This window comes from Equus asinus, chromosome 15 (assembly GCF_041296235.1).
Source record: "Equus asinus isolate D_3611 breed Donkey chromosome 15, EquAss-T2T_v2, whole genome shotgun sequence".
Taxonomy (NCBI): Eukaryota; Metazoa; Chordata; class Mammalia; order Perissodactyla; family Equidae; genus Equus; species Equus asinus.
In genome coordinates this window covers 38,403,003-38,519,402 of record NC_091804.1, presented here as the reverse complement: position 1 = coordinate 38,519,402, position 116,400 = coordinate 38,403,003, and the positions used below count along the sequence as shown (strand labels likewise).

Genomic DNA, 116,400 nt, shown 5'->3' with positions numbered 1-116,400 from the left:
GTTTTTCATTCAACCTCAGCAGTGCTGACACTGGGGCTGGGTCATTGCTTGCGGTGGGGGGCTGTGCAGTAGCAGCCATGGCCTCTACCCACTAGATGCCCGTAGCATCCTCCCCACCCCTGGCCGTAACAACCCAAAATGTCTCCAGACGTTGCCAAGTGTCCCAAGTGTCCCCTGGGGACAGAAGAGAAAACCACTGGTTGGCAGCACGGTGAAAGCCACTACTCTAGATGAAACTCAGGCATGATCTGCTCTGAAGAGATAAAGACTCTTTAGAAACCTTTTCCAAAAGGGCTGTCCTTTCGTTCATCACTGGAAGCGCCTGAAATGTAGTACCACAGAGAGCAGAAGTTTTACTCCAGTGGATTAATAAGACAACAATGTATTCGTCAATTTCAGCACTGGGATACTTTAAGTAGAATAATGGTTTACAACTTTAGAATATCTGGAAAGAATGGATCTGGAGTTTGGAAGCAGCAGAGCCAAGCCTAGAGTTTGCTGCCTTTAGACGCGGGCGCCCTGTGTGAACCTGAGAACTGCCTCCCACTCGGGGTCCCGTGGCCTCCCCCGAGAGTCAGCCTCTGTCATCTTGCCCTCAGTGCCAGCAAGAGGAGACTTCTGTTTTCTCTTGGGAACTAACTCACTGGTCAACTAATTAGTGAGCTAAAGTGTATTCAAGAGATAAAGAAGAATCTTCTCATGACTGGATTTTTCCCCTTTCACACGGTGGGGGGTGGGAGGAAAGAAAGGGGAAGAGGGGGATCTTACTTAAAAACAAAAATTAAAACCCACAAGTAATATTCTCCCATTAATAATTATATTCATTTAAATACTAAGGCCCAATTTTACCACCAATTGAGAACTACAAGCTTATACCTGCCACGAGAACAAACTAACCCCAAACTATGGCTTGATATATATATTAATTACTACGTTAAAAACAGCTTTACTTTTTAAAACTTTATTGATTTACCACCTGATTAAAGCATGGGATATTTTAACAGTATTATACATAATATTTTTACATAGAAAACTTTACATAGCATTTCATATTATATAATTCTGCTTATTCTTTCAAAAATGTATACATCCATTGGGCAAGGAATGCTTTTCATTAAATTACCAATATTAAATGCACTTAATCATCGTGTATAGATTAAACAAAAGTAGCTATTAACTAAATTTTAGGCATTTTAAGGAGGTAAAACATACATTTTGCACATAAAGAAATATTTGATGCAAATATGCAGATAAAATTTTTTAAAAATTAGAACACTGAGAAAAACTACACTTTTGATGAGTGTCTTTTTTTGAGAGCAAGGATTTCCAGAAATATTCATTCTTTTAAATACTCAGCTTTGGTTTCTTTGTTTCCCACACTACAAAGCTGCTGACAGCACAACTCCAGGATTTCATGTGAATTCAAGCTATGTCTACCTTAACACAAATAGTAAAACAATTCAGAAAATGCAGTATTAAGGATCCAGCTTCTGTTTAAACCAATATCCGTCTGCATCGTAACAACAAACATTTGAATGAGATGGTCATACCAGCATTTATCAGCAGGTTCCTTTAATAATTATAAAGACTACTAAGTCTATAGCCATAACCACAAAAGAACAAAAAAGTTTAGTTTTTCTTTGCATTTTGTACAAAAGTCACCTATCAGAGGAGAGTGTTGTGTTTCCAGATATTATTATACAATTTCCATAATGTACGTTCTTTGGTTGTACGTGAGGAGTAACAGGAAGAAGGTATATTTGACTCTAAAGATGCATATTAGACATAAAATTTCCCATCCACTGTTTGTTGTTAAGATGCCAAAGCTGGTGATTTCCCTAAAGGACCATGAAGGAAAACAAAATTGCTCAGAGCAGCAGTATTGTAACAAATAAAAACTTCTCTAGAGACCCAGCAGCACATGGAACCCACACTTTAAGCATTCTGAGAAAGAAATAAGGCCTTGGAAATGCTTCACTCTTGTCCATAACTGTGTTAATAACTGTAAGTGGCGTCCTGGCCCGGTGCTGCAGAGTCACCCACACCCTTTTCACTAGTGTCTGAGTGGCATAGGCCACGGTGACCATGAGCTAGAATAGACTTAGTCAAAGAAGTTAGGCTGAATGGCTTATTACTGGAGGTAAGGGATTTCCTCTGTACATCACGGTCCACTGACAAGAAAAATTACCCTAAATGGTTTCACATCCAGATTTTTAAAGGTCCATGCTGGTACAATTCAAATGCCTCATTCAGAAAATCAAATCTTTTAAAAGACAAAGTTAAAAAGAAATTAAAACCTGAATGTTTCAGCAAGTAACAAAATATGCTTACACATTTCCTACTCTGCAAGAGGAGGCCAAAATTAAAGGCAGGAATACATTGGAAAAGTCTTCCAGTCACATTCAATGAAGAAAATGTCACATGAGAACCTTAGAAGGAAAGGAAAAATCTCCAATCAGGGATGCCACTGTATGGAAGATGTAAGTATGAGCGAACATGCGTGTTCCTCATTTATCCCTTTAGTACAAATGTCCATGGAGATGACTGACTTGCTGAGGCTGAACGAGCTACAGCACTAGGGAGTGAGTCTTAGAATGTAAGTTCCACGTTGCAGTGTAAAGATGTAACGGATTCCAGGAAAAGTCAGTCAAAGTGCTAACATTTTCCATTCACAGTAAAATACTCTCCCCGGTCCCCTCCTGCTGAATTATATAGCTCCTCTTTAATGGATGTAAATAACATAAAAACCTAAACCTGCCCTTTTTTTCTTTGGTAGAGAAATTAAAATACTTTGGGGGAAAGAAAAACGTAGACAGAGCACTGCTGGCCCAAGCCAAACATTTCTCAAGGCCGCTAAAAACAAAAAACTCTAAGAAATCGGTCTCTCAGTAAACAAAAGCACCAGAAATCCTTCTCTATAAAGAAAAAATATCCGATTTTATACATAGGTTCCCAACTTACTAACTTCTAAGGCACCAGAGTTGACATCAATACAATCCAATTTCCAGGACTGAAGGGCGTGGGTAGAAGTCTGAATGTTTTCTAACTCTGTAACACTTCTTCCGATGCCGAATGCTGCGCTAGGTGGGCAGAGGGTGAGAGGGCAGAGAAGGACGTGTGCTCTCTTTCTCGCTGACTCGGAATAAATTAAGCTTCCAGATGCACTGCTTGCAGGCTCCGAGCTTATCTGTATACTGCCCACTTTTACGGAAGCTGCATCAGAATTGAGTTCTCCAGTTAAGAGTATTGCACCATCATGAAGATAATAAAGACCCCAGAATCTAACCTTTCCAAAGAATTCAGCTCCTAGGCTCAAATCAACAGAAGCGCTGGGCACAGGCCACCTCCCACCACGGTCACAGTTCGGCTGTACCGGCCCCACAGCAGCACAGATCTGCTCTGGTTCAATGCACGACGTGGCTGAGGAGGTTCCCAGAGCGACCCTCCCACACGCAGTCACTACCCTCTCCCGAGGGCCCTTTAATGGGGACTGTGCAAAGCAGGGGTCTGACAATTGGTACACTCACTTTTCTGAGGTAAAAAATAAAAGATTTACTCAGATATAAATTAACTCTTAAATTACTACTTCATTTTCATTACTACTTCATATATTAGATTTCAGAGTGCGTAAGATGGACAATGTATTCTGGTAATTTTAATTTAATACTCATCCACAAATACTTACTTCAAGGAAGGCTAACCATTTTCATTCAATTTTTCGCTTTTTCCTAGACTTTTTCTCCCCAAGTTACTAAAACAGGGAGAGTCAGGAGGTACTACATTTTTTTTAAACCTTGCAAGTTCTTAATTCTAACTTAATTACTAAATTCTGCCTTCAATCAAATCTTCAATAATATCTTTTTGTAAAATACTTTAAAAATCATTCAGACATGAACAAAATAAAACAGAAAACAAACCTTTTTTCCCTTCCTTTCCCCAAACTAACCTAACTACAGCTGACTCAAAACTGACAAGACACTCAAACTTCTCTAACACACTCAAACGACAGCAAAAAGCCCGGCATGTTTTAGGTGGCACTCAGCCATTACAAGAAATTTTATTAACACACACTCTAATAATCACGAACCTATACAGCTATGCTCAGGATTTTCAAGGAGAGTGACTTCCTCTGACAATCACGGGACTTTGCTGGAAAATGACGACATGTGCAATGACAGATGTGACGGACAGTTCAATCAGTAAAATGGAATGAAAGAGATGAAACAGTCTCCCCACCTACTGTGTTAACTGGGTCTGCAACAGTTTAATGAAATACCACAACGCCTTAGTCAGGGGCTCTGATGGGACCAGCGTAGAGGCCATCTTTATCCAGGCCATTCTGAGCTCCAGGATGCCGACTTCTTGTTTCTATGATCTTACCCGTCTCAAGAGGTGCCAGAAAGAGGTGGCATGGTGAACATTCCGCAGAGCTGCAGCAGTGGCCCACGGGGGCCAGGGCTACCACACTGGCGACAGAGTCCCTGGTACCTGTGATGGCTCCTCTGGAATCCATATCTTATACACAACGCCTATCCGTAGGAAGAACTTCCGCAGAACTGCTCGGAGCTCAGGAATCAGGTCGAACTGCATAATTTCACACAAGTAGGGGTAGTACATTGAAGCATGTGCTTTAAACTTGAGGTGGGAGGGAAGAAGAGAGAGAAAAGTTGACATTTTGGGCACTAGTTTTTCAAAAGTCTTCATCCCACCCTAGAACTTCTCGCAATACTGGTGCTTTTTCTTGCCGTTAGAAAATTGATGCAAAAACATGGCAAATTAAAACTTCTTTTAATTATGTTTCACAAATTATTTGGGGTTAGCCTTGCTACTAGCCTTTAGTAAAGCAAGTTAGTAAACCAGCGTTTTACAATCTCAACCCTTTCTTCCAACACAGCCATGGTGAAAATCACCATAGCTATTTAATGACAACACGCACGGATTCAACTTCAGCCTTTCTCAAGTGGGGCTCTTTTGAGAGAAAAAGCCTCCATAACCTAAGGCGTTCTTTTTTTTTTCTTTTTTCTTTTTGTCTTTGCTGAGGAAGATTCACCCTGAGTTAGATCTGCCGCCAATCTTCCTCTTTTTGTATGTGAGCCTTCACTACAGCACGGTCACTAACAGACGAATGGTGTAGGTCTGCGCCCGGGAAGCAAACCCAGGCCACCGCAGTGGAGTGTGCCAAACTTAACCACTACGCCACCAGGCTGGCCTGGCATCCATTTTTTATAATCAATTAAATTCTCTCCAATGTATCTAGAATGGTGCTAGTTATATAACCATCCTTGGAAAAATTGAGAAAATAGCTACTTCAGAAATAGCTACTCTGGGTAAAAAGCCAACCCAAACCTATGTCCTAGCAGAGACATCAGAGTTTACTTGTTTATACCTTTTCATCGTTTATTTTGAGGGTTTTTGTTAGAAGTAACAACAGGAGACTCGTCCAGGCCTCCCGATGGCTTTCAGAATTCACCGTGATGAAATAGGCAAGAGCCTCACTGCACACACTGGAAGAATCAAGGGGACACAACAGCAGATCAACATCTCACACTCTCCCAGAGTGGAGAACACTATTCCTTTTTTCTTTTCTTTTTTGGTGAGGAAGACTGGCCCTGAGCTAACATCTGTTGCCAATCTTCCTCTTTTTGCTTGAGGAAGACTGTCACTGAACTGACATCTGTACCAATTGTCCTCTGTTTTATGTGGGATGCCACCACAGCGTGGCTTGACGAGCAGTGCCAGGTCCACACCTGGGATCTGAACCTGCGAACCCTGGGTTGCCGGAGTGCATGAACTTAACCGTTACGAAACCGGGCTGGCCCCAAGAGAACTCTATTCTTGCAATGAATGTTTATTGAACACCTGCAGGAGCTGTGCAGCTTGAGCAAATTGCTGAGACTCAGATTTCTCAGCTGTAAAATGGGGATAAACATTTGTACAAAACTCAAGGGGCTGCTGTGAAGATTAAATGAAGTAAGCACGTTCAATGTTAGCTTAGCTCAGACCTGGTATGTGTCTGGAGCTGAAACACTGTCTGCAGCACAAAGGGCAGAAGAGCTTATTATCCATAGTTAATTACACACTGACTTTCTCTTCTCACATCACATACAACTGCTATTTTTTTTTAACATGTTATGCTAAAAACTTAACATTTATGTATCTCCTTTAGAGAAATTCTATGAGACTATGTAGGTAATTCTCTTTTGGGCTTAGTTTGAGTTGAAATAAGCTACTCATGTCCATTTTAATTAATTCTTTTTTCAGTTTATGACTTGTTAGTCATATATTCTCATTGTAAGATGACTGAAAAGTGTATAAAATTATAAAGGAGAAAAAAATACCCATAACTCCATCATCCTAAGGGACACATGACAATATTTTGGCACATTTCCTTCCAGCTTCTATGTCTATGATTTTAAAAAAACATTGCTGAAAATCCTAAGTATACATATACACTTTTTTACATCCTGCTTTTTTTGTGGTAAAACTTATTGACTTCCACATCAAGGAAAATTATTCTTTAAAAATTTCACTTTTACTATTCAGCCATAGAAAAAGACAAAATTGTGCCATTTGCGACAACATGGATGGACCTTGAGGGTATTATGCTAAGCGAAATAGACAGAGAAAGACAAATACTGTATGATCTCACTCATACATAGAGGATAAACAAACACATAGATAAGGAGACTGGATTAGTGGTTACCAGAGGAAAAGGGGGTGGAGGGAGGGCAAAAGGGGTATGGGGCACATGTGTACGGTGACAGATAAAAACTAGTCTGTTGGTGGTGAACAAGATGCAATCGACACAGAAACTGAAATATAATAAGGGTCACCTGAAATTTAGACAATGTTAAAAGCCAAAAAACTTCATTTCTAACCCCTGCATAACATCCTATCACAGGATATCATAATTGAGTTATCCATTCCACAGTTGAGCTATTTTAAATTTTTTCTCTTTATACGTAAGTCCATAGTGAGTACTCTGAGTGGAAATCCTGGTTCCTATTTCTAAGATATTTTCTTAAGTAGATTCGATAACAGTGAAATTACTGACTCAAAGAAAGAGTGAACACTTTAAGGCTCCTGATATATAATGCCACCTGATTTCCAGAAAGGTCCCGTCACTGTACACTCCCCACGAGCAGTGCAGGAGAGTGCGGGTCTTATCATACGGTTGCACAGGAGCAGCAATGCGTATCTGTTTTTAAATCGTAAAGGAATAAAAGGAGGCTCAAACATAAGCATCTTGCTCACAGTTGCCCAAGAAGCTGGGTGGCAAAGGCCTGCTCTTCTGTCTGGGCTTTCTCAATGGCCTCCCACTGTTTCTCCATTGCTGCCTTTCCCCACAGTCAAAGTAAGTGCAAGCCAGTATCAGTATGATTCTCATACGTTCCTCTCGGAAGGAAGGAATGATGGGACATTGGAGCTGACAGTGCTCTAAAGAGAACCTAGCGAGGACTTCACTCCAGGCCTGTTGACTCTGAGCTCATTTCACTGCCCAGGTTTCTGTGCCTTAAGAAGTTTAGGAATGAAAGAAATGAGGCCTTGCTCTCTTCAGGGCATGAAGAAAAGTGAAACAGAAGAATCACTAAATGGAAGGAAAAAACAAAAAGGAAAACAGTTTGAGAGGGCATCAGCATGTAGCATTTTTCTCCTACCCTTTCAATTCACAGTATGGTTGTGATGTATTTTGTGTATTACAGACAAGACATTTAATTGGAAACCAATATTCTTACGTTAAAAGTCGCTGCTGTATTTCTGCCCAGGAATCCCTGCGGTTCTCATCGACATACATTCGAAACAGGATCCTCAAACAACAGGCCAGGCTGCTGGTTTCTTGTTTTAGAAGATTGGGTTTAGACTTGCCCTTAAAACCTGGAGATCAGATAGTCATATAAACAGGGCACACTTCTAGGATAATGCTGAGAAATCATGTGGGAGCCTAACCTAGCTACTTTAGGAAATACTGAAACATCTCACATCTTGACACAGCTCAACTGTGACACCAGAAAACGCAGTCATGACAACTCATCCTCCAGACACACTTCATTCTCAATGCCCGGAAGTGTTCTCCATTCGACACTGCTCACTGGCTGCTGAAGCCATGTGTTTCATCTTCTCAAGTGTAACAGCTCTTAAGAATTCTAGCACTTTTCTAAGTTGCTAGATTTTTTTTTCACAAAGCACATATAACAACACATTTTCTTAAACAAAACAGTACCAATCAGCCACAGAAACGTGTAAACCACTCTCATAGGCAAAACCTCATTACAGGCAAAGACGTAAAACATCCAGATGGTTTAAAGTCCTAGAGAAAAACGACGTTTTAAAATTGTGGGATGAAATAGGCATTGGGGAAGAAAAAGTAATGGTAACAATAAAAAATTATATAAAGCATCATTTTGGGGAAAGTTCAAAAAATCAGACTCCTACCGTCGCCCCAGGATTTACGTATTTATTTTTGGAGGTGGGGAAGACAGAGAACCCCTAAAAGCCTCAGAAAATGTATAAACGTTTTCTGTTTCTCCTAGACTACCACACTTTCATGTCACGTATTTTTATGTCATCATAGTTAACTATACAAGTTTAATCTAATGTCAAATTTCTCGACTTGCTCCATCAATTCAAGTCTCTAACTGTCAGTTTGTTTTTCCTTCAAACATTTACTGAGGATCTCCCTGTGCCAGGTAATACTCCTGGTACCAGCATGAAATCTATCCAGCACTTCCCTTCTTTCTTCCTCAAGCATGAAAATATCTGGTAAGTTATTCCAGCTATGTTGACAACATCAGGAATTTCCCAATGGCTTTAACGTTTTAGGATGACCAGTGTGGCCACCTGTCATATCCGCTGTGTGGCCTTACCTGCTCGCCACAGGACAGTCCGCTGCTCATAATTGGAGTTGAAGGCCTTTGAGAATGAATGGGACTCCTGCAAGCAGTCCAACAGCTTGAAGAGGTGCTGGGAGGACATGCACTTGTACATGCCCTGATTCTCTGTCTCTATGTGGATATCTGCATCCAGCGTGTCTTGCTATGGAGGGGAGAATAAGAGGGCTAAGTAAAGAAGACGGAGTGGTTTGAGACATTGTACTATCAGATATAGGCAGTCATAACTCTCCAGAAGTCCTCTTCTGTGTAAGATACACTTCATTCCTCAACACCCTGAACTATTTTCCCATTTAGTCTCTTGCTCAGTGGCTGGTGAGAGAAAATAGTGAGCTTCTGCATGATGGTTGGCTTTGCCGGCCCAAGTTTCAGTTTCGTCAGTACTGTCTTCACTGCGTGAACAGGAGTATGTAGTTCTCCAATAATTTTACTACAGGATTGCACTGTCCTCTTTTTTATTTTACAAAGAAATTGGAAGATGAAAAAATCGAACTGCAATATGTGTGATAGAAGGTGTGAGTCTCAAAACACACTCACTGAAAGAAACAGTTAAACAAAGCCAAGTGGCTTCTTTAGCCTCATCAAGTGACTAATGAACTTAGGAAGTTGAACAAATGTGTTTTCAAATGTGAAGCAAAAACCCCAGAAAAACAAGTAAGAAAGGCTAGGAGTTTTTATCGAACATGTTGCCTGTGAGACATAATTAGGGATTTTACATTTCTTGAGCTCTCTAGGAGTCGACCCCACTCCCCTTATAAGCCAGAAGTTACAAAAGGCAGTGTGTGCAGCATTCTCCAAATTGATCTAGAGAGTCAACACAATCCTTATCAAAACCCCAGTTGACTTCTTTGCAAAAATTGACAAGCTGCTCCTAAAATTTATATGGAAATGCAAATGGCACAGAACAGCCAAAATAATCTTGGAAAAAAAAGGACAAAGTTGGAAGACACACTTCTCAATTTTAAAACTTACTAAAAAGCTACAGGAATCAAGAGAGTGTAGTACTGGCATAAAGACAGACCTATAGATCAATGGAACAGAACTGAGAGTCCAGAAATAACTCCTTATATTTATGGTCAAGTGATTTCCAGCATGGGTGCCAAAACAATTCACTGGGGGAAAAAATGTTTACAACAAATGTTGCTGGGACAACTGGATATCTATGTGCAAAAGAATGAAGGCAGACTCCCTATTTCCTATTACATACAAAAGAAAACTCAAAAATGGATCAAAGACCTAAATGTGAGAGCTAAAATTATAAAACTCTTAAAAGAAAACATAGGCCTAAATCTTTGTGACCTTGAAGTAGGCAATGCTTTCTTAGATATAACACTAAAAGTACAAGTGACAAAAAAAAATAGTAACTTGGAATTCATCAAAATTAAAAACGTTTGTATTTCAAAGGACACCATCAAGTAACTGAAAGACAATGTACAGAACGGGAGAAATAGCTGCAAATCTGTCTGACAAGGGACTAGTATCCAGAATATATCTTAAATATCTTACAATTCAACAATAAGATAAATAACCCAATGTAAAAATGGGCAAAAGATTTGACAGACATTTCTCCAAAGACACACAAATGGCGAATAAGCAAAAATGATGCTCAAAATCATTAGTCATTAGGGAAATGGAATTCAAAACCACAATGAGATACCACTTCACACCCACTGGGTTATAATAACTTTTTTAAAAGACAATAACAAGCATCGGTGAGGATGTGAAGAGACTGGAACCTTCATACACTGCTGACAGGAAGGTAAACATAGTGCCCCTGCTTTGGGAAACAGTCTGGCAGTTCCTCACAAAGGTAAACACAGTTACCACATGACTCAGCAATTCCAATTCTAGGTATATACTCAAGAGAATTAAAAACATATGTCCAAGGGGTGGGCCCCATCGCTGAGTGGTTAAAGTTCTGTGTGCTCCGCTTCAGTGGCCGGGTTTGTGGGTTCAGATCCTGGGTGCAGACCTGCTCCACTCATCAGCCATGCTGTGGAGGCATCCCACATACAAAATAGAGGAAGACTGGCACAGATGTTAGCTCAGGGCTGACCATCCACAAGCGAAAAAAAGAGGAAGATTGACAACAGATGTTAGCTCAGGGAGAATCTTTCTCACCAAAAAAAAAAAACTCCACATAAAAACTTGTATATAAATGTTCATAGCAGAATTATTCATAATAGCCAGACGATGGAAACAACCCAAATGTCCATGAACTGAGGGATGGATAAACAGTATGTGGTAGAGCCATACAATGGAAAATTAAGTCATATATAAATATGAAAAATTGTGAAGTATTGATATATATATGCTGCAACATAAATGAACCTGGAAAATATTATGATGAGTGAAAGAAGCCAGACACAAAAGCTTACATGTTGTATGATTCCATTAATATGAAATATCCAGATGAGGCAAATCCATAGAGACAGAAAGTACATGAGTGGTTGCCAAGGGCTGGGGCAAGGAAGGAATAAAGGGTGACTGCTAATGGCTAGGGTGTTCCCTTCCACAATGAAAAACATATTCTGGAATTAGACAGTAGGGATGTCTGCACCACTTTGTAAATATACTAAAATCACTGAATTATACACTTAAAAACTAAAAAAACAAAAAAGGACAGCCTTTGGGCTGGATCTGGCCCACAGACGTATTTTGTTCATCAGTAATTACAGTATTTAATAAACAGGAGATTTCCAACATGAAAAAGTCTTAACTCTGACTCCTCTTGAAACTCGGGAAGAGCATCACGACTTGACCCACCCAACAGCAACAGCCACTGGAGTGGGGAGGGAGCTGGCTGTGCTTTGGCTGGGCTGGAGCGCCCTGTTCCTCACAGTGCCACCTGGCCTGCCACACCAGCTCACAGGCTCTGCCGCCCACAAGCACTGCAGTTTGCAACCCAAGGTGTAAGGGTACTGCCCAACTTTTGGACACTCAATTCTTGGTTTCCAAGAATACTGTATATACAGAAGACTGCATATACAAAACAAAAAAGTGAGCTTTCTGAAGGAAAAACTAGTATCTTTATCCACATATTTTCCTTCTCAGTTATTTATGGTTAAACTGTAGATGAGTTACGAGGAATAGTCTCTGTGATTAATAACAGTCTTGTTTCGAAGCACCACAGTGAGGGGTGGCATCTGAGCAGTGGTATGCTGGTAAACTGGCTTTCCAGGGAATGAAAAAAAAGGAGCCCAATTTTTAGCGTCTACTGATTTCTGTGGTGTAAATACTCCCATCGTGGTCAATAATTTCAAGCTACCCAATATGATGTCACTGAACAAGGGGTTGGGCAGAGAGGAGCAGGATGGGCTCTTGTGAGCCAGGACAAGCTGGCTCCAGCACACCACTGCATCTGAGCAAGCTCCCCTGGGACGAGGATGCCCTTCTCGAGGCCTGTTCCCGTTACCTGGGCAGCAACCATGTGCTCTGCATCTTCCTTTTTGCTCGTTGCAGGGTAGAACACGATGTTGTCAATGGTCTGTATCAATTCCAGCTGGACCACACACTTGATGAGGAGGCTGGCAAACAGTTTCTGATCTATATTAGATGATAAAGATTAACCCTAATAATGATTCAGCCAGTACTGAATAAATATTCACTGAGCTCCTACTGTGCGCTAGGCACAGTTCTTGATGCTGTGGCATAACAATGAATAAGCTGGACAAAAATCCCAGCTCCCATGACAGAGACTGACAATAAACAAGATATTTAAGTACAAGACATAGTAGGTCAAATGATGATGACATAAGGTAGGGATGGGGATAAGGCAGGGATGGTGTTTGGGTGGGGTTGCAAGTTTAAACAAGCTGGTCAGGAAGCATCTCTCCGAAAATGTGATATTTGAGCAAAGACCTGAAGAAGGGGGTTAGCTACGCAGGTTCCGTGTCCTCCGGCAAGTTTCTCTGCCGCCACTCCTACAGACCAGCTTCCGACTGTGCCCTAACCACACGGGGCCACAGGTTCCTGCGGTAGCCAGACTATCCAAAGAGGTCTGAATTTCAGTTTTGAGGGACGGGGGCGGGGCTCACGTAAGTCTTTAGTTCCGGATCACTTGCTGTCTGCCCTGGAGGTAGTACCTGCTTTCTACATTTTCTACTTCTATATCCCTCAAGAGTCCTCTTTTACCTTTTACTGGTTAGCCATCTTTGACTAGTTAACAATTCTTTATGTAGCATTTTCCCTGTTCAAATTATTGGCGTGGTTTCTGCCTACTGACTAGTCTCTGACTAGTGTCTCATCCATTTTTATCTTCTTAATCCCTGGGCTCAAGGGCAACACATGTCAAGTACTTCGTAAGTGTTGGCTGATTTGACTATAGTAAAAGTAGAGATTTCTTATTCAACTTATTGTCATAGAATCAGAATGTTGAAAACATTAAATAAAGCATTTAGTGATGGAAAACAAGAAGGTTTGGTCACCTTCAAGATTTTGAAAGTGGCTGTGAAATTATATATATACACACACACACACAAGCATATAAATTGTCTATACAGCATTAAGTTTTAATTGAAAAAGAAGACAGCGAAGTTGTAATATTATAACTTATGCCAATTCAATTACATCATCTTGGACCAAAAATTAAGAGAAGGGAAGAAAACAAAACGAGTGGGGTAAGAGACTCTGCCTGCTGCTCCACTCAGTGAGGCGTGCCCAGAACAGGGGCTGAGATGGAGACGGGAGAAAGGAGCACCGTTCCTTGGAGCAACAGCAGGGTCTTGAGTCCCAGGCATCTCTGAGTACAGATGTTTTGCTGCACTGAGAGTGGTTCTATTTAAAGAAATGTACACTTGCCCCCTACACACAAGCCAACCTCTTTATCTGGAGCTGATGAGGAAACAGAGCTCACGCTCTCACTGGACACTGGAGAGAAAGTGGCTGTGCTGCAGCTGCTGAGGAACAGGGCGTCAGTCTCCAACATGGCGCCTTTTTAATGGATTTCAAGGGTGACTATTTTTTATGCCTTCAAAAGGTAATGGTGATCACACATGCCTTTTTCTAACATGGTGCTTCAGAAGTTAACAACAATATGAACACCTACAGCCTGACATGTTGAGAAGAGGGTGGGACTATACGAAGAAAAACAACAGGCACACAACTTCAAAAAAGGCCAGAATGACACCAGAAAAGTTCTGATTCTCAGTCAGCTAAAAGTGTGTCTGAACCCCAACTCTACTACATATTGGCAAGTCATGTCATTGAAGTCCCAGTTCACTCAAATGTAAAAGAGTACTTCCTCAAAGGGTTAGCGTAAGGATTACATGAGATCACACACATGAAACACACAGTATAGTGCCTGGCTCATGGCAACTGTTCAACCTATTTTTTCAAATGACAGACAGCAAAACACACCATAAGCAGCATTAAGAGACAAACTGGTAAAAGTAACTTGAAACTCATACACAGAAAAGGGATCTTTAACATATAAAGAGCTCCTCCAAGCCAATAAAAAAAGACCAACAATCAATATGAAATGAGCAAAGATTATGAACGGATAATTCATAGAAAAAATAGAAATGGTTCTTAAACACATGAAAAACTTCTCAGTTTCACTCATAACTAGAAAGCTGCAAATGAAAACTACTCCAAAGATGCCAAGTATCACCCAGGTGTTCCCAAAGATCATGTAAATAGGTACAACCTTAGTGGGCAGCAATCTGGAATTATCTGTCAAATGGCAAGTGTACTTATCTGTTAATCCAGCAACCCTATTTCTAGGAATTTATTGTACAGATAAACTCACAAATGACAGATATAATAGGTGATTCAGTGTAGTATTGTTTGTAAAAAAAAAAAAAAAAGATTGGGAATAATATAAATGTCCATTAGTAGGAACCCAATTAAGCAAACAATAGTACATCAACATCCTGGGATAAGACACAATAGTATAAAAGAATGTGAAAGCTCCTTAGGTACCGATTTTGAATGATCTCTAAGATATATTAAGAGAAAAAGGAATAATGCACAGTATTCTATAATTTATATAAAAAGTAGAGGAAGAGAATTGATACATAAATATGGATATACATGTGTGTGTGTATGTATGGATATGCATTTGCTTGTATATAAACAAAATGTTTCTGGAAAGGTACATAAAAAACTGGTGAAACTGGCTGCTACAGGGAAGGGACTGGTAGACTGAGGCACAGGGTGGAAGACAGGCTTATCACGTTTACGCTTTTGCACCTTCTGAATACCTGAATCAGGTAAACGTGTTACCTATTTAAAATAAATAAATAACAACATCAACAAAAGCCGGCTTACTTGCGTACGGTCTGCCCTTCCAGCTGTCATCGGTCGGGTTGGAGAGCTGGCTCTGGCCTCGCTCCGAGGCATTCTTATCTATGCTGCTCAAAGACTGGCGGTCCAGATCCACATCCTAAAAGTAAGCCAGAGAGAAACACAATGTCCATTTCTCTTCATCCACAATTCAGTACCCGAGCAGAGATGTGCCTGTTTTAACACTGCTTCGCCCAACTTGAATTTAAGGGTCTTGCTCAGCTTGAAATAAAATTATCCTGAATGCTTAATGTAGCACTTCTCAAAGGCTGCACAAGAGAGACTGTGAATTTCAATTATTCCTTCCATTAAGAGTTCACATTTTCTGATTCCAATTTAGAGGGCATTTCTCTATATATCATGATTTATCAGTGAGAGTGACAAATTTTTAATGAGATCAAGTCCAAAAATAAACTGGTGAGACAGCTAGCTTTTTTTTTTTCAAGTTGAAAGCAGAAGACAGAGTTAAAAAACAGAAAATGTTTAAAAATAATGTGCTTCATTTTTAAGTTGGTATATCCCAAATGCTTTTCAAAAGCTAATGGCCTTATAGTTATTTGGGAATAGAAGTTAATATTACAAACCTCCTGTAAACCAAAGTATTCTAAAGTGAGACTTGAATTAGAACTTCTTTATGTGCCCTCACACAAAAAATAAGCACCACTGTTTTACTGGTGTGGAGGAAAGCACTCTTTATTTAGGAGAACAACAAATGACGATAATTACACCCAAGTGTTACCTGTAACAGACGCAGAACTGACCTGCGAGTCCAACAAGGGAGCATTAGTTAAGTAAATTATAATAATGTGCAGCCACTGAAAAGGCGGTTCTCAAAGAATATTTAAAAATATGGAGAGGGAGCTGGTCCCATGGCTGAGTGGTTAAGTCTGTGCGCTCTGCTTCGGCGGCCCAGGGTTTCACTGGTTCAGATCCTGGGCACAGACCTGGCCCAGCTCACCAGGCCATGCTGACGCGGCGTCCCACACGCCACAACTAGAAGGACCCACAACTAAAATATACGACTATGTACTCGGGGGGTTTGGGGAGAAGGAGGAAAAATTAAAAAAAAAAAAAGGAAAGAAATCACTAAATAAACAAAAATATAGAGAAATGCTCACAATGTTGTTACATAATACATTACATGTCGCGTGTGCCCAAATTTCACATGTGTGTGCGTTATATACACACAGTCACATAAAGAAAAACGTAGAAATGTAAATAAACTGTGGTTTTCATTAGATGAAGTGACTTATTTTCTTAATACTTTTCTGTACGTTCTAAAAAATAGGTTTCATATGTTTTTAGAGCTCTTAACCTTTCTTACTCACTTTCCATCAGAAAAGCACAAACTCTTCAGGCTGCTTAATTTTTTACCATGATATCAGAAAGACAACCAAAAAAAAATAATAATAATCCTACCAAATGTTTTTCTGATGAATCTTCCTCCATTCCTGCAGGTCTCCATGTCAGCAAACTTAGCGGAATGCAAGAGAAGGAAAATGATCAATGTGAAAGGAAACCCGGAGCTTTAAGATATCCACTGAACACAGAAGTAAATAGCAATAATTACACTGACACTTACACATGCGGGATGGTTGTTTTAAAAATATCCAACATACAATTGCATGTTTCATCCCAAACAGCAGGACTGAATTTCTCTCCATTGGATATTACTAAGTTTTCTAAGCAATTTGTACCTGATCGAGCCAACTGCTCATTATCTGTAAAATAAAGCAACATTTATCATTAAACCTCAATTGCTGTTTTTGATTCCCACCAGATGGCTGATGCTTCATATTCTAAGGTGGAGACTACACAAAAAAATATATAGGCTTAAAGAGAAGCACTGATACAGACGGTATTAACATTTTTATAGTTAAAGTAGGCCCTAACGAGGTAAAATTATTTATCATAGTTTTATTGCTGAGATGGAGGAAGGTCAACATTTTGCTACTTAATTAACTGGCTTCCTGTACCAGAAATGGTAAAAGAAGATGGAAAATATTAGACCAGTGTTTCTAAAAATTTAGTCAAACACTTCATCTCCAGTTTTTGCCATATCAGTATCAACTGTTTTATCTTTTATTTTAAAACTGAGTCATGGGGCCGCCCTGGTGGCACAGCAGTTCAGTTCATGCACTCTGCTGCAGCGGCCTGGGGTTTGCCAGTTTGGATCCCGGGCATGGACCTACACACTGCTTATCAAGCCATACCGTGGGGCAGGTGTCCCACATATAAAATAGAGAGGGATGGGCACAGAGGTTAGCTCAGGGCCAGTCTTCCTCAAAAAAAACACCAACCAAAAAAAAAAAAAAAAAACCTGAGTCACCTTTTGAAAAACTTAAGTAAATTAAGCCTCATCTTAAGCCAAAACTATCTATGGAATCCAGGTGTAAGGTAGTACGTGGGTATTATTTCTGACATACCCCAAAATAAACACATAAATACTCAAACAAAAAACGTCCATTGATGAAGCTGTTGATCTCGACTCCCATAGCACATTTTGAAAAACATCTTATTATAGAAAATTTCAAACATACAAAAGCAGAAAGAATAGTATAATGTATAAAGGTACGTCTTTTAAAACATAAAAACAACTACATCCCATCTTAAAGAAATGCTTTACAAACTGATTTGGTGGGGAAGTTGTTTTTATGATCTAATTAAATTAAAAGAATACACATTTTCACTAGTTAAATTATACATTTGTACTCCTTGGCATTATATTCATGCTTTCATATACCGAAAAACTTAATCTCTCATTAAGGACTATGTCAAGAAAAATAACGCCTAGAGACATACAGAGTACCTTGTTTTACACACCACTGCAACTGCGCAAATACATCAGAAAGAAGAACTTCATTCAAAGCTTCATAAAACTGGGTAAAGACATCACAAATAGCATAAAGTGCGTGATTGCAAGTTGTTGTCATCCACTCGGACTTCTGGAAAACAATAAAAAGATAATGTCTAAAAGCAACTCTCCCTGCAGTGCGATGGGCAGTCTTATACATCATTGGCAAACGTTTCCAGAAAACAATTTGGCAATATGTAACAACAGTCTTAAAAACGTTCATATCCACTGACGCAGCAACATGACTCCCAGGAATGGACCTTAAAGAAATAATCAAAGATTTGTGGGTGAAGGTTTATGAATAAAGATGTTTACCACACTAGCATTTAGGTACTGAAAACACAGATACAAATTAATGCCCAACAATGTGAATAAATTAAGTGCATCCACATGACAGAATATTAAACAGGAATTCAAAGTGATACTTTTTTCGCTGCTATAAATTAAATTGAATTAATTAACTTATTGAAGTATAGTTGACTTACAATATTATGTTGGTTTCAGGTGTACAACATAGTAATTCGATGTTTATATACATTATGAAATGATCGCCATTATAAGTCTAGTATCCATTTGCCATCATACAAAGGCATTACAATATTATTGACTACATTCTCTATGCTGTATATTACATCTCCATGACTTATTTATTTTATAACTGGAAGTTTGTACCTCTTAATCCCCTTCACCTATTCTGCCTGACTCCCCACCTGCTCGCCCTCTGGCAACCACCAGTTTGTTCTCTGTATCTATGAGTCTGTTTCTGTTGTTTTGTTTCTTAGATTCTACATATAAGTGAAACCATATGGTGTTTGTCTTTCTCTGTCTGGCTTATTTCACTTAGCATAGTACCCTCCAGGTCCATCCATGTTGTTGCAAATGGCAAGATTCCATTTTTTTTAATGGGTGAGTAATATTCCATTGTGTGTGTGTGTCTGTGTATACACAGACACCACTTCTTCTTTATCCATTCGTCTATTGATGGACACTTAGCTTGCTTCCATATCTTGGCTATTGTAAATAATGCTAAGTAATAAATATATCCATTTGACAGAATATTAACAGTCATTCAAAGTGATACTTACAAAAGTTTTAAATTTGGGAAAAATGAGTATGAGAGTTTACTAAATACACTGCACATCAAAAGTTTAAATATTAAAAATGATGCCATGAAATTACCAGAGGAAATATAGAGAGAGATTTATAAAATCATGGACAAGGGAAGGATTGCTAACCATGATCTCAAAAGTAGAAACCGTAAAGGAAAAAACTGACAGATTAAGTTCTTTAAAAGCTTAAATTTGGGCCAGCCCCAGTGGCCTAGTGATTAAGTTCGGTGTGCTCTGCCTTGGTGGCCCAGGTTTGGTTCCCAGGTGCCAATCCACACCACTCGTCTATCAGTGTCCATGCTGTGGCGGCAGCTCACATACAAAAAGAGGAAGAATGGCAGCAGATGTTACCTCAGGGAGAATATTCCTCAGCAAAAATCAATCAATCAATCAATCTGTAGTTGGTGGGAGCTAACTTTTTAAAAAAAGCTAAAATTTTCTAAAACAGAAAAGAAACGAGAATAACAAAGTGGGCAAAATCACCTGCAATTTATGTAAGGATCTGCTATATTATTTATATATTAAAAGACTCATAAATCAATAGGAAAAAGATGAATAACCCAACAGGGAGGGGCTAAAGATATGAAAAGGCAATTCATAAAAGAAGAAACACAGGCGCCGGCCCCATGGCTGAGTGGTTAAGTTCATATACTCTGCTTTGGCGGCCTGGAGTTTGTTGGTTTGGATCCTGGGTGTGGACTTACACACCGCTCATCAAGCCATGCTGTGGTAGCATCCCAAATAGAAGAAGTAGAGTGACTTACAACTGGGATATACAACTATGTACTGGGGCTCTGGGGAGAGGAAAAAAAAAAAGAAAGAAATGCAAATGATCAATGAGGCAAAGGAAAATATGCAAACTCACCAGCAATTAGAAAATTTTTTTAATGTTATATTTTTGGCCCATCAACTTAACAATGATTAAATAAATTAAAATATGAAGAGCTCGAGAGAGTACGAGAAACAGGAACTCTCATGCATGGCTCCAGTGTAAACGGCTACAAATTTACTGGGAGGTCAGCTTAGAAGCTCACATCAAAAGCCTCAGTAACGTGTAAGCCCCTGACCTAACGGTCAGACCACCCATCCTGAATAAAAAAGAAACAAGTAAAAATGTAGCTGCAAAAAGTGTTCATTTCAGTGCTGCCTAAAGAAAGAAAAATTGGAAATAATTTTACATGGACCATGGAACATCCACAGCTAGGAATATTGTGCAGCTCTTATAATGCTGCAGAAGAAAAGCTAGAGTTGTGGTAAAACACTCATGTATAAGTTAAAAAGGTAGTTTACAATATGTGTGTTGGGATTCGATTTTTGTAAAAAACAAAAAAAAAAACCACACACATGAGAAGTTATCTGAAGGGTTAACAGTGGTTGCCTGGGGGCTGGCCCGGTGGCACAGTGGTTAAGTGCGCACATTCCGCTTTGGCAGCCTGGGGTTCGCCGGTTTGGATCCTGGGTGCAGACATGGCACCACTCATCAGACCATGCTGTGGTAGGCGTCCTACATATAAAGTGGAGGAAAATGGGCATGGATGTTAGCTCAGGGACAGTCTTCCTCAGCAAAAAGAGGAGGATTGGCAGTAGTTAGCTCAGGGCTAATTTTCCTCAAAAAAAAAAAAAACCAAGGGAAAAAAACAGTGGTTGCCTGGAACTATGGGTGTTTAAATGAGTTCTTCCTCTGTTTTCTGATTTGTTTGATAATGAAGAAAAATTTAAGTTACTTTAAAGTAAGATTAGAAAACTTTATCTATACTAGGACCTCAACCATATTAAACCATGTAGAAGACTGAGGGAAATCTGCCAAAACAGTCCTAATTCCTAAATGGTAAAATTATGAATTTTCTGTATATTCCTAATATTCCATATTAAGGATATGTTACTTTAATACCAGGGGGAGGGAGGGAATGGTGTTCCTAAAAAAGGTAAAAAAGTTACTCTCCCATCTAAAAATCTTGAGATAGAGTATCTTTTCCCCATCCCCTACCCCTAGAGGAGAAATAACAAAGACAGCTAGAGGCATCAAACAGCCCTTAAAAAAAGGCCTAATGTTTACCAATATCATCTCCAACTGCGATTTTATCAAAAATCCTTTTAATGGGTTTTTAAAGGGACCAGAGATATTCCACTTTTTACTAACTGTTGAGAAGTCGATATGAACCTAATAACTAAGCAGTCCAGTCAAGTGCCCTGCTGAATGGGCAGCGCAATGCCCGAGGGCCAAGTGGGCAGATGGACCATGGTGACCCTTCCCCAGATGGGGCGAGTTTCTTAGTACTAGTTGATCCTGGTAGAAGAGTGCCAGGAAGGGTGTTTCTATTTTTAAAACACACCCTAAGTAGCTCAGCATTTAAGGCTTCCGTGACATGGCCCCCAGAGTCAGACAAAGGGCAAAGGGGCCCCCCGCCTTTCCCAGGGCAGTGCGTTAGTTGTCACCTACCTCCGACTGCTGCTCCGGGAGTTTCATGTTGTCAAAAATCCTGAATACGATTCTGAACAGGTCCTGCCACCAGTGCTTTTCAAAGGTGTGGCCATAGCTCTTCATGATCTCGAACATGACCGTGAGTCCTCTAGAGGAAACAAAGCCAGGAGCAGAAGAGGGAATGGGGCGGGCAGAGAAGACAGTGGGAGAGCATGAGGTGAGGTGAGCAGGCGACGGAGGCTCACTCAGGGATGAAGGCACACCGCCCTGAGACATGGTTACCTTGTCCGTACATCCAGCTTGCATCTATTAATGATACAGGAGAGCTCAAATAGGATGGGGAACCAGCCTCGGACCCAGACTCTGTCGCCAGGAGCCACATTCATGTCATCACTTGTGTATTCTTGTAGCACCTACAATGAAAGTCCCTTCTCAGATGCAGACCAAGCAAGCAAAGGAAGGAACTGAAAGAAGACTACACAAAAATTAAGGCTCCAGATATTTTCCTCTCCTAAAAATATGCATTCAGCAAGGTAGGATGAGGAATCCCGGGGATTTTTTTCTCCCTACATCGCCCCAGTACATAGTTGCATATTCTAGTTGTGGGTCCTCCTAGTTGTGGCACGTGGGACGCTGCCTCAACATGGCCTGACAAGTGGTGCCATGTCTGCGCCCAGGATCCAAACCAGCGAAACCCAGGGCCGCCAAAGCAGAGCGCGTGAACTCAACCACTTGGCCATGGGGCCGGCCCCCATACATACTATTGAAAACAGCAGCAGCTGCTATTTACTGAGTGCTCATTCTGGAGTAGGAACTGTGACGGTGCTTTACATGGAATAACAGTTCTCACAACAACGCCATGAGCCAGGGAGAAATAACGGTCCCATTTAACAGATGAGTGACCTGAAGCACTAATAGGTTACGTAAGCTGCCCAACCTCGCGCAGGCAGGGGCTGGCAGTCTTTCCAGGCTGGATGTGAAGCCCTGCGCTCTGCCCTGTCTCTGGGATTTTGAGCCCTCTGCTCTGTAACTTCTCTTGAAGTGGGACCGTCTGCTGTAATGGAATTTCTTTATCAACTCTGGTTATCTAACATTAGGCGATTTCTCTCTGTGCTTCGGTTAACTCCCCAATACAATGAGGATAGAATTACCCATCTCATAGGTCTGACGCAAAGATTAAATGAATCAACACACAGAAAATACCTAGAATGGTGCCTGACATGTAGCGAGTGCTCCACGAACAGCGGCTCTCATTATCATCAGTTCTCAATGAGCTGTTGTAGGGACCACACACCATCTTAGGTGTTGGAGTTCTGTAAAGAATGCTTAAGGGGAGGGGCTGGCCCGGTGGTGCAGCTGTTAAGTGAGCAAGTTCTGCTTCGGCGGCCTGGGGTTCACTGGTTCGGATCCCAGGTGTGGACATGGCACCGCTTGGCACGCCATGCTGTGGTAGGCGTCCCACATATAAAGTAGAGGAAGATGGGCACGGATGTTAGCTCATGGCCAGTCTTCCTCAGCAAAAAGAGGGGGATTGGCAGCAGTTAGCTCAGGGCTAATCTTCCTCGGAAAAAAAAAAACAAATGCTTAAGGGGCGATCTGAACAGGCCATCATAGTTTAGATATGCTTGTTTCTACCAAATTCCATGTTTTGAGCCTGTCATTTAAATCAAGCAGGCCTCTTTGGAAAGGTGAGACATAACAGGAAAACCCCAAACATTTTTGTGAGAAAACAAAAGGCAACTTATAAACCTGATTCCTCAGCCACGTCACAATGGCAAAATGTCATTTTCTAAAAGGAAGGCTTGATTTCTTCCAACTAAGAAGGTCTAGTTTCTTCAGCTTTGCCAAAATTCAAAACTAAAATACTGTTATCGTCTACAAAAACAATTTGTAGAATACTGCATAAAAGTTCAATATGAATAAAATCAATAATTTCACACATACAAAATAACAGAATAGGTATAACCCTGCAATGGCAGCATTTTGAAATAGACACCTAGTTTAGGGCAAACACACATTTCTAAAAGAGTAGCTGGAAAGTTCTTTGCCAGGAGGAAGGGGTTGTTGCCTACTGACAAAACAGATGACTCTCTTCCCCTCCCTGCCTGTGTGAGCGAGGAGAGGGAAACGCACCCGCGGCCTCTCGGAGACATATTTCCCACAGAAGCGGATGAGCCGGATCGCTTCCATGCTGGTGTCCGGGAACGCAGCATTGCAGGCGAACTCCGATAAGCACTTCACAGCATCCTGAAAGGAATCGATGGCTGCAGGGAAGTGGTGCTGGAAAATGGTTGCTGGGGAAACAGAGGCACATTTTTCATAAGACCAGGATTTAGAAATAGGGATTAAACACTCACACATCACAGATGATTACTTTTGTGAAAATCAAAGAAAAGCATGTCAGTATCTCTGGAAAACAGTTTCTTATTAAATTATCCAGGAACGAATGCACTGAATACAGCTTGGGCTAAACTGGTTCTTGAGCTCAAGCAATGGTGTAAAGGCCCAAATATTCACTCATTCAACATTTATTGAGTGCCAGCTATGTGCAAAGCATGATTGCAGACCCTGATGACATAGAAGTGACCAAATTTCCTGCCCTCAGGACGCTCATGCTCCAGTGAGAAAGACAGACAATAATCACCTAAGTCACTACAGATGTAAAACAATCTCACGTGGGGCGAGTGCGGGGTACGGGGACAGAAGGTAGGAGCAGCTGTTGAGGCTGGGGGGCAGGGCAGGACTCTCTGAAGAGGTCCTATCTGAGAAGTGTCCCTAAGGCAGTGAGAGAGGCAAGCCAGGACAAAACCAAGTTTAAGAAGGATGCCCAGGTGTCCATTTCAACTTAAGTGATTTTAGGATGGAGCCCGAGGAACTAGGTAAGGTACAAACATTGATGTGTGTGAAGTTGGCCTTCAGTGGTCTGCCTGACAGAAGCTGAGCACCGAGCAAAGCTCTGGCCCCAGTTCTGTGTCCTGAGCACACTGCTTAATTCCCTGGCCACTTGTGTCCTAAGACCACACCTCATGCTACCTCGCTGGAATCTTGTGAAGATAAAGTGAGATAAAGACGGGAATGAGCTAAAGGTGAAAGGCAATTTAGAAATCTTAGGTTTTCCAAAACTCTACAAATATCACCTAAGAGAAAAATCTGAGTAGCAAGAAGCTTACAAAGAGTTAAAAGACGTCAAAAAAGATCAAAGACGACCCAATGCTTTACAATTTTGACGAAGACCAAGACCAGTAAACATCTTGCTTTGTGATCACAGGCAGGACGAGGGACGTCTGGTCAGTCCAGAGTGGAGGGACACGGCGCCAACTCTGGGCTGGACTGCCTGGGTGTGAATCCTGCTCCACCACCTCCTAGGTGCGTGACCTCAGACAGGTTATTCTACTTTACTTCTCTGTACCTCAGTTTCCTTTTCGGTAAAATGGGGGAAAATAATGGCATAGCCAGTTCCTGTTACTCATGGCAATTGTGTTCCATAAAGTCACAGTGAACGCTGCACAAGCAAACACTGAGCCACTGCTCTCAGGGGAAACACGGGGGTAGCTTCCTGTGAGCCTCTGGGCACCATATGTTCATCAACTGAGCAGTATGTAACCTTGTTTTATGTGAGTTTCTGTTTAAAGACACCTTATTTAATATATATTGGTGATTCATTAACGTTGCCCTCACAGCCAACAGCACTGTAACTCATGCCTGAACAAAGCTTATCTAAAACATGCTTTCTCCATAAGGCACATCACAGCCTTCCTTTGCTTAAGGACCCTGAACAGCACTTCAGCACCTCGATTTGGGACATTTCAAATGGTGAAATCACCAACAAAAAGACAAAAATGCAAAAAAACGTGGTACTAAATATATCAAGGAAAGAACTCTTGTTTATTTACAGTAAAAGACATGAAATAAGAAGGCCAAGGACTGCCTTGTTCACCCTCAATTGGGAATATGTACGTTGGGTGACTCAAGTATTTTGCTGCTCTGTGCATGTGCATGTCCGCAAATGACCAAAAAAGCACTGGGAGTATGGTTTTGGGGTTACATATAAATTTTACCGAGCAGGTGAATTCACAAACACGGAATCTGCAAATAACGGGGGTTGACTGTATTTCCTTCACAGAGCTGTTGTCACATGTCTAAGCATATCTCAAGTGCTTAGATCACCACCTGGCCCATTATTATAGCACATACAACCAGAACACGAGAGCCTCTTCTGGGAGTAAAACAGGAAATAAGTGGTCACCCTTCTATACTTGCAGGTGTGACATTAGTCGGGAGGGGACAGAGCCACTTACTGACGATGTGACCTGTAGTCTGGAAGGCCAGCTCTACAATGTTCCCGTCGTGATCCGAGGCTGCTTGGTGGAACACAGCAAAGATGTTCTTCCAGCCTGAGCGGATGTTGGCCGCCTGGGAGTTCACCATCTGGGCGATGCAGCGAATCACCATGTCCCGGATGGTCGGAGACCTGAGGAAGAAATGGGGCAGTCATGTCATCTGTACTTTGGATAGCGGGAAGAGAAACGAACACAGCTCATCACTTAGAAGCAGCACTCTCAAAAAACCTCAGTTTTTAAAGCAGGTAATGAGGCCGGCCTGTGGTTAAGTTTGCGTGCTCTGCTTTGGCAGCCCAGGGATTTGCCAGCTTGGATAGTGGGTGTGGACATGGCGCCGCTCATCTGGCCATGCTGAGGTGGCGTCCCACATGCCACAGCTAGCAGGACCCACAACTAAAAAATATGCAACTGTGTACTGGGGGGATTTAGGGAGAGAAGCAGAAAAAGGAAAAAAAAGGCAGGTAAGTACTCCACATTCATTTAAAAAAAAAATTAAAAGACAATTGTAGTGTAAGCCCTGACAGTTGGCTTTTCTTTTTGTAATCCAAGTGCCTGAGTTAAGCTTTGACTGCCGAGATATCCATTTCAAAGAGGGCTATCTCACATAAACACATGGCTAACCACTGACAGACAAAGAGCCAGGCTGCCTTCCCCCACTGAGGCTCCTCTGGGTTAGAGATCTTGGTTGACTTCAATGAGTGACCATTTGGACTACTTTTTATTTTTTCTCTTCCTGCGCTTTAAATTCCCACTGTTATGTTTTAAATTCACCAATAAAGAGTAAGCCTGTGAAATGCTAGGCTCCCACCCTTGACCCCAATAAAAGCAGAACCCCAGGCCCAGACTCATTTGCTTGCCTGTGCGCTCTCTCTGCCCGCGACCTTGCTGTGTGGCCCCAGGTGTGCTGTGTAATTTCCAGGTCTTGTAAGTAATAAACCTTTATTTTTTCAAAGTTTCCTGATGTTACTGCTCAAAGGCATCTTGCAATCGTAATAAGAACCACAAGGGCTAGTCCAACCACAACACTGGTATTGATAGGTTGAGACTGGCACAAAACAACAGAAAGAAAAATAATATGACAATCACTGTGGCCTTCCTGCAGCCACCCCACACCTCCTTGAAAACAGAACTCTGATTTCATCCAGGCAGCAACATGCCCGACCCCAGGAAGCCGATCATAAACAGTGTACGATAACATGACAATCTTGCTCTCATGTGTTAGGCCCTCAATTTCCCAGCCTCCCTTGCAGCTAAGAAAGCTACGTGATCTGTTCTGACTAATTAGATGTGAGAGAAAATCTATGAGGATGGGGGAGAGGGATTTCTGGGAAGGTTTTTGCTTTTGTCTTAAAAGGAATAATCCTGGCAGGCTCTGCCCTCTTTCCTCTTATTCCCACCTGAACACAGCTGGATGCCTGGAACTAGTACCTCCATCCTGTAAGCATGAAACAATAGGTTCCAGGATGAAAAGTGACCCTGTGGATGGCCAAAGAAAGGCATGGAAAGAACCTGGGTCTCTGATGACAATTTGGGCTATGTAACCAAAGTTGGGGCTGCCTGCCTCTAACTTCTTAGGTAAACAATACATAGCTTTGTGTTTAAACCCTTAAATGGGTTTAAACCATTGTTGGTCAGTTTTTCTGACCCAAAACATTTTGACTAATATACTCATAATTCAACCACCCAGAGATAACCATTACTAAATTCTTAATGCATATCCTCTTAGATTTTGGGGCAGGCATTTATGTATATGATAAATACGTATACATGGATTACAGTACACATATATAATTTAAGAGGCAATATTTTAAATTTATTTATTACAGAACAAAACCTGGAGAGAGAAAAAATGGCCCATTTTCTAAAGCAGTTACAAGGTTAAACACGATGTTCGTTACCTGAATATCTGCAATGGATTAGCAGATATATCCTGCAACATATTAAGATATAATCATGGGGTGAACTCTCTTATCTCACAAACAGCAAGAGGCAAGACTACACAAACCTATCGCCTCTGTAGTGCCAGCTCTGAAAGTCATCAGAGGGGTTCCGGGACTGCAGATTTGACTTAACAAATTCCAACAGACAAGGAAAACATTCCTGCTTGTTTGCGGGACCCAAAACAACCAATAACAGGAAAGATCATTTAGAGAAGCACAGAGAAAGTCGAAACAGAGTTAAAAATTAGCGTAAAGTCCACAAAGTAAATACGCAGCCTGCAGAAAACGGAGGACTCGCTACATCCCACACCCAGGTGGCATTAATACATAATACAATCGAATTCTTAATACAACTGTCTCTCCATCGGCAAAAAAGCAACTTGTTGACAAGAACTATATATATTTATCAAAATGGTTTTTGTCTGGTTGTTAAAAGTAATATATGACAATAAAAGTTTTAGAAAATGTAGAAAAAGCATAATAAAAGAAAAAAATCCCTTTATGTGATGGTATGGTATTTCATATGGAGATGTATACACATATATATCACTCAGCCTACTGCTTCTCATTTTCCATGGATAAAGGCCAGGTGATTCTTTAAAATACGTCAGACCATTTCACTACTCTGCTCAAAGGCTTCCAATGGCTTCCATCTCTCACAGAGAACAAGACAAAGTGCTTACAAAGGCTGACAGTTCCTACATGATTCAGGTGCCCTGCTACCACGGGACTTCATCTTCTAGGACTTTCTGCCTTGTTCCCTCCATCCCAGCCACAATGGTCTCCTTGCTGCTCCTTAACTACGCCAAGCACATCCTGCCATGGGCTTTTGCCTTCACTGTTTCCTCTGCTTATAACACTCTTCCCAAGACCACATATAGCCATTCCTGGCTTGTTCCTCATTTTGTTCAGGTCTTTGCTGAAGGGTCATCTTACCAAACACATCTCAGCTGACTGCTACATAGAAAGGAGTGCTTAGGGGCTGGCCCCATGGCCGAGTGGTTAAGTTCATGCGCTCTGCTTCAGCGGCCCAGGGTTTTGCCGGTTCGAATCCTGGGCGCGGACATGGCACTGCTCATCAAACCATGGTGAGGCGGTGTCCCACATGCCACAACTAGAAGGACCCACAACTAAAAATACACAACTATGTACCGGGGGCTTTGGGAGAAAAAGGAAAAATAAAATTTTTTAAAAAAAGAGTGCTTCTATCCCATCCCCTTAACTTGATTTAATGTTCTTCAAAGCAATTACCACTGATTTATTAAACATTCATTTGTTTATCTATATATCCCACTGGAATATAAACAGGGATTTATTTTTCATTATGGAGAATTTCAAACATATATAAAAGTAAAGAGGATATAGTAATAAACACCCCTATACCCATCACCCAGAGGCAATAACTATCAAATCAGGGCCAAATGAAAACAGAGATATTTGACTGTTATCTTTAAAGATTTTATTTTTTCCTTTTTCTCCCCAAAGCCCCCCAGTACATAGTTGTATATTCTTCGTTGTGGGTCCTTCTAGTTGTGGCATGTGGGACGCTGCCTCAGCATGGTTTGATGAGCAGTGCCATGTCCGCGCCCAGGATTCGAACCAATGAAACACTGGGCCGCCTGCAGCGCAGTGCGCGAACTTAACCACTCGGCCACGGGGCCAGACCCCTGAGTGTTTTCTTTACGTTGTATGCTTGGCACACAGAATGGAACCTAGCAAACAGCAGCCTCGATAAACACAGGTCGAGTGAACGAAGGAACAAGGTGACTGCTGCAGAGGGAGAGCTGTCCCAACCTTTATTACATCCCTGGGGCAGAATTCGTGACCTTGTCTGAGGATGCTTCAGCAGTGGCTCTTTTTCTGAACTCCCTCAGCACGAGCCACAGCAAAGCAGCAGAGCATACTTCCATCAGAGGCAGGGGGGTAATCTATCCTTCTGGGAAAGGGTACACACAGATATTAGTGTGACGTACTTACAGACAATAGGTGTGCATCAGTCTGTTCATTTTCTTTGTTTCCACCAATAAGGGAGGAAAAATTGTGTGGTTAGTGTTAGGAGGTCTTTTTAGGCCCCCATCGGGGAATTTGACCAACGGTCTTCCAGAACAATGGACATACCTGTTTTTCTTCATGATATGCTCAAAGGGCCTCAGAAAATCTTTCTGGAAACGGAAGTTGGCTAATTCTCCCTTCTCAAGAAACTTCATGGAGAGTTGCCTTAATGAGTCAACAGCAAAGATAGCCACATCTTCATTGGGGTTACAGCCAACCTGAGCAGGAACAGGAAGTGAGGTGAGATGGGCACAGCACAATTGCGGATGGGGGTTCTGAACGTCAGAAATGGAAAGCCTGCCTTCAAAACAAATGCTCTGGGAAAACATACCTAAGGAGAAAAGAAAACGGTACTCTTGGCTACGGTCTGTACAATTTTGTTTTAAGTTTAGCGATGAAAGATCAGTATTACACATTTAATTAAAAGTGCTTTCAGGGGCAGGCCCAGTGCCCCAGTAGTTAAGTTTGCCCGTTCTGCTCTGGCGGCCCAGGGTTCACCAGTTTGGATCCCAGGTGCAGACATGGCACCGCTTGTCAAGCCATGCTGTGGCAGGCCTCCACATATAAAGTGGAGGAAGACAGGCATGGATGTCAGCTCAGGGCCAGTCTTCCTCAGCAAAAAGAGGAGGGTTGGCAGCAGATGTTAGCTCAGGGCTAATCTTCCTCAAAAAAAAAAAAAGTAAATAAATAAATAAAAATAAAATAAAAGTGGGGCTGGCCCCGTGGCTGAGTGGTTAAGTTCGCGCGCTCCGCTGCAGGCGGCCCAGTGTTTCGTTGGTTCGAATCCTGGGCACAGACATGGCACTGCTCATCAGACCACGCTGAGGCAGCGTCCCACATGCCACAACTAGAAGAACCCACAACGAAGAATACACAACTGTGTACCAGGGGGCTTTGGGGAGAAAAAGGAAAAAATAAAATCTTTAAAAAAAATAAATAAATAAAAATAAAAAATAAAATAAAATAAAATAAAATAAAAGTGCTTTCAGGGGCCGGCCCCATGGCCGAGTGGTTAAGTCTGTGCACTCCGCTTTGGTGGCCCAGGGTATCACTTGTTTGGATCCTGGGCGCAGACATGGCACTGCTCATCAGGCCATGCTGAGGTGGCGTCCCACATGCCACAACTAGAAGGACTCACAGCTAAAAAATATACAACTGGGGGGGCCGGTCCGGTGGCGCAGCAGTTAAGTGTGCACGTTCGGCTTTGGCGGCCCAGGGTTCACTGGTTCGGATCCCGGGTGCAGACTTGGCACCACTTGGCACGCCATGCTGTGGCAGGCGTCTCACATATCAAGTAGAGGAAGATGGGCATGGATGTTAGCTCAGGGCCAGTCTTCCTCAGTGAAAAGAGGAGGATTGGCAGCAGTTAGTTCAGGGCTAACCTTTCTCAAAAAAAAAAAAAAAAATACAACTATGTACTGGGGGGATTTTGGGAGAAAAAGCAGAAAAAAAAAAAAGATTGCCAACAGTTGTTAGCTCAGGTGCCAATCTTTAAAAAAAAATACTTTCAAAATATCCTATTTAATTTTTTTTAAAATTGTGGCAAAATACATATAAAATTTACCATCTTAACCATTTTTAAGTGTATAATCAGTAGTGTTAAATACATTTATGTTGTTGTGCAACCAATCTCCACAACTCTTTTTATTTTGCAAAACTGAAACTCTATACCCATTAGAGAACAATTCCCCACGTGCTATTTAATTTTATCCAAATGCATGAAGGGTCAAAAGACTTTAAAGTCTCTGTAAAGCCTTTTCATAGTTGCCCATGTCAGTCACCCAAAGCAAATGATTATAAGTGAGCATCATCAGCCTTGAAAAATTCAGCAGAAATATTGCAGTATTTCCTTAATATTGTACTTGTCTGTGGTCACCTACTTTTAGGGACTAGAGTTATGGGTATACATTGGGCTGGTGCTTCTCAGACTTCTCCCTCAAGAATCCCTAAAAGCAGAGCAAGGGAGTGTTTCCCACCAACACCCCGGGCAAGGGAGCCAGGGCATCGCGCAACAGCCTGCTCCAAGTGAGAAATTTCACCAACACGCAGTCTGACCTGAAAATGTTTTAGTTTTAACAAAAGTAATACTGCAGTATCATTTGTAATAAAGAAAAAGTGAAGCCACCAATAGAAAAATGGCTACATCATAATGGTGTATTCATATACATGGAATAACAAGTGGTAGTTAAAAAGAATAAACCCGGCCGTAAAAAAAGAAGGAAATCCTGTCACAGGCTATAACATGGATGAACCTTGAGAACATTATGCTAAGTGAAATAAGCCAGTCACAAAAACACAAATAGTGCACGATTCCACTCACCTGGGGTCCCTAGCGTAATCAGATTCAGAGACAGAAAGCAGAATGGTGGTCACCAGGGACTCCGGGAGGGGGAAGGGATGTGGAGTTGTTTAATGTGTAGAGTTTCAGTTTTGCAAGATGAAAAGAGTTCTGGAGATCTGTTGTACAACAATGTGAATGTACTATACACCACTGAACTATACATTTATAAATGGCTAAATGGAAAATTTTATGTTCTGTGTATTTACCACAATTAAAAAAAATAAGGAGAGTGACGTCAGCATCATGGCAAAGGGAGCTCTTCCCTTAGATATTCCCCACTGAGATACAACGAAAAGGACATTCATAAACCAAGAGAGGACACTGACACAACACAAAAGATGTCTGAGAGACCCACGCAGCCATACATCTGAAGGTGGAGGTGCTGGATGCCCCAGGAGGAACCAAAGGAGGTAAGGGGATCTTCCCTCCCTCCCTGGCAGTGACCCAGGGTGCAGGACCGCACGCATGGGTGGCTCTCTGCAGGAATGCCTTCTCTCCCCAAGTTCCCTCACAGCCCAAGGGAAAGCTCCACACAGAGGAGGCTAAGCTACAGTGGGGGTGTTTCATAAGCCAGCACCCCAGGAGAGCAGATAGTGAGGGCAGAGCAAGAAAACCCTGGGATCACACATGTGAAAGAAAGCACCCCTCCCCCCACCAGGTGCTCCAGCAAAGCTGTTTGGCCAGAGTGCCCGCTCATATGTTAGAAAAGCAGCAGCTGTGAGCAAACGAGCTGGCAACCGCAGACAGGCCGTATCACCACAGATGCCAAAGGAAAGACACAGGTGGCAAGAATCGTGGTGGGCTCAGGATACACAGCTCCTGACCCCTACCCCTCAGTGGCAGCAGGTAGAATCTGTGACTAGATACTATCACTATGAAAAGGCACAAATCCACGCCATCAAACAATATGAAGAAATATATTAATATTCCAGACCAGAAGGAAACTGACAAGCACTCAGAAATGAATCCTGAAGGCACAGAAACTTACAATCTAAATGACAGAATCCAAAATACCTATCATTAAAAAACTCAATGAGTTACAAGACAATTTAGATAGACAGTTCAATGAAAGCAGGAACAAAATTAATCAACAGAGGGAATTCTTCAGAAAAGAGATTGAAACTATAAAGAAAAACCAATCAGAAATGTTGGAGATGAAAAACACAATGGATGAGATAAAGAAAAATCTGGACTTCCTAGGTAACAGCTGATATTCTGGAGGACAGAATTAGCAATCTGGAGGACAGAAATCTAGAAATGCTTCAGATGCAGGAGGAGAGAGAACTAAGACTAAAAAGAAATGGGAAATTCTCCGAGAAATATCCAACTCAATTAGGAAATGCAACGTAAGAATAATAGATATTCAAGAGGGAGAAGCAAGGGAGAATGGAACAGAAAGCTTATTCAAAGAAATAATAGCTGAGAACTTCTCTAATCTGGGGAAGGAGGTGGAAATACAAGAGAAGCTAATACAACTCCTAATTGCATCAATGTAAAAAGACCTTCTCCAAGTCATACGGTAGCAAAACCGGCAAAAATCAATGACAAAGAAAAAATATTAAGGGCAGCAAGGCAGAAGAAAATAACCTACAAAGGAACTCCTATCAGACTTTCAGAGGATTTCTCAGCAGAAACTTTACAGGCTAGGAGAGTGGAATGATATATTCAAAATTCTGCAGGACAAAAACTTTCAGTCAAGAATACTCTATCCAACAAAAATATCCTTCAGATATGATGGAGAAATAAAAACTTTCCCATATAAACAATGGCTAAGGGACCCCCCCTTAGCCACAAGACCCCCTCTACAAGAAATGATCAAGAAGGGCCTCATACCTGGAAAAAAAAAATGGAAGGGTTTACAAAACCTTGAGCAATGAGATAAACAGGCAGAGAAAATCAGAAAATTGCAGCTCTCTATCAGAACAGGTTAGCAAAAACTTAATTATAACATTAAAGATAAAAGGGAGGAAAACATCAAAAATAACTGTAATCTTGCCATTTTAACCAGAAACTCACAACACAAGATGGAATACATTGTGATAACAATAACTTAGAAGGTGAAGAGCAATGGGATGGAATCGGCTTAGACTAAGGAAATTAAGAGGCTATCAGAAAATGGACTGTCTTATCTATGACATTTTTTTATATAAACCTCATGGTAACCACTAAACAAATAATCAGAACAGAGGCACAAATGATAAATAAAGAGAAAACTGAGAAAACCATCACAGAGAACTACCAAACTGACAGTCCGAAATACACAGGATGAGAAACAAGAGAAATACAGAACTACTGGAAAATGAATGATAAAATGGCAGCATTAAGCACTCATATATCAATAATCACTCTAAGTGTAAATGGACTGAATTCTCCAATCAAAAGACACAGGGTGGCATGATGGATTAAAAAACAAAACCCAACAATATGCTGCCTCCAGGAAACACATGTCAGTTCTAAAGACAAACACAGGCTGAGTGAAGTGATGGAGGACAATACTCCAAGCTAATGGCAAACAAAAGAAAGCAGGTGTTGCCATACTTATATCAGACAAAGTAGACTTCAACATAAAACATGCAATGAAAGACAAAAAGGGACAGTATATAATGATAAAGAGGCACTCCAACAAGAACACATAACACTTATAAATACATATGCACCAAACACAGGAGCATCAAAGTACACAGGGCAACCACTAACAAACCTAAAAGGAGATATCCAGAACAAGATAATAAAAGTAGGGGACCTCAACACCACACTGACACCAATGCATAGACCATCCAGACAGAAAGTCAACAAAGAAACAGTGGAATTAAATGGAAAACTAGACCAGAGGGACTTAATAGATAGATATAGAACATTCCATCCAAAAACAGCAGAATACACAGTCTTCTTAAGTCCCCAGGGAACATTCTCAGGATAGACCATAAGCCTCAACAAATTTAAGAAGATTGAAATCATATCAGGCATCTTTTCCTACCATAAGGCTATGAAACTAAAGTTAACTACAAGAAAAAAGCTGGGAAATTGATAAATATGTGGAGACTAAACAACATGCTACTGAACGACGAATGGATCATTGAAGAAATTAAAGAAGAGTGGCCAGCCTGGTGGCACAGTGGTTAAGTTCACACGCTCCACTCGCTGTCTGGGGTTCACGGGTTCATATACTGGGTGTGGACCTAGCACCACTCATCAAGCCACACTGTGGTGGTGTTCCACATAAAATAGAAGAAGATGGGTATAGATGTTAGCCCAGCCACAATCTTCCTCAAGCAAAAAAAAGGAAGACTGGCAACAGATGTTAGCTCAGGTCAATCTTCCTTACCAAAAAAACGAAAGAAAGAAAGAAAAGAAAAAAATTAAAGGAGAAATCAAAAAATATCTGGAGACAAATGAAAATGAAAACACACCATACTGACTCATATGGGATGCAGCAAAAGTGGTCCTAAGAGGGAAATTCATAGCAATACAGGCTCACCTTAACAAACAAGAAAAATCTCAAATAAGCAATCTCAAGCTAGATCTAACAGAATTACAAAAAGAAGAACAAACAAAGCCCAAAGTCAGCAGAAGGAGGGAAATACTAAACTTAGAGTAGAAATAAATGAAACTGAAATCAAAAAAACAGGAGAAAGGATCAATGAAACAAAGGGCTGGTTTTTTGGGAAGATAAACAAAACTGACAAGTTCTTAGCCGAACTCACTAAGAAAAAAAGAGAGAAGACTCACATAAATAAAATCAGAAATCAAAGAGGAGAAATTAGAGTGGATAGCATGGAAATACAAATGATTATAAGAGAATACTATGAAAAACTATAAGCCAACAAATTGGACAATCTAGAAGGAATGGATGAATTTTTAAGACTCCTACAACCTCCAAAAACTGAATTGAGAAGAAACAGAGAATCTGAATAGACCAATTACAAGCAAAGAGATTGAAATAGGATCCAAAAACCTCCCCAAAAATAAATGTCCAGGACTAGGTGTCTTCTCTGGAGAATTCTACCACACATTCAAAGAAGACTGTATACCTAGCCTTCTCAAAATATTCCAAAGAGTTGAAGAAGATGGAACACTTCCTAACATATTCTATGAGGCCAACATCACCCTGATCCCAAAGCCAGATAAGGACAATATAGAGAAGGAAAATTACAGGCCAACATCATTGATGAACCTAGATGCAAAAATCCTCAACAAAATATTGGCAAACTGAGTATAGCAATACCTTAAAAGGATCATTCACCATGATCAAGTGGGATTTATACCAGGGACGCAGGGATGGTTCAACATCTGCAAATCAATGTGACACATCACATTAACAAAATGAGGAATAAAAGCCACACAGGTCATCTCAATAGACACAGAGAAAGCATTTGACAAGATCCAACATGCATTTATGATAAAAACTCTGAATACAATCGATATAGAAGGAAAATATCTCAATGTAATAAAGGTCACATATGACAAACCCACAGTCAACATCATACTCAATGAGGAAAAACTGAAAGCCATCCCTCTGAAAACAGGAACAAGACAAGGGTGCCCACTCTTGCCACTCTTATTCAACATAGTACTAGAGGTTTTGGCCAGAGCAATTACGCAAGAAAAAGAAATAAAGGGAATCCAAATCTGCAGAGAAGAAGTGAAACTATCACTGTTTGCAGATGACATGACTTTATATAAAGAAAATCCTAAAGAATCCATTGGAAAACAGAAATAATCAACAACTATAGCAAAGTTGCAAGGTACAAAATCAACTTACAAAAACCAATTGCATTTCTACACTCTAATAATGAACTAACAGAAAGAGAAGTCAAGAATACAATCGCATTTACAATCGCTACAAAAAGAATAGAATACGTAGGAATAAATTTAACCAAGGAGGTGAAGGACCTATACATTGAAAACTATAAGACATTACTGAAAGAAATCGATGATGACATAAAGAAATGGAAAGATATTCCATGCACATGGGTGGGAAGAATAAATATAGTTAAAATGTCCATACTACCTAAAGTAATCTACAGATTTAATACAATCCGAATCGCAATGACATTCTTCAAGGAAACAGAACAAAGAATCCTAAAATTCGTATGAGACAACAAAAGACCTCGAATAGCTAAAGCAATTCTGACAAAAAAGAACAAAGCTGGAGGCATCACAATCTCTGACTTCAATATATGCTACAATGCTATAGTAATCAAAACAGCATGGTACTAGCACAAAAACAGACACACAGATCAATGGAACAGAACTGAAAGCCCAGAAACAAAACCACACATCTATGGACAGCTAATCTTTGACAAAGGAGCTAAGAACATAGACTAGAGAAAGGAAAGTCTCTTCAATAAATGGTGTTGGGAAAACTGGATAACCACATGCAAAAGAATGAAAGTAGACCAGTATCTTTTGCCATACAAAAAAATTAACTCAAAGTGGATCAAAGGCTTGAAGGTAAGACCTGAAACCATAAAACTCCTAAAAGGAAATATACACAGTATGCTCTTTGACATAGGTCTTAGAAGTATCTTTTTGAATACTATGTCTAGTTGGGGAAGGGAAACAAAGGAAAAATAAACAAGTGGGACTTCATTAGACTAAAGAGCCTCTGTAAGGCAAAGGAAACCAGGATCAAAACTAAAAGACAACCCACCAACTGGAAGAAAATATTTGCCAATCATATATCTGACAAGGGATTAATCTCCAAAATATACAAAGAACTCACACAACTCAACAATAAAAAAACAAACAACTTGATCAAAAAATGGGTAGAGGATATGAACAGACATTTTTCCAAAGAAGATATACAAATCACCAACAGGCACATGAAAAGATGTTCAACATCACTAATCATCAGGGAAATGCAAATCAAAACTACACTAAGATATCACCTTATACCTGTTAGAATAGCTATAATCACCAGGACAAAAAATAACAAATGTTGGAGAGGTTGTGGAGAAAAGGGAATCCTCACACACTGCTGGTGGGAATGCAAACTTGTGCAGCCACTATGGAAAACAGTATGGACATTCCTCAAAAAACTAAAAATAGAAATACCATATGACCCAGCTATCCCACTACTGGGTATTTAGCCAAAGAACTTAAAATCAACAATTCAAAGAGACTTATGCACCCGTATGTTCACTGCAGCATTATTCACAATAGCAAGACGTGGAAGCAACCTGAGTGCCCGTGGACTAACGACTGGATAAAGATGTGTTATATATACACAGCGGAATACTGCTCAGCCATAAAAAAAGACAAAATTATCCCATTTGCAACAACATGGATGGACCTGGAGGGTACTGTTAAGTGAAATAAGCCAGACTGAGAAAGAAACACCATATGATTTCACTCATATGTGGAAGATAAACTAACACACAGACAAAGAGAACAGATCAGCGGTTACCAGAGGGTAAGGGGGTTGAGGGGTGAGCATAAGGGGTGAAGCAGCACATTTATATGGTGACTGACAAATAATGTACAACCGAAATTTCACAATGTTATAAACTATTATGACCTCAATAAAATAAAAAAAGAATAAATTCATATATGCTAATGTAGATTTAACTAAGTGGAAGAATCAAGTTACAAAATGATATGTATAGTAATACTATTTATGTTTTTAGAAAAGGCAAAAGATGGGCCAGTCCCATGGCCAAGCGGTTCAGTTTGAGTGCTCCACTTCGGTGGCCCAGGGTTTGTTTCCCTGGTTGGGAGCCTGGGCGCAGACATGGCACCACTCATCAGGCCATGCTGAGGCTGCGTCCCACATAGCAGAGCCAGAAGGACCTACAACTAGAGTACACAAGTATGTACAGGGGGGCTTTGTCGGGGAGAAGAAGAAGAAGAAAAAAAGATTGGCAACAGATGTTAGCTCAGGTGCCCATCTTTAAAAAATTTTAAAAAAAGGCAAAAGAAATCAAGAGAATATTATCTATATTTCTACGAGTACATACATACGTATGTGCACAGAAGAGTATCTGGAAACACATATACCAAATTGATAATAATTAGCGATCGGGGAGGGTCCAGTTCGGGGTGGTGATGGTCAAAGGTGTTTTTAGCTGTAATTTTTTTAAGGCGTTCATGTAATGTTTGTGTAATTAGAGACTAGTAAATACAATATTCCTCTCCTGAAACTCCAGGAGGATTCAGGAATTCCTGCTTCAGGAATACACACCATGCTTATCGTGCAGCACACCAGGACACACATGTGCCCCAGTGTAGCAGAAGGGCATCACGTGACTGTTCCAATGACCCCTGCCAGAATCCTGAGAGCTGACTTACAGCTGTGCTCAGCCCTGCATTTCCCCAAACCTACGAGATTCTCATGTGCTCCAGTTCCCAAGGGGAAGCAGACATCTTTCTGAGGTGGTGGAAAGAATGAAGAGCCCCAGCGTGAGCAACTGAGTGCTCCACAACTTTGTGCCTAACAGCACTGATCAGATGGAAGGGACATCTGTAATGAAGTTGACAACCATAAAATGTCTAATTACTATCTGTCAGCCTATGTCCCAAGCTTGCCCACAAGTGGCCCATAGATAACTGAAAACTGGCATGTAGAGAATCTTGACAACAGAATTACAGGTGGGAAAAGTTACTGGTACAGGCATACCCCGTTTCATTGCTCCTTGCTTTACTGCGCCCTGCAGAGACTGCATTTTTTACAAGACTCTCCACCAGCAAAAAGATTACGACTGGCTGAAGGCTCAGATGACAGTTAGCATTTTTTAGCAATGGTATTTTTTAATTAAGCTATGTACATTTTTCTTTTAGACATAATGCTATTGCACCCTTAACAGACTACAGTATACTGTAAACATTACTTTTATATGCAGTGGGAAACGAACAAAGCGGTGTGGCTCGCTTTTCTGCAGTGGTCTGGAACTGAACTCACAACATCTCCTGTACACAACACTTGCCTGTACAAACTGATGTTTCCCCTCAGAAAGGGAGTCCCACTGAACATGAAATCTACACTTTAAAGAGTTCAGAAATATTCACCAAAACACTTTTGGACGGTTGTTTCTGAGAAGAAAAAGGATTCCACAGCTGTCAGCTGAAAGATCTTGAGGAATACACGAGCAATATTTGCTCCAGCTTAGCTGCCACGAGCTTGGGCTAGAGGACAAGGTACTATAACAGTAATGGCTTACGTTTTCTTTCTCAAGCAAGTTCACACCAATTATGCCAGCTGACCCACTAAGAATTTATTTACCCAGAATAGTGGCCAGGAGGCTGCTGAGTTATTTGATTACTTTCGATAACAGTGTTACCATTCACTCAACAAACAGCTGCTCTGGGTCATCTGCAGGCCCTTGTGGCGGTCTCCTCACTGAGATTCAGAGGAAAGGTCACCTCCAGGGAGGACTGACACACTGCAGTGCCCACCCTTTACCATCAGTTATTTTATCACACAGTGCGGGTGAGTTCCACGAGGGCAGGGACCTCATAGTCCACCACCTGGTACAAGGTACTCACAGAGTTTGTTAAACACATGGGGTGCTGGGAGGTACCCTACTTTGAGCTGATAAGGAAATAAAATAAACAAGGAACTTTGATTAGCTGATGTATCAAGTCAGGAGCAAGACTCCATTTGACAATGCCCTATTTCAGTGGGGTCCTGGAGCAGGTTCGCAGCTACCCATGAGAGCCAACAGCGCCCAACTCTTCCTTAACCTGAATTTAGTGACACCATATTGCTAGCTTTCAATCGGTCATGGTGGGGTATTTACCCCACAGAAATCAGCAGATGCTACAAATCATTTACCAGTACTCTACTCTTCCACCCCCAGTGCAGACTACTTCTTCTATTCAAAGTAGAGAGAGCAATTTTCTTTTCTATAAATGTTTTTTACTAACATTATTTTTAAGCATCTGTATTACAACTCTTTATCGCCAGGCCTGAGAAATTTTTTTGAAATCATGAAATGTGTTTTGATAGGAAACAGTGTTATTAAGCTGTTACTTTTCCCCTAAGAGCCACATGACATCACACATACATATCCACACATACATAATACACATATTCTTCTGATTTCCTTTTATTTGTTCAACATATATGTGCATTGTGTCTACATGTATATAATGAAACCCCTAGTGGAGAGAAAGAAGTTTAGTCTAGTTTTCTCTCAGTAGTTGTCAATTTCAGAACACAGAAGTTTCTGATATAAAAATAAATGTTGGTTTCCTTGACAAAGGTTTCAGAAGAGTGGTGGAAATGGAAGCCAGAATACAAGTAGTAGTGACATTTAATAGTGAAACCATATATGCTATTATTTCTATTGAGCTGTCCTTGACTCCACAGAGAAAATGAATTATAGATATCTAAAAGCTTGATCACTTCTTTTTTGAATTTAGTTCCCTGCCTTTTTCTGGACATTGAGGGAGTGGCTTTTGAATCTGAAGAGTTACCTTATTGAAATGATCTCCAATCACGTGCCATATCCGGGACCACTGTAGTCGGATCCGATTCATGTTGTAGTATGATATCTCCACAATCTTCTGCAAGCTGAACATGCGGGGATGGTGGGGGGAAGCCAGCTCGTCCATGGACACGGCACACAGCCAGCGGACAAAGTCAACTACAAGCCAGACCCAACAACAAACGTGAGGTCTCATTAGTAATGGTCAGACAGTCACAACATGAGGCTTCTACAGTTGTCATAGGTAAGTTAAACACATACCTATTGCATTTCCATCCAGTCTGGTAGATCCAGTAAAAATTCTAGGAAGATAATTCCAGACATAATAAAATAAAAATTATATTTGGAGGCTGCAGTTTCAATTTCAAACACTCAGAAAAGGCAGAAAAGAAATATTTCAGGTCTGGCACCACCACTAAAATAAATGACGAGGCATTAGAGATATAGAACTGGTCAGTGAACTGAGTTGAGACCAGAAATGCCTATACCGATAGAAAGAGAAAATAACACAGCAACAGGAGGGGAAGACAGCCAAAATATAATAGCACGTGCTGTCAAAACAGTGGGAGTGGCAGAGCGAGGACCTCGAAAAAAGCTGCTTCTCCATAAGAACAACAAAAAAACTGGCAAAGAGGAGCCAGTCCAGTGGTGTAGTGGTTAAATTTGCACCCTCCACTTTGGCAGCCCAGGGTTCACCGGTTGGGATGCCAGAAACGGACATACGTGCTGCTCATCAAGCCATACTGTGGCAGGCATCCCACATATAAAATAGAGGAAGATGGGCACAGATGTTGGCTCAGGGCCAATCTCCCTTAGCAAAAAGAGGAGGATTGGTGGCAGATGGTAGCTCAGGGCTAATCTTCCTCAAAAAAAAAAAAAAAAAAACTGGCAAAGAATTACCAAAATCAACTTTTTCAGAACTGAATTCTGGAAATTACCAAAGGCTTGTAAAAACATTTATTCAAGAAAAATGGCTGAATCTTGGTATGAATAATGAATGTTGTAGGGTTTTATCTTGGCCTATTTCCACAGCCCTCTCCCCAGCTCCAGAGAAGGCTCAAAGACCAAAAGCTTCCAAGTCAGAGTAACTGTGAAACCAGCAGCTTGTAGCCACTGGAGAGAACAGAACAGTCTTGGAATTCCCCAAAAACACCATTCTCAGAGAACTGACATGATCTGACCTGCCTGGAAATACCCTGGAAAACTCCCATTTGGGGGATTTGTCATTATTTGACCTGACTCGGACCTCATTCAGTGCAAAAAGCCTTTTCTCTGAGGGCTTTTATCAAAGACAATCCATAGCAACTGTTTAATTCTGCAGCTCCGTGAGGCAGCAATAACAACTGGGGCAAACAAGGCCCTGGACAAAAACTTAAAGGCAAAGCTGGGAATGAGGTGTGCACTGGAGGCTTTAAAAAGCTCCAATATATTCCTGGGATTCTAGACAGCCACTGCATGTGTAAGGCTTTGCACAGCCCCATGAGAGATATGAGAAGGCACTAAGCTCTCATCATTTCCTGGCCTTAAGGCTCTACATGAGCAAGAACTAAAAGCAAAAGCAGAGTTGTGCATTGCTTGTCTGAGCATCAATGGAGCGCCTCAAAATGCACACAGAACCCCTCAACAAAGGCTGGGAGACCTAACAGTCCTGGGCATTTCAGGAAATCTCTAATTCTTAGCTGACCACTAAGGCTAACTGAGCAGACAGTGGCCACATGCAAAAAGAATACAAACTTTATATAATTAGTTCACGAAAGCCACTAAATAAACAAATAGCAATGACAACAACAACAATAAACCCTAGGTGGGAGGTGGGGAATCTGATATGCAAGGTTGCCACATTATATTATTTAACATGTCCAGTTTTCAACAAAAAATTGCCAGACATTCAAAGAAACAAGAAAGGATGGTCTTTTCCTAGAAAAAGAACAACGGAAACTGTCCTTGAGGAAGCCCAGGTGTCAAATTTACTAGACAAAGTTTTAAAGTTATCTTAAATATGTTTAGAGAACTAAAAGAAGGTATGAGAACAATGTCTCATCAAACAGAGAGTAGTAATAAATACAGAGAAATGATAAAAAAGAACCAAAGAGAAATTCTGGAGTTGAAATGAAAAATTCACTGGAGGGGCTCAAGAGCAGTTCTGAGCTGACAAAAGAATTAGTGAACTTGAAAACAAGTCAAATGAGGTTATTCAATGTGATGAACAGAAATAAAAAAGAATTTAAAAAAACGAACAGAGCCTCAGAGATCTGTGGGGCACCATCAAGTATACCAACATACACACAAGAGGAGACTTAAAAAGGGAGGAAAGAAAGAGGCTGAAAGAATTTTTGAAGAAAAAATGGCTAAAAACTTCCCAAATTTGATGAAAAACAACAATCTATACATCCAAGAAGCTCAACAAAATCCAAGTAAGATAAATTCAGAGATCACACTCAGACACATAATCAAACTGCTGAAAGCCAAAGACAACGAAAGGATCCCGAAAGTAGCAACAGAGCAGTTGTCAGATATAAGGGAGCTTAAATAAGATTAACAGCTGATTTCTCATCAGAAACCATGGAGCCCGAAAGGCAGTGGGGTAACATATTCAACATGCTGAAAGAAAGACTATCAACCAAGATTTCTACATCCAGCAAAACCAACCTTCAAAAATGAAGGAGAAATTAAAATAGTCTGAGATAAACAAAACTGAGAGAATTCGTTGTTAAGAGATCTACCCTACTAGAAATCCTAAAGGAAGTACTTCAGGTTGAAATGAAAGCATACTAGATAACTCAAAATCATATGAAGAAATAAAGGCACTGGTAAAGGTTACTATACAAGGAAATACAAAAGATAATGTCAACGTATTTTTTGTTTGTAACTCATTTTATCTATCGATTTAAAAGACAACTGCAAAAAGTAATAATTATAAATCTGTGTGGCTGGGCATACATGTATAAAGATAGAATTTGTAGGACAATCACAGCACAAAGGAGGGGGGTGAAAATGAAGCTATACAGGAGCCAAGATTTTTCATACTATTGAAATTAAGTTGATATTAATTCAAAGTAGAATGTTAGAAGTTAAGATATTGATCATAATCCCTAAGGCAATCAGTAAGAAAATAACTCAAAATACAGCAAAGGAGGGGCCAGCCCTGTGGCTGAGTGGTAAAGTTTGTGCGCTCTGCTGCAAAGGCCCAGGGTTTCACTGGTTCGAATCCTGGGTGCCGACATGGCATCACTCATCAGGCCACGCTGAGGCAGCATCCCACATGCCACAACTAGAAGGATCCACAGCTAAAAATACACAACTATGTACTGGGGGGCTTTGGGAGAAAAAGGAAAAATAAAATCTTAAAAAAAAAATACAGTAAAGGAAACGGCAAGAAAAGCAAAATGATACGCCAGGAAATATCCGTTTAACACAAAAGAAAGCAGTAATAACGGAGGAATAGGGGATCAAAAAAGACATAACACATGTTTAAAAATAACACATATAAATCCCACCTACCAGCAATTACATTAAATGTAAACGGATTAAACACTCCAATCCAAAGGAAGAGACTGGCAGAATGGATTAAAATAAACATGGTCCAACCATATGCTACCTAAAGAGACTCACTTTAGATTCAAAGACACAAATACGCTGAAAATAAAAGTATGGAAAAAGATATAAAACATCCAAACATTAACCAAAAGAAAACCAGAGTGGCTGTACTAATAGACAAAACAGACTTAAAACAAAAATCATTACTAGAGACAAAGAACATTTTATAATGATAAAAGGTTTAATCTATCAGGAAAACATAACAATTATAAACATATATCCATCCAACAACAGAGCCCCCAAATCATGAGGCAAAAAATATAGAACTGAAAGGGATAAATAGGCAATTCAACAATGTTCAGAATCGGCAAATCTATATAGACAGAAAGTAGATTAGTGGCTACAGGGACTGGTGAGGAAAGAAATGGGGAGTGACCGCTAAGAATGGGACTTCTTTACGGGGTGACAAAAACCCTCTGAAATTAAATAGTGGTGATAGCTGCACAACTCTGAATATACAAAAAACCACTAAAGTGTACATTTTAAAACAGTAAATCTAGTGGTATGTGAATTACATCTCAATTTTTAAAAATGTGAATAGCACACAACAAGGTGCTGGGCAAGACTGCTACTGTCCACTATCTGGCTAAAGCAGAGAAACAGGAAAGAAACGTGTCGCTAATGGAAGAGTAAACATCGTTCTATTAGCTTAAACCTGACTGAAAAAAGTAAGGAAAACACGTCAAAAGTACATTACAGAGAACATCTCTGTTGGAGATGAGCAGAGAAGCAACAGGAGCAAAGTAATCAAAACACACTGATAAAGAGTGTAAAATACTAAGAGGACTGTTTGAGAGCAATACAAATTACGTTAAAAACTCTATACTGCTATCATCTCAAAACTGTCTATATTTAATGCACTGGGATAGGTCATTAACCAAATGAACAGCAGTATATACGATTATTTAATGGTAATTTTCAGAAGTTTGTTGATTTAAAGAAAATTCACTTTTTTTTTTTATTTAGGAAGATTAGCCCTGAGCTAACATCGGCTGCCAATCCTCCTCTTTTTGCTGAGGAAGACTGGCCCTGAGCTAATATCCGTGCCCATCTTCCTCCACTTTATATGAGGGACACCTACCACAGCATGGCTTGCCAAGCAGTGCCATGTCCACACCTGGGATCCAAGCTGGCGAACCCCGCGTCACCCAAGTGGAACGTGTGAACTTAACCACTGCGCCACCAGGCCAGCCCCAAGAAAATTCACATTTTAAGCACTTGTACCTAATGAACGTCTTCAAATAAGAATATCTATATTTCTCCTGGATGTTTAGGTCAAGGTTCAAGTAAACAGAAATGATGGAAAGGTTTTGAGGAAAAAGAAATGGAAATCGTCAACTTGGCCAACTCTCACTTAAGCATAGGCTTTAAATCTTAAACCCTTCTTCAAAGTTTTTAAAAAGTAATTTCTACTAAGGAAACAAGGTAATTTAAAACATCAGCACGTACAAAAACTCTTGTTTTTGACATAATTTGGTCACAACGTTAAAGTTAAATTTTTTTTAAAAAGGTCATGATGCAATTCAAGGTCAAAATTCAAATGAATGTGAAGGTTATTAGTAGCTGTGGATCACATGTGCCACTTTTAATCTTTCTTTTGAGTGATCTGGAGCTGACAACACTTAAAACAGTTAAACAAATTAGGAATCATGCATACCAGTAACTACACAGAGGGTGCCAAGCCACTAGTAATCCAGCTTCACTGGAGAACAAGATTATTACCTGTCTACAGCTACAACCACACTCTGCGAGCTCGTCTCACCAACTGATTCCTGGAAGCTGGCCATCTGTCTTTTATCCACTCCACCAGTCACCAAATTACCTGAAACACAATGCACAAAATCAACAGTGCTTCAAAAACAATCAAGTATCTTAGAACAAAGAAATTCTGTGGCATCAATCTGCAGAGACAAGAGACATAAACGAGAATGGTTTGCAGTCAAAAACAACCTTCAACTGGTGACAGAATAAAATTAAATTTAGGTTCTGGCATTTGGCATTTAAAATACATTCTTAATACAAGCTCCCTTGTTTATACTAACCATCTCCCTTTCCTAACAGGCTGTTACATTTTTAGGGTATTAAATGCCTGTATTTAGAAAAACAAATTCAAACTAATCTGATACTAACCCAGAACTCCTAGAACGAGTAAGGGCTTACAGCTGCAGAATGTTTGGCATTCTCAGGATTTCCCTCCAGTCATTCTCACATGTACCCTAAGAAGTAGGTGCTATTACCATTCCCCATTTTCAGAGTCCACGCTTTCAATCATTATGCTGTACTATTCCAACCACTGTGTGTAGGACCAAGGAGCCTGCTCTTGGCAATGAGACGGCCTGGGTCTGAAACCTACCTCTGCCGCTTCCTTGCAGTGTGACATTGCTCAGGTCACTTCACCCCAGTGCCTCACTTTCCTCATTTACAAATGGGGAAGATAAGTCCCAATCTCACTGAATTGTTATGAGAAGTAAACGAGTTAAAACATATAAACTGAGTGCTTAGAATGTGGACTGGCATGTTTGTTTGCCCCATTTACTATTATCATCATTATGTTATATCACTGACAAGAGAATCTCTCAATTCAACAGCCAGAAATAATTCTACTTTCATATGAATACCGTTTAATAAAAGCCCCCCCAAATGAACATGGGAGAGATGTTGAATTTACCTTTTTTAAAATCTAGAGAACCGCATACTCACTCCTCTAATACCAGATACTAAAGCTGTAGCCTTTCTTTTCTTTTTTTTTTGTTGAGGAAGATTAGCTCTGAGCTAACATCTGCTGCCAATCCTCCTCTTTTTGCTGAGGAAGACTGGCCCTGAGCTAACATCCATGCCCATCTTCCTCCACCTCCTATGTGGGATGCTTGCCACACCATGGCTTGACAAGTGGTGCGTAGGTCTGTACCCATGATCCCAACCAGAGAACCCCAGGCAGCCAAAGCAGAACGTGTGAACTTAGCCACTGTGTCACTGGGCCAGCCCAAAGCTGTAGCCTTGCTAAAGCAACACAGTTACACATATAGAAAGAAAAGTTATGCACCCTGGTGATTTTTATAAAATAGGCATTTACTCGACAGTTCAATCATAATTAAGACAGCTAAAGAAGCACTTCCACTTCCATTAATAAACACACTGTCAGCTGGCACATAAGAAAGATTGGTTTACGTGACAGTCTTGACGAGACAAGCGTTTCATTCGGTTAACTTGCGAATCCACGACAGCCAGCTCTGGGGCCAGTGTCTTACCGAGGCCGAGGCCCATAAACTCTTCTCCTGCCATCGTGTGGCCCTTCAGGCTCCCTTCTCTTTCACGTCCAGACCCAGACAGGTAGCGGGTCTTCACTCCGGTTCCTATCAGCTGAGCAAGCTCCAGCTGGCTGATGCATTTCAAGATCTAACAAAAAGAAGGCATGAAGAATGAGGTCCCACTTCACAGCCTGAAAAGGGCCCTGCAATCTTAGTCATTAAAGAGTTCTTTGCAACACACAGCTTTTCAGATGAGAATAAAATCTGAGGGTCTTAGGATGGCTTCCCTAGTCCTAGCTAGGCAACCCACTGAATGTGGACCTGGATGACAGACTTCACGTTTTTTTTTTTTTTAACTATTAAAAAGGGAAAGAGAAAACGAGCGAAAGAAAAGCTGACACAATCGAGTTATGCCATATAGATATTTAATTATACAAATTTAATAAGTGCTCAGTAAAGAAAGAAAAAGCATTTGATTGGAGCAGGGGATTCCAGCCCACAACACTCAGTAAGTGCACCATCTAGAAGGACACCACCCCCACCTCCCTTGTACTCTGCTTTCAGACACACACACTAGCCTCCATGGCCTCCCTGCTACTCCTTTTACTTGACATGTGTGGCCCTATCCCAGAGCCTTTGCCCTTGCTGTTCCTTATGCCTGGAACACGGGCCTTATGCTCTTCCCTGACTCACCCCGTAGGTTCCCAGCTCAGACATGTGTCCTTCAGAGAGACCTCTCTTGATCACCCCGAGATCACACAACTTTCCCATCACCATCCCTTGGTCATATTCTTTTTCTTATTACCTACCACTTTTTGGCATTATGACATACATTTATTCGTTTGTTCTCTACCTTAAGTGCCACCACGGCATTAACCCCATCTTGTTCACTGCTGAAGCCCCAGCACTGAAAACAGTCGGTGATTATTATTTGGATAACTGAATGAATACCAATGTGCTCTAGAACAGGAGTGCAGTGGGAGAAAAGACTGTGTCTTTCAGCCTTCCGGGGTGGTTCTGGTGCTCGGGAATGCATTCCTGCACACAAGCCCCCTCTCACCTGGAGCCCACCTAAAGAAACAGAAATTGGTTTCATCTTCTATGGGGGAAAAACTGGCTGCATGAAACTTACTGAGGTTCAGCATGCAGATCTCCAGGTAAACCCTTCCTAAGGAATTGTCATGGGAACTTCCGACGAAAGCTGAGCTTAGCCTTTCATGCTGACCTTACAATTCAATCCCAGAGCACAGGACTCCACTGTACCCCTGAGCACTCTGAGAATTCTTCCTGGAGAGAGGTACTTCATTCTACCAAAGAGAGCCATCCCGATTGTTCCACGCAGCATGATGCTATTAAATCGTTACCAGTAAACTATCAATGCCCTCCCTCTCCTAGAAGCTGGGGACAGCTGGAGTCTCAAATATGTTAACAACACTGATGGCCAGACTTATTAGGCTCCAACCTGATTTCTCAAGGTTTCTGACCATTAAATAGCTGCTTAATTCATTTTTAAAATTTCTAGGTGCTGCTATATACTTGGCAACCAGCAGGAATGCCACACTGATCATACTGCTCAGGTTAAAAAAAGTTCTATGAGAGAAAGCAGCTATTTATTGATTCACTAGGTACTGTGACTCAGAAGATAGGGAATTATCTCCTTAAAAAAGCACACAACTGAAAAAAACCCAACAACTCCTCCCCTCACCCAAAAACCCCCATCTTTTCTAATATGGAAGACTCCAGAGTTGTGATCGAGAAAGGAAAGGCTAGGTGAAAAGGGACAAAGGTATGTGCCATGATGATGATGACGACGACGATGATGACGGTAACAGCTAAAAGCCAGAGTGCTTACCACTTGCCAAATATCGTTCTAAACTAACTCCTTTCCCTATATTAACTCCTTTACATTCTCACAACCACTCTACAAAGGTTGTACAGAGGAGGATGAGGCTCAAAGACTAAGTAACCTGCCATGCCATACAGGAGGAAGAGGAAGAGGTGGGTACCCAGAGCGGACCCCAGCAATCTGGCTCCAGGCCTTTCTCCTTAACTACTGGGTCCTGGGGGGGGGGGGGGGGGGGCGGGGGCGGGTAGCAATTTTCTCTCTAGGTCATCACAGTCCCCATCACTCTCCATGCTCTTATCTCTACTCTTTTATAGTTTTCTCTCTAAAACAAAAAGTAACAAATGTAGACAGAGAAATTAGAAATTAGAATTTAAGGAAAAAAGAAGAAAATAAATCACCTCCATAATTCTATTACTCAGGATGTTAACATTTTTGTTTATCTTTTCAAATCTCACTCTCTGTGTATGTCTGGCACAAGGAACGATGCCTCACAATGTTTTACGATGACTTTTTATTTAATATACTGTGACTATGTTCCCACAACATTAGATACTCTTTAATAACATCTTTATCTTTCCTCTCTCCAGTTTCTTTTAATCCATAGGTCCCCCCCCATCTACTATTTTTCTTGCAATTTGCTGAGGAACCTGGCATTTACTCTGAGGATCTGTCATATCCTCGAGTTTGCAAACTGCATTCTCATGATATCATCTGCCATGCTACTCTGTACCCTGTATTTCCTGTAAACCGGCAGTAGAGGCTTGAATTGACTCAGATTTGAGTTTTGGCCGAAACATTCCTTAGGTGGTGGTGTGTACTTCCATTGGGGAGCACATCACGTCTGCTTGTCTCTCCATCATTTTAAATGGCCACATAACACTCTAAGGAACGGTATGCCCTATCTTTTTTAAAAAAGACAATCTCTCAGTGTTGGGGCATCTAGGCTGTTTCTGATCCAATCTTTCCCCTAGAACAACTAAAATACTGACAAATGACCTTTCAAACACATTTGCACATGACTAATTATTTCCTTAGGCGAGAATCTTAAGAATATTGTTTAGTTAAATTAAAATATGAACCCAGTGGCAATCTCCTAATGGCTCATTGTAAATGTCGACCTCTTTTTTTTAGATACACTTAGGAGAGAAATCAAGCTCCTGGCTTTGTCTTGAATCTACTCACTGATTTAGCGCTCCCAGGAGGCGCATAAGGACTTGGGGAACGTGGCGTTACTGTGGGAAGGAAGTTGCTGCAAGAGAAGTGCACTCTGTGAGGACACTGGCAGCCGGGTACAGGAGCACTTCGTGAGGACCACGTTTCACCTGCCACAGCTCCAGAGAGCTGACTTTCAGATACACGAGGTATTTGGCTTTTTTTTTGGTTATTTGGGTTTTTTTTAAGATTTTATTTTTCCTTTTTCTCCCCAAAGGCCCCTAGTACACAGTTGTGTATTTTTAGTTGTGGGTCCTTCTAGTTGTGGCATATGGGATGCTGCCTCAGCATGGCCTAACGAGTGGTACCATGTCTGTGCCCAGGATCTGAACCAGCGAAACCCTGGGCCACCAAAGCAGAGCGCGCGAACTTCACCACTTGGACACAGGGCCAGCCCACGAGGTATTTGAGAATGAGAGAAAACCCAGAGTGAAGTTAGGCTTGACTTCAGAAAAATGGACTCGACCAAAGAGAGACTGACACTGAATAAACGAATGCTGGCAGTCATCCTAAGGAAAGGCAATTACCAGGCTTTCAAAGAGACACACACCTCATGCCAGGAATTCCCAAGGTAATTGCCGTCGGTGTGAGCCACTGTAATAAGCGTCTTTATGGTGTCAATGTTTTTCTGCTTCATTTCCGTGATGCTGGAGCTGGCTGTCAGCAGGGAGAAGCGAGCAAGAGCCTGAACGTAGGCATCTCGTTCCAGCTGTAACAGAAGCCCAATAGAGAACACTGAGATTCCATCCTTAGCATGACTGTTTTCACATCTATGGGACTGTGCACTGGGCTTCTCTGATCCCTTCTGTACACACGCTGACAGGCTTCATGCACATTAACACGCCAGTTATTTCATGCTGGTATCCTCCTGCTATCAGAACATCCCAGTGAGGCTCCCTACACACTGCATGTTTGAGAACTAGCCCTCTCCTTTCCAAATGACCTCAAACTTACGTTCCATTCCCTTTGGAAGGAGCGCAGGAGGAATCTGTTGAATGCTAAGACTGTCACACAAATTTTATTATCTGTGACACTCCTGATCTATTTTTTCAAGTTGACAAGTGAGGAGATAAAGCATGTCTCAGAGAAGTTGGCTGGGCCAGTGTCACATGGCTAGAGAAGTAGCAGAGCTGGGTTTTGAAACCCAGACTGTCTGATGTCAAAGCCCGTGGTCTTCACATGAAAGAAAACGTCTAACCATAAAATAAATGGGAACAGAAGATTGAGTTTTTCAAAATAAATGGTTGCAAATTCTTACTGACTTAGAAAACGATGTGTGGGATTGACAAGTTCCTGATTTCATAACAGTTTGAGAATTGTATTTTGTTTATTTGCTTGAATTTTTGAAGATTTCAAAAGGTTTACAGACATATTCATTTTGCATTGGACTATTTGTTTCCCCTAGAAAAGACCTGGAAATAAGGAAAATTATAATAAAAACTGATTTTAAAAGGAAAAATACTATTTTAAGCACTAGGGCAGGCAAGTTAGGCAGATAGGAAGGCTGCTCTGTCAAATCCAATCAAGTAGCTGGACCCCACCTACCTTCAAAGAAGGCTTTAATCCAAATCTCTGATTTTTTCCCCTAATGTGGCCGCTGCCAGCACAAATCTCTGGACTTCTTCTCAGTGCGCATGAAAGGAGTTTGCTGAGACTTTTTTGGCTAATTGGAAAATGACTGATAGTTTCTAAGTTTTGCCAAATCTAAAAGAACACAGCCCACCAGCATCTCAAGGGCGTTGCTAACTTACACCCACCTGCATTCCAAAGATGCAGGCAATCCGGATTGCACATCGGATGCCTTCCAAACACAGGGAGGCCACTTCAGTGTCGTCACAGTTCTGCAGTCCAATGCTATAGGCTGCCAACAGTGGTGTCCACACCAGCTACCAAGGAAGGAAGGTTTCAATAACGTTTAGAATTTCAGCATGGGTAGAGTTCTGAGAGGCCACACTGTTAGTTATGAGCACGGCCAGGATGCCAAATTCACTGTGATTTTGATTTCAATCTATTCCATCCACAATATTAAACCGTTCCTCCTAAACCGTGGTCAAAGCTATCACTATAGATATGCCATTTACTAAACGTACAGTTCAAAAGAAGGATGGTAAATATGTGACTAGTGTGCCATCACTGCATCTGCCTGCGCTCATGGCAGATATCACTAATCAATCAGAGATCCCACTTCATGCTGTCTATTGAGGGCTCGAGAATCAATCCTTCTTCACACAGTGCAGCAAGCAACCATTACGAATCAGAGTCTGGCACGCAAAATAAAACCTATAAGCAACTTATGTCCCATAAACTTAGTTTACTGAAAGGTTCCTAATTAAAATTATTTAGACTTTACTTTTCCTCCAATTTTCTTGTGAATTCCCCGAAAATAAAAGCTCACAAAAATCTAGAAGTGATCAACTAACAGGTTATTAACAGTTACTATGAAAACATCTTAGAGAAGGGGCTGGCCCCGTGGCCGAGTGGTTAAGTTCGCACGCTCTGCTGCAGGCAGCCCAGTGTTTCATTGGTTCGAATCCTGGGCACAGACATGGCACTGCTCATCAAACCACGCTGAGGCAGCGTCCCACATGCCACAATGAGAAAGACCCACAGCGAAGAATATACAACTATGTACTTTCTCAAAAAAGAAAAAGGAAAAATAAAAATCTTTAAAAAATATAAAAAATAAAAAATAAAAAAAAACTTAGAGAAGAATGAGTGCTATGTATATAGAACGTGTATCTTTTCTAGACATTTTCATCTGTTGCCAATCTTTTCTTCTTCTTCTTCTTCTTCTCCCCAAAGCCCCCCAGCACATAGTTGTAAATTCTAGTTGTAGGTCCTTCTGGCTGTGCTATGTGGGATGCTGCCTCAGCACGACTTGATGAGCAGTGCTAGGACTGCACCCAGGACCCGAACTGGCAAAACCCGGGGCTGCCAAAGTGGCGTGCATGAACTTTACTCAGCCACGGGCTGGCCCCCTTTTCCTCTATTTTAAAAATAGAGATACCTCAGGATACTGTCTTTCACCTCCACCTAATCTCATCTGATAAACTAACCCTGAGGCCACTGAGATGAGATATAACAATAAAACTGTCTCTTTTGCCTGAACAATTATTAATTCAGTCAATCCCCCCAGCCACCCTTACAGTAACCCTGTATCTGTCTCCATTTTACAGATGATGAACAGAGAGACTGAGTAACCTAACCAAGCTCACAGAGCTACATAGTGGCAAAGGCAGGACTGAAACCAGATGTTCTGACTGGAGAGCCCTTGCTTTTGGCTGGTGCTGGCATGTCCCCAGCGTCATCAGAGGGCTTCTAGGAAGGACTCACTTTAGTTACTGTTCAGAAAGAAACACCCGGACTTGGCCTTTCCTCTCAATCTCTTCACCATTATCAACTTGCTGGTTAGCAGGTCAACTCCAGAATCGGGCTTAGCCACGTCCTGACTTCTCAGGATACTCACTTTGAACATGGGCCGGACGTGGTCCAAGTGAGTGGCACTTGTAAACGGGGCTTTAGCGTGGCTCACAGCCTCCATCAGAGCTTTGGCTGTCTTCGCCATTTGCTCCATCTCCAAATTGTACAGGAGCCGCCGCTGCTTTTCACTAGCTACACCTACAAAGAAAGAATAACAGCAGCTGACACTCACTGAGTGCTTGCCACGTGCCGGGCACTGTTTCAGAAGACTTACAATCACTAACTCACAAATCCTCTCAACCCCCTCATAAGTCTGTTACAAACATTATCATCATTCTACTGAGGGGAAAATGAGGCACAGAGCAATTAAGTTACTTGCCCAGGGTCACAGAGCTCACAAGCAGTAGAGCTGGGACTCGAACCCAGGCAGTGTGGCTCTACAGCCTGTGCTTCAGGCTCCACACTCTGCTGCCTCTCAAACAAAGAAACAGCTTCACAGGGGTCTTAACTAAGAGAATTCTAATCAAAGTTGGCATAATCACCATTGGTATTAAAGTTTTAAGGAATATTTTTGGGGAGTCATTTAGCTCTCAGATTATTTATTTTAAATTCTCTCTTGTAACTAATTACAAATCTAGCAAGAAGATGCTGATATGAGAACCAACATAAGCATAATAATTAATTTAACCACATTTCTTATTCTGATATCTAGATATGCAAATTAAAGCAATCATCAGGAATTAATCATGTAATTCCTGATACACTCAAAAACTGGAATTAATAGAAATAATTTGCCATTAGACCTTACTCTGCTTAGTAGATTTGGTTGCGATCGTATGCTCTTTTGTTTCTTTCATTGCAATTTTCTTGCCTTCTATCTCTTCATAAATGCTTGAGAGATATTCTTCTGGTAGATCTTTACTATCATTGATACCCCGATTCATTTTAATATACTGCTCTTTTGTCATTTTATTTTTCACCTGAAATTTTAAAAAATTAACAAACCATTTAGAAAACATCCAATGGCCCACATAAAGCTATTTAGTTAGCTACCACAATATACAAATCATTAAAATATTTTACCTGAGGACTGTGCAAGTCTGTGGTTAGCATAATAATTGAATATGCCAGGACATACGCGGTGTCAGCACTGGCAAATAGAGTTTGCCTGGAAGAGAAGATTCCGGATGTAAGAAGAGGCACGGGGACGAGGCTGGGAAGGCACAGTGCCAACAGGGACATGCTGCACTAAACGCAGGCCGATGCTCCACGTGATGCCAAGCTTGCCAGCAGTTCTCATGCCTTATCATCACTGAGTGGTCACTACCGACCCCGAGTGCGGAAAAGCTAATCAAGAATGTGTCAGATTTAGACTTCCTTTAATACAGCAGTTTCAAGTCAATTTCTTTAGGACCCTTAAGGAGACTTGAGGGCCAGGGACCAGGTGAGGGAAGCAAGGCACCTCACTGCCCGGAGCCAACCTGTGGCAGGACCCCGAGAGGGAGGCCCCTGTGGCCTGCGCCCTGCGGGACTCGCCCACCTCACCTTGGACCCGCTCCTGAGGGTGTCTGCTTTGGGCCAGGCGGTGGACAGCAGGACGGCTACAACTGCTGCCCTGCGATGAGATGTCTTCAGTTCACATCATCCACCACAGTGTTTGACAGCAGAAATACAAGGAAATATTTATGTGTTCTAAACAATATGCTGGGGAAGTCTGACTGTTTTTGCCTTAGGTAAGAAAAGAAAGGTAAAAACCTGTGGCTGCACAGCCTCATCATATGTGAGGCTAAAGCCAGAAAAACTGGTCTATCCAAATTGCCCCTGGTAGGAAAGGGAGAAATTCTGAAGAACACGAGAAAAGGTCTGCATTCTAACATGACATTTACTTGGGTCACATATTTACTGATTAAGGGAAACAGGCGAAGGTTTCTGGGTCTACACAGGAGATATGCTTAAAGTAAATAATATCTAATTATGTCTTCATGGCAAATTCTAACGTCCACTGGCTTAAAACGACCAGACGCTGCCTGGCTGATCACGCCGTTTCATGGGACAGCTTGCCATGCACTTACAGGACTGGGACCAATTAACAGGAAAACCGAGTTGACTTGAGAGGCAAAACTGTTATCAAAATGTTCCCACAAACAATTCCCACATCACATTCACAGTACACTCATTCTTAACTTCAAGTGCAGTGGAAAGCGCAGGAGTTTCTGAGTTAGACAAACTTGTCTTCAATCGTGGCTCTGCCACTTAGTGGCTGATTGATTCTGGCAGGTTGCTCAATCTCCCAGAGCCTGTCTCCTCATCTATAAAATGGGACACTACTCCCAGGCTTACCGCTGATTAAATGAAAGGCATGTAAAACCCAAAGCACAGCTGCACACGGGAGGTGTTTCAAAAAGGTCAGCTCTCTTTTCAATCTCCACTTCTTTCAAAAATATTAACTACCTATCAAAAAAGGCCCCAAGATGAAATGACGTACTTAGGTCGGTTTTATTAGTTATGTAGCCATTTTTGTAACTTGCTCATCAGCATGCAATCAAAGAAAAACCAAAATCCTTGCAATCCACCCGGTATTAAAGCAGGGAGCTGTTCCTGATTAAGGAAGAGGTGCCAAGGCCTCCTCTCAGCTCCTGAAACTACTCTTTTATCATCATCAATAGCGTGGGCTCCAGCTCTGTGATCTTGGGCAAGTCACCAGGGCTCTCCAGCCCTCATCTCCTTGTGTGTAGAAAGAGGACACAAACAGTTGCTGTGAGGTCTTATGTGAGACACTCCCTTGGCACAGTGCCTGGCACATGGTGAACAGAAAGCTTAGCTGCTTGCCACAGATTTAGAAAAATGAGACTCAACCCCCAACCAAACTAAGATTAGTGTTCTGACAGAGGCAAAAAGATGATGTGGAGGGACTTGATATGACGCTCACCCCTGGTTGCATTCTATGTATCTTGCAGCAAACTTCTCCATTAACCGATCAATCTTCTGGGCTTCCCCAGGTAGGCGGAAACCTTCTAGAAACGTCCGTAGGGCTGAGACAAACTCCTTTTCACAGAAGTCAAGTTGGTCCACGTAGGCATACATCACCTCCTTGTTGAACCTCACGCTGTCTCCCAGAAAATCACCTACCTGGGTCTAAAACATACACACCATACACACTTACTCACATCTAGAAATTGTTCAATATGATTGCACAGCAGAAGACATGTCAGTCAAAGGGGGAGGCAGAATGCCTCGGCTCTAAACACCCAGGAAAGGGGGACTGCTAGAAAGGCTAGGGGACTCCCTGAGCCTGCCCACCCACCCAGCCATTCCAGGTGCAGGCCGTCCTGCCACGAATGAAGGAAGATGTGGAGGAACAAGAGACGTAAACACGGAGAAATGACAGGGCACACTCAGGGGTAGGTTGGTTGCACACGGGCAGCCAGAGGAAGAGTTTCTAGCAGCCAAAGGACACTTCTAGCTCTGACACTGTCCCACCAAATAAATACAAAACAACCTGTTGGGTGGCTAGTTTATTCCTTTCATAGAGCTTTGTGCAACACCAGCCAAAGGGGAAGCAGGGCTGCTGTAAGCAGGGGTGTGGACAACAGCCACTGCACTCAGGGTCAGCCATTTCCAGGTTGATGCTGGTAAGGCCTCAGAATCAGCTGAAAGAACCCACAGGCAAGTGCTCAACCCCGTCTTACAGAATCGAGGCGCTCTTCCTGGTGCAGGAATTGGGCAATGTCTTCAACTGATGTCCCCAGCATGCCCTGCTCCTGGAGAAACTGGATCCCTCTCTTGGGTTTCTTGTTGAACCTGTTTCAAGAAGAGATGGGACAAGGGTTGCTTATTTCAAAATCCGGAGGACAGAAAAAGCTGGCATTGAGGCAAGCTACAATAATGCCATGAAAAAGCCATTACTTCTCAGCTAGGAAGGTCCTGCGTACCCAGGCAGCTTTTCTGAATTCCACCTTTCATTTCTGACCTGGCTACAGCAGAGACTGCTGGTTGTCACCCCACATCCACCTTCCCCTTCTCCAACACTATTCAAACCGTACATGTTTAGCTGGGCACACAAGTACCTGGAATAAAAATTCTCTTTCCCTGCCTCCCTTAAACAAAGTATGGCCACGTGACAAAGTTCTGGCCAGTGAGACACGAGCAGAAGTGGTGTGGGTACTTCTAGGAAAGATCCTTGAACAAAGACGACTTGTCTTTTTTGCCCTTCTCTTCTTCTTCCTCAGAATATGTGTGTGATGGTCAGTGCTCCAGAGTCATCTCAAACCATGAGGCAACACTGAAGACGAAAATTGTGTTAAGAATGGGGAAGCAGCAAGATAAAAGGAGCCTGGGTCTCTGGTGTCCATAAGAGCCACTATAAATAGCCCTAGACTGCCCACTTTGGGATTTCCTTTAATAGTGATTAAGCAGTGCTATTCTGTATTTCCTGTTAAAGGCAGGCAAAGTGAACAAATGTATGAATTCAACTTTTTATTTACCAAGCTGCACACCGGAGAATGATATTCATATATGAGCACAAACTGTGGCAAGGGCTGTGCCAGAAGGACATGAATATGGTGCAAGAACAGAGAATAACTTGGGACTTGCTCAGATAGTGTGGTTACAAAAGGCCTCTTTGAGGAAGAGATGTTTTGCCAAGCCTGAAGGGTGAAAAAGACCCAAGAGTATTCCAAGCCGAGGCCCAAAGGTGCGAAGAGCCTGAGGTGTTCAAGGCACTGACATGCACCGTGGCACTCAGGAGTTCTGGCAGGAGATGAGGTCGGCGAGGGGGCTGTGATGAGGAAACGGGAAACCTAGAATGATTTTAGGCAGGGAGTGATAAGATCGATTTAAGTTTTTAAAGGATTACTTTAGCTGCTATGGGGAGAACAGACTGGGGGGGGATGCAGGGATAGTGGGAGTGGAAACAAGGAGATCAACACCTCCTTTCATAAATGAGTACTGTAACATCAACTTTTAAAACAGAGCTTACTAAGTTAACTAATCATTCAAAAGCTGCACAGGATATGAGATTGTGTGTTTGTATTTTTGTGTGTAAAAGACGGGAAAGAACACATTCAGATTTACCAATGACTGTCATGATGATGGCGTGGTTACAGGGGAGAATGTCCTTATTTTTCAAAGATGTAGGGGTGAAATATTATGATGGCTACAAATTACTTTCAACTGGTTCAGAAAAAAACATACACAGATAACACTAAGATGGCAAAAGTTTTTATGTTGAAATTTTTCATAGTATGTAACTGGGAAAAAATGTTACCAATGGTGATTTCCTGTAGGTAGTAATTTTATGAGTGTTTTTAACATTGTTGCTTTATAGTTTTCTGTATTTTCTAAACTGGTTTAATTTTTGTCATTAGAAAAAAAAAAAAGAGCAGGCATCAACCACACAAAGCTATTAAATTTCTCCCTCTCTCTGTCTCTGTCTCACACACAGTCACTCACTGACTCTGCTTGGCTCAATCAGTTCGGCTGTTGGTGCCAGCACTGGCTTTTCTAACAGGCATTTCCCCTTAAGGAGTCAGTCCCCGGTTCCCAAGGAAGATGCGGCTTTGCCAGAGGCCCCAAGAGATTCAGCTGGAATAGCAGCCACACTCACAGCTCAATGCCATGTTCAATGATCTCTTTCTGTTGCTTGATGACCTCAAACTGCTCCGGATCATCCTGGACAGCCGTCTGGGTCCCCGAGGACACTGTGGACTCCATGGATGTCACACTGCTCCGCCTCGCCATGTCAAGGCCTTTCCCATCCCCCATTTCCTGATCTGTGGGCCTCTCCTGACCTGCAGCAACACAAAACCAAAGGAAACCAAATAAGCAGATGGGACATGGATGCGGCTGAGCTCAGGTGTGGCTTTGCAGTTCCTTCTCCCAGACCTGTAACAACGGAGTTTGTACCGTAAGCATCATAAGCACAAATCCTTGACATCACTCAGATACTTTACTTAAAAACTTACTTTTTTGTGGAACTTAATAAGCTAATGATAAAATTCACATGAAAGAATTAAAGTTCAAAAAACAGTCAAGACACTTAAAGAACAATGAAGAAGGAGGACCTGTGCTGGCAGGTATCAAAACTCCCTACAGAACTCCAGGCATCTGGAAGCCTGGTATCGGTGCAAGAACAGACAAATCAATAGAACAGAACAGAAAATTCAGAAACAGACTTAGGCACCTAAAGGAATTTAGTGCACCATACAGGTGGTGTTTCAAATCCGTGCGGGAAGGAGAGAGCACTAAGAAAATGCTGAAACAACTGGCTCTCTATTTGGAAAACTGAAGTCAGAGCACAACTCACACTATTCCCCCCAAATTTGGATGTATTAAAAAGCTGAGGCTTTCAAAAACTATAGGTATTTAGCAAACTAAAGTGTTTGGCTACTTCTAAGACAAGCAGACAACTAGCCTCAGACAACTTTCCCAACAGAGAGAAGGAAGCTGTTGTGAAGGGAGGTGGCAGGGGCAGCGCTGCTCTCTCACCGAGGCTGGTCTGGTGGTTGGGGTTCACATACAGGTCTTTGCTCCACTCCACCATGCACTTGAGGATGGACACAAGGCACTCTAGGCCTTTCTTCCTCAGACTGAGCTCCTAAAGGACAAAAGTGACACAGAGACTTCACTGATAAATCAAGTGCAGACATCTACAGGGCTCGTAGGGAATCCCATGAGGATTCCAGATAATCGCTGACATTCAGTGCTACGGAGTACAAAACCTAAGGAAAAGTTAGCAGGTGACAAGTATTACAAGCTCATCGCAAAAACCCTGAAAATCTTGGAAGGTATTCATTATAAACACCCCAGCAGCAAAGATATGGGATGTGTGTTTTCCTAAAACGAACAGTGTTACCTGGATTTTTAAAAGGAAGTTCTTATTCACTGAAAATATAATTTGAAAAAAAAACATTTAAAACACTTTCCCTTTTTTTAAATAACAGGGTCTTAACCAGTGACTTCCAAAAAGAGAAGAGAATCTTATATTATGCAACAAATGAGTGATTCTGGATACACTCTTATCCCCCAAACACCCACAAACGCATCCCATTTTAAGACCCACTCTACAAGTAAATAAAAATATTGATTTCTTAAATAAAAAATTAAATGCAAATTACAGATAATCTAAAGAAAAATGCAAGTATTTTAGATTTAAAACAACATCTAAGGTGGCAGAGACCTCTCTGTGAATGTAATGATAGCTATGGACCTTTTTCTAGGAAAAATGCCCATACACCGAAATTCTACACGTAATTCCAGGCGTCCCATGGCCCTTCTGATCAGTTCATTCAGACTGCAGGCTAAGGATCCTGTTCCCTTTGCAGGCTCTCTAAGGATGAGACAATCTCCTTTGCCTTTGCTGGAGCCTGGGATCCCGCTTTCACAGGATCTTTGGAAAGGTGCCTGAGAGTGAACTCGCTTCCTACATGTCTTAGTTCAAATGTCACCTTCTCAGGGAGACCACCTGCCAAGGACCCCATTAAAAATGACAACACCCCCGCCCCCAGCACTCCTTCTCTATCGTCCCTGCCCCATTCTTCTCTGTAGCCCACTTCTTCACTGTTTGTGTAAGTGTGACCACATCAATTGTGCGCTCACACATGCATGTTTGTGCTTTATTCACTCTTGTATCCCCAGCACCATGCTGGTGCACAATAAACGTTTACCGAGATGCATGAACTTTAAATAGAAATGAGTGTTCTTGGTGTTTTTACCTGCAGAGGTGTCATTCCCAGCTCATGTCCACTTCTTCCCTGAGCGATTTTGGACAAATCATTTACGAGGCGCTCAAAAATGTTAGCAGCATTTAAATCACAGTCGTAGTTGACATAAATATCTACAACACACTGGGCATCTTGGAAAATAACACACAGATATTAGAAATTCTGATCTAACACAAATAGCAATTATGTTTTCTTATTAAATGAGATTCCTTTGTCAAAAATTCTTTCTAGTGAACTACAACTCAGGTGGACACGCCCCACTCAGGAAATGTACGTGTAAAGTACCAGGAAGTCGGGAGGCCCTCTTTCTAGGCCTGACTCAGGACCAAGTGAAATCTCAGCTCATTCCACCTCTCTAAGGCTCACTTTCGTCATAAAAAAAGGGATAACAATTGCCCAATCCACCTCTTAAAGTTGTGTAACTCTTGAGAAATTACATTTGATGACAGACAGGTGGAATGCTTGGTTTACAGTCAGATAATTGTACAGTGTTAAGGGAAATACAAATTTATCGCAGCATCCAATCAAGAGATTAGGGGGTTTCCCAGGTTGTGGGACTTTCAGGGCTAACACCAGAAAGTCCCGGGCAAACCAGATGGAGTTAATCATCCTCCAAAGGAGGAGACACAGTGGGCAGGACTAGTCCTTAGGTCAGCTTTTGCCTTTAAGGTAATGGTTTTTCCAGCACTTCATTAAAACTCTAAAAACAGGAGTTAAAGATCGTAATCTGGACTTTGGAAGAAGAAAGCATCAAAAGCCCCCTCGGGGTAAAAGTACCTGCACAGATCCTTGTCAGGGTCTGAATGACCATCCACCTGTGCTCAAAAGAACTTGTGGATGTTTCTAAAATGTTCAGGAAAATCTCTTTGAAAAAGACCTACATGACACGAAGACAAAGGAGGACACCAATTAATAGCCAGTTTAAATTGAGCTCAAAAACCCGAAGGCCTGGGGCCGGGCCCCGTGCCCAAGTGGTTAAGTTCGCTGCTCCACTTCAGCAGCTCAGGGTTTCGCCAGTGGAAATCCTGGGCGCGGACATGGTACCACTCATCAGGCCACACTGAGGCGGCATCCCACATGCCACAACTCAAAGGACCCACAACTAAAAATACACAACTATGTACCAGGGGGCTTTGGGGAGAAAAAGGAAAAAAATAAAATCTTAAAAAAAAAAAAAACAACCCAAAAGCCTTTTGAGGACAGGCAGAGCCTCTGAGTGAAGAAGCTGGGTAGGACAAGAGTCAGGCACAGGCTGCTGCAGGGCATCGGCACCCTGGCCTCGAGTGGGCACAGCGAGCAGGGCAGGACCATGGTGAGCTGGAGAACATGGGCGCATTAGAGGGAGCAGCTGCTCCTGAGCAACAGGGAAGAGGTGCCACGAGGAAACGCATGACCGCTGTGATTTTTCGAGAGAAACTAGAAATCTGGATTTTCACGTAGAATCTGATTTCTCAATCCGGCAACTAATTCAAGTTATTTCAAACAATGTATAGGCTGAACAAACATGTTTGGGTCCAGGACACAGACCACACGATTTAAACCTTTGGTTAAACTGAAGGGCACAGAAGATTTAGGGGCAGAAACTTTTTATGAAAAGACATTCTCTCACTCGTTCAAAAAGTTCTTCTTTGGGGTTCCAGCGTAACTCTAGCTCCTGGTGACTATGCTACCAGCAGTTAACTCACCCGGTGTAAGTATCATCAAATAAAAAAAAATCAACGTGGAGTCCGTACCTCTATCTGCATTTTCAAGTGCATTTTAAAGTTTGAAAGAAGCGTCAGGAAAATGGCGAGAGAGAGCTCAAAGACGTCAGGCACTGAAGAGACGCCGTTTTTGGACAACGCCACACAGAGATACTGTTTGATCGCGCTGATGAACATCTCGTGAGTCCGGAAGACTGGGCCAGCGTTCTGCAACACGGAGAGGAGCAGCTGCAGGGAAACCACCTTGGAACGCAGCTCATGCGATCTGGCAGAGAAAATGAACAACAAGGACAGCTCTAAAAGATGCAATTTTAAAAAGCACGTTTCTTAAGAAGGCCAGTCTCCTCTACCAGTGAGCAGAATTTTCTGAGGAGCCAATGAATTAAGAATTGGCAACAGCACCTAAATATCAAGAGAATGAGGGCAAACGGCATGAGGTGGGTCGTCTGGGAACCTGCAGGCCCTGTGAGAACAAGAGCAGCCAATTCCTATTCTTTTGTCTTTCTTTCTTTCTTTTTTTGCTGAGGAAGATTGGCCCTGAGCTAACATCTGTGTCAATCTTCCTCTATTTTGTATGTGGGATGCCACCACAGCATGGCTTGATGAACAGTGTGTAGGTCCACGCCTAGGATGTGAACCTGCGAACCCCAGGCCACCAAAGCGGAGCGTGTGAACTTAACCACTACACCACCAGGTGGGCCTAACAATTCCTATTCTTTTTGTCTCTCTCTCTGCCATAAAGTAGAGAATACAGCAGGAGCAAAATAAGTGTAAACAGACTCTGGAAAGGTGGTTCTGCAACTAACCTAACAGAACTAATTACTTTACATCATTTGTGTGAGACTATGACATCAGTACCACTCAACCTTCACAGACAATGAAAACAGTGCACTTTCTCTGCCTGCCTCGTGCTCCCCACCCTCGCCCACAGAGACACAAAGAAAGGGAAATTTTCATGAACCATTTCCCTAATGGTCATCCTATTCTTAATACCAGAGTTGAGGGTTATTATTAGTGACTAATAATAATAATAACAGTGACTATAAAACTTTTATAAAGTACAAGGGCCTGTGCTCGGGACGTCATTATATCATTTCATTTAAATGGCCGTGTAAAGTGATTTTCCATATTCCCATTTTTCAGACGAGGTTCGGTAACTCACACGGCCATGGAGCTGGTCTCGAGTGAGCCAGTCCTGAATGCAGGTCTCTCTGGCTCCAGAGCCTCTGCTCTGACACCTGCAGCACTGTGATCCCTGCCGTAGTTTGTGCACTATGTAGGAAGATTTGGCTTCTCTAGGTCGAGTCTGGGGCTTCAGCCTGTATCCATGAAGCGGGGGTTTCCAACCAGGGCAGGGCACTGAGGTTTGCGTGCGCCTTGCCCCTGCCTACCCCTCATCAGGAGACTAAATTCATCAGTCAGTAAAAACAGGGTATGTGTTCAATATAATGATTATTTTTAGCATATAAACCAAGAAAAACAAAACTGGGCAAAATCTTGGTTGATGGGGACAGAGAAATAATTCATTATGAAAGGACTGTAGACACTGCATGAGTGCGCAAAGCTAAGACCATCCTGTAAATTCCTGCATTCACACCAACCAGGGTACAAGGCACTCAGGTTTCTTGGACCCACAAGATCCACCTGGATCATCTGGATTTTATAAATGGCCAAGAACTGTGGTCTGCTTACTTTGGATCTGGGGGGCCTTCACCAAGGGGTTTCATGGACAGTTTGCAAAGGGAGCGAAACACGAGGAAGGCATCCTTCTGCAGAATGTGAGAGAACCTAGCAGTCACTTGATGTCCTTGTGAATCTGATTCCTAAGATTAGAAACGAGAGAAAAATCAAACAGTTAAAACAAAAGGATAATTCTTCAAAGACAAGAAATGTAATTATCTCATGGAAATTTAAGCTCTTTTATTTATCCAACGGGGAAGTGAGGGATGTCGGGGAAGGGACCATATGTCAACAGGAGCTATGGGGGAGCCATTACGGCAATTCTAAAACTTTGTTCTTGTCCTTCAAAAAGTGGGTATAGATGGCTTAAAACGATAAATGGGCACATGCTAAACCACAGAAAAACTAAACCATGTGGCGGGCCCCATGGCCTAGTGGTTAAGTTGGGTGCATTCCACCTCAGCAGCCTGGGTTCAGTTCCCAGGCGTGGACCTGTACCACTTGTTGGTGGCCATACCGTGGTGGCACAGAGGAAGACTGGCAGAGATGTAGCTCAGGGCAAATCTTCCTCAGGAAAGAAAAAAAACCCACTAAACTCAAACAAATATAGGTAATTATTTATATTAGTTTATAAAAAAGGATTTCTTTTTTTTTTCTTTAAGATTTTATTTTTCCTTTTTCTCCCCAAAGCCCCCTGGTACATGGTTGTATATTTTTAGTTGTGGGTCCTTCTAGTTGTGGTATGTGGGATGCCACTTCAGCATGGCTTGACGAGCGGTGCATGTCCGCGCCCAGGATCCGAACTGGCAAAACCCTGGGCTGCCAAAGCAGAGCATGTGAACTTAACCACTTGGCCACAGGGCCAGTCCCAAAAAAGGATTTCTAAGAACACTACTGCAGGACAGATGAGGAAAAAATAGTAAGCATTTTAAAATAAACTTCATTATTTTATTTTATTATTAACTAAAAAAGTAAGCTACATTTAAAAGTTAAAACATAAATATTTGTAACATACAGCAAGGATTAACATCCTCAACATACAAAAAGTTCTTATAATTCATTACAGAAATATGGAAACCCTCCTCCCAAATTAAACACAGGCAAAAAACATGAATAAGCAATTCACCAAGAAATGCAAATAACAGATAAAGCTAAATAACATACTACTAATTTTTAAAGCAGGATTGTTTTCCATCAGACTAGCACAGACGTGAATGAGCACTACTGCCCCGTTTTAATGAGGGAATGGGAAAATGAGTAGTGACAGCCTACAGGCGGGCAGAATTTGAGCATTACCTTCTCTGAGACTAACTTGATGCTAAGGAACAAAGGTTTTAAAGCTTCCAACTCTTGACCCAGCAATACCACTTGTAGGAATTGATCCTAAAGAAAGAATTAAGGACGTGCACAAGATTTATCTACACAGATGTTCATTACAGAACTGTTTCCTGTGATAAAACTGAACCAACCTAAAAACTTAATAGGGAACTGGTTAAACAGATTATGGTAATCCATATGACAGAATTTTACATGGCCATAAAAAAACTAGTCAGATCTGGATGTGCAGCTGTCCATGAACAGTGAAGAAAGCAAGCTGCAGCCTAGTACAAAGACACGAGTCCCTCGTACGGATTTAAGTACGTCCTTATGAATGCCCTCTTAATGGGGACTGCTGCAGACTGAATGTCTGTGTCCCCCACAAATCTGTATGTTGAAACCTAATCCCTACTGTGATGATATTTGGAAGTGGTGTCTTGGGAGGTGAGCAAGTCCGGAGGGTGAAGCGCTCACGAGCGGGATTAGCGTCCTTCTTGAAGAGCTCCCAGACAGCTCCCTCACCCCTCTGCCAGGGGAGAAGCCAGCCGTCTACAAACCAAGAAGCAGGCCCTCAGCAGACACCGAAACTGCTCGTACGTCCATCTTGGACTTCCCAGCCTGTGAGAAATTTCTGTCGTCTTCAAGTCACTTAGTCTATGGGTTTCTGTTACAGCAGCCGACACAGACTAAGACAGAGGCCAAACTCAGTTCTTGGGAGAAGAATCTTATTTATGGATAAAGCACATATATATGTACAGAATATAGAAAGATATCCAGTTTATCAGTAGCTGTAAAATTTCACGAAGGGAGGTGCTGATTAGGAAAAAGACAAATATAAAAAGGTTCCTGGAGGGGGTGATAATGAAAAAGGTTGAGAAACACTGGTGAAAAGGTACAGACATGGGATGTTAATATCATATTTCTTCCTGTTTTGAATGTTCATATACAGCATTTTCAAGAGAACAACAAAGCTATTTAAAAAAAAGTAATGTGGCAGACATATCTAAGGACCTGAAAGGATGTTTATAATATACATTAAGGTTAAAAAGCAGATTACAAAACAGCATGTATACTGTGTCATTACATGTAAGTGGAAAAAATATGGGAGGGTGAGAAAAATCTAGAAGGATGTAAGTAAAATGTTAACAAGAGTGATCTCTGGTTTAGAGGATTACAGATAAATTTATTTCCCTGTTTCCTTCTCTATACTTTCTCATTTTTCTGTAATGGATGTATATTATTTTGAGAGAGACGAAAAAGGGCAGGAAATCTAAGTTTTTAAAAGCCTGAATAAACAGGGTTTAATATCAGTGTTATATACAACCAACTTTAGCACATTCCAATGAAACCTACTAACATAAAGAATATCAGGCCAGGACTGGGTGATGAATTACTGAATGGGGCTTGCTGGTTTCCACTTGCTTCTTCTGAAAGAGACTTAATTCTGAATCTTCTAAAAAAGTAAAAACTGAAACAAGTCTGTGGGGGAGGATCACCAACATACCAGATTATCCGCCGACGACAAGGACTGTCTGTCGTCCGCTATGCCGTTGGTCTGTGAGTTCTCGTCTGCTGCTGGGGGAATGGCACATTCCTGGCAGCCCAGTTCGCCTAGGACTCTCTCGGGTTCTGTCAGACGGTGCTTTTGTGCTGCTTCTTAAAATATAAGCACAAAAGTCATGGCCAAATTTATCCTAAAAGGCTACCTGACACCAGGGAGAAGTTACTCATAACCCTCCAGCTACTGCTTTTCCCCCTTCCCCTGCACCACCGCTCTCTGACTGACATAACAGTGAGAAAGGATTGACCAAAGAGGCCCTGAGGCTTTCCAAGTGTCTACTACCCACAGGCCCACCACCAGGGGGCTTCATTCATACTGTGTCCATGACAATGGTGCCTCCAGAATTGTGCAATACAGCAGTCCTGCCCACCCCCATCCACTTCCGAAAAGGATGAGAAACAGCTAAACATGAAAAGCACAGATTTTTTTAAAAGGGCTATTAATAGAGGGATTAGAGAAGAAGAGCCATGTAAATGAAGAGTTTTGACAGTTACGACAAAAAACTTCAGTCACAGGAAAAAAAATGTAGAACTGAGCTTCCTGGCAGTCATGTGAAAAAGGGAAAGACAAAGAATTAGATAGATTTCATCATTTAATGAAAGAAAGCATATCTGATGATTAGCAGAACAGCTGAAATCTATGAAGAATTCACCATCTGGATCTTTATATATATAAGGGAAACCAAACAACTTAATAAGCATGATCTTCAATAATGGTTTTACAAAGCATATATTCATTCAACAAATATTTAGCAGGTACCTATTATGTGCCAAGCTCTGTGTAAGGGGCTGTGGGATACAGAAGTGAACAAGACAGACAGTGCTCATTGTGTAAGGACTTCTTGTATTGACCCCAGGAAAAATTCCAAGGGTATGAACTAAAATTATTCTATTTTAAAGACATTTCTACATGGAGTTAAATAATGAAATCTATGCACATTGCTTGGTGATTAATAAAGGATAAGGCTTAGAGCAGTGGGTCAAACTTCTTTGACCGTGACCCTCAGTAAGAAATACATTTTAAAGCTCATGACCCAGTACAAATGTGTACACACAAATAACTGAAATGCATGTTTCATGAAACAATGCTTAACTTTACTATAAGCAATGCATTCAGTTTGTATTTTTTTTCATTTTATTCTCTTTCATTTAAAAGATGCTGACTGCAACCCACTAAATTATTGATTTATTGACCTATTAATGGTTTACTGGCACTGGAACCGAATGTTCAAGACACAGTCATTGACCTGAGATTTTGGGCAAGAACAAAGAAAAACTCATCCAGCAGTCATTCTGAACTATACAAGTTTAATTCCACTGAAACCACAGCAAAAAAAGTGATGGAGTTAGGGAGGAAGTCTAACAAAATGAACGAAGCTTCCCTGTGCGTCTGATTCCTGCTGACGTGGGGACTGTCCCCTCAACACCTCAATGGCTAGCCATGAAAATTCAGCAGCAGTGGACACCACCTCAGGGCTCACAGCCCAGTGCTGGGAAAGCCCGGATGTGTCTCCCTGTGGAGCACCCAACTCTAATCTCCACGTGGAGCACCCAACTCTAATCTCCACGTGGAGCATCCAACTCTAATCTCCACGTGGAGTACCCAACTCTAACATTGTCAGACTATGCTTCTTGATCCCAGTCCAAATGAGAATAAAATCAATCACTAGAAACAAGTAATTTTTGAATTCCCTGTGAAAGAAGGGCAGACTCAGCTTCCACGAGTTCACTGGCGGTGGGCACTCCACCACTAAAACACCTGGCGCAGGATTTTTTTGGAGAACGAGTTGGAGGAAAGGCTGGGTTCTTGGTTCTTACCTTTAATGGCAGATGTGACCACATCTTCTAAGATCTCCTTCACCACCTCCTGAGCTCCATCATCAGTCCCTACACACACCCAAATACACAAAGACAAACACATACATGTGGGCATTTCCAGGGAAACACAGGAAAGCGGAGAAGGAGACTATGTCAACGTTCTCTAGAGTCACACTTCAGAAGGCAAAGGGTGCACATAAGCACAGCCCAAAGCCGAATCTGACTGTGCCAACATAGACAAGTCCTGTGCAATCTGGAAACTCTCAGGCAGCATCTGCTATGACTTCAAGCTTCCCTTTGCGGAACCTGAAAATCCCTCTGACTTCTACACTTTTTCTTCCTAAGTCACAGCTGCTCAGCCCAGGGCCCACCACCCCCAAGTTGGAGGCAGGAGCTGAATTTTATCCAGCTGCGGTTCCTGGCAGAAGAAAAGATGGAGCTTTCTCTTGTGCCTTCACTGCGGGGACCATGGAGCCTCGCTAAGTGACGTGCCTTCTGCTCCTTCGATTTCCCCACAAACTTAGCAGGAGATTTCTACTGGGACAGTTGAGCATTTACTAAATTTTAAATTCAATTATCCTGTAAAATGTTAACTGTTTAAGTGGAAGAGGTTCAGAACCAGTTGTTTTGGTACAAAATTAGTTCTGGGAGAACTTACTGAAACAGCCCTCGACTAGATTTTTGGAAGTAAACATTACTGATTTATAAAATATCACATTGACCAAAAAGGCCATCACATTAAATAAACAAAACCAAAATAACCGTTTAACTTCTTCCCTCGTGAGGCTTTCCCACCCAGCTACTCTTTGGTGAGCTCCGTGCTCGGCCTGCAGGTCTTGCAGAGCAGCACAAAGCATCTGCATCCCCCCGGCACTTGGCCCTCTATAACAGCTTATCTATTTAGCCCTCTACAAGCTTTACTGAGATATAACCGACAAATAAAACTGCCATAATGACTTAAATGGGTGAGTAAATTTACGTGGAAAATACTGATGTTACATGCTTTTCTTAGAGGGCGAAAAAGAACTTGAATGGCAGTTAGAAAAGTCCGCAGCCACAGTCACAATCTCCTGAACCTCTTTCTTCATCTAGATAAGACCATTTAGACGAGACGGGTGTTACCCATACTTCAGTCATAATTTCCGCCATTTTCACACACCACTTATTACGTATATAGTCATGCGCCACATAAGGACATTTCAGTCAATGGCGGACCGCATATATAATGGTGGTCCCTAAGATGAGTACCCTATAGCCTGGGTGTGTAGTAGGCTATTCCACCTAGGTTTGCATGAGTACACTCTATGATGTTCGCACAACGAAGAAATCACCTGATGATGTATTTCTCAGAATGCGTCCCCATCATTAAGCAACATGTGACTGCATTACATATACATAATGGTGCTCACCTGAAGCAATAATAATCACAAAATCACAGGCTTCATATGCTAAGGATATTTTCTGAATGCATGTTAAAATAAATGTGTAACTATTAAAATAAAAACCGTTCACCTGAGCCACCTAAAATGATCTCATCGGCACCATGATTTGGTAAACACATGACTAGATATTCCAAGTTCCCTTCCAGTTCCAACCTTCCCTGATACTATGACTTAATCAAATTATGGTGACAGTTTCTAATCTCTATCGTACATTCCAAAGTCCTGTGTACACACTCAACACCCAAGAAACACCAGCTTGCTGAATACATTTCATCAGAGGAGTGGCAGGCTCGGTGCGCTCGTTAGACCCGAGGCTGAGAAGTGGTGGCCGCTCAGTGCGTCTGGTCTGCAGGTTGCGTTGCTGCCCATGCACTGCTCCCCCACCCAGCTTTACTGAGGTACAAGTGATGATTAAAAATTGTACATATTTAAGGTGTTGAACTTGATTTAAGCACACACGGTGAAATAATCACTGTAATCAAGCTAGTTAACATATCCATCACCTCATATAGTTATTTTCTTTCTTTTTTTGTGGTGAGAACACTTAAGATCTACACTCAGCAAATTTCAAGTATAACACAGTATTCTTAACTATAGTCACATTGTTGTACATTAGATCTCCAGAACTTTTTCATTTTGCATAACTGAAACTTTGTACCCCTTGACACTCATCCCACTTCCCCAACCACCAGTCTGCTTTCTGTCTCTATGAATCTAACCACTCTAGGTACTTCATATAAGTGGAATCAAGGAGGATTTGTCTTTTTGTGACTGGCTTACTTCACTTAACACAATGTCCTCCAGGTCATTGTTGTTGTTGCAAAGGGTACGATTTTCTTCTTCTTCTTTTTTGAGGAAGATTAGCCCTGAGCTAACATCCATCACCAATCCTCCTCTTTTTGCTGAGGAAGATTGGCCCTGAGCGAACATCTGTGCCCATCTTCCTCTATTTCAACTGTGGGACGCCTGCCACAGCATGGCTTGATAACCAGTGATCTGCGCTGGGATCCAAACTGGTGAATCCTGGGCCACCAAAGCAGACCACACAAACTTAACTGCTATGCCACTGGGCCAGCCCCAGGATGTTCTTCTTTTTTTTAAGGTGTAATATTCCATTGTACGTATATGCCATATTTTCTTCACCCATTCATCCATCGATGGATATTTAGGCTGTTTCCTCTATCTCTGCTATTGTGAATAATGCTGAAATGAACGGGAGTGCAGATATCTCTTCCAGATCCTGATTCCATGTCCTTTGGACGTATACCCAGGAAAAGGACTGCTGAATCATAAAGCAGTTCTATTTTTAATTTTTTGAGGAACTTCCATATTGTTTTCCATAACCAATTTACATTCCCACCAGCAGGGTACAGGGTTCTCTTTTCTCCACATCCTTGCCAATACTTACTATCGTTCACTTTTCTGAATAATAGTCATTCTAACAGGTGTGACATGCTATCTCATTGTGGTTTTGATTTGCATTTCTCTGAGGATTAGTGAAGTTGAACACCTTTTCAAATATCTGTCGACCATCTGTATGCCTTTTTCTTTTAAATGATCATAGAATTTTTTTAATTAAAAAGGAAGGAAATTCTGACACATGCAACAACATGGATGAACCCAGAGGACATTATGCTAAACGAAATAAACCAGTCACAAGAGGACAAATACTGTATGATTCTACTTACACGAGGTACCTAGAGTAGTCAAATCCGTAGAGACACAAAGTAGAAGAGAGATTGCCAGGGGCTGGAGGGAGGGGAAACGGGAGTTGCTGTTTAACGGGTACAGAGTTTCAGTTTTGCAAGACAAAAAGAGTTCTGGAAATTGTTTGCACAGCAGTGTGAATGCACTTAACACACTGAACTGTATACTTAAAAAGGGTTTAGATGCTAAGTTTTATGTATATTTTATCACAACTAAAAACAAAAATAGGGGCCAGCCCAGCGGTGCAGTGGTTAAGTTCGCATGTTTCGCTTCGGCGGCCCGGGGTTCACCGGTTCAGATCCCGGGTGTGGACAGGGCACCGCTTGGCAAGCCATGCTGTGGCAGGCATCCCACATATAAAGTAGAGGAAGATAGGCACGGAAGTTAGCTCAGGGCCAGTCTTCCTCAGCAAAAAGAGGAGGATTGACAGCAGATGTTAGCTCAGGGCTAATCTTCCTCAAGAAAAAAAAAGAAAGAAAGAGAACAGTGGTGAGAGAAGAAAAGATAGAAAGATACTCCATAAATTCTGGTGTGACCTAAAGCCATCAATTTTGAAATCAATGGGATGAACCATCTCAGAGACTTTTTGAAATTCCCAGCTTGCTCCTGTGCTGCACGCATCAATAGCCTTTAAGAAGCAGGGCAGTTCGGGACTGAACCAGCTAGCTATCAGACAGGGAGAGATACTGATAAAGGCAAGCGAAAGTACTGGAACTCTCATCCTCTTTGAAACATCCATAGGCTTCCATGACCTGGGCTATGTCATAGGGAATGGAGGACAAAGCAGGAGCTGTGGCCACCAGCCCATCCAGCTCAGAGTCACGCTGTGGGGAAGTCCCGTCTGGGTTAGCAAAGCAGTCTTCTGAATAGTCAGTTAGAGGTGTGCTCTGGGGGTCTGAAACTCTGGGGAGAAGAGGGCCTCTGTCGGCAAGGTCTCTAGGGGCTGTAGCTCTCTTCCTCTTGGCTGGGCAGGCGCGGGCTGGAAGCCCTTCCTGCTCTTTCCACTCACTCTTTCTCCATTTAACTCAGCGGTTCTTAAACCAAACCTTCACTACACTGTATTGTAAATGGATTTTTGATGCCCGTGACTCCTGGGTGACATAATCTGGAAACTGAGTCAAACTAAACAGCGCTTCCAGCTCTACCTTCTGATCAGGGGTGAATGAGGTACGCTCTTGGCTTCTCTTCGGTTTGTCTGGTAGTGCGGCTGCCATTGCTGCTTGGCGGTTAAGCAGCCTTTCTGTAGGCATCCAGTTGTCCTCATGTGTTCTCTGGTGAAAACAATTCCCGTTGTAGCAGGTAGATGGGATATTCACTGGAGGCCAGATGGCTGATGGCATGGTTGCATCTTGGATTTCCACAGGCTGGGAAATGCCTCTAACATAAGAGTTTCCAAAATACGGTACATCCATTCTAACGTGTTGTAGGCCACCAGACAGTGAAGAATGAAGAAAACTCATATTGGGACGGAGTGTCCTAAGACAGGATTATACAAACCCAGATGGCGTAGCCTACTGGACAGCCAGGCTAGATGACCCTAGGCTTATGGGTCCATCGTCATATATGCAGTCCATCTGTGGTTAACAGATTGAGTCCCAGGATAACTCAATGCCAAGTGGGATCCTGGATTTGGTCCTGACGCACAGACTCTGCAGTCTCAGATTCCTCTTCTGCCTGTATGCCTTTTGAGGAATGTCTACTGAGGTCCTTTGACTATTTTTCAATGGGGTTATTGTTTTTTTTTGCTATTGAGCTGTATGAGTTTCTTATATATTTTGGATATTAACTCCCTTATCAGGGATAAGGATATCCTTATCATTATACGGTTTGCAAATATTTTCTCCCATTCTATAGGTTGCATTTTTACCCTGCTGATTGTTTCTTTTGCTGTAGCTATGCACTGTTTTTTAAGACGGCTGAATTAGCTGCAAACATGTAAAAACTGGGAGACATCATAAAAATCCAGATCTGGCTTCTATTAAAAAAAAAAAAGACTATCTGGCAACACTGGGCCACAACTGGCTGGAACCAGGAGCAGCTGCCCTCTTTATCCAGGGCACCAACTCTACAGATATCCTGTTGTCTCAGTCCTCACCACTCCCAACTGTCTCTCCTCTGCGGAGGCCAAGTGCCAGTCGCCATCACACGTGGACAAGTGTTGTTAAAGTACAGTGAGGAGAAAAGCACTATGTGTCTAGTAACACCTTTCTGTCAAGAGTAGGAAAAATGGAAGAATGACAGGGAAGGGTCTTTTAAGAACAGCAGAGAGAAAATGTTCCTTTGTGGAAGTGACTTCAGCACACTGATTAAAAGTGAGGGCTCTGGAGCCAGCGTGCCTGGTTCAGGTCCCTGCTCTGCCACTTCCCAGTGTGAATACTCAAGTTACTTAACCTCTCAAGCCTCAGTTCCCTCAACGGTAAACTAAGATGATTACAACATCACTTCCCTCATAGGGCCTTGTGAGAACTCAATGAGATAATAAACATGAAGTGTTGAAGACAGTGCCTGAAAAGAGTGAGCACTCAAACAATGTTTCTTAGGCCTGTGTGTTTCATATGTAGTGTCACTCTGTTAAGACATTCGCGATGTCCTCATGACAGAAGCCTGCTCATTTCTGTCATCTGCCTGGCCCTGGAGACTAAGTCAATATTGAAATTTCCCAGCTAACAATATTGAGAGAAGTTTCAATTAAAGCCTCCATTATCTTTCATTCTGAAGGAGAAAAATAAAATCTCCATTTCAACGTGGATCTCCTCTTCTCACTGCAGCTTCCCCATTTAAACAGCATCAGGATCATGATTTTTTGGAGGGATAAGAGTGTGTAACTCATTCTCCTTGACAGGCTAGATCCACAATAGCACTCGTGCACAATCAAAATAGTCTCAGGCCAGGAGGGGGCGGGAGAGTCGGGAAGGCCTAAGTCCAGCAGAAAGTGCCCGCAGAGGGAGCTGCTGCTGAGGAATCCCGATGGAGGCCCAGCAGCAGCAGGACTCCACAAGGTAACCCAGGAGCGCTTCCCCTGCTGACGCGACAGCCTGGGGTAGGTCTCAGAAGAGGCCTTTCTGGGTGTTATAATAACCACTGAGAAGACTGCAGTGTTTAAGTTTCAAGCACGCTATGAAAATGTTAGACAAATCAAATCAAATCAAATCCTTGCAAGATTCAAAGAGTATACTTAAGAAACATTGGTTTTGCCGGTTCCCTGGGTTGCTCAGCAGTCACCACCTGGCCATTACAGACTAGCACCAGATCCTACCTGTTTCACAGACTCTGTCCCCAAGAAAAATATGAAGGTCATCTTGAACAGGTTCAGATAGGAGAAACCTTTGCTGCCATGCCCTCCCTAGCCAGCTGGAGAACAACCCTGGCGGCAGGCACTGCCAGTTACCTACCTCATATCTTTCTTCCTAACAACGCTCTAATTTTGTTTCAGAAGGGACTGTGCCTACATTTCCCGGCCTTCCTAGCAGAAAGAGATTGGTCGTGTGACAAAGTTCTAGCCAATGAGGGGTAAGCGTAAGTTACCGGGGAAGGCATCAGCTTCCAGGAAGCCTCCTTAGAAAGAGGCGTGACTCAGCTGGGAGTCCTTTCGTCCTACCCTCTTCCTCCTACCCTCTTCCTCCTTCTTCCTGCCTGGAACAAAATGGCAGCACTGGAACCACAAGGTGACCTTGAGGATGGAAATTACACGTGAAGAATAATGGGAACAAATAAAAGGAATCTGAGACAGGTCTTCCCATGTCCTTGTTTTCCAACCAATTAAGTAGGGACCATGGGGGATGGGCGCAGGTGGCGTAGTAAGATGCATTAACTCACTCGTTCAATCAACCAATTGAGTACCTGTGTTTTTGGCACTGTTCCAGGCATTTGGAATATACATCACTGTTTAAAACAAAGATTCATATCCTCACGGTGCTTAACATTCTAGCTGGGGGTAATAAAGAATTAAATTATACCTACAGTGCTAGGGAAAAAGTAGAGTGGGAGAAGGCAGATCTGGGGCAAATGTGAACACATGGTAACAAAAATACTAAAGGGAAAAAAACCAGGGAGCCGCAAACTCATACGGTTCCTTGACAGGAAGAAATACATTCGGTAACAATGTCTCAAAATAAACACATTACATTACACTACATTGCATAGCTGATAAAACCATTGTAAACCAATGAGCTGAAATGCCTCCCTATAAGGCAGCTGTGTCAAAAACAAGTCAAAAAGGAGGGGATCTGTGGGTACATTTTGTTATTTTTCTATTAGCCTGACACTGCTTTTTTTTTGTCAACAAAAAATAATAAAATTCCTACAGCAGAGGATCTGGTATTGCTAACATGGAAAAGAGGCTTACTTTATCCTGCTGCACTGTTCCCACCAGCTTCACATCTGATTACCATCTGAACTATTTGCTATTCTTCTTTAACTCATTTTTCTAAGGTGAAACTTATTTGAAAGATAATGATAGCAAACACATATTACATAGCCATAAGGGCCAGACATTGCTCTCAACGAATTCTCACAAACCTATAAGATAGGTACTCACTGTATCCTCATTTTACAGATGAGGAAACTGAGGCTCACAGAGGTTAAAGATTTTACCCAAGATCACAGAGCTACCAAGTGGTGGAGTCATGATCTGAAACCAGGCTATCTGAGCAGAACCTCCATATGGCTGAGGGAAGATAAATTTTCTCTACTTTATAGTACGTAAGAGTTGGGTTGTTTTTTCCATAAAGAATGAGACGCAAAAAGAAAAACGGAAGAAAGAAATCTGTAAACACATAGGTAACTGTGTACCAACAAAAGCTACATATTAGTTGTAGAAATGTAAAAATACTAATGTGTAATGTTGGGAGTTAAACAGTCAATCTTAAAAATGAACTTAAAAGAAAATGGGAAGTGAGTGCTAAGGGGTACAGGGTTTCTTTCGGGTATGAGGAAAATGTTCTAAAATTGATTGTGGTGATTATTGCACAACTCTGTGAACATACCAAAAAGAACTGAATTGTACATTTTAAATGGAGAACTTATGGTATGTGAATTGTATCTCAATAAAGCTGTTTTTTTAAACAACTGACAAGAATAGCTGGGCAATCAGGCGGTGCGAGAATGGTAAGGTCTCCCAGGGAAGGCTGGCTGGCTGTGCCCAAAAGTTTGAATTAGCTAGCATGTCTGAGGCTCAAAAATCTCATAGTGGGAGTCTACAAAGAGCGATCTGACGCACTTCTTGGACAGGCTGATAACACTGACACATTGATGTTGATTTACTAATTTGGGATGAAAAACTGCTAAAGGAAAAGATGCTCAGGTCTGTTGGTGAATTGTCTCCGGCTATACAAATTTCACTGGGAGGCAAATTATCCCAGGAAGGCCATGGGGAGGGTTCCCAGTTAGTTAAGCAGGAAAACGTATGTTGCGTGCAAATCAGTGAGCACGGCGCCTGGCTCAGTGACCAGCCAGGTAGAGGTGGCTACATGATGGTGACTACTTCTGGATGGAACCGCAGGAGAGCTGGATGTGTCACCTCTATCACAGAGGCCTCAAGTCTGGGTCCAACGGGCCTGACGGCCTGGACTCTGGCCAGGGCACTCTCCCCTGGGCGGGTACCTCCATGGCCAGCCTCTCAGGCTGTCAACCCCTTTTTCTGAAGGACCTCTTCTTCATTTAGAGCCACATCTTGATAAGTGGAAGCCATTCGTTCTTTTTGAGGGTGATGGCGCAATCGGATTCCCACGTTCTTGGGAGAAGCCTTGAGGGGTACACCAAATACTGGCAACAAAATCCACAGCAACATGCTAACTGCAAATCCTCTCTTTGTTACAGCAGAATTTTAAGTTACTGTATTTCTAAATAACTATTTTCTAGAAATCAAGTTTTTCCCCCCATTCATTCAAAAAATGTATTTACTGAGTGTCTACCATGTGTGCTGGGCACCATTCCAGGTGCCGGGAATACAGGGCGAACAGGGCGGCCTAGCTCTCAGACGGAGAAGAAGTAAACACAACCTCTTCAGTATTTCAGGTAGTGATGAGCGCTAAGAAGAAAACAAAAAGAGGATGATGGGACAGAAGAGATGGGGAGCTTGAGAGAGGGGGATCAGTTTGAACCAAGAGACATGAAGATAAAAGGGGGGCAGGGTGGGGAAGGGACAGTAAGTGCAAAGGCACCAAGAGCAAGCATGGCACTTTCAAGGACCAGAAACACTGGCTGCGCACTGTGTAACAAACAAGCGGGAAAGAGGCATAGGAAGGGGACGGGGGACAGGGGCCAGGTCACAGGGCCCTGGAAGCCCTGGGGGCAGTGCTGGCACAGATTTCACTCGGAATGGGATAGGATGGGAAATTACCAAAGGAGTTTAAGCAGAGGAGGGTCGTGATCTAATTCATGCTTTTAAGAGATCACTTTGGCTGCTGTGTAGAAAATGGGCTGTGGTGGAAACACTTCATGCAGCGCAGAGGCCAGCTTTTACATCTGCACAGATATACTTACTACAGGGTGTTTAAATATTAATACTTATACATTGACCACATCCTGATAAGGGTTACAGTAAAAACCCAGTCCTTGCCCTGAGACCTAAGAAGGCAAAGATGACGACAGATATCAAGGGTGGGCCAGGAGTTTCCGAGCACCTTCCCTAAGACACGACAGCAGGATGGAGTAGATGGCAACTCTGTGCTCACCCTGAGACACATGCAATTCTTAGTGGCGACTTTCTCTTTTGTCCTTTCCTTGCGTGAACTGATACAGAACAACATTCTAGCAGCAACACTGGGTCTGCTCCTCTACATGCCAAGCACTCGGGTAAACTGTAGAGGAACAAAGCTGCTCAAATACGTGCACTTTAGTAGAGAACACACTACCAACAGAAACCATTACCCATGATGTGACAGAAAAAGGTATGGTCAGATATTTCACGTACAACAACCAGCTAGAGTAAAGAACTATTTGACAGAATCACTTCGGAGGTGCATTCCAGAAAAAAACATGAATTTTGGATCTAGTTCGTACAAATTGCCCAGGGAAAGATGCAAATATAAGAAATAATCTCATGAAAACACAATCCATGATTTTGTGCCTGATTTTTTTTTTTAAATCACTGGTTTATCATGTGTTCTCAACCTAAATAGAAATTTCTTTATTGTGGGGATGATTATTTCAAAATCCAAATAATATAAAGGTAAAAGTCAAAAATCTCATATCTACTGTACAATTTACTTGTAACTTTCCACTCTCTTTGATATTCATAATCATGTATATTTACATTCATAATGTATATTTCCATGTGCAGTATCCCATAACAGACTTTTTCCTCTTAATAGCAATTAATATCATTCCATGTAAGTAAATATGTGTAGATCTATTTGATCTTTTACCAGCTTCATGCTTGATATTTTATTTACTTTAAGACTATAATCAGGTGTGGAATATCGCTTTCATTTAAAAAAGCAAACAAAAACCTGTAATGTACTTGATCACAGAAGCAGCAAACAAAGCTGTCCATGTGTCCATCTGTAGCCATCTGTGTGTCTACCCATCCACCCACCTTCTCGCTCCTTTCACAGATGTCTACGAGTACATATCAACTGCCAGGCAGTGGGCAAGGCACAGAGATTGCAGGTATACATGACAGATGAGGTCTTTGTCCTCCTCGGGGAAGATGAGACAGACACCGAACGACTAACCACCCAAACAATTAACTACTGGGAAATAAGTGTCCCAAACTGGACCCACCACACTGAAGCTGAGATCAAGCAGCAGTAGCCAGGTATACTGCAGGAACTATCCAGAGAAAACTACACAGCTGACAAGGAGACATTAGACACCAGGGTCTCCCTAGTTACATTCCTTAAGAGAAAAGGTAAGGGGAAGTCAAGGGGAGGCCCAGAAACAGACAGCTGCTTTCAGAGGTTTCCTGCAGATGATACCAGCCAACTCCTTTATATGCCCCACAGACACAGGATGATTCTCTCTCACAGCTGGAAAGGGAGAGCGCATGGGGCGTACCTGGTAAGGATGGGCCTCCTTCTCTGGGCGCATCTCCGTTCTCAGAGCTCACTTTTCCAGAATCACTCCCGGCATGTTCACCATTGGTTAAATCTGTCTTTTCAGGAGTTGTTGGTTTGCTCTGTGCCTGGCTCTGTTTCAAACGACTGGACTTTGGGGACACTGCTGCAGCCTGGATCACAGGGGACTGGGGTTTCGACTGGATTGGTTTTTCCAATTCTCTGGCCTCCTGCAACTAAAAGGCAACAAAAAAGGAATTTAATCTAAACAGTCCCAGCATTTTAATAAGGAATGGAAAATATGACAGCCTGTTGCTTAAAAAATTCCCAAACAGAAGCATAAAATTTAAAAAAGGAAATAAATTCCTTTGATAAACTCAAAGCAAATTCTGAATGCAAATTTCAAAACCCATGCTACACTCTCTCTGCTTTTTAAAGCAGGAACAAAAGACAGGGCGGAGAATTCAGAGGAAGAGGGGATATAAACGCTAGTGAGTCTTCGCCTGGCACGGAGGCCACACGTGGAACAGTCCACAGCATTGGACGATGTCCCGCCCCCAGCAGCTGATAGCTGCTGCCACTCACCACTTGGTTTTCCATGCGGGTGAAAATGACGTTCAGCATCTGAGTAAGGGTAGCCTTGGCAGTCGTTTGATTGATGAGATTTTTGCTGGCCAAATAGATATTGTAACATGTCCTAACTGTCTGCAGGATGGTGCCCTCGTGAATTTCAATGTGTGGGGACGTCACCGCTGTCAGAAGAGCCTGAAACAAGAACTCGCAACCTGCACCTTCACCCCATCCTCCCACAGTCAAACTTTTCTACAGGGTTTGGCTTCATAAATTTTAAGATGGCTCTGCAAACTAAACTGGAGTCAACTCCTCATTGCTTTGAGTTTAAAGATAATAAACTTCACAAAATCCAAATTATTCGAAGTAATTAAGTTGTGCTGAAGTAAGCTTTCTACCAGCTTACTTTTTAAAAAGCCAAAATACAGACACTTCTCTCAGGAGGGAAAATGCTCCAACTTGATCACCTCTACATTCATCACAAATATACATGTTTTGATGGGCAGTCAGTTTCCCAGCTCCCGGTGAGTTTTCAAGGAGCTTTAGGAAAGGTGTGGCTAACACGGAACCATCCCTCACGAAGTTAACACACTCAGGACTTAAGATGCGGAATGTTGGCCATACCCATCCTGATCCTGCTCTCCCAACAAGCAGACGGTGCCACCCCATGCCAAACCACTCCTGGCAGCAGACACGGAATAGGGAAGTACAATGGGGGGAGACCAGAGGACAACGGCAAACTGGTGATAAGAGTATCAAGGAGGACCTCCTGAGAAATGGTAGACTGCGTATCCAGAATTTCAAGGGGAAAGACCAGAGGATTTCAAGCCAATTTAATTCACAAGCAATTTACGTTGTTATTAGTGGAACTGTTTACTTTGAAAACACACCTGGTTCCACTCTTCTTGTCTCAGTCCACGCTAACACATTCTGACGTGTAACAAAAGATCTAAGTGATGCTTACATTTTTCTGCTCTGGCTCAGCACCACCCGAGACAACCAACACATGGTACCTCAAAAATCCCAATTCCCAAAGGGGACTAACTTTCTAACTTAAAATCCAGACTGGACAAACAAACAGAAATACCTTAATTATTTGTAACTGAACTCCTTCATCTGTCTGAGGGCCCTGAAAACAATTGCAAATGGTTTCAACGATCCTGTCGATCAGCCGCTTCCCGGGAGCGCCGCTGTCTGGGGCATTGCCGGTGATGTGTCCATATGCGATGAGTTTCTAAGCACAGAAAGGAGAGAGGTAAGAAGCATCTGCCTGGCCAGCACTGACTGAGCCGTCCATGGCAGGAAAACACAGGCAGCCAGCACGGCCTCCAACTTCCAGTTCCCACAGCTCCCTCTACTCCCTGCGGCACGGCGGGCACAGACACCCGAGAGGGCAGCGTCCATCCTGTCTCCCAATGGCACAAGAGCCCCAGGAGGATGAAACAGTGTCCCACGGAAGAGACAAGATGTAGAACAGTCCCCGGTACACAGCCACTTGTGAGAAAAATTGAGGGATTAACAGCTATACACAATAGACACAGAAGTCGTCAGTTGTAGCCTAGAGCTCGGGAGATGAGAGGAAAATGGGGAGCGACTGCTGATGAGCACTGGCTTTATTTCTGAGGTGATAAAGATGGTCTAAAATTAGACCGTGGAGATGGTGGCACAATTCTGTCAATATACGAAAATCACTGAACTGTACACCTTAAATGGGTGAACTGTATGCATGTGAATTCTATCTCAAGCTATTAAAAAAAATTTATGTATTTTTTTTCTTTAAATGTAAAGATACCCAAGAAACTAATGATAACATGTTTTGCTTGAGGGGGGAACTAAGTAGCCATGGCCAGGAGTGGGACTAAGACACTTTATAGTACATGCTTTCATTCTTTTTAAATGTTGAATCATGTCAGTATATTTTTTATTCCAAAAATTAAAGTAAAAACACTAACTGAATTTCGCACCTATGTCATCAAACACTGCGTGTCACCCACATGCCTGAAAAGGTAAGTGGCTGCTTGGGCCATGCCCGCACAGTCAGGGGACAGACAGGTGTGGACAAGCGCCACCTTTCAGAGGCAGCCTGACTGTGCCACCTTCCTGACGACCTGGATCTGGATTTCATCATGCAGAAAGAATCAGAGAGCTGGAAGGGAACTCAAAGGTCAGGGGCAGAATGATTTCCAAGCCTGGCTGAGATTCAGAATCACCTGAGAGAGCTTATTCAAAATAGATTCCTGGACCTCTACCCAGAGCCACTGCACCAGAACTTCCAGAGTGGAGCCCGGGGATCAGTGTTTTTCTCCAAGCTATCCAGGTTATTTTGATGGTTGACCAGATAAAAGAAACTGGTCATCTGACACAGCCCCTCTGGGATACATGAATTCTAAGGCATTCTCTGCCTCCAGGGAATTACTAAAAAATGCTGTTCTGTGTTTAGTAATTCTCTTCCAGGACTTACTAAAAAATGTGTTCTTTGTATTTCTTGGTTTCCGGCTTGCCACATTCTTGCCTCTACCTGCACAAAGCAACACAAGCTCCTGAGGTCATCTACAGTGCCACTATCACCACGACAGGAAAACTCCCCAGCCTGCAGCAGACTGACGCCACTTCTCAATGGCTTTTCCCCATCATTAGCTACGAAAGCGCTGCCACTCAATAAACAGAAAAAAAAAACATTAAGAGAGAGTGACTGAGAGTAGAAACGTGATACTGCTGGATCAAGTGACTGAAGGAGCAGGAGAGGCCCGCACACAGTCTGCTCATCAAGGCCAGCCCCAGAGATCTCCAGATGGGGGTGAGGCTGGGGAGAACTGAACTGTGTTTCTGAAGAACAAGTCAAGACGCTCTTTACCTCATCCCTCTCATTGCTGCTGCATATGCAGACTTCCGAAGAGGGCAGCGCCGGCTACCCGGTAAATGGGCTCTGGTTTCTGATATTGCTTACTCCTGACTCCTAATGGACTCAAGTCCCTTTTGTATACTGGGTTATGAGTGGGATGGTCTATGAACTTCTAAAATGTGAATGTTGAAAAGCAGGCCCCACAAAACCCAATACTAATGCTGCAAAGCAAAGATGGATGTGTATTACTGGATATTTAATTTGAATAAGAAAAAAAACTGGAAGTATTCTCCCCTCCACAGATTCTTTAAAGGGCATATTAGCCTTCAAAGTGAAAAGAGTTTTAAGTATGATTTTACTCTCTCGTCTGTGTAGTGAGACCGGGCCAGAAGAAACCAGAGTTCCTGCGTCCTGTGGGTCTTTCCAGTCCTGCCTTCTCACCCTTCCCTGGGCCAGGCACTGTTCTGGGCACTAGGGGTAGTGAATAAGACGGTCCTTTTTCTCAGTTTATATTCTCCAGGGGGAATAGACCAAAGCCAAAAATCCTGACTAGGACCTACAGGCCCTGTGGGATTTGTAGAGATTTTGAAAAAAGCAAGTTGCAGCAATAATGCATAGCATTATCTCATTTTTGGAAAATAAAAACTGCGGGGGAGTGTGTGTAAGTATTTTTGTAACTGCACAGAAAAAAGCCTGGCGACCTACCGAGTCCAGCAGCATGAGTGTGCTTGGCAAGCTCACCTGAGGACAGTGTTTAGTACAGGGAGGGAGGCGGGAGCTACCGGCACGTTTAAGCAAAGGATTAATGCGATGTGATACACTTCTAAAGGCTCCCCAGACCCCTGCATGGAGAACAGGCCGAAGGGCACCAGGAGTGGAAGCAGGGGGCCAGTGCAGAAGCTACTTCAGCTGACCGGGGGAGATGCTAGTGGCTTAGACTTTGGGGGAGGGGGGAGCGATAGAGACAGAGAGTAGAAGTGCCTGCCTCATTCCCTGCTGACACAACGAGGGGATGGGAAGAGGGACAGCGGAGGGAGGCCTTTGGGCAGCTGGCCTATTGATACATGTGCCCAGCAAGGCTGCTTTCACAGGAATGTTCACTGTAACCCTCTCTGTCAATGCCCCTCCACAGGGCAAGGGACAGATAAAACGGTGGCATAAAACATCACTGTCAGTCAAAAGGAATGCCCTATATTTGCATGCAGCAACATAGCTAGATCTTAGAGACACCACTGAACACAAAAAGCAAGCTGTTGAAAAATGTGCATAAGTGATACCATTTATGGAAAAAAAGAAAGAAAGAAAAAAAGACAGAAAGCAAACCATAACAGGCAAATGGGTTTGGGACTAGTTATCCAAGGGACTTTAGCCTTATCTGTAAAGTTCTAAAAAATTTTTAATAGGGAATGTAGTCATGTACAACTTATATAATTACAAATGGATTTTTAAAGTGTATATTAAAAAATCCAAAATTTCCTAGAAATAAGAGCTCAAAGATAATGCTTGTGGTATGGGCAGACAGCTTAGACCCGTGGTTTCCTACAGCCTTCACTGGGTGTATAAAGGAAATATTAGAACTCTATTTCTATCTATTTTTTTATCCTATCCTTTTAAAAGTTCTATTTTTGTCAGTTTTATAACATACGTAAGTTAATAACAGCAGTACATGTATATAATGTTGTAATTGAAGAAATATGAATCTATTGAGAGGATATTCTACAAAAAGAATTTCATGATTGATACGTGCCCAGAAAAACCGAGAGATCGCTCACTAGCTTGGACAAGACTGAATCCTCACGCTCCTTCTGCAGGCCTGGCCTTGAGGAAGCGTATGGCAGACCCAGTGCTGGAAGAAAGGAACACAGACTCTATCACTTCACGACTGTGGGCAGGACTAGGGGCATCTCCAGGCTTCTCCCAGTGGGGAGAGGGAGCACTGAGCTAACAGTGCTCAGGGCACACCACACCAAACCTCTGCCACCCATCACCTTTCCAAGCTCCAAGAAGGACACCTTGAAATGCCCAGGGCAGAATGTGGATGTGTCTGCAGCTGGTTTCAATTCTGCCAAGACCAACCTTTACCCCTGGATGCTAGCCTTACATTTCCAAGAGAGAAGTTACCTCACCCACACTGGGAAAAGCCAGTCCAAAGCTCTGCAAGGACAGCCAAGAGGAAATGAAATTTTTCACTGAGTATTCCAGAGAGCACCCCATCACTTTCTAACATCATAAAAAGGACGACACATTTTGCATTTTGTATACTAACCCAAGAAATCCTAGTGTACCTATTAAATTACAGAGATGGTCCATTCTGAAAAAGAGAGCTAACCATATGCCACAAACCTCCAGACAGGTACTACACTGTTCAAGTCCTAACTCCAGTCAAGACAGTGGGCTGAGGCAAAGCAGGACGGCAAGTTTCCATCAGAAATCATACAGAGTCCCAGAAACAGACTATTTCTAGGAAAACACAGCATATTTTCAATTGACGAGACCAGAATGACAGGGTCATAGTTAAGAGTGGAGGTCAGCAGCCTTTCTCTGTAAAGGACCACAGACTAAATATTTAGGCTTTGTAGGTCATATGGTCTCTGTTCCAACTACTCCACTCAGCAGTAGCGGCAAGAAAGCAGTCACAGGTGACACATAAACGACTGGCACAGCTGATGGTACAGACAATGTCTGCGTTCCCCCACTCCCAAGCCCTAATCCCCAGTATAATGGTATTAGGAGGCGGGGCCTTCGGGAGGTGGTTAGGTTTAGATGCGGTCATGAGGACGCAGTCCTCACGATGGGATTAATGCTCTATAAGAAGAGATCAGAGAGCTAGTGCTCTCTCTTGGCCACATGAGGACATGGTGAGACTCTGGCCATCTACAAACCAGGAAGAGGGCTCTCACCAGGAAATGAGCCAGCCGGCACAGTGACCTCACCAGACTCCAGAACCGTGGGAAGTAAATGTCTCTAGTTGAAGCCACTCAGTCTGTGATATTCTGTGACATCAGTCTGAGCAGATTTAAACAGCTGTGTTTCAATAAAACTTTATTTACAAAAGTAGGTGGCAGGCCAGATTTGGCTTCTAGTTGTAGTTTAAGGACCCCTGGTTAAACAACACAGACGGGGGTGGGGGTGGGGTGGTAAGGAAGACCCAGATATCCATCCAATCCCATCACTTTCTGGCCAGGGCAACTTGACCGAGTTGGTCACTTGATTCTCTAAGCCTCAGTTTCCCCAGTGCTAAAATGAGGATGAGAGTAAGTACCTCAGAGGGTTCCTGGGAAGATTAAACACGATAATGTGGATAAAGCTCCTAGCACAGGGCCCAGCACAGGCTAAGTGCTCAATACACGTTAGTCATTCTTCTTAGGACACCAATAATGTTAACTACCAGCACCAGTTTCAAAACCAAACCTTAACATGAGGAGAAAACAACTAAAATTAAACTAATGCCAAATTTCCTCAGAAAATGTTCCCAGCAACATATAATTTAGAAGTAGGTCTTGAGCCTGCCATTTAAGAATTCTTGGCTCATTGTATGTTTCACATAGGACAATCTGTACAGAATTACATTGAATGAGAAAATGGTTTTCATTTGGAAGAAGTGCTTCTGTGAAGAAACTGTCATCAATTTTCAAGTGTAGATATATCAAAGAAGAGAGATTAATAGAGTAAATATTAGACTAGAGATGCCAAAAATGTGGCATGCCCTCTGTCACTTGGCAGTCCTGTGCCTCAGCAGACATAACTCATCAATCATGACACTGTCTCAAGAAACCCAGATAAAGCTCCAGATAGCTTTTCACCGTAGCTGCTAAGCAGTCACAGTAGACAACCTAGTCACTATTCCTGTTCCAGAAAGTACTAGTAAATCATGATCTCATCAATACATCTTTTTAAAGTCAACAAGCTTTTTTCGTTCCTGTAGGTGGCCCACTGCGGTTAAGAATAAATCTTCTTTGAGGTAACCAGAAGCCTCAGGAGTAGATCTTAAGACAAAAACAAGAATGCTGGACCAGGAATTGAGAAACCCAAGTTGCAGTCCTGTCTCTGTCTCTCACTGTCTGTATGCCACTGGACAAGTCACCCTAACTCTCCCACTCCTGCTTCTTCACCAGTAAGAGGTGATTTATAACAAGGTCACTGGTAGCTCTAAAGACAGTCAATCCTGATTATTTGCAGGTTCTGTATTTGCAAATGTGCCCACTCGCTAAAATTTTCTTATAAGGCCCAAATCAATACTTGTGGCCATTTGTGGACACGTGCGGAGCAGTGAAAACCTCGAATCACTTGATGCACACATCCCCAGCCAGGGTCGAGCGAGGAGGTGCTCTGCTTCCTAGTGTCAGCCTTCATACTGTAAGCAGGAACAATTGTTCGATATTTGCTAATGCAGTGTTTGCAGTGACTTTACAGAACATTACCACAAATAAAAAGAATTGGTTATATCTATTTCTCTACTTGATCTCATGAATTCTAACGCTATCAAAAAAGAAGTTGCATAAAAATACCTTATGTGCTCATGTGTATCAAACATTGCAATTAATGCTAAAGGTTTCATTCAGAAAAACACACATAAGAGAGACCAAGAAATATTTCTACAGAAACAAATTCTTTTTTAGCTAAGGAGGTCAGAGCCCTCTCTCATCTCTCCCTCACGAGACCTCCGTAAAGAAAGAGTTGGATTGCTCTTCTCTCCATCGCCTCTGAGCACATTCTGAGTACTAGGGTGGTCACTAGTATAGCTCCTGTGTAAGGACCACCCATGGACTGGAGAGGACTCCCCCCACCCCTTTACACCATCAAGTTATGGTACCTGCAAGCAGTCGAGGGACGTGCTGACCACTCGTGGGGACTTGGACTGGCAAGCTAGCTCGAATGGAAGGAAATACTTGTCAGCTTCAATGAAGTTTGCCTTTGGTGGTGCAGCAGCGCCAAGCCTAGGAAAAAAGCAGGCAAGGGCCGAAGAGGAGAAATGAAGGAAAAAAAAGCTTGTTTTTCCTACATCTCACTCTAACTTCCCCTCCCACTTGCAATCATTTAATTAAAAGAACCTTCAAACTGCATCTGTAGGGCTAGACAATTAAAAGTTTAAACACATGTATTAGGGGAAAAACGCCAAAGTGCCCCATGCAGAGAACGAGGCCTCTGATAAGCGAGCTGTATCAAGAGCGTCCTGGACAGAAGCCTGGCATCAACCCTGTCAGAGCTGTACTGCTGCAGCGTGACTAACTGGCTTCACCACTACGAAGGGGAGGAGCAGCCACGGACGAGGCAGGAGGACGGCCCCGTCCTCCTGCGTAAGGAAGCCTGACACATAAGAGAGAAAGGCTGTGCCTCACCCGTCGAGAAAAGGTACAACAGCACTGACTTGCTCTTCCTCACCCTTTCCTCCAGACATGATTATTAAGCCAGTAACCTGTTACCCTGCGATCGGTTCAAACACATGCAGTCTTGCCCGACACCACGCTAGGAGAGTGTGGGCTACCTCTGAGAACCAGAAATATGAGAAAACACGCTGACATACAGGTTCCCACAGCCACTGCCTACTCATTTAACATTGTATTTCAGCAAGAAGGATGCGCCCCAACCTACCTCTGTTTTTCTATTTCTGCTTTAATTTCATCTGGTGGGGAAGAAAGAGAGGCACGTTAGGAGCAACATTTATACAAAAGAACACTTTACTGAAAGATATTCAGAAACTATTAAAAACAATTGTTATGAGATTTTTCGTATAGAAATGCTGATTTGAAGTGATAGAAAGTGATTATAATAGCAGTAATAATAGCTAGCATTTACATAGCAGTTACTATGTGCTAGGCATTGTGCGAAGTCCACGGTCCATGTTCTATTTCCATGTTCTGCAAAACGGATGTTAATAACAGCTAACACAATATTATGGTAATACAATAACATCTCAACTGTGTAAAAATATGCATAGGAGACTACAAACAAACATAAAATATTGAAAGCTGTCTAAGTAGTGGGATGATGATTTTTTCTCTTTTTTCACATATTCGATGATAAGCATATATACTTTTTGAAGCACTTTTAAAAAAACTGTGGTAAACATACATAACATAGAATTTACCATCTTAAAGCCATTTTTAATGTACAGTTCAGTGGTATTAAGTAAATCAATAATTGTTCAGCTAAGGCATTTATAATTTTTCTTTTAAGATTTTATTATTTTTTTCCTTTTTCTCCCCAAAGCCCCCGTTGTGGGTCCTTCTAGTTGTGGCGTGTGGGACACTGCCTCAGCGTGGCTTGATGAGCAGTGCCATGTCCGCGCCCAGGATTCGAACCAACGAAACACTGGGCCACCTGCAGCGGAGCGCGCGAACTTAACCACTCGGCCACGGGGCCAGCCCCGGCATTTATAATTTTTATGAACTAAAATTAAAAATCTTTACCATGGAGGTTACAACCACAATGTTAAGGTCACAGAAATAAAGTGTCATTATTCAAAAATCCTAATCTTAAAGAGAGAGTCTTATTTCCAGGAGAACAAGGTTTTAGGCCATTGAAACAACAGAACACCCTATCTAAATCACGCAGAATTCCCCACACGTACTCGGTCGAACGTCTTCCTACATGTTAGCTCTGCAGGTGCACTGTCATCAAAGCGGCCCGTGAAGCAGGTCTACCCTGAAGGCCATGCATTCAGACGATCTCCATAGGCCAGCCTTCCTTACACACTCTCCCCAGAGCCAGCGGTTTGGATGCGACATTGGTTATCCTAGCAACCCCAGAATACAGTTTTGGAAATTATAAATTTCCTTTTCTTGGACAACTCTATTCTAGACTGAACTTTAGGACTGAAAACTGAACAAGTGGACTCACTGGAGGTGGCAACTTCTAACCTTCCAGCCAGGCTTTCAACGTCTCCTTACTACACACGGAAGAAAACGGGAGAAACACCCAGACGACTAATAGCAATTGTTTTGCTCACTGACCGTAGAGAGCTCTGTGGCATGGCTCCTGCCCTCGAGGGACGAGAACTCAGTAAGTAGGCAGCTCTGCGTTCTAGCTGAGGCCCCCCGGCAAGGCGAGCTGAGACTGGGAGTGGCCCAGGAGATCCAGTCCATGAGGCTGGTAGCCAAGCTTTCTGTGCAGAAATCTGTATCCATAACATTAAGGCTCTGCTTAGCGGTAAGACTGTCACTGTGTGGCACGGCAGAGGGGCACTGTTGCCTGAACTCAGACATAAAGTTTCCTTCCACTCATGGTTACCTTTTAGCGTGAAGTTTAGGTGTTAAATGTATCCGAAGCAATTAGGCCTTCACTAGGGTCTGTGCTGGCCTCCGAGCTCTAAAATAATCTGTTTCGGAATGCCACTAGTGCCAAACCACCAATCGACGAATCAATCACCAGGACTGCGACTTACTCACTGAGGCACTGAGAGTAATAAAACCAAGAGCAGAAGTTACACGCTCAAAGGCCTAAGGTGGCCAGGCAGGGAACCTCAAGGAGAGACGTGGAGTGCCCCACCACCCAACAGGGCAAGGGGCGCAGCAGCGCCTCAGCTTCAGCTGCCTGGGACCACTAGAGACCCTGAGCCCAGAGTAATAGTTGTTCTGATGGTGCCAGAGATCAAAATCCAGATTTTAAGTGAAAGGTCTGACTGCAGTTCACAGCAACTTCAATATTTTAAAAAATATTATGGCTCAAATAAAACTGGTTTACAGGTTGCCCTGACCAGTTTGTAATCTTTGCTTTAAGGAACAGGGAAGAATCAAAGAGAAAGTATTTCATTGGCTGCAGAAAAGTAACTGCAGGGGATAAAAGTGGCTTTTAGGAACTATGACTAGGGCCCGGCCCCGTGGCCAAGTGGTTAGGTTCACGCGCTCCACTTCGGTGGCCCAGGGTTTCGCTGGTTTGGATCCTGGGCACAGACGTGGCGTCGCTTGTCGGGCCATGCTGGGGTGGCATCCCACATGCCACAACTAGAAGGACCCAGAACTAAAATATACAACTATGTACCGAGGGGCTTTGGGGAGAAAAAGGAAAAATAAAGTCTTTGAAAAAAAAGAACTACGACCAGTGCTATGAAGACAAAACATTCAAGTTTTGTACAAGCTAAATGTGGCTTGGCCAAAGAGCAAAGAGCAACTAAGGAGCCAGAGGATCAGGGTTCAAGGCCAAACTCCACTAAACTTTACAGATGAAGAAACAAGATCCAGAGAGGTCACAAGCTAGTAAGTCGTGGAGTGGGACTTGAACCCAGAAAATTGGGCTCCAGAGCCGGTGTTCATAGCTTCTCAGGTACTTTGACTATCAAATAAACGCAAAGAATTACCCCATAAACTGTAAGTGAAGAACAATATAAATGCTGGTTGTGCTATCACTAAGACAAACAGTGACTGCTGTGACCAGAACTCAAAGCTCTGGTGCTCATGCTCCTCCGTGAGCCCCACCTGGCCTTGAGCAGGCTGTTGACAACCCCAGCTCTGGAATTTCCCAATCCCCTTTTCTGGCCTGCTGAGGCAGGACCACAGCGAGGGTGCACCCCGGTTTTCCAAAGGGAATGATCAAGGGCCAGAGTGACTTGTGGCCGCGGCAGTGGTGGAGCAGCACAGGGCCAGACGAGTCCAGAACACAGAGGGCCCTCTTAGGAGAGCAGGAAAGAGGAAACTACCGGGACAGCCACTGCAGAAGGCCAAGAAACATCAACTGCGAGTTAAATGTTCACAGATTTCCTTTAGTTTTCTTAATTTACACTTAAGTATTCCCACAAGAATTAGGAATTGTTGCACTCTCCAAACCACTCTTAGTTAAAGAAAAAAAATTTGAAAAATCTCCTCCACTAGGCACAGCAGGGGTCCAGAAGATGGGAAGCCCTGGAAGGGAACGGAGAGTGGCCTGAGCTGACCTACGTTTTGGCAGATCACTCTGGCTGCTGTTTTGAGTATACAGAGGAGGGCGGCCAGGATGGAAGAGGGAAGCCCATCAGGAGGCTACTGCTAATAATCCAGGCAAGCCATCACGGGGGCTTGGACCAGGGTGGAGGCTGTGAGAATAGAGAGAAGGACCAGTCTGAACCACACGAAAGCACCATTTTTACAGTCAAATATTAGTAGTTTCATATGGTCCAACCTAACAGTTGGCTTCTGGATAACAAAATATTTTTTTTTCCATTAAAAAGAGGCAGAAATGCCCATCAACTGATGATTGGATAAAGAAGATATGGTGTGTATATATACACACACACACAATGGAATACTACTCAGCCATAAAAAAGGATAAAATGGTCCCATTCACAACATGGATGGACCTTGAGGGTATTATGTTAAGTGAAATAAGCCAGATAGAGAAAGAAGAACTCTGCACGACTCCACTCATAGTGGAAGTTAAACATATAGACAAAGAGAACTGATTGGTGGTTACCAGGGGAAGGCGGGGGGAGGGCACAAAGGGTGAAGTGGTACACCTACAACATGACTAACAATAACGTACAAGAGAAATTTCACAAGGTTGTAAACCATCATAATCTTAATAAAAAGTTAAAAAAAAAAGAGGCAGAAAACGGAACAAGGAAAAGGTGTGCAGCAGGGGACCTCACAGCTTGACAGAGCCTGGTGTGGAGGAAAGAGAAGACATAGGTTTCAGACTGAGCGAGAACTAGGTTCAAATCCCGGCATGGACATCTATTAGCTGAATGATGCCAGGCGGGTTATTAACCCTCCCAGAGTCTCGATTTCCTACTCTAAAAAACGAGGACGATAAAAGGCAGTCCCATATGCTCCAGAGACTGTAACTAGGCATTTGGGTGCAGGTAATTCTCTCGATAACCCCATGAGAGAGGCATTGTCAGATTAATGGCTAAGGCAGTGTCTGGCATACAGTAGGTGGTTAATAAATGTCAGTTCTCGCGCTCTTATCTTACAACAGGAGTCAGCAATAGTGCAAAGTTTCTGGTGCCCTTGGTGGAACCAAGCAGAGCTAAGGGAAAAAAGAAAAAGAGTGGAACCCAAAGTATAATCATCACAGCTGACATTCACTAGGGCCAGGCGCCCATTTGGTCCTCACCACAACCTGGGAAGGCAAGAGCATTCTGATCCCATAACTGCTATACAGGCGAGGAATCTGGGCACCGTCACCTGCCCACGGTCAGATCCAGGAAGTGCTACCGCACAGTCAGGATTCACACCCAGGCTGGCTGCTCCAGAGGCGACACTCCAGAGCCCCTCAATGATGAGGAGGAGGAGGATGGGTGAGGAAGAGGAGCATATGGTGGGGCACACCTGCTCGAGTTTACTGCTCCACATTTTAATAGGCACTGCTTTCCCAACTGCCAACTGGGCTATTAGCAGCAATAAATGAACAGGTTGGAGAGGAGGGAGACTCAGTGAGGTGGGGCAGCTTCAGCAGAAAAGCCACCCAGCTCATGCACACACACACCCTTCTATTCAGCAGCAACTTCGGCACCGGCTCACCTTCTTTGCTCCACTCCCAAGCTGAGTCTAACAATGACCATCACCACCTTCAACAATCCCATCACTGGTCAGCTCCCCCAAAGTCCCACAACATCCTTCGACCCTTCAACTCTCCTCACACGTCTGATCTGCCACACCCATCCCTACTATGCAAACCAACACCGCCCTCAACTCCCTCAGCTCCCCCTCCAAGAACCTCCGCCTCCACTCCAAGGCAGCCCTGTGTGGCGGGCCACACTCTGAATCTTGTCCTCCCGTGGAATTGGGGCGCTTTCAGCTCCTTGCTGCTCTCTGCCCACAGCCTCCTCTCCTCCCAGCTGACCTACTCACCTGCTCCCAGTTGGACCCTTCTCTGGCCAGTCAGACCTTGACAAGACCAACATGTCAGCTTTCCTCTTTCTTCATTTCCAGGACAGGCCCCATTAGCAGGATCATTATCTGAATGATAGGCAATCAATAGCCTTCATTTTCTCTGACCTTTAGTCTTAACTTCTGGCAAAATCCCAAACTAAGATATTACCATCTCCTTTCGACCTGTCTCTACCTAACAACCAGACCTCTGACAACAGGGCAAGTTAGTAGGTCTGTAAAGCTGTAACCGCCAAGCACAAATGGAACCCAAATATTGCCAGTTAAACTCATTTTCTGTAGCTCTCCGCATAGACAACTGCAAATGTCTCCACTCTCCTCAAATACCTCATCTCTCCCTCCTAATCGTCACCATTCCTCTTTACTCACAACAGAGGGAGCGGCCTCCTATTTCATGCAGAAATTAGAAGCCGCCACAAGGAGATCCCCTCAACCTCCTGTTAGGGAACCTACAAAGTGACCTTCTTCAGTCCCCACCCTCTGCTCCCTCCTGCTAGAAGACAGTTAGTGTCCAATCCGCTCACCTCTGTCGTCTCCCATCCCTACCTGCCTTCTCAGAAACTCCATGCTCTCCATCCCATCTAGAATCTGATTACTTCTCACCATGCTAGGCCGCCACCCTCACCCCAGGCCAAGCCACCATCATCTCCCACCCCACCCACCGCAACAGCCTCTTACCTGGTCTCGCTGCCTCAGCTCTCACCCTCTTCCCACCCATCTTCTCCACACAGCAGCCAGTGCATTTCCTTAAAATGTAAATCAGATTACATCTGCTCAAAACAGATGATCCATAACCCTCATAATGCAAATCAGAGCACATCTGCTCCTTTGCTCAAAACTCTCCAGTGGCTTCCCATCTGTGCTGAGTAAAATCCCACATCTTCACCTTGGCCTCCAAGCCTCTCCAAGATCTGGTCCCTGCTACCCCTCTGGCCTCCCCTTCCGCCACCCGGCCGCTGGGCTACTTGCTGCATGTTCCTATTTCAGGGCCTCTGAACTCGCTACTCCTGCTGCCTGGAATGCCCTCCCTCCCGAGAGCCGCATGGCCCACTCCCTCGCTTCCTTCAGATCTCTGCTCAATTGTTAGCCCTTCCGAGAGGCCTTCCCTCACCACCTAAAGCTGCCACCCCACCCCTCCTTGTCATTCTTTATCTCCTAACCTGCTTTATTTTTTCACTTTACTCTGATTTATTTTTCTAATCTTTCTTCACAGTATTTACCACCGGTGACATACTTGTATCAGTTCATTCATTATCTGTCTTCCCGAGGAGAATATAAACTCTCCGACAACAGAGACTTTCATCTGTTCCGTTCTAGCACCTAGGAATTCCTAGGCTCAGAGTAGGCACCCTATATTTGTTGAATGAATAAACTGTCCTTTCTCTTTCTCCCACATTACTGAACCTCTCCCTCAACTGGCTCCCTTCCCAATGACACTTAAACAAGTTCAAGTCTCTTCTACCTTTAAAATAAGAAGAAAACAAAGGCTTCCATGATCCACATTTCCCCCTCCCCTCGACACCACAGCCAAACTCTGGAAATAGCTGTGCACCTCCCACTCATGCCTCAGCCCACAGCAGCCTGCTGTCCCCTTCAGCGCACCACCAAAACAGTTCAAGCTAAGGTCACCAACGACCCCCTTGTCTCTGCATCTGATGGGCATTTTTACAGTCTCCACCTCACTTGACCTCCCTATAGCACCTGACCTTACTGACCTCACCCTCCTTGAAATTTTCTCTACTTCCGGCTTCACTAGCACACATTCTCATCCGCCCTCTGCTCCCTGCCCCACGTCTTCATCTCCTTTGCACTCAGCCTCCTCTGCCCAGCCGGGCAGGCCAGGGTTCCGCAGGCCCAGGCCCAGCTCCCCTGCCTCTCCTCTGCACCCTCTCTCCCTGGGCCATCTCATCTTCCCCCACACCTTTAATTCCCACCTAGGCTCTGAAGACTCCTAAAGGTCGATTTCCAGCCCAGGCTTGACTTATAAACATCAGGTTCATACATCCATCCACTTCCTACTCCGCCTGTCCAATTGGATGCTCCAAGACAGGGGAAACGACACATCCAAGTCCCAACTGAGATTAACCTCCTCCCCCACCTCTCTCCAGATGGTCTTCCACACACCATCTTCAAGAACAGCACCACCAGCCACCTACTTGGGTGAGTCCGAAACTCAATAGTCAGTCCTCTTGCTCGTGTTCTTACCCAATCCATCAACAGGTGTTGTTAGCTTTGCCTTCTAAACAAGTGGACAATACCTTCACTTTGCACTATTTCTGTTGTCACCACTCTAAGTCCAGGCCACCAACATCTCTCCCCTGGAAGAAGCTAAGTGCCTCCTCATTAGTCCCTAGGCAATCCCTCTGGTCTTCCTCTAGACGTTCTGAATACAACAGCCCAAGTGATCTTTCCAAAATACAAACTTGGTCATCCTATCACCTTCTTCCCTGCTTAGAACTCTTCAGTGTTGACTCACTGCTTTTGATCTAAAGACAAACTTCTCACCATGACCTCCAAGGTCCTGCATGGTGGGGCCCTGCCCTACCTTTCCCACCTTATCCCCAAATACTCTCCCTCCTCACTTACCACACTCCAACCACACAGTGGCCTCTTTTACTTTGTTTTTTTAATTAAAAAAAATTTCATTTTGAGATAATTTAGATTCACACACACTTGTACTTTTTAGTTTCCTTAACAGTCACTCGCACTCCTCTCTGCCACAGGGTCTTTGCATATGCCCTTCCCCCTGCTGCCAAAATGTCTCTCACCTCAACTATTTAATTCTCATTTATCATTCAGCTCTCAAGACTTCCTCAGGACAGTTTTCCCTCACCTCTTTGTTCGCTCCCTGCAAGGTTTCTCACCTTCATAGGATTTCTCAGCTTGTTGGTATGACCCCGATGATGTGATCATTTGAACAACGCCCTTCTTCCCCACTAACTGCAAACTCCCTGAGAACACAGTTCTTGTTTATTTTGCTTCCCTTGCATCATGACACCGGGTATAACACCCAAACAAACATCTTCTGAATGAACGTCAGCCTGGTTTAGTCTACAGACAAAAGGACTATATAAAGAACAAACATGCACTGACTACTCCCTAGGACTGAGGAAAAATTTAAGAATTTTATGTCCTAGGATAAGAAGGCTGTTCTCCCGACAAATCTATAAAACCTAATAAGAAAGCTAAAAGATTTATTTACAACCAAGACAGTAAACCAAAAGAAGTTTCTTACAGAAAGACTCCAGGAATGAATTAGCAAACATGAAACTATTTTCTAAGATAAACTTGCTGAAAAGAAAGGCAAGTCTTTTCCTGGCAGGCCCCTAAGCCTGGTGAAAACGGTGAGGACTAAGTACAGTTCTGAGCTATTTATACAGGAGACGCCATGTACTTGCTGATTAAGGACACGTTTTTGCAAGTTCCTTCTTTTCCATACAGAATGGTCTCACTGTTTTCCCTAGCACTGCTTACAGACTCTCCCCTGAGGTTTACAAGGACAGGACAGAGCTCTAAATCATCCAGGCCCTGGCTTCACCGGCGTCGAAATGTCAAGAGAGCAGCAAACACGTCCATAAACCGTAATAAGGGAGGCAGAGAAGAGGAGTGCCGAGCGCCTCCTCTAACAGCGCCCACAGCGACGCCTCCGAATCTGCGCAGGGTTCTGTCAGGCGTTGTTAATTACTCTACTGCATCAGTTCACCCAAGCTTTACAATAATCCTGTGACACAAGTAGTATCATCTTTACCATTTCAGAAAATTGAGGTGCAAGGAAGCTAAATGATTAGCCCAGGATCCAAGGACTAATCAATGAGCAAAGTTTCAAACTCAGCTCTCAATGAATTTTCTGCCAATCCAATAAATGAATGCCATTCAATAATCAAAATCTAATTTTTAGATGCTGTCTCTAGACACATGACCTCCTGAAGAATCATCATAAAGCTTTTCAACAAAAAGTAATCTGTCAGGATCCCACATCCTGTTACTCCTCAAAACTTTTATAATCTGCAGTACTCGTAAACAAAACGTCTGGGGGCCGGCCCCATGGCTGAGTGGGTAAGTTTGCACGCTCCAATTCGGCGGCTCAGGGTTTCGCTGGTGCAGATCCTGGGCACGGACATGGCACCACTAGTCAGGCCATGGTGAGGCGGTGTCCCACATGCCACAACTAGAAGGACCTACAGCTACAATATACAACTATGTACCGGGGGGCTTTGGGGAGAAAAAGCAGAAAAAAAAAAAAAGATTGGCAATAGTTGTTAGCTCAGGTGCCAATCTTTAAAAACAAACAAACAAACAAACAAACAAAATGTCCAATCACAACACCAGAATTTGCTAAAATTAAAGGTTTGACTCTATATTTCAATTGAAAGCTTTCCTTTATTTGCTATGACAATTTAGGGATATTTTTTATATTTTTCAAATTTTGCACTTAGGTTCTTCCTAATGGCGAGAATAGTTATTTTGAACATATCAAAATTAGAACATCATCATCATATAGAGGAAAAACCAATTTACCGTGTATCTTATGGACATGTAAATGTTGAATATTTTTTGCCCATTTATACACAACTAAGATTTATGAATGTACTCCCTTAATTGGCTCCTCCTTCTCAATGACATTTAAAAAAGTTATTTTCTACCTTTAAGAAAAGAAGAAGAAAAAACCCTCCCATGATCCACATCTCTCTCCTCCCCTTCAAAGCACAGCCAAACTTTGGGAAATAGTTGTCTGTGCTCACTGTCTATTTCCCCAGCTCCCACTCAAGCCTCCACCCACTCCAGTCTGGTTTCCACCTTCATCGTGCCACAAAAACAGTTCAAGCTAAGATCACCAATGACCCACACGTCTCTAAAATCCCATATAACAGTTTGAGTAGAAAATCTAAAAATGGATTTTATGATTTCTATGACAGGGCAGACCATGTGTTGTAGCTGTTCCCCACCTGGTTGAGCAGATGTGGGCAAGCTGCTCTCTGAGCCTGGGTTTCCCTTTGCCTGCTGTACGCAAAGACGGACATCAATTATGTGTGCAGGATTAATACGAGAGTTTACTGCTGATGAAGAGAGATGTCTCAAATCAGAAAAACTTAATTACCCAAATGAAGCTACGGAGAAACCAGCTCTTTACTGTCATTTCTTTCTTCCTGTTAGTCCCTAAAGTAAACCAAAGACATGTGCAATACAAAGCTGCAGAGAAAAAGCTGGGATCTTTTTGCCTAGAGGCTTTCAAATACATCTCAAAATTCAACCACAGAAAAGATGGTCCCTTTACTTACTGAAACTTCCCCCAAACTTCACTGCAGCATAATAATGATTGTTTAAAGACTCCACTGAGGACTCTACACACAAGAACTTTCATGTGGACAGACACTACAGCACGGTAGTAACGGTTAAGGTCTCGGGCTCTGGAGCCAGACTGCCCGCATTCACACCCTGACAGCCCACTCCGCTGCCTGCTGGCTGAGTCACACTGGCCGACTTCTCTGGGCCTCAGTGAGGATAATAATAGTGAGGACTAAACTGCATGCAAAGCACATGGCACTGTGCCTGGAACACAGAACTGCTTAGTACATGGGAGATCCCATATAGTTATTACATAACGTGATTTTAAAAAGTCACTCTATTGGGTGATAACAGTGCGTCAATGTAGGTTCAGCATTGTAACAAATGTACCACTGTGGTGAGGGACGCTGATAACGGAGAAGTTATGCGTATGTGGGGGCCGGGGTATACAGGAATTCTCTGTACCTTCTGTGCAATTTTGCTGTGAACCTAAAACTGCTCTAAAATATAAAGTCTATCCTTTTAAAAAAAGTCACTCAATTTCATATGAGAAACACATAGGCATGGTTACTATTTGTTTTATATTTTCTTGATAATGACTAAGAATAATGACAGCTAGCAAGTATAGAGCACTTAGCCCTTACTTAGCACTTTGTGCACATTAAATTATTAAATAAGATACTGCATCTCTTATCATATATGTATATATGAAGAGTATTGTTAGAACAATTCAGTTAAAGTTTCCCAGGTTTCCAAATTTTTCCATACCCAATTTAAAAACACTCAGAGTATCTCGTCAAGTCTCCAAACTCCATATAGTTTAAGAGCAGAAATATAGGGCCCAGCCCTGTGGCCGGGTGGTTAAGTTCGCGCGCTCCGCTTCGGCGGCCCAGGGTTTCACTGGTTCGGATCCTGGGCGCGGACATGGCACCGCTCATCAGGCCACGCTGAGGCGGCGTCCCACATGCCACAACTAGAAGGACCCACAACTAAAAACACACAACTATGTACCAGGGGGCTTTGGGAGAAAAAGGAAAAACAAAATCTTTAAAAATAAATAAATAAAAAAAGAGCAGAAATATAATTTAAAGAGAGATCATGGGAGAAAATGGTTCTTAAATAAAACAGTCATGGAAGGGAGGTGTAAGAACATAATTATGTGCCCCAACAGAGGGCAGAAAGGTTCAAGATTATTAATATCTATTAAAGCTTCTTTAATGAGGTAAAGAGCAACAGTGTCCTTGGGGTGATGAACACTCTCACAGCACTCTGATTTCTCCAGATAATGGGTGGAAAGACGTGATCCCCACGTGGACAGTCCCCATCTCTGCATCTGGCATGTAGTGAGACGAATCAGAGACTACTCCAAACCAGGTCCATCCTGATCATGGCTTCGTTTACAAGGGACAACCCCTGTCTTCACTGAGCTTAGCAAGTTAACATTCCAATAAACACAGCCCTTTAGTCATGTAATTACATTCTTATCTATTGCCTCTACAAACCAAATAGAGCAATAAGTCACTGCTGAATGAGGAACCAATGCAGGTTAAGAACATTAAGCTGGAGCGCTTAGAGTTTCTGTGGTCTGTTGCAGCTTAAAATAGTAATAAAAATAAATAACAACAGCAAGCTTTTATGGAGCACCTACTACATGCCAAGTTCCCTGCACTATTTAACACACGTGCAGGGAACTAACTTCATTTTTATAATAACCCTATAAGGAAGGTATAAGACCTGTCCAAGATCACAGATAGCAAGTAGAAGGCAAGGGCTCTGAACCGAGACAGTCTTAAATCCAGAGAACGCGCTCCTAATCTCTATTGCATCCAGCCCTGCAGCCCTGATCCCCAACCCCAATCCACTATAGTTGGAGGAATCGCATCAGAGAAGCTGCCTCCTGTAAGTGCTCTTTATCAGGCAAGCATTTCAACTCTGAGCGGTCACTTACAGTTCCTCTTACCAAAACTAACGATAATCTACACATGGTAATCTCTAAAATACCAGCCACACTGCAATGCTTCTTACATACAGGCTCGCTTCAGCTACTTTTACTGGACATAATTATGATCGTGCCTTGAGATGCAGCGTGAAATATCACCAGGTACTTTGCTGTATGTTTTCTATTATGGATAAGTAAAAGCAGTCACTTCTATTTACCAGCAATGACACACACTTACTCTCTTAAAAAAGATGGCCAGTTTAACTCCTTGCTATTCATAGGTTCCCTTATAATAGCTATTACCCAATTTGATAATGATGAGCCACCATGTCATTTTGCTATTCATTTAACCTGTGATCAAACTACTTCCTAGATAGGCTATTTTTTATAACTCACTACTGAAACACTGAACTTGCATTCCACAATTTGGGTTGGAAAAATATGAACTTCCGAACAAACACAAGATCCAAAAACATTTAAGCTCTCAATGTTATGGCCCTTATGATAGTTTTATAAGTAGGTTCCAACAATGTGATACACAATTTTGTGAAAATATTATGTTAAATTTTCTGAAGAGGGAATGAAAACTTGTCTGTCAAATAACTATTTTGAAACTTCTGCAACAACACTCAAAGTAATATTGAGAGGACAGGATCCAGGTGGAGTTCAAAGAGGAGTTGTAAATATCAGGCTTTTGCCTAACTTACAAACTGCTTTGTAGTGCTTATTCCGCACTCCTGAGGAAACAATATCCAACAGTTAGCCTTGGTTTTCTGAATTGAAAGGCTTTAAAAATCTAAACCTCAGTAAATTCCTCCCACTGATCCTGAATTTCACAGGACTAGCATCTGCTTCCAGATTATCTAAGCAACAACAACCTCGATATCAACAGTTCCTGACGCTTGAGGGAGTTTCAGACCCTTTAAAAAGTCTGATGAAAAGTATGGACATTCTTCCCAGAGAAGTGCAAAGTTCACAAGTTCATTCCTAGTCCCCAGAAGAATTCCAGCGCTGTACCTTGCACCAAATGAAGGGAGAAAGGTGACAGCAACCTCACATTCTGTGACAGAAAATCAAACTTTCCATTTACTCAGGCAATTTGTTAGGAAAAACAGGTCTTTTTTACAGATTCCAAACCAAAGGCATTGGGGGTGGTGAATTAGCTTGAACACAGCTCTGGTCAAACGTATAGATCCTCACTGCCCGACACTCTCTTCTGAAACTCTGCATGATGGATACTTTTAGCGTTTCAGTACTCAGCTCGAATGTCACCTCCTCAGAAAGGATTACTTTCTTGACCACCACATCAAAAGCAGTCCTCCGGCCCTCTTTATCCCATCTCGCTCTTTTCCTTTCACAAAAGTATTTATTAGTATTCAAAATTGTCTCATTAACTTTCTTATTCACTTACTTTGTCTCCCCTGTTACAGTATAAGTTCATAAGGGGAAACACCTTGTCTGTCTTGTTCCCCTCTACAGCGCCTACCACACTGCCTAGCACATAGTGGGCATCTGATAAAAATTTGTTGAATGATGGAAACTAAAAGGTAGGATGTTGATGTCGGAATCAACAACCAAGGTTTTAACTAGCTATGAGAGAGTTCTCTCCCTCTTTCCATAATCGGTGGGTCCATTCAATTAGCATCTTCTACGTGTCCGGTGCTGCTCAAACGCAAGGGATCCAGCAGTGAATAAAACGGACAAGTATCTTTGCCCTCACAGACTCTCTATTTCAGTGGGCGGCCCAAATAAGCAGATCTCTTGCACACTACGATACCTGGGAGATGCGGGATAACCCTCTACATTCCTTCCTTGAAGGAGTTATGGAAGATGCCCAAATGGAAGGAAAACATTCTCCGATCCGGCACTTCCAAAGCAAGCCTCAGGGGTTTCCCTAAACCAGTTGAGCAGCTCTTCCCACCTGCTCCGCTCACATAGGGGAACCCCAACCAACAGGACGCAGGAGAAGAAAAACTTAGGACAAGGGCTCCTGCCTCTGAGGGGGGTAGGGGAGGAAGCAGGAAACAGGACGTCAAGGAGTCATGGCAAGAGCCTCGGGCTGGGAGGCTGGAGAGCCAGCCCTGGCTGTCACCCACTTGCTGGGTGACCTTGGACCAGTCTCGAGCTGCATCAGTTTCCCCCGGGAGGAGGCCGGGAATGGGGGATTCGGGTGGGGAGGAGGTGGAGCCCAAGAGGCCGGGCGGGGTAACGGCCGGCGCGGGGCCGGGCCGGGGCAGCTCACCCACCGAGCGCCACCTGGCAGGCCCTGCGCAGCTGGGAGTGCTGGGGCCGCTTCACCTCCTTGTCGGCCAGGATCTTCTCTAGGGCCCGGGACACGAACATGCTCTTGGTCTGGCTCTCCTGCATGGCCCCGGCCCGGCGGAGCGGGCAGCCCCGCGAACAGGCGGCGCGAGCGAGTGGGCAAACGACGCTGTGGGCCCGGCGTCCCGGCCGGCACCGGCCGCGTCCGTCGGCGCCGCCCCGTCAGGAAGCGACACCGCGGCCCCACGGCGCCGCCATGTTGGAGCGCATCACGTGACCACGTGACCGGCGGGGCCGCTACGGCCGCCGCGCGCCCGTCGACCCCGTGACCCTGGGGGGGCGGGGCCTACGGCTGGGGGCGGGGCCAGGGGCGAGAAGCCGAGGAGCGAGGGTGCGGGAAGGAAGGGAAAAGGAACGGGAGAAGGGAACGGAAGTGAGTGACGGCAGGAGGGGACGTGAGGACGGGAGAAAGGAGGCGAAGGGAGGAGAGGTGGCGATGGGGTGAAAGAGGAGGAGGTGAGGAGCAAGAGAGGCACTGAGGGTGTGCGCGTGGAGGTGATGCGGGAGGAGAAGAGGAGGAAGGAGAGGAGTTCGGAGGAGAGGAAGGAAAGAAGGGAAAAGAAGATTGGAGAGAAGAGAACCGGTAAGAGAGTGAGGGAGGTGATGAAGGGGCGAGAGGAGGAAGTGAGGAGGAAGGAGAGGAGGCGAGGGAGAGAGAGGAGATTGGTGAGGGAGGGAGGGAGGTGATGAGGGAGTAAGGAGGTGAGGAAGAAGGGGAATTAGAAGAGCAGGTGAGGTGGCCAGACAGGAGGGGAGGCACGAAGGTGAGAGAGAAGAGATGAGGGAGAGAGAGGGGGAGGTGGCGTGAGAGGAGGAAGGAAGAAGAGAGTCCAGGAGAGGAGCAGCGAAGAGGGGAAGAGAAGAGGAGGTGAGGAGAGAGATAAAGGGAAGAGCGGGAAGTCAGGAGGAGAGAAGAGGAATGAAGTGGAAAAGAAAGCAAGATGACAAGAAAGCCTAGTGGGTGATGGAGAAAGAAAAGGAAAGCAGGGCTCGAGGGTGAATGGGAAGGAGAGGTGAAAGGAAGGAGAGAGAGAGAGGAGGCGTATTTGTGGACACTCCAACACAGGATCCGCCATGCCTGTCACAGGACACACACACCTTCCACGCAACCCTCCTGTCACCACAGTCGAGCCACCTCCCGGCCGTCTGGCTCAGTGCACTTCTGTGTATCGAGTGCCACATCTGTGCTCGGTGCTGGTAGGAACCACCCTGAGGGCACTTCCCCCTGGAGCCAGCGGATCCGTCTATTTTCATAAACCTGGACTGCCTCGCAGTGCAGTGCACAGGGCAGGAGGTATTTGGGGGCGTCTGACGGGAAGAACAGAGATGGCCAGTGTCACACAGCCGCAAATGTGTGTAAGAAGACAGATATTCTGGCCCCAGGGCACCTTCCACTCCATCCCACTGCCACTGACATCACACCACCTGGTGATGTCCCCAAGCACGTCCTTTCACACTGCCCACCTCCCCCGAGGGGAGCCGTGGTGCTGCCAGGCTCACGCAAGGACAGTGTCTTTCTCTGAACCCTCGGAACTTCCCGTGCAGGATGCTCAGATGCTCAGGTCTCGGCTCAACCATCTCAGGGACGCCCTCCCTGACCGCACTGTCTAAAGTAGCCCCCTCCCTATTTGACCTGCTTCATGGCACTTCCTGACATTTTTACTTGTTGACTTGTTTGTTGCCTGATGAGGATGCAGGCCACGGAGGGCCAGGCTGTATCCCCGGATCCTGGTCCTGAGCCAGGTAGAACGTTTCGCGGCTGCGAATTCCGTGGCTGTGAGGCGACTTTGCAGTTCCTGCTCTCAAGAAGTGGACTGTGTTTCTCCAGGCCTGGGACTAGCCTGTGACTTGCCTTGACCACCAGAATGTGGCTGAACTGAGGCTGCCTGCGTCCCAGAGCCTGAGCACCAAGAGGCCTTGGATGCTCAGGAGCATCTGGAAGAAAGAGCACAGGAAGCCAGAAGCCCAGCCATCCCGGCTTTCCAAGCTGAGCCCAGCCCCCAGCCGGCCCACCGGCTGAACACAGCAGCTTGAGTAACCCTGTTGAGGACAGCAGCAGAACTGCCCAGCCAACCCACAAAAGAGCAGAAAACAACAAATTGTTATTACTTTCAGCCACTACATTTGGGGGTAGCTTGTTACACAGCAATAGATCGCTGAGACACCCCTCACTTCTGGGTTGAATGAATGAGTGAGTGAATGAATGTGTGAGACTCTCAGAAAAGTACGGTGCCATCCACTGAGTGACAGAAGTTTTGAGCCACTCCCCACAGCAAGGTCAAGCCATGTCTCTCCCCTGCTGAAAACCCTGCAGTGGCTCCCCATTGCCCTAGGAGTTGAGTCTCAGCATCTCACTGTGGCTGACTTGTCTGCCCTGATCTCTCTCCTCCTACCTTCCTTCTTAGGACTCCCTGACTGCTCTGGATTCCTTTTCATTCCCATGAAAGGCGTGGGTTACGACCTCTCTTCCTCTCCATCAGTGCTTCTCAGTGAGGGCAGTACCATCCCTAGGGGCATTTTGAAATTTTGTGGGGGGAATATTTTTATTGTTATGATGGGGAGCAGGAATGCTTGACAACATCCTGCAAAGCTGGACAATCCCACATAGAGAGGAATTACACGTGTCCCACGTGGCTGGGCCAGACATTCCTGGAGGTGGAAAACCTATTAGTAATGATCTAAACCTAGAACCTACATCTGCTTTACCTATAAACACAAAACATTTTTTGGTACAGTTTTAATACGTATCGAATTTTCCAGGAATGCAACTACATTGTAATTCAAGGAAAAACTGCATTTTGTCTGGAACTTTACCAAATGTTGTTCACAGTTTCCAAACCACATCACCACCGTTTATGCCAGCCCTGGTGTTTGAACTGCCACGATGGCACGCCCGATTGGTCCGCATTTGTGGCCATCATCCCGGATTCTGCTTTTAGGTTCCAGTATCTGACTGCTTTATTATATCTCTTAGTGTAACTGTGCCTGAGCATTTGTATATGGAGATAAAATTTGCAAATTATACATTGCTTTCCTTTGGTTTCCTCTTTCTTTGTTAAGTCATTATCTCCTAAAGAATTATGTGTGTAGGAAGATTTCGTTATCTTTAAATTTCATTTCAGAATAGTAACGGCGGCCTTGTGGTTATACAAAGGGGTGTGTGCAGACTCTTGGGGCTGGAAAGCTCTGCTGGCTGGGCCCTTCCCCTCATTCTGTTCTCAGCTCCACATCACCTGCAAGGGAAGCTTTCATCAACCTCCTAGTCTTATCAGCCCTGCCCCCACCCCTTGCTTCCATGTCATCTTGATTTATTTTCTTTATTGCACTAAACCAGTTTAAGTTTGTGAAATGGTGGTGTTTATTTATCTGAGTATTAGTTATCTTTTGCTGCAGAACAAATTAGCTGAACTCTTAGTGGCTTAAGGTCCAAACATTTATTATCTCATAGTTTCTGTGGGTTGGGAATTTGGGAGCAGCTTGGGTGGTTCTGGCTCAGGATCTCTCATGAGGTTGCAGTCAAGCTGTCAGCTGGGGCCGCAGTCCTGTGAAGGCTCGACCGGGGCTGGAGGAGCTGCTTCCACGCTGGCCCCCCCACATGGCTGTTGGCTGGAGGCCTTGGTTCATCACCTCTCCACAGAGCTGCTTGAGTCTGCTCATGACGTGGCACCTCGCTCTCTCCAGAGTGAGTGATGCAAGGGAAAAAAAAGAGAGCAACTGTAGGAAGCCACAGTGATTTTTATGACCTAGTCTCCAAAGTGGGTCACCATGCAGGCTGGTTGAGGGTGCTGTTTTGTCCACTCAGGCAAAGTTAACGTAAAAGTTGGTGAAGTGGTTTTGAGAGAGTGAATGACATTTGATAAAGTTCCAGACAAAATACGGTTTTCCCTTGATTTACATATAGTCACTTTAGAAGTAAGTGCCTAAGTCGAGGCCACTCTCAAGGGGAGGAGAACTAGGCTCCACCTTTTAAAGGAAAGGTCTGTTTCCACGTTTGTTAACTTACCATCTTGTCTTCCTCAGGTAGAATGTACACCCATGAAGGGAGAGACGTTGTCTGTCTTGGTCACAGCTCTGTGCCCAGAGCACATAGGAGGTGCCCAATAACCATTTACGGAATGAATGAATGAATGGAGCTGGCTGGATTGGGGTCACCCGCGTTTAATCATTAAGTTATTTGGGAAGCAACTTCTGTGTTTCTGTGCTAGGCACAATAATGGTCCCCAAAGATACCCACATCTTAATCCTCAGAACCTGTGAATATGTTACCTTAGGGGGTAAAAGGGACTTTGCAGATGTGATTAATTTAAGCGTTTTGAGATGGGGACGTTACCCTGGATTATCCCGTAGGCTCAATATAATTACAAGGGTCCTCATAAGAGGGACAAGGAGGGTCAGAGGCAGGGGAGATGTGATGATGGAAGCAGGGGTTGCAGTGATTGTGGGACCACAAGCCAAGGCACGCTGACAGCCTTTAGAAGCCGGAAAAGGCAGAGGAATGGGTTCTCCCTCACTGCCTCCACGAGGAACACTGCCCTGCTGATCCGCTTTGCACTTGTGACCTCCCAAACTGGGAGAGAATAAATTTATCTTGCTTTAAGCCACTAAACTTGTAGTAATTTGTCATAGCAGTTAAATTTGAACTGCAGATAAATAATGAATGCTTTTTTCTAGTATATCTCCCATGCAATAATTGGGACATAGTTATATTTTTAAAAATATTCGCTATATACCTGAAACTTAAATTTGACTGGATATGTTGTATTTCTCTAGCAGTCCGCTCCCAGTCCCCTTCTCAGTCCCGGCAGCCATGGTGGACCCACGAGGCAGTCTTTGAAATAGAAGTTTTTCTCAGCAGAGCAGCAAGAGGGAAGGGACCTGGGTCCCTGACATTTTGAAGAGTCTTGCCAATTCTGGGGTGCTTATCTACTTACTTTTACACGAGATAGACATGAGCACCTTTTATTTCTGGTTCCCTATCTTTTGCAGCTGAACCTAGTCCTAACTGAGAAAGGGGCAACAACAGCATCTGCTCTCACTCCTGTTTTCCTCTGAGTGACGTCTCCACTTGGTAACAGGCACCAGTCACTTACGGCCCTGTGGCTGTGTCTGCAGTTGGCCTTTCCAGCTGCCAGTCTGGTTCTTTCCACGACACACAGAGTCTTTATACGCCCAGACATCCTGGAGGACCTGCCCCGCTCCCACAGTGCCTCTGTGTGTCATTTCTCCCTTTGAAACTTACTTTCTGTGTTTACTTTAGGGGGAAGCTCGAATGCACCCTCTCGATTCCTGTCAACAGGGTGCTGGGGCTCCGGGCAGAAGTACCATTTGGTTGGGGCCTCAGATTCAGGAAAAACCTCAGCTGTAGGCTTTGGAGAGTCTCTCCAAGGAGGTGATGTATATAGCAACTGTATTCTGCTTGTCTGTGTACGTGTGTCCAGCTGCACATAAAACTGGTTAACTTGTTCAGTGTAAATATTTAGGACACCACAGTCGTGGGGGTTGGCTGTTTGTTTGTTTGTTTGCTCTTGGATCTTGGTTTTGGCTCCCTGAGAAGACCCTGAGACAAGGATTCGATGTGTTTGGGAGGTAATCCCAGGACACAGCAGCAGGGGGCTGGGGATGCAGCCAACACAGGTGTGATACAAAGCCAGTCATCACTGAGAGCATCTGGGCTCCAGCCCACTGGAGAACTCTGGGAGCCAGTGTGGACGTGCTTCTGAGTCATCCCAACCAAGGAATGAGGGAGCCAGGGTATTCCTTCACTAGTTCCCATCCATCATTGCCTAAGGACTACTCTTGGGGACATCGGCTCTGACACTGTGTCCTGCACACAGGCTGCCTGAGCCCCATGGCCTAAGGGAAGCAGCCTCCTGCAACCAGGAGAGGTGAGTGCCCAGGGCAGATGGCTGGGGCACCAACAGCATCTGCTACACGCTGTTTCGGTACTATTTTCTGTTTAAATATGCCAGACCCTCGGCCTGAGCACTCTCCCTGGACACACATGTGCACTCAGCTGAGCACAGGGCAGATGAGAAGTGCCAGTGGGTTGACACCCTTGGGAGAGCCACGCAGGGGTGAACAGACAGCTCTACTCTCTCCCAGAGGTCCCCAGTGGTCACTGGCCAAATAGCATGCCCTGTCGTGGCTTCCTTCCTTTCTCTGTCTCACTTCCCCACTCTCCTCCTCGTGCTTCCCAAATAAACCATGTGCACCCAAAACCTTATCTCAGGATGTGCTTCTGGGGACCCCGATGGCTGTAGACAGAAACATCGCTCCCCAAAGATGCCCACATCCTGATCCCTGGGGCCTGTGAGTAGGTTACGTGGCTAAAGGAACTTTGCAGATGGGATTAGGATTAAATGAAAGGTCTTGAGATGGGGAGATCATTCTGGATTATCTGTGTGGGCTGAATATAATCACGAGAGTTCTCATAAGTGGAAGAGGGAGGCGGACGAGTTGGAGGAAAAGAGGGGGGATGCGATGACAGGAGCAGAGGTCAGAGGGATGCCTCTGCTGGCCTTGAAGGTGGAACAGGGCCACAGGCTAGGAGGTGGGGGCCGCCTCTAGAGTCTGGAACAGGCAAGGAAAGAGATTCTCCCTGGGAGCCTCCGGAGAGGAGCCCGCCTTGCCAACACCTTGAATTTGGCCCAGGGAGACCCGTTTCAGACTCTTGCCCTCCAGAACTGTACAGGAATAAATGTGTGCTATTTTAAGCCACTAAGTTTGTGGCAATTTGTCGCAGCAGCCACAGGAAACTAACACCCAGGCAGGGAGCATATCAGACGAGGCTCTGAATTGCAAACTACAGAATTCACTCGAGATAATTTAAGCAGAAAAGGGTTTTATTAAAATATACCAAGAAGCTCGTAGAAACTCTGGGAAGGCCAGAGAATTAAGCTTGGAGGCTCTGCAGGCTGCTGCAATGTCCACATCTCACTGCTGGGCTGCCCCAGAAAGACCCCACTGTCCCCTCCCGCCATGGGGTACAGGCCGGCTGCCCATGTGGCCAGCACTGGGTGTGGGATGCCATTTCCAGACCCCCCTTCTGCAGCTCCCTCTGAAACCACCGCCTCTCTGCTACTCTTCCCAGATGGGTTCCAGGTGGGCCTTCTGCACGTCATCCTCCTCCAAGTTGAAGGCCTGTACAGGTGCGGCTGGTTGGCACAGCCAAAGCCACTCGCCTGGCCCGAGCTGCAAGGGAGGCTGGAGATGAGGTCTGGCGCTGCCTTCCATCTTGAGGTGAGCAATCCCCCAAACACAGATGGGGACGCCAAAATGCATGACCCACGTCCCCACAGGAAACCTTGAGATAAGCCAGAGGGGGAAGGAGGGCCCTTCCAGTGACAAGGACAGCATGCCTTGTGCATGGGGATGAGAGTGGCCAAGAAGCGGGTTGGGACTGTAGGAGAGAAAATAGAGCAGAAGGATGGGGGAGTCGGCTCAGGGGAGTGCCAGTGGATGTTCAAGACAAACTGGGGAGGAAAAAAAGAGTTTGAAAAAGGAAATTAGAGAAAATTAAGAGGGGAGCCAGTCAGGTCAACGTGATAGATATCGTCAAGGTCTATCATGGCCACTGACTTGCAGCCTGGCCCCGCCCTTCCCTGTAAGGCTCTTGGTTGAAAACCGCACAGACAGATCAAGGCAGAGATTCCTAGTAGCCTACTCCAACAGTTGTTCTTTCCTTCCTTTTCAACAATATAACCCTGATCTTTAGCTGGAGACTAACTGCTCAGCTAAAGACTGCCCATCTGGGCCTTTCTCACACCTAAGATTGGTCTTGTTATTAAGTTCTAACCATGAGAGATATAAGCCAAGGTGTCCAGTGAGACACCTTGAGGGATATGTCCTTCATCTTCCCCTCTTCCCTCCTGGCCAGAATGTGGACACAATGACTGGAGCTTGAGCAGCCATTTTGGACCATGAGGCAAAGTGCTAAATGGGGCCAGAGCACCAAGACACAAGGGTTCTGGGTCTCTGAAGATAATGGGGCACCTGGACTGCTGACTTCTGTACTTTATTCACAAAGAGAAAACTGCCTATCTTGTTTAAGTCACAGTTATTTTGGGGTTTTCTGTTGAGTGCAACCAAACCTAATCAATACACTAACTCTTGCTAATTTAAGCAGAAGAAGGGCTTTACCAGAATGATAATGGAGTTTTTACAAAACTAATCAGAAGACTGGAGAACCAGGCTCAGAAAATAAGAGGAGAGGATTAGAAATTATACCAAAAGAAGATTCTAGAAAGGATGCCATTGCTGTCTGAACGAATCCTGTCCCCATTCTCGGCTTTGTCTCAGTGGCTGCCACTGGAAACAAGATGCTGCTCCAGTGCCACCACCAGCCCTTTCAGAACAAGTCCTGAACCTCCGGCTCTTCTGCATTGCTCACTCTGGAGTCGGAGTGCTGAGCCGAAGCGTCTGCTGGGCTGAGCGCAGGTCACGGGCCTGCACCCTCACTGCCAGCTGGGACGGGAGCTCAAGACTTCACTCAAGACTGAGTGAAGAGGCAGCTGGCTGTGGAATCCTAGGTCAGTCCCACCGCGGGCCTTCCACCCGCTGAAGTGGTCTTACTCCTTGATTTGGAGATCCACTGCTGTGTAACAGTCCGCCCCAAAACCTAGTAGCTGGAAACAATTTATTATTCCTCACAATTCTACGGTCGACTGCGATCAGCCGGGCGGTTCTTCTGCTGCATGGGGTGGTGGGTAGATCTGCAGTTATGGGGGCTCAACTGTGCCAGAATGTCCAGAATGGTTTGCTCACACATCTGGAGCCGTGAGGAGGACAGCCGAGACGCCGGGTCAATCAAGTCACTAGAGCAGGCCAGAGTAAATGTTTGAGGAGCTCCACGAGGACGTGGACGCTGGGGGGCTGGCCGGTGGGGGCCAGCTTTGAGAAGAGCTACCACACCGGCTCCGTCCCAACGCCTGTGGGTCCCCTGGGGCTGACCGTAAGTGCAGAAATCCCATCTACTTGGCCTCAGAAAGGAAGCATGGTGCAGACTCCAGATGCAAATGGTCTGGGTTCGATTTCTGACTTTGCCTGCTTGCTGGCTGTGTCACTCCAGGCATGTTACTCACCCTCTCATGTCTCAGTTTCTTCCTCAGTAAAATGAGGATAGTAACAGTGCCTGCCTCGTGGGTTTTGCGTGTGTGTGCGAGGATGATATGAGTTCATGTTTAGAATGCACCTAGAACATTACCTGGCACATAGAAGGTACTCCGTGCTTGGTCTCACTCAAAGGGCCAGTTTATTACTGTATCAACAGAAACCCATGGGGCGGAGCACTGTTTGAAGTTCAGGAGGGGATACAAAAGAGGAGAAGGCAGGGTCTCTAGGATCTTATGCCTTATTATTGGGGGGCAGAAAATAAGACAAAGGTGAAACAATACAAGAAATAAAATATGATGCATATGGGCAGATGCACAGTTACGGAAAGTGGATTAGGGGTTTTCAGGCACGAGGAGGGAGAGGAATGAGGGGGGACTGCTAATGGGGGCAGGTTTCTTTTGAAGGTGATGAAAATGTTCTAAACTCAGATTGTGGTGATGCTTGCACAGCTCTGTGGATGTACTAAAAACCATTGACTGTACACTTTAAATGGGCAAATTATATGACGTGAACTAAATCTCAACAACGCTGCTTAAAAATAAGGAAAATACGCTGGAAAAATAACTTGACAATGCAGAAATATGAGAGCTAATCATGGTGCTTCCTAGAGCCCAGGGGCTGCTCTAAGTGGTCCGCTTGAATTAACTGATGGAATCTTCACAACTACCCTGGGAGATACGTACCAATACTACCCACTTTTTACAAAAGAGAAACCTGAGGCCCTGTGAGGTTTTTCATTCAAGGTCACGCAGTGGGGTCACATGAGCCTTGCGATTGGAATCCAGGCTGCCAGACGCTCTGTGCTTTAACAAGTGGCAACTGAGTATAAGGCTCGGTGACTCCTAAGTGAACAGGTAAATTGTGATCGCAGGAGTTTAGAAGCCCACAGAGGAGGGAGCAAGCTGGCTGGGGAAGGATGCTTTGGCCTAACCCAGGCAGGGAGGGGAGGGGTGGACACCCCCTCCCGTTCCATCACCACGTGGTTCTCATGCCCTGTCCTGGGCACTAGAGACACTGCAGTGAACAACACACCCGCATGCTCACCCTCCTCGAGCTTAATGTCCAGTGTAGGGAAACAGATGATAAACACATAAACTCATGGGGCAGAGGGTGTTAATGTCTGATTTGTGCCATCTTTTATACTTTTACCAAGAATTAGTTGTGGCAGTTTTAAAGTATGTCCACAATTTTTTTAAGTTTATTGACCCTTGATCAAGGAATTCACAGATTTGTTTTCTTTTTTTCTTTTTTTTGGTGAGGAAGATTGGTCCTGAGCTAACATCTGTACCCATCTTCCTCTATTGTATGTGGTTCGCTGCCACAGCATGGCTTGAATGGTGTAGGTCCACGCCCAGGATCTGAACCCTTGAACCCCAGGCTGCCGAAGTAGAGCGTGTGAATTAACCACTATGCCACAGGGCCGTGCCCGTCCACAAATTCTTTGACACTCCTCCCATGGAGAGGTGAGATCTATGTCCCCAACCCTTGATACTGCACAGGCTTTTGAGACTGTATCAATTAATAGAGTATGGCAGAAGTGACGCAGTGCGTCTTCTGAGGCTGGGTCATAACAGGTAATTCAGTTTCCAGCTTGCTCATGA

General features: G+C 43.4%; 1 protein-coding gene and 1 long non-coding RNA gene across 4 annotated transcripts; one reads left to right on the top strand and one right to left on the bottom strand.

Annotated features, from left to right (window-relative positions):
* Positions 1–945: 945 nt before the first annotated feature.
* Positions 946–105,918, bottom strand: ARFGEF2 (ARF guanine nucleotide exchange factor 2). Of its 3 annotated transcripts, none has more exons than XM_014832892.3 (39): positions 105,613–105,918; positions 90,932–90,962; positions 90,153–90,276; positions 83,585–83,731; positions 82,513–82,692; positions 81,929–82,163; positions 70,782–70,850; positions 68,908–69,056; positions 66,099–66,229; positions 64,437–64,671; positions 63,481–63,580; positions 62,695–62,834; positions 61,469–61,577; positions 60,588–60,771; positions 58,672–58,783; positions 57,912–58,117; positions 56,066–56,150; positions 55,791–55,962; positions 55,029–55,180; positions 53,320–53,448; positions 52,113–52,271; positions 48,505–48,652; positions 46,979–47,078; positions 41,921–41,961; positions 41,649–41,818; positions 29,957–30,108; positions 25,857–26,029; positions 23,692–23,852; positions 21,841–21,971; positions 21,577–21,706; positions 17,983–18,118; positions 16,756–16,894; positions 16,593–16,647; positions 15,159–15,273; positions 12,304–12,434; positions 8,865–9,033; positions 7,737–7,875; positions 5,387–5,504; positions 946–4,635 (listed from the first exon to the last, which is right to left on the bottom strand). In XM_014832892.3, the coding sequence occupies exons 1-39, from the start codon at positions 105,731–105,733 to the stop codon at positions 4,459–4,461; spliced, it is 5,355 nt and encodes a 1,784-aa protein (XP_014688378.2). In that variant the 5' UTR covers positions 105,734–105,918; the 3' UTR covers positions 946–4,458. The 3 variants fall into 3 exon arrangements, with proteins under 3 accessions (XP_014688378.2, XP_014688368.2, XP_044603793.2); XM_014832882.3 differs by having other exon boundaries at positions 68,908–69,059; positions 105,613–105,915; XM_044747858.2 differs by lacking the exon at positions 70,782–70,850 and having other exon boundaries at positions 68,908–69,059; positions 105,613–105,907.
* Positions 105,919–110,944: 5,026 nt separating this feature from the next.
* On the top strand, positions 110,945–115,150 carry LOC139040271 (uncharacterized). Its single transcript, XR_011494441.1, has 3 exons — positions 110,945–111,077; positions 112,779–112,927; positions 113,565–115,150. It is a non-coding gene; the product is annotated as an uncharacterized lncRNA (long non-coding RNA).
* The last annotated feature ends 1,250 nt before the right edge of the window (positions 115,151–116,400 follow it).

Excerpts from the sequence above, each read along its gene's own strand:
- ARFGEF2 (XM_014832882.3), bottom strand. The coding sequence starts at position 105,733 with ATGCAGGAGAGCCAGACCAAGAGCATGTTCGTGTCCCGGGCCCTAGAG. Across the intron at positions 83,732-90,152 it reads CGTCCCTCGACTGCTTGCAG|AAACTCATCGCATATGGACA; the intron begins GTACCATAACTT and ends TTCTGTGCTTAG. Across the intron at positions 55,963-56,065 it reads CAGACTTGCACAGTCCTCAG|GTGAAAAATAAAATGACAAA; the intron begins GTAAAATATTTT and ends TTAAAATTTCAG.